Below are 103,090 nucleotides of genomic sequence, written 5' to 3' on the forward strand. Positions count from 1 at the left end.
GATGACAACTTTCTTTAATCATATTGTGTTTAGTAATGAGATGAGTTGAACATTTCATTTTAGTGGAAAAGTTAGCACACATAATGTCCATATCTGGGGGTCAGAAAATCCCTATAAACTCTTACAATGTGAAAGGGACTACAAAATAAATGTTATTTTGTGCTATATCCTGACTGCAAGTTCTTTTTCAACAGCAAGTATAACAAGAATTGCTTATTTGGATATGATATGTACATGGCTCTTTCCTAAACTGTCAGATGTACCAGAGGATTATAAGATGGTGTACCTCCTTACTGGCATAACTGTTTAGGTTAGGTTGAATGATGTCTTGCCTTGACTGCTGGATTAGTGCTTGGCCTCAACTGGTCTTGAACTCGATGACAGAGCTTGTTTGCTGTGGCCTCCAAGATCATCCAATCTGACTCAACGTGATATTTTCCTTTGAGGTTTTATAAAGAATCTTGTGTATGTGCCTCTGCTATCTACTGATCTACCTGATTTGAGACACAAGATCGAAGCAGCTGTTGCTTCCATTACTCCACATGTTTGGTTAAAGTATGGGATGAACTCTTATCAGTTGGATGTGTACCATGTGATGAAAGGTACTCATATTAAATAATTGTGGGGAAAAACTGTAAGTTACTTATTCATTTTATTTTTGATTCATTACTGTAAGTCAAAGTTAAGAAATATTAATTAGCTTTTACCCTAATATTCTTTTTGTACACCCTGTATTAAAATAAATGTTTATACATTTATAGTTTGGTACTTCAATTTTTTTCCTAAATCAGGACATAAACATATTTTTTTGAATGTCACAGATGTCAAAAATGTATATATACTTGTATTCTTTCTTTTCAAATATTATGAATCCTAATTTTATTTAAATATGAACTGAAAGGAGCAAGCAACAAGGGTCAGTATGTAAGCTATCAGGATATTATCATTGGAAAGTAAAAAAGATCATTATTGACAGGTATAACAAATTGGGCACAAAAGAGGAGAAAAACAAAAATATTCATATGCATGCATTATATTCTTATAATAAAATAATACACATTATATTGAAAGATTTGAATAAGAAGTGCACTGATAGTAGACAAAATTTTAAATTATTAGTACAAATATTAAAAAATCATACAAACAGCACTTATTACACAATTTGGTATAAATAATATTACACCACCATAATCACATAAATCAGAGCGACTCTTATAGATTATCCCTCCAATTCAAAGGTATTTTTATTACCTTTTTTTAATATTTATTTTCACACTTCAGACCCCAAAAGATAAAAAAAACCTTAGAATTTTGTTTTCAAAAAAAAAATCATAGGAAAAAATAGTTTATCTGTTATTAAAAAAAAAAAATACTCAATATCACAATGGTTGCATGCGAAAAAAGTTTCACATGTTTAATATACAACCCCCATCTTCTTACAATTCCAGCAATATTTTGGTCAACCCTTGCTGTAAGGGTTGGTCTTATCAAAAATTGTTTCAGACAAAAGTTTTAGGTAATGTTTAGAGAATTAACAGTTACCACTTTAAATCGATTCAATATTGTGCCTATTAAGGGAGGTATGATTTTTCAAAAGTATGATAGGTATGAAAGATTTGAAGGTATGATTTTTCAAAAAAGCCCCTCCATGGCCCAATTTTGCCCATTAATAAACTCTACTGAGATTTTGGGTCGTTATATTTTATGTATCAATTTGAAAGTGACTGATGAAAAACTATGGCAGTTATCATGTCAACAAGAAAGTGAAATATTATATATATAAACTTTTGAACTGACAATGGTTTTGGGGGTCTGGGAGATGTGAAATGTGAAGATATGTTGAAATTTTCCGAAAGTCGAATCATATCGTATCGTCATGTTGTCATCGATCTATCTCGACAAACTCTAAACACAAACACACAAATCACTGCACTGTCACTCCTCTCACTTCTAAATCGTGAGCTACACTGAATGGAAATGAGTGAGAGCACCAGTTTTGGCCAATTGCGCTATCCCCCTTCACCAATGACACAAACTCAAAGTCGTATTGGCGAATTGACCATGCAAGTTATAAAATGACACTGCACTTACGTCTCTGAGACTAATAGGAAATTATTAAGGCAGGACGATATAGATATTTTTGTTATGCTACAAATTACTGTTCTGGTACCTGTAAGTTTCGGTATGATTTTAAAGACGCTTCACATCAAAAAAACTTCAAATACTCAAAATTTATTTAATAAGTTTTCATACAAAATTGGATTATGAAAATAATTTTAAACATCTGATAAAATTTTATTACATATTTGAAATCTAAAACTGAATTTTTTATTAAAATACATTATTATTGTAAAGCACAATTAAATCTGCAGAAAATTATTATTAACAGCTACTATAATTATGTATACTTAAATAATAAAATAAAATTATGATTATGACATACTAAAAAAATGATCAAATGTACAGAACATATTCTGAATTAATAATGAGAGTGTAATGAAATGAAATACAATACTTTTAAATTACTGAAATAAAATTGAATACGTCAGATTAAGACAAATGGGGAAAGCTCATGACATTTTAAAATTACTAATAGGTGTTTTGAAAAAATAAAAAAAATAGTTACAGGTACTAGAAAAACTTCAACTTACATATTTTTTAATATTTCATAAATTTATTTTTTATGAACTCATGATTTTATGATAATCTTAAACCTATAATCAGATACCTAGGACTTCAAAATGTATTTTAAAATAAATTTTAATTGGTTAATGATAATATCAGTTGTCACAAAGAGGCAAAAAAAAAAATATATATATATATGTGTGTGTGTGTGTGTTAAACTACTGAAAAAATACATTACTGACAAATTCTATTCTACAATTTTTTTCTGAAGAGGAACCATGTCCCTGCACTCCTCCTCTATACCTCTATACCCATTACTGATGGCACTACTATTTAGTCTTAATGAATTTCAAATTAAAATAAAAATATAATAATAAACTCACTAGCTATGTTCATAATTTAAATATCTGTAACAAATTTTGTAAGAAATGTAACCCTCTTTGGACAAAGTGTATACTTTTTTGAAAAATAATGTACAACTTAAGCAAATATAATAGTGGAAATATATATATTATAGCAGCAAATGTGTATATTAAAGTGGAAGAACATCTAGTATAAATCTTGTTTTTTTTATGTAGCATAATTGTGAGCATATTAAATTTAAAAATACATGAACTTCTGCTATAAAAGATAAACTTAAATTTTATTTTTAAAGAAGTTATTTTATTAAAGGATATAAAAATTTCAATGTAACTACAGACATAATTTTATAATACTATTAAAGTTTTTTCTTCATAATTTTACCACTTTTATGTAAATGTATTTATTAAACAAACATAAACCAATCAATTGGTTACTTCAGTACAAAACAATAGTTGCCGAGAGTGTTTTACATAAATAAAATGTATAAATAACTTCATCAGTTCTTATATCACATAAAATTGCTAAAGTTACAACCACTGTGGAATATCAAAGGAGTCACCCATTAAACTTTTTGGTGGATGGCCATAATCTTGCATCTAAAAAAGGAAAGAATTATTTCAGTCAGTTTGATAAACATATAAAAAATACTGTTAAATATCAATTTACACATGCAATAAACTAATCAGTGATTGGTATCTATAGGACTGTCTCTTGAGTGGTGGTCGTTGAAGGTAGGCCAACTTACCTCTGGGCGCATAAAAGTAATAGAACACCAGGGTTTCCATTTACGGCAGGTCAAATGGACTGAACTGCCCGATGGCCGTTATATGCATTGAATTTTTCCTGATGTGACAGGTATGCAGGTAGTTAGGTGGATTTCCCCCAATCAGCATATTACACAGTTTTTTCTGGACATGGTGCTTTTTGAGATAGATTAATCAGATTTTGTTTGATTAATTTAGGCTTGTGTCTGGAGTGTAGGGCCACTGATGTTGTGCGGCATGTCTTATGTCTGCCCCAGATATGAAGCTGAACATACCAAAGTAGCCAGAGAGCTTGCGAGGATCAATTATAGTTTTTATGTGCAAGTTAATTAGAAAACCGAAAGGGAATGGAACATAGTTGCTGGCTTCCTTAGATTCTTAGCCCTGTGTAGAATAGCTGAGGGGAGTAATGCTGTTATAGATGTATAGGCCCGTCTGAGTGCTTACTTCACCAAGAGATGCATTTTGGCATCGAGCCCTGGTTAGCTTAGACATTCACTGTTAGGATGAGATGGATATGTGGAGAACTCTGAAATGGAGCTAGGGTGTAGGCACTGACCATGTTGCAGAAAGACAAAAGGTATGTTTTCATCAGAGGCTTATTAAATTTGTGGATCTGTTCCTTGATTTTAAGTAAATCAAGAGGACTGGGTAAATTGAATTATAGGACAAAATTGTTGTTGTGATCAACACTGATTTTGCTGGTATGAGGATAGTATTTCTGGCGATTAAAGATTCAGTCAAGTAATTATCTGAGTGCATAGTCTAAATGAAGTTAGATATATAGGAAGAGTTTTTGTATGAAACATTCGATGCTAGAAGAAGGTGCGGGGATTGCGCTTCCATGAATCGGTTAATCTGATAGTTGAGGGTTGTAAGTTATGGTAGGCTTTTGTGATTGGAAGAGGCCATATGAAGGCGACGGTATGTTGCGTAAATACACTGATGGAAATGTCTGCCAAGGCATTTGCATCAGTGGTATCCTGACAGAGGCCAAACTGATGACTGTGTTGTGTTAAAGTATAGAGGGTCTTAAAGATGATCTCTGGTAAAGCTGTTCAGGGCTAGGGACGGAGGAGGTGGTGTGGGGATGAGGATCATCACAAGCAGGTGTCTTCCCCTACAGGGGTCAGGATGGATGCAATAAACTAAATTAGAGAAGCAGTGAAGAGGACTGGCGACTTTCAATACTAAAAATGCATTTGTTTTACTATGACAAAAAAATATTCCTTTACATTCTCTTCATACGAGAAAGATTGCAGACAAGAAGCTGCATCTATTTTCACAGCATATAATGAGCCTACTGCTGTAAGTCGAGTGATTAATGATTACTTGACTAGTGAATAATTGAAGAAAAATTAAAATGAAAATTTAACACAAAAACAAAACCATAAACACTGCAATACTTAAAATGCATAAATTTGCCATTAATAAATGAACCACCAAATGCAGTAATAGAGCAGAACTTTATTTGTTATTAATGTAGTAATAACAATTTTGTAAAGGATCTGTGATATGAGTGGCACTAATAAAGATTGCTTTCTCTTAAAGTAAATGATATTGAGTATACCAGTATTCTTGTAAGGTCAAATATCAATTTAGTATCAGCAGGCTTTACTTAGTGATATGCAAAAGTGGATAATGTGTACAGTTATTTAGAAAATATATTACTTATCAAAGTTTAAAAAAATTAGTTGGTGCATAGATTAGTGATGGATTGCTGGACTACTGGCTGGCTTCTTCTTAATTATAACACCCTTAGTGGTACATAATCTATTTCATTTAACTATACTGATAAACATAATTTTTGTTTCCTAACATGCGATTCATGGCTTTGATCTGTTTTTTTGATGCTGAAAATGAATATGAACTCAGAATCTTTCTATCACCCACCGTTTTTGAAAAACTTTTAAATTTTAATTAAAGGATTTTTTTTCATTTTTCAACGTATAGTTAGCACTTTAAGCTCCTATATTATATTTTGTTAGCTCATTTTTTATTGTTTAACTTCGTTAACATAATTTGTAAGCTATAAATAAACAATACTAGACAAAAAATTAAATCATATCATAGTTACATATTATGACACCATATCTAATACTGAAGAGTGAGCCTTCATGGACAAGATTAATCATATCTGTTGAGGTCAAAACATGTAGCTGAAACACAGCTGTGTTGTTTGTATTGAGCTCTGGATTTAGGAATGAATTAATTTTGTTCAGTCTTATTACTGTTTTAAGTTTGTTAAAAGTGAAGTGTCATAATGCCTCAAAATAGTGTAAATGATGTGGATACCTTTTGTTATGCATGTGGTGAGTTTACCGTAAAATAAAATAGATAAAATATTACATCTTTAATTAAAAAAGCATATCGTTTGTACTTTCAGTGTAAAATTGGTGATCAGGATAAGACCTGGGCTCCTCGTATAGTATGCACTAATTGTTCTGTATATTTAAGAGGATAGCTGAAAGGTACACAGAAGGCTTTGCCGTTTGGTGTACCTACGGCTTGGCATGAAACACAGGATCATGTAACCGATTGTTACATTTGTTTAACAAGTGTGTCTGGAGTTTCTAAAAAATCTAAACATACTGTAAAATATCCTTCATTGCAATCTATAATCAGGCTGTACCTCACAGTGAAATTATTCCAGTTCCTCAGCCACTTGTGAATGTATGTTTCGAAAGCAGTAGATGAAGAAAACAATGATTTTGATTTTGAATTATCTTCCAATAAGCCATATCTTGCATCACAAGGTGAATTAAATGACTTGGTTAGGGATTTAAATTTATCAAAAAATCAAGTTGAACCATTAGGATCAAGACTGTAAGGTTGGAATGTACTTTAAAAAAATACAAAAATTTTGGGCTTTCGAAGCCAACAAAAAGAACTTTCTCAGTATTTTACTGATGAAAATAATTTGGTACAAGTATTTTCTTTGAGAATGGGACAGCCGAGCTAGGGATAAACACTATGTTATTAAAGAGTGGAAGAAATGAGACAACTTAACTTTAAATGGGAAAAATATTATTCATGAGCCTTAGTTGAATCCAAAAATATTTATACCCCATTTCCATATCAAGCTAGGACTAATAAAAAATTTTTTAAAAGCAATGAAGGATAGTCCTGGATTTTTGTACATCAGGCAGAAATTTCCGTGAAGGAAAAATTAAAGAAGGAATATTTGTTGGTCCTCAAATAAGAGAGTTGGTCAAAGATTATGTATTTAACTCTATGTTAAATAATGCAGAAGTGCAGCTTGGGCTTCATTTAAAGACGTTTGAAAAACTTTTCTTGACAAACAAAAATCCGACAATTACCATGATATTATTAATCAACTTCTTACTTCATACAGAGCTATGGGATGTAATATGTCTGAAAATACATTTCCTCCACTCACGTCTGGATTTTTTCCCAGACAACCTTGGAGACGTAAATGACAAACACGGTGAACGTTTCCACCAAGACATTATGGTAATGGAAAGCCACTATAAACAGAAATGGAATACTAACATGCTAGCCTATTACTGTTGGACATTAATTCAGGATGTGCCTGAGGCTATTTATAAAAGAAAAGCATCAGCGAAATCATTCTAACACAGGTATAGCCATGCAAAATTATAAGTTTTACAGATTTTAACTATATTTTCCCTTAATTGTTTTTGAAGCGTAATTTATTTAAAACTAAGGGTGATAGAAAAATTGTATTTACAGATCAGTAATGTAGACAAAAGATCAATTCAAGAAATGTTATCACACTTAGAGAAACATTAAAACATTTTTTTTTTTGTCTACCAGTGCTAACAGTCCGACACTACCTCAGTTATTCCAGGTACAATTTATTTCACATCTATGCATTTACATTTTCTTAACTTTGATGAGCAGTGCGTTTATATACAGAGGAAAATGCAAAACAAGATAAAACAGTCAGATCCTGACTGTCATTGGTATGTTGCACATGCAATTTTTATGAATAACACTTTTACTGAAAAATATAAGTTAACAAAAAATTTAAGTTAATAATAATTTTTTCATTGTTTTACATAATTGTGTAAATAAATATTCATGTGTATACGATCAAAAGCATTTTAAGATGCTTTCCTTCAGTATTTTTTCAAGAGTGAAAAAGAGTAATTTGATATGTTCTTTACGCTGTATCCTTAAAAAAAAAAAAAAAATTTTTTAATCAGATTTTTAAAATCTTCTGAAAAAAATTCACCACCTTTTATCCCTCTAGATTATTATAGACCGACCTGTTTGTTAAGGCTATCCAGAATCTTAATAAACAAAAATAAATATAAAAAAAGTCAAGGTAAAATCAATCACAATCGATTCTTATTATACCCTTTCTAATTTTACTTTATTAACTTACAAATTCTATTTTATTAAGTTAGCTGAAATATCAGATAAATAATTGTACATCCAAAATCAAAACTTAACATATTAAACAGTTGGAAATTTCCCTTAATCAAAACAGCCTGTTTCAAAAAATGCAGAATTAGAATCCCTGCTATTTTTATATCTACTGATAAAAACGCAGAGGAGTATAATGGGAACTAGAAAATATTATACCTACTACCACCAGATTAACACGGCAACTCCAATTGAAGTAAGAAAGAAACTACAGATCAATTGTTCAATAACTGATCAATACAATAATAATAGAAAATATAATAAATACCTGTTGCATTAATCCCAAAACAACTGAGAATCGTTTCGACTTAACTTCTTCATTATCATTATCAGTTGCGCATTCCATTTCTTCACACACTTTATTCATTATTTCCAACTGTTTGGTATACCTTGAATAATCATCTTTGGATAAACTTGATTTGTTTTCTTCCAACCACTCTGGATACTATAATCATTAGGTATAACTTAATAATTAAGTAATTAATCATTAGGTATAATTATTAATACATAGAGGATTAATGTATCTATATTTGATTTTGAATTGATGTCAAATCATTTTTTGGCAAATTTTGTTTCTCTGCACGTTGACTGCAGAGTTCACCATAGATATCTATGCCTAAATACAAAATGAATTTGATCGCATAAAAAAATGTGCTCTCTCTCTCTCTCTCTCTATATATATATATATATATGGTCTGTATTGGATGTTTTACACTGTTTCTCCACCAGCATGGTGAATATTTGAAGTCTAAATGGATTTCCACCAAAAAAGATAAGTTTTAAAATTTAAAACCTATTAGTAGATATAATTAACTATTACTTATCTAAATTCAGTAAAAAGTAAATAAATTCAAACACATATTCTATATTTTTTTCACAAAAAAAAAATAAACACTGACAATAAAATAATACGATTGAACACCAGTTAATTTTTTAAAATTTGCTGAACACCAAGACAATATGATAACACTAGAATTATTAAATATTAAGCAACTCATTAGAGAACAATCAGTACATCACCAGAAGATGGTACTAATTAGCTCTACAAGGTACTTTTGAAAAAAAAGTTTTGAAAGTAAGTAATTTAATATTTAATCATTTTGAAATATTAAAAATTTATCGATATAATTATGTAAGATTTGCCAAGTTTTCATTCAAAACTGCATAAAATAATAATGTATTTTCATAGTCAAATTATCTAAAAACATCAAACATCCTACATCTCCACTAGAGGTTTGGTATATCTTCCACTAAACTCTGAATTCATTATCGAGAAAATCTCCATAGAAAAAAAACACTGAACCAAGAACAACTACATGTGAAACAACACATACTCTACCTAAGTATCAAACTTTCTATTTCATCTGTATTCTAGACAGATATTAAAATATATCAACAGCAACTAATTTTCAGTTTGTGGCTCCTTTTAAACAAAAAAGTACATGAAACAATTTTTTCATTTAATATCTTTTTAAAACAAATACAATGCACTTTTATACATTCATGCTTCTACAATAAATTGTTCTAACAGTGCTATTCCATATTAAACCATTAACTTTTTATTGCAAAAATCCCAGGGATGCAAACATTAATTTTATTCATCCAAAATTGGTTGTTCTTACCACCTTCAGATAAGCAGGGTTATATGTATATGTACTCATGCATTATTCATAGAATATAAACAGGACTAATGAACTAATATAAATTTAAGAATTACCTCTTAAGACATAAATGTAAAGGAACAGGTCTTGAAATGACTTTATTGTGAGTAGTTCCACCACCTAAGTACCACTGTGCTATAAAAAAAAAACTGATTCTTGTCAGTTCTTCAAACAACTCTGTATCTTTATTTACTACTACTGGAATTGTATTCAAGAATCAATGCATAGGACTGATAGTAAATTTCCTAATCTCTTCCATAGTTTGAAACAACCTTTCTGGGTTTATTTTAATTCCTTAATTGAAAAAAAAAGTTTGCAGAAGCAAAGACAGGACAATAGGGGCACTATTGTCTGTTCAATCAAAAACTCATTGACTAGGTGCAAAATCTACAAATTACTAGCCACTTCTCCTCTGTCAAATGCTGCATTACCATTAAACAAAATTCTTTAACTGTCTAACCTAATGTGACTGACTCCAGTCAATGATCCTGTGTAACAAATGAAACCTCTGTTCAAGAATGACAATAAAACGACCAATAAATCATCAATCAATCCAAAGCTTTTGATAAATACAATGGATTTTTTCTTTCTTTGCCAGCAGCCATAATGCAAACTTTACTTTGATGCATGTTCCATTTTTTTTTAACAAAATAAATTAAATAAACTTTTGCAAATTTCTTCAAGTTCTAAAGATTCATGAGAAATCAACTGATGAGTTGCTTTGATATCAGCACACACTTTTTAATCTGAACTCCATCATTTGATGCGATTGGACCAAGGTTTCTCATTCTGGAATAGAAATAGAGTAACTTTCATCTTTTTCATCAAGAAAATTATCATATATACAGAATGTAATCATAAAAGAAAATTAAGAATGATAGTATCCCTCAAGCAGTGTGAAAGTCACTAAATATCCCTGGTATAAGATGGCAAAAAACAGATGGTATTGTGATATTCCATTTGTTTCTTTGTCAGCAGGCCATATATCTTATTTACAAATTTCTCTGCAAGACTAATATGCAGATAATGTATGCAGCATGATTTCTCAGAAAATTAACAAAAAAAAAATCAAACCTTTGTGCTTTCAATCTTGATCAGTTAGCCAGAGTACAAGAGTTTAATTCTAAATGAAACGTTATTCTTAATATATTAATGAGCTAGCATGGGTGATTAAAAAGAGCCAAGTTATAATTAATGCTGCCAATACAACACTGATGTGATCTGATGTTAACATAAATTTATTAAGGATAGATTCTTTTACAGAAACAGATTCAGCTATTTGACATCTTATTTGGTATACTTTAGTAAAAAATGAAAATAAATCCTACTTTTTAAGCTGTAAAAGTAAATATAAAAAAAGAAGAAAAATTATTAATATCGTGATCATTAACAGTACTATGAAACAATAATCACTAGTAAAGTTCTTAAACTAAAGTGGCTACCCTGACAGCCACTGAGATATCTTCTAGTAGAATGATGTCTAACTCAAAACCAACAACAAACACTCCAGTATCAGTTACATAAATGTTACTGTACTTTCAAACGGTAAATTAAAAGGGCTTTTTGTTAATCAGGATTGTACATCTCTTTATAATCCTGATTAACGTTGCAAAACATAAAATTAAGCAGCAATGAACAATTAATAAATGACCTTAGTAACAAGCTCCTTGAGTGATGGATATAAAATATCTTTAGATAGAAACGTCTGCATAATATTATTAAAGAGGGATGAGAAATCAGCTGGATTTGAATCAGATCCACCTCCTAAACCTAAAGCTCCAAGCATGCCCATGATGTCATCTCCATTTCCCTAAAAAAAAACATACAATTTTATTTAATACTGATGAAATGACACCTGAAACAATGATAAAGAAATAATCCTGAGGAGTGATATTGATTTAGATAAAAAACTTATTAAAAAATTAATTGATTCAAAATACATATTTTCAGCATTTTTCATTATTATTAATTCTTAAAGTTACTGCATATATAAAATAATCGATGGATGATCCCTTTTCTTGGTGAAAATCCATAATCAAAAATTGAAAAATGAAACTTAACATATCTTTTTCTTTTCTTTGAAAATCAAAAAAGGTATAATGTTTTCATTTTTCAATTTTTGCCTATATAAAATGCATAAAATGACAAAAACACAAAAAATGAGGCTAAGGTTATATAATATTTTGCCAAAAATCCTAGGTTTTTCAAGTGTAATGTACACATTTTACTAATCGAAATATACTGGTTTTTTATATTTTTTTATTTTTTTTTATTTATATTGTTAATGACCTAAAGTATTAAAGAAAATATGTATGTCAAAAGTTTCATTTTATAAAGATTCATATGTAACCCGGAAAGTTTTAATTAAAATTATATGCATATACGTAATCTATTATACAATCTAATTTTAATATGATTTAAATATTTTGCTAAATTATTAGATTTAAAAGATGTAAAATTTTCACTATTATAGACATTGACTATTTTTATTAATATTTATAATACTTATAAAGTTATATAAGAAATTTATTTCCTACATTTATGTTTCTTGTATTCTTTTAAATGTATAAAATGTTACATTTACAAATATAAACATAATCATACACTTATAAATAAACAGGTAACTTTAAAAATGATGAATTTAAACTGGCACATCTGTTTTGATAACTGGCTTAAATGTAACCAGTTTTTAGTTTATTTGACAATTATAACTTTCAGCAGTTGTAACATCATCACCTGAGATAGTATTTTAATAACTAATTATTATTCTATGAATTCAAAAACAACTTTTATGTATATTGATACCTTTACATTGAACTGCTAGCTATAATTTGGTGAGTTCACAAGTAGTTTTTGTTGGTAGACTTATAAATATGGTGTTTCTATTCTTTTGCTCATGTTGAACCTGTTGATTAACAGACACATTACGGTATATATTTCGCTTTAAACATCAGGTTGTAGCTGCTTAGAGCCTTTGTACAAGAGTTAATGGTAGCAATAAATAGGTACAGCCATTGGGCTGATGATCGTTAACCAATTACCAACCAGTTTACTAGCAACTGGTAGTTAGTTACTCAATAACAATTGTTGACATTTGTAATTAGAAGTTAAAACTTGTGCATGGAGTCAGGTAGAGATTAAGTAGTCACCTTTCAGACTGGAAAGTGTACACATTAAGACCTGCCTGATTGAACTATGAGAATATTTATTCACTATTGGTCACTCAATAATATTTTCTGGTCATCACTTGATATTGGCTCTAATTAACTAGATAACACAAGGATATAACTCAGCTAGATTTACAGTCACACCAAGAAGAAGCAATACAGCGGTCAACAGATCACAAATTGAATTATGTCACATCAAGTACAGTCATATCTTGAGGTTTATGCTACTGTTTCTGTAATGAAATAAAACCTATTTTGTTTTCTTTAATTTGAATGATTTTTTTTTGCAAGTGTTAATAACAAGAAAGAAAATTCACTGATGCTGTTTAATCCTATCCATACTTTTGGGGGTACTGATTTAATTTTTATATAATACTTATATTAATCAAATAAACAGTTTTTTATTACTGAATTTGTTCCTTCAATAATAATAATAATAATAATTAATAATCTTTATTTTATTTATTAGAAGTACATAAATTGCTCACCCTAGAATTTAGTACACAGATGTTCTAAATTCTCTTTTAATAATCTATGTCAATAAAATTTATACAAACTCCCACAGATAATCACAGTACACACTTTTAAAAATAATATTTTGAGGAACTTTGTGATTATCAGGATACTGATGGGAAATTTTTTCAACCTAAACATTCAGAAACTACAGCAAATATTTTTTTATAACTATCTTATAAGGGCTGGTAATTTAAGTCTCTATAGTGTATAAACCCATTTAGCGACAAGAAATTTTATTTAACACTTCTATCCAAACAATACTTAATATTTCATCCAAACAATAAGAAAGAACACAAGTTACTGTCGTTTACTGCCATTTTAACTAACTCCATCTGTTAGAATGTAAAGTATATGTATCAATATCCAAATAAACTGTCACCGAATGGCTTCGATGGCACGCAATTCATAACCTTGTGGTGGCCCTGAAAAGGGCTGTTTTTTGTATTAGCGCTGAGAAGAGCTGTTAGGACTGGAAGCTGGTCTCCGGCAAAGTCGGGGAGTTCCGGCTCATCCATTAAAGTCCAACCAGGCTTCCCTCAGCGGCAGTTGGGTCCCCACTACAGCGTGGCAGTGATGGCCCCCAGAGCTCTGCAGTGTCGGTCGTCCTTTGCCAGCGTGGCCAAGGTGGTTCTTCCCGAGCGATCCCATGCTGGGCCGGCTCCTGCTGGCGAGTCTGCCAGCCAGGGTGATTGAAGCCTGGCGAGCTGGAGCTGGAGCGGGAAGGTAGTGTCCGCGTCCAACGACTCCCTTGGGAGGCCAGCAAGACCTGCTGCTCCGGCGGAGATGTTGGCATCCACCGGGAGGTCCCACATTGAGCCAGCAGGGGAACTTCTTCCATCTTCTTCTTCTTGGTCTTCTCCAAGTGGTGGTCGACAATGAACTGAAAATTCACTCTTGTGCACACTCTTTTATTGGAGCCTAAGAGTGGTGGGGCCGCAGTGCCACTATGGTGGGAGAACTGTGCGGTCATCTGCGCGATGGTAATGATGCTTGTATCAGCGCATCCATATACTGTGTGCCAGCTCACATTGAGTTCCTACAGTGTTCTTCCACCGATATTAAATTAAGCACATATGTGGTAACAAAACGTTACATTACATAGTTAACCAAATTCATTAAAAAAAAAAAATTGTTTCCCATTTTTATTAAAAAAAAAAATCATTATGCAAATAGTTAGTTTAATACAGAGTGTTCCATACAAAATGCAACCCATCAATCACTCATCCATGAAATTTCAAAAGTCAAGCTTACTCCCCTACTCATTAATGAAATGGACTCGTCCAACATCTGAACATCGCAGCGACGCAGTAGAACACTACCGATAGTAATAACAATGCAATCATAACGTTCAGTGTATTGCTAGAGACAAGATGGTGTTTTCATTGTTGAGTCGTACTTCGGTACGAAATCAGTGGTTGCAGTGCAAGATTTGTTTCGCCATAAGTACCCAGATAAACCAGCTCCTAACAAAACATCAGTATTAAGGTTAGTTGCAAAATTTAGAGAGAGTGGTTCTGTTAATAACAAGGAACACAAAAGATTTGCATCAGTGTTGAACACAGATACAGTCACTGAAATCAAAAACTGATTACTTGCCTCGCCAAATAAATCGATCAGACGTTTGTCTGCTGAAATTAATTTGTCTAAATCAACTGTTCATCGAGCGACCAAACAATTACAATTACGACCTTATTGCATTCAAACAGTTCATCAACTTCTTGAGCCCGAAAAAGAAAAACAGCAACAATATTGTCAACGGTTCCGTCGATTTCTGCGTGAGGGAATTAATGTTATGGATTCGTTATTTTTCACAGATGAAGCATGGTTTCATTTGGATGGCTACGTAAACAGCCAAAACAGTAGAATTTGGAGTGCTGAAAATCCCCACGTTTATCACGAAAAACAATTACCCCCGCAGAAGTTGGGTGTGTGGTGCGCGATATCGCAGAAGAAAATAATCGGTCCTATTTTTTTCGAGTACACCATTAATGCAGAACAATATCAGGATATTTTATTTCAGTTCATTGCACTCTTGGAAGAGGAAGACAGACACTGCTGGCTACAACTGACGGTGCGACATCGCACTACGCAGGTTCAACTTCTGATTTCGTTGAGGAATTCTTTGGTTATCGTGTTATCGGTTGAGGCTTGTGGCCACCAAGATCTCCAGATTTGACTGCGGCGGATTTTTTTCTATGGGGGTTACCTCAAAGAAAAAGCCTACAGCAACAAACCACGAACACTTGAAAGTCAATATTGAATAAACTGTATTAAATATCCAGCCACAAACTTTGAAAAAAGTTGCAAGAAACGCTGTAAAAAGAATTGAAGCTTGTATTCAAGAAGATGGCGGCCACTTCCAACATTTACTCTAAATGTAAGGTAATGGATGGTAATAATAAAAATTACATTTACATTTACACATGCCTTTTTATTATTTCAATACCTACCAATATAAGGTTGGGTTGCGTTTTATATGTGACACCCTGTAGAATGTGTTCTGTAACTGACAAAGGTGTTACCAATTTAATTTATATATTTTTATCTGACCCATAAGAATTGAATACCTGATATTAATTTTAGGGATGAGGTATAAAACAATGTATAACAAAAAAATAATATTGTTTTTTGAAAACCTGCAGACAACTGCAGGTTTTCAACAAATTACTTATTATTACTTCTCTCACATATAGAAATGAATATACAAAATTATCATGTCAGAAGGGATTTAGTTAAATGTTTTCTTATTAACTGACATGTTGCCTTTATCTTATATATAAGTAAATTTATCTTTATACAGATAGGTTGCCGATCATTTACATAGAAAGAGATTTATAACTCGCATGAATACAATAAATATAAAATAATGACAACTATAATTATAATAATAATAATAATGAATGTTTTCTTGCCTGCAGAGAACCTGCATTTTCAGATAAGTTCTTAAGAGTTTCTGCAATAGTAGCAGTAAATTCATTGTCTGTTGAACCAGTTTCCTCTTTAATTTCTTTCATTGTATCTTCAGCTATTTTTTTGAAGTCTTTTGAGAACTGTTCTGATAATTCGGCCATATTTTCATCACCACCTTTAAAAAAAATTCAGATCACTTATTAACTTCTAATGAAGACATGCTTCTTTTGTTGCAGTGCTATATAGTATTCTGAAATGGACCAATCTATTGCTTTAAACAGTGTGATTTTGTCTGTCCAACTATTCTGATGTGTGACTAACAAAAATGCTGAAAGAGTAGAGCATTACATATTAAACTAAACTAATATTTTTATATATGAAAATGTCATATGTAGCTAAATAAAATTGGAGAAATTAAAATAAAATTTATGTTTTATAACAAAACGGCCAGCGCAAATTTAATATTTCTACAGTTCCCTTTATGATTTCTACAGGAATAACTTAAAACACAACAGTGTTCTAGGTATTGCCATTAAACAATTTTGTGATGTAATTTATTCTTATACTTAAAATTTTGTCCTTAAGAAAAAGTAAGCTCTAACAATCATTCAAAAATTCTATCACAGTTCTCCAATCACATATTGCAGAGCTGGGTATGAAAAATAAATTCACCAGAAAGAGAAAAATTTTGTTAACAACGAATCAACTGGTTATGTAAAATTTGTCATTGCAAAAATAAATTGGCAGTCAAGATTATAATAATTAAAAAAACATTTACAAAAATTATTTACTTAAAATCTAAACCAAGATGGCCATTTTGATTTTCCTAGTAGTAGATATAGTGAAAGAAGGATAAATAAAATAAAGATAATAATAAAGAAAATAAATAAATTAAAAAGAGAAAAATAATAAAAAAACTATTAACTGACAAAAATACAGTACTTATGAATCACTACAAAATAACTGCTTCAGGTGGTAATCACAAAAAAGTGTAAAATTTATCTTAAAAACTTTAAAACAATCTAAACCTTTAATTGCAGAATGATCATCACAACTTAATGCACACCTCTTATAAAGGTTGGTTATATAAAAATTATCCTATCTTAAAACAAAGATAAAGGCAGCAAAAACCTTAATCCAGATGAAGAGATGTTCCTGCCAATCAACTAAATTTAGGTAACTGTATAACCACTTAATGTTAAGATTGAAAACTTTTACACAAGGATATTTATTAAATTTAAAAATAAATAATTCTGTAAGATAATGATCTACAGTTATTATCAATGAAGTTTCTACATCACTACTGATAAAATAAGCTTTCCAATTATCAAAGTCCTATTTATTACACATAATTTTTAAACAATAATTTCTAATAAACTAATTTTGTAACCATTTTCCAGGTAATGCTGTTTGTTCTATGGTAGACTTCTCTGGTCATCTATAATTGTAATGAAACAAATGCTCTTTCATTTTAGTGTTAATATATATATTTTTTTTTGCTCTATACATCATATTCATTTCAATGACTGTTTAGCATAGCTCTTCATCTGTATATTCCCGCAGAAGTTTATATTTTTAAATTAATTTTCTAAATATTATGATGATAAATTTAGATTTCTGAGATTTAATAATGAAAGGTAATATAAAACAGTTTTGGTGTTATGTTAATTTTAAACGTTCTCAGAAATTTGTTGATGGAGGATAACATTAATGAATGATACTATTTACAGAGGAGAAAATGCCCCAAAGTGAGAAGATTTTCCTCCCTTTGTTTTTTAGATATGATTCTACAGGGGTTTTTATTAATTCTCTGTGACTTCTTCAGTTTTAATTATTTTCACCCAGGGCAATATCACCAGAAGAAGTTCATTCTAAATTTAAACATTTTAAATCTAGTTGTAGATGTAGAACCGGTGGTATCCCTTCTTGTCCAGTCAAGGGTTGCAATGGATTTAATTACTGGTGTGCCACATTTTATATTCAATTTGTCCATCACTACATCTTGTTTTCTGATTAATGGAAAGTTTCCAGTTATACTGATATCCAAATCTGATGATAGTGCTAGTTAAGTGGTTATTATTGTTTGATATCGATGTTAAATTCTTTTGTTGAAGTGTTTGAAAAAATCTTACAAGATCACATATTTTATCATGTTCATCCCAGATTGTCTGAAGCACAATATAAATTTTGCTCTTGATCGATCAGCTGTGACTATCCTACTGACTTTTTACAAAGTTTCTTGATAGTCGGATGATGTCGCGGTTAAATAGATGTTCTCTACACTGGTCTCTAAAGCTTTTGATAGGATTGATCATAACATGAAAAAGGAATAAGTAGATCAAGTTGGTCAAGTCTGTGAAAAAAAATAAGGTTTTTCATTAAAGTACAGGTTTTTTATATGTCGTTTCCAGTAATTTAAGATCAGACCGAATCAGTTTTTTAAAATTAAAAAAGGAAGCTTTGAATTACAGGTAACCAAAGAGTAATTTGAAAATTTTTATGTAACAGCAAAAATATGAAGCTCTGATCCATAAATAGCTTTTTTAACAAATAACTTTACATCTAGAACTTTAATATAAAAGCTCACCTTCAGTTAGTAATGAATGAAATGTTTGTTCAAACTGTGACATTAATTTCTTCATAGCGTCTTCATCCATCACATCTGAAAATGTTTCATTACCACTCACATCAGGAGGATCACTATTATTACCACTAGTTAAAGAATCAACTGTAGCTTCACTCTTGTCATTTGAAGATGCAGGTGGCTTATCAAAATCTTGTAAAGCACCTAAATACAATCATTAAGATTAGAAATATTCAAATATTTATACATACAGATCACAAATAATAAAAATACTACTCTTACAACAGATACCTAGTTTTATCTACCTGAAGCTTTTTTAACTTTCTGATAAAACTTGCACAGTTAACATTTTGGATTAAAAAATATATATATATATTTTTTTGTTGGAAGGATTGCTTCTCCCTTGCAGAAACTAAATGAAAATTACTTCTTTCAATGTTTTATAATGAAATGGTGTTTTGCAGGAATTTAACACCTTCTCAGTTTTCCTAATATGAAAGACACCTCTCTAACAAACTGGAAAAAATTTATTTTGGATCATATAATTCCTAATCTAGTCAATGCAAAATGGCAGGGCTAGAGAAATTTTTTCACTACCAATGAACACTATGCTCATGATATGCATATATCATCTCATGATATCAGATTATGCTCATCCTGTATCAGCAACCTTGCATCTTGAGTGCAGTGGTTTTACAAAAAAAATCAACAAAGTCTTTATGATGAAAAGAATGGCGGACAAGCATGTAGCATCTCTTTATATCTGTTATATTGGTAATTAAACTACTAATTCTTTCTTAAATGTTAATACATCTGACAAAAAATTCTGAAATCTGCATAAAGATTACCAAGCAACAACAGATATAATGTAATATTTTCATTTAGCCAATTTGAATTTTTCACATAATAATAAATAAAAAAGATGGGTAATGAAATAATATCTAAATAAGACATCTTGTACATCAAAATGAAATATAGTCCTGTAGAAGAAATAAGTGACATTACCATTTTGTTACATCTATTCAAACCACAGATGGTGATAAAATGCTACATTACTAACAATCTGTGAATAATTACATTATAATTTAATCAATTCAAGTAAGTGAATTCATAGAAGCAAGTTTGTTTCGGGTTAAAATTTTCAACTAATTATTTTTTATTCTGGAGCAACAGTGTACTATCCTGATCTCCTGAGCCAGTCCTTCTGTGAATTTATTGTCCTCTCCCTTCATCTTCCTGCTCCCATTATTCTTAATCTTCCATGGAAAACTACCTGCATCTTTGCATCTTTGGAAAACTACACTGAACTGCATCTTTGGAGTAAAGTAAACCACAGGACCATCTGGTAGATGATAGGGTAATTGCAATCACAGCTAAGTTGTAACTCAACCTGCAAGTTAAGCTGGGGAATGTGTTTCTAGTAAATATGTGAGGAACGAGTAGGTCCATTTGTGCAAGAGGATTTACACAAAAACCCAACTAATGTCTGGAATGTTTATTCAGCAAGATAAGACCACCTACTCCTCCTAAATCCAAATCCAAAAAATGTATGAATTACACTTATTATTGTTCATATGTTCTTTTCTTCTGATTAATTATCATAATGACAGTAAAAAACCTGAATCATATATAAAAAGAATTGTGTTAAGTAATGTTATTTAGATATACTGTTTACCACCAACGACTTACAGTTGTATATAAGCTTAAAAGACCGTTTCAAATGAAAAGATTTAATTTTAATTTATATCGATTAGTACATAACTGAATTAAAATGCACACGGCTAACAGTATACATACATATATATTGAAATACTTTGTATTAAAATGAAAATTCTCATAATCACTCCAAAAATCATGATTTATCAAATAAAATTAAATAAGGTTAATAAAATTAAAGGCATGGGATTTTTGTTATTAATAAATCCTGAATAAACTCACTATCTAATAATGCATCCAATTCTTCATCCTTTTCAGAGGGTGTTGTTATTAATGATTCTTCATAGACTTCTTTGATTTCCTCGGCCATTTTTTTAGCGACACTTTAATAATGTAACAAATCTGAAAATAATAACAGATATACTTATATTAACAGAAGACTGTTTTTTTTTAAGTACGTAAAGTGACAGTAGTGTAAGCACCTTCTGTTAAATAGATATACTACAATGAAAATTATAATGTAAAAGTTTTCATATCCTGACAAAATTATTCATGTCTAATTAGTTTATCCCTACTGAATACTGTAATCACTTCATAATGGGTGGAAATGTGCCAGAACAAATATAAAATTTTCCCAGCAGTAGGCAATTCTGTAAACTTTTAACTGATATAATAGAAATTACAACACGATTATCAGTCATTATGGTTGTGTAACCAGAATGGATTATTAAATTTACTCAGGTGCAACACACAATGATTATTACATGGCATAACTTAATTCTGTAAGTTTACGATTTTTTTAAAAGAAAACTTACCTTTCAACCTGATCTAAGTGTGAAAATGTTTCTTACCTACTTATTTTTTATTACTAAGAATTTCCAAATTATGCTATATCCTTTTATAATCTAGGAGCTTATGGGATAATGAAAAAAAAACTGGTATCTGGTATGTAATCATGATTTCAAACAAAATTTAGATTGTAATTTATAAGGCTTATCTTAATTTAAATTCAAGCTGATGAGAATATCAATTATGTAATCTTTGTGATATGCTGATAAGTACTGCACTTCTGTTTTTTCCATCAAACAGAATTAATTACTACTGGAATTACATACATCATTCTAGCATGACATCAACTGTCAGGAACTCCAATGAAAGAGAAATAATAGGTGCTTTCAGAATAAAAAAAAAGTTGATCCAAAAATCAAAATTGGAGAATCTCTTCAATTACTATGTTTGGTGGTCTGTTTATAATCACGAATACAATAAAATACATTAGATATTGTGTTAAAAATAAATAAATAATAAAAATAATATATATATATATATATATATATATATATATATATATATATATATATATATGGCAGAAATATAAGGTAAATGAATTTTTATTAATCTAAATTTATTATTTAACAAGATTTCCTGCTTGCTTATTTTTCAGTCATTAAATAAGAAATGAAGTTAATAAATTGATCCACAGCCAGTCCCTTCCCACCAGACCAAACCCAGGATGCACTGGCTCTTTCATTAAGGCCCAGGAAATTCTCAGCATAGATGATCTACAAGGGTCAGATCAACAATAAGAGACCTACTGCTGACAAAGGGATCAAGAATAAAGAAAAGCAGATGCAGGATAAAAGTGGTGAAAAGGGATGGTCTAACCATCAGGGTAGGTCAGGACAGTTTTAAAATTTTTAGTTACACAGGTCAGTTTTTTATAAAAATAATTTTCTGAAAAGAAATCTTATTGCGTTCAATGCTTATAAAAAAAAAAAAACATGTATGATTTAAAGCACATCAAATCTGTTGAATTTTAGTCTTTTGTAATACAATTATTTACACTCAGGAAGTTGTCTTAAAAAAAGTAAGACAGTAAAATTAATAGTCTTAAGATTTTGGAATTAGATGCCAAACAAACCCAACATTGAAGGTGGTTTTAAACACGATTAAAAATGACTTCACAATATATATCACATACAGTTCACTAATCACTAAATAAATTTACAATCTTGAGACTTAAAGTTTGGCTTAGGTATTTAATGCTAAGAAAAGACTTCAAAGAACTTTGGTAGATGTTGAAACCATTATTAAACATACTGATAAACAAAAAAAAATCTGTAATTAGATCATGTATCAAATCTGAAGTTGGCATTTTTTTTTTTTTTTTTTTAAGAGGTGGAAATGCCTAAGCAATGTCAGACTTGCTAACAGGTTTCACCAGTTATAGCCAAAGGCGTATGTGTACCTGCGCACTACCGACTAAACCTCCACCCCTGGCTTCCCCCCTACCTGGTACCGCTTATAAAAGCATTTCATCAGAAGGGGGAGTTGCCCGCACACACTGTCATGACAAACCAACAGGATGTCACACACCACATAAACAACACCTCTGGAAACAACACATACAGCACTTCAAATACAAACACCAACAATGGCATTGCATAAAACAGGACAATGCTTCTAACATCCACAACACCATGCGATACACACTCACACAGCAGTCAAGACGGAAATTTCAAACAGTCACACCACTTACCAGTGGCCACCATCAGATGAATGAGCAGAGTGTCCCAGGCCTCATCGCACCCAGGCGACCCCCTCTAGGCACTCAGCCAAGAACCTGTCCGCCCCCGTGTCCTCCTCCTCTGCAGGACTCCTCATATAAATGCAGCTTCCTTATGATCATTCTGATGAATCTCTCACAATCTTCCACTGTGCCTTACCTTGTAATACGATCCGTAGGGTATCTTCAGAACAAAACATGCTCACATCCCTGGTTGCCAAGCATCTCTTTAAGCTCTATGGCAAATCATGGGCACAGAAAGAATACATGTTGTGGAGGGGTTGTCTCTTCTACCTCGCACTCTGGGCAATTTTCAGACAGGTCAAGCCTGAATCTGTACAAATAAGACCTGAATCCCCCATGTCCTGCCAGAAATTGTGTTAACTTAAAACTCTGGTACCACTCCCTTGATGTTCCCAATAAGGCGATGGGTCCACCTCTTTGTGGCTTGGTCCCGCTGCTCCTGCCATGTTTGTGCAATCTTTTCTTCTAGTTCTTCAGCAGAGCACTTCCTTTCCTCTAATGGGAGTGTCCTAAGTTCCCTAGTTCTGCTACATTGCATTATCATTAAGTCTACAGGCGGGAGTCCAGCAATCACCTCAACCGCCTCCCTGGACATCATCCAATAGGCGGTCGTTATTCTGATGCAACATCTCCTGTGGATGGATTCCAATTTACCCCTGTACTTGGCAAATCTAACAATTCCTTCCCACAACTCAGCACCATATAGCAGGGGTGAATAGACCACACCAGTAAGCAGTTTCCTCCTTTGTTGGGTGGGCCCTCTTGTATTCAGGAATAGGCTAGCAATAAGCCTCCTCATTTTCTCTGCCTTCTCACAAGCCTGAAGTATGTGAGTACTAAAGCTTAGTCTGGAGTCAACCCAGATTCCCAAGTATTTTAAGGCCACCTGGGACACAGTTTCTCTACTATCAAGGATCAGACGTAAAGTTGGCCTCCTCCTGGCGATCACCAATATCTCTGTCTTTTCAGGAGCCAACTCCAGTCCTATCCTAGCCATCCACTCACTCATCCTTGTATACAACTCAGTTATCTTGCCATTTTTCAGTTTTCTGGACCCCTTAGGGGTCAATTCATCAAGATTTGGTGAAAATTGGATATGCCCAATTTTGACCGACCATACTTTCATTCTCCATACTTTTCCTTCTATATAGCTACAGCTGCTATCTAGACGGGAAAGTAAAAAAATTTTATAAAATACAATTACATGTTACAGTTAAGAAATTTTTAATAAGACACAATTAATAAGATTAACTGGTTTTAACTTTTTAATAATATTTATACTGTTATATTAACAAGGCATTTTAGTAATTTTGTATGCTTTGAATAATTTGGTATCAGTTGGTTGAATCGTCTAGTGCTACACTAAGCATTTGCACTTTGTTACTAAATGCCCTCATGCCTCTCCATAGCTGCAATCTTCAGTACATTTACATTCATTTAAATTCCATGTAATAAAAAAAACAGAAGGTAACGGATTACGGCATAAACACATTACTGCAATAGCATTCATTTGAATTCCTAGTCAGAAATAATAATACTATTTTTTAATATAGAAATGTTTATTTTAAATTTAAAAATTACTTCTTGATGATTTATTTATTTATTCTACATTTAGCAACACTGGTTTTTTATTATGCTGTACATTATTTACATTATAATACATAAACAAACCCATAAAGGTTATTCAGTGATCTGTAACTATACTCAAAGATGTTTGTAATGTTATTTATTCATGTTTATTGTAAAATTTCTAGTTTGTAAACAGTTTACAGTCAATAATATTTGGTAATACATTAACATATCTGAATATATTGCCATATATATTAGTAAATTAAAATATGTTAACATTTAAAGTTACATATTGATGAGTCGTTTGTATTCCTCACGCATGAAATTTAAAAATTTTCAGTAATGTACCTCTAAGAAACATATCCATTTCTATAAACAAAATTAAGGTAACTTTCTTATAGTAGAGATTAAATAAATGTGTTTGTATACAATCATGTTGATATAAAAATCGTATCAATTATCCTCTGATAAAATATAAAAAAGGAAAATTTAATTTCCATTTAATTAGTAACTTAGTGGTATTTTGTTTACATCACTGTAAGAGTTTATTTTTTCAGTTATAGTTTTTATAATATTATTTATTTAGAGCGGAGTGGAAATTGCACTTAAGTGAAATTCAAATAATAATAACCGAGTGAAAAGTAAAGTAAAATCTTATAATGCCTCATAAGTGGATAAATAAATATCTAAACCTAGAAGGCCAATTTGATAGTTAAACTATCATTATCAGTAGATACTGTAGAAAAATTCAATAGTAATAGATAAACAAAAAATGAGAAAGGAAGAAATAATAATTAAAACAGAAACATTAATTGCCAAATGAACAGTACTTATGAAACACTATAAAACAACCATGAAAATCAAAATAAAAAGTGTATATATTTTTATTAAAAATATTTAAACCATCTAAACCTCGAATTCAGACTGCCTATCACAATGTATTGCAGGTTGAATCGATAAAAATTATTCCAACAAAGAAAGACAGCATGAACCTTAAGCCGATCAGAAATACCCCTGTACATGAACTAAATGTGTGGGAGGAGGTAATCATTTACTGTTGTGACTGAAAACTTTCACAAAAATATATTAATAAATTAAAAATATAAGTACATTTAAAAATCAAAAGGCTGTCGGTCACTAATTTTATTCAACAATAAACTTTCTGATTCACTACTAATAAAGTAAGTTCCCCAACTATCTAACTCCTGTTTGTTATGTACATTTTTAAAAACTATTACTTCTAACAAACTAATTTTGTGATCAGTTTCCAGACCACAATACAGCCAATTTCTCTTATCTTCAACATTTAAAATGAGCCAAATACTTCTTTATTCTAGTTTCACTTTATTTTAGTTTGCCTTAGTTATCCTAAGTTGTATTTATTGTTTTACAAATCAATTTATATATTTCCACTCTTTCGATGAGTCTAGTTTTATCTTTATCGTTTCTGAGGATAGAGGAAAATTTCCTAGACATATCCATGGTAATGTTAAAGATGTTAAAGTGATTTTTAAAAATATTTACTTTGTCGCTACATAGAGGGCAACATGTAATTTTTATCCGTGCTTTAATTGATTCTTCTTCTCTATTGTACTGTGGTAAGGTAGTTTTGGCGCAATTATTAACTGTTTTATCGATTCTTTTATGTATGCTGTCAATGGTTTTTCTATAAAACCACTAGTCTTAGCTGTAACTAAATAATGCGAATTACTATCACTTACACAGTACGCACAAAAAATTGTTCACACATTAAAACAGGTAGCAAAATAGCACAAAGAACCATTAATACAACAAAATATATGTCAGACAACAGCTCATAATTAAATTTTATTCAACTGGGATCTATACAATGACTCCTCTAACTATACAAAGTTCTGCATGTAATGAAAACATTGTAGCTTTTAACAACGATAAAAAATATATAAAGTAGTACTTTGCTTCACCACTGAATATACTGTCACAAACCATCTCATTGAAACAAGTCAAACAGCCACCATCAACAACATAATCTTAAACATAACTGATAAAGGATAAAAACTAAACATACTTGAGCAACCCAAATTATACTCACACAAAAACAGCATTCAAAATGGACCAACAATTGAAATCACATATCCTCTTTGAACACATACCAAATATGCCTCGAAATCTAATCCAATACCAATACTGCATTCCAACACAAGTAGATCATTTACAATTTTAATTTTAAAATAAAATGAACTGCAGTCAGTTTAAAAACTGTTATATTTAATTTATTGCAGTGAATCTGATTTCATCTGGTTCAGAACTTGCAAGCCTCCTTATCATTATACGTATATAACATTAAAATTAAAAATAATAATTTTCCAAATCTGTTTGCATAGTATTAATTAAAAAATACTGCTACAAAATTTAAAAACTACCACTCAAACTGCAAAGCAAAAAACTCAGGACAATTTACAAAAAAAAAAAAGGTATTGCATTTTAAGATTTCCTACTGATTATTTACCATTCTGTTAAAAAATGAAACAAATTTACAACTTGAAATTTAAAATGCATAATGTTATAACCCAAAGTAATGGCACAAATGCAATACTATATCTGAAGGGCAGGGAAAAAAATTCCATTAGGTGTGGAAATGTAAACGTACATATTGAATTTCTATACCCACTCACTAAAGAACACAGTGAAACGTCAGTTGCATTATACTATTAGTTTTTCTAACCTCAAAGTGATGAATTTTATATTAAAAAAAATTATATTCCACCGTTTGTCTAAAAAGAGACAATTAACATTACAGTAGTTCAAGAAAGATTAAACTAAAATAATTCTTTTTTTTTAATTATTAATTTAGATAATATATCATAATATTAAATACATAACCCATTAATTTTTTTTTCAGTTTGTAATACCTAAAATTAATTCAGGAAACACTTCATTCGACAATTCTTTCAGTCAAAATCTGATTTCAAATAAAAAATTAGTAATTAAAAAATTAAAGTATTTTTAACTTTTACTTACAATTAAAATTTCACGGACATACCCACTTTACAAGTCACGTTCAAATTCTTCAAGGCTAGACGTAACTAATCAGCTGATATCATTGTTACCAAACTTAAGTCTGTGTAGTATCAGGAATTTAAGAGTAGATTGGCATAGTGGAAATTATTTAAGGGAGATACCAATAGTTCATATAATAAAAAAGTTATAATTCATGTTCATGAATTAAAATTGTAACATTCATACTTATTTAAGAAAACGGTTGAATTTCAATTCGATGAGTGATATTTAAGTTTACAGTCTGACCTTTCTTCATGTTTTAGCGGTAATAGTAAGAGCTGTCCAAAATATCATTGAATATTATACTGAAAGCTATTTGACCATCAAGAATCGAAAAATAAGGATACAACAAACTAATCTGTTTTGAAAATAACACGCGAAAATAATTTTCTACAAATGAGATACGATTATTACAATATAATAGTATTTTTATTCTGATCCACTCTCTACTTATAATAAAACAAAATAAATAACGTTTAATTGACTAAAACACAGTTTTAATCAAACACGCCTGAAAGGGCATGCATAACTATTTCTCTTGAATTAAGTCTGGTCATGTAAATGTTTTTGTTGTGTGTTGTTTGTATATTGCATAATTTTTAAGATGTAGACATAGACTATTTTTTGTTTACATGTAAAATACTAAGGTTATAGTTGGTGAATTTGTGATTTGTATGAATGAGATGTTTGGTACTGCCTATTAAAAACACCACCAACAATAACACCAGCTGATGCAACACCAGTCATTGAAGATGGCCATAAGAAAGATTATGAGGTGAGTTTTAAAAATGCTATATTTAATAAATTCGATTTGGTTAGTCGTTTATACAACTGATCCTATTAGATAATCTAAAAATTATCAAAATGTTTTTAATATGACAGTGGTTCAAATAAATAAGAATTTTTTTTCTTTCTAGCTTCAATATCTCTCAGATGATTGTTGTAATGTGTTTAATCTTACTATTCACCAGTCCTTCTTCTGGGAGTTCAACACACAGCGCGAGTGAGGGAGGTTGTGTCTATATAGGCTCTGTTAACTCATTCATAAATTGTATTATTTTTAGCTGTTTATAGTTTCATTTTGGTCAGTGATCATTACAGTCTGGATTTCTTTGTTCTTGTTGTGTTAATAAGGGCTTTTGTTTGAATATTATTAGTAATATTAATATATTTAGTTGTGTAGGTAGCCTAATTGGCTATCTAGGCTAGTGGTTTTATGTATTTATACTGCTTGAGGTAGAGGGTGGATGTTATATGCATGGTCTGTTTCCTGATGTTGTTAGTTTACAGGGCGTATCTTGGGTGCACCTGAATAAGTATGTGACACAATATCGTTCTGGGCATGATGCTTTCCGGGACAGGCTGCAGAGGTTCAGCCTGGTGGACTCAGGAATGTGTCTGTAATGCGGACAATTGGACGATGTACATCATGTTCTGTATGTTTGTTCAAAGTATAAGTTGATATGCATGGAGACTATCTGTCGGCTCGATATTATCGGGTTGGCACTGGATCTCCAAGTCAATTGGCAAAACCAGGTCAAATGGATAATAGTTGAGAATTTCATATACTATTTGGCAAAAAAAGGATTGCCAAAGGTATTTAGAGTACCTCCTGGACTTTCCTGTTCTTCTTTTGTTTGTTTTATAATTGGTAAGTTTTTGTTGTTGGTTTGTTTTATTATAATTGCGTGTTGAACTCAGTTCTTTTACCTTCAGGTAGATAGTGAATTTCAGTTGTTCCTTTCCGTATTTTGTTTACTCAATCTTGTTTGGGAATAACGTAATATGTTTTTTTTTTAGGTTTGTTGTTTTTAGGGATAGTAGTACACCGACGGGAATGTCATATGTGGCATTCGCATCGGTGGCATCCTGACTAAGGAAAGAACGAGGCTGAGAGATGCAGAGATGCCTATCACCGAGGTTTTGAAGATGACCTTTGGTAAAGCCCATAAGGGCTAGGTACGAAGGGGGTGGCATGACGCCTGCAACTGTCACATGGTGGGTATCTTTCCCTATGGGATCAGTCCTTCTTCTGCTTCAAATACTTTGTCACCGTTGTGATGTCTAAACAAAAAGTACCAATTAATTAGAGTTGTATTATTAATTATTATAAAAGTTTTCTTGAATGAAGGCCTTAAAATATTTTTAATAGACATCAAACACAATTTGAGAGTAAATGTTAATACCTGCATAATTGGGGAAAATTACGTTTTGAAGGAAGAGATCAAATGGAAAATTAACCTATTGTGTAGCAACTGGGATATAATGAGGCCATCGATGCTTTATAGAGCTGGCATGAGAAGCAAAAAAGAAGTTCTTTAAACCTCAATAATTTTCCTTGATGATGAACAAGTACATTGTGGGTAGAGGGTATGTCATGCAAAGTAATTACTGATATATTTACATAACTTCCTAAATAAAATTTAATAAATTAAGAGTGTATAGATATGAATAAAGAATGGATAAAAGCTTATTACTGTTTACCTTTTATTAAATTTGCCACCCGGCTATTACAATTTTCATTAAGGGTTTTAATTATAATTTATTGTGATGTAAGTATTTTTCTTACAAAAAGTTGTTTTGGGAAAATAGATTAAAAATTCAATTTAAAAAACTATTAAACTTTAAAATTGAAAAGGAAAACAGATTATTTAAAACAGATCACTGAAACATCATTTGATTTTCTATTGTAATCGTATGTTTCCTCTATGTATTTCTTCTCCTTTTAAGTATTTCTTCTCTTTGTATAACACTTACACAGAGAGGTAGAGATTGCCATCTCTAATATCTACTGGACATTCCTTTAGTGTCTGTAATCTTCTTTCTTTTAATTTGTCATTGATTTTATTTTTTGATACATTTACTTTTACTATCATTTTAAATCTATGTTGTCTATGACAACATTTGTCAACAAGCTATTTCTTCTTTGCTTTTGTGTTAATCTTCTAAATTTATTATTTAATTTCCATTAGTTTTTTAATTCTTACTGTATTTTCTTTTGTTTTCAGTTTCTTCAAACATCTCTCTGATAATGAATGGCTTCTTTCTCCTTCATTTTCCTCCCTTAATGAAACCAATCACTTGCTCTGCGATTGTTTAAATGACACCTTTCATATTCTACTAAAATTCATTTGCTCTGTTGTCTTCTGCATTTCTTCTGTTCAATATTTCTGTGACAAGAAATAAAAGATTACTGTTAATGTTGGCTCTTCGCAATCCATGAAATCATTTTAATTGTATTTCTGATTACTTTTTTCATAGCTATGTAGTCAATTTGATATCTGTTTTATTTTTATTTCCTGATGATTTCCATGTGTGCATTCTTCTTTTATGATTTTTAAAGCAATTATGAATAATTTTTCTTACAAAACTCAACAATTCTTTCTCTCTTTCATTCCCTGCACTCAGTCCATACTTTCTCTCTACTTGTTCATTCTGTCCTTCCCCTAGTGCAGCTTTTTCAATCCCCCATTATTAATTCACAACAATCTTTATCTTCCTCTCACATAATTTCTCTAACTGTTCATACATTACTTCAATTGCATCATCTATATATAGACTAGTTGGCACACATTCTTGCATTGAAATCAAATCCTTTGGATTAATTTCTATACAGACAGCAACCACTATCAATACCTATTCTCACAGTTATTATTAGTAAAAATTGTCCTTCGTGAACTTTTTGATATATCTTTATGTAGAATGAGTCATTTTTTCTGAATAGTATATTATAATATCATTTCTATTAATCACTCTTTTCTTCCTCTCACTTTACTTATTCCAATTACATCTGTTCTGTTTATTTTCAGCTCTCTTCTTAAATTTTCTAACTTACCAGTTTATAGAACCACATTCTATTTGTATATTCATATCTTCTTTACATAGACTACTTTCTAGCAGCTGATGGCCAGAATTTCTCATGTTGCTTACCTAAGAAATTCAGATGTGAAATGACTTCGCTTCGTTTTAACATTTAACAGAAGAAGAAGCCATGATGCTATAAGATAAAGAATCATAGGCGGTGATATTCCAAAGCCATGATGCTACAACATGAAGAATGATTAGGCAATGCTATTCAATTGCATTCTGACTATACATGAGCTTAATTTTTGACCTGTCTGAGTCGGAAATAAAACAATAAATATCAATGCAGAAATATTACTACTTCATTTTACTTTTTATGTTTTGGAGTTGATTTAAATTAAAACAAATATGTTAGCATGTAATACTGCGCTTATAAGAGACCATATTTGCATACATACACTGATGTCTTATTTAAGTTTAATTTTTATCTAAATTAAAAGTAAGAAAGAAAAATTAAAAACTTAACCTTTTTTGTAATTAAATCAACTTAACACTTAAGATGTTCTACTCCATACACACACATTTTTCATTCTCCCCACACACTAATGACTTTCAGCGCATACACTCTCAGTAGTCTTTTTTAAATGATTACGTAGTTTTTGTACATTATTTTACATGAATACAGAGATATCTGTGATCATCTCAACTTAGAACTATGCACCAGTATTTAACATTTATATTATTAAATTAAACAGTCTGCTTAATACCACTTAATTTTTTTTTAAGGAAACATTAGTTTATTATAATACTGTAAGAATAATATTTACTTTATTTATTTTCTACTTAAGTTTAAGAATGCTTTAGTATTTCTTTTTTGATTGCCTCAGTTAAATTCAAAGTATGCTTTAGCCAATACATTACTAACTACAGATCAAGGTTGTCTATAGATTTTAGTTTACGTTCTGCAAATAGCCTGAAATATGTATTTAAGCGGCCTACCTATCATCTGAACTTTAACAATCTAAAAGATTAATTTTTAATGACAAATTTCAGTTCACTGAAAACACCATGCAATGGTTGAAAGCATTTTGTCATAAGCAGAAGACAGATTAAATACGGTTAATTATTTTTCTCCATTAAAGTTCATGATATGGCTATAAATCATTTATTTTAACCATCATTTTTCCTTAGAAGTTCAAAATTGGGCAGAAATAAGGAATCTGATGAAAGTTAGAGTAAAGTATTCTGAATAATATTAATGTTCAATCTAGGTTATTGGTTAATGCTATTGAAAAGTAATCTATTCTATCTAGCTAGAAAGAGGTAATTTTCAACCTATTTATGTAAAAAAGTGGACAGTATATTACAGGCACATAGTTATAAAGATACATACTATATAGTGAAAAAATAGTTTTAAAAACTTTGATTGAATAGCCACACCTCCTCCTGATTTTAGAAAATATTTGAAATATAATAGATAAAAAAAATCCCCTTTTCAATTTTTTGCAATTTCAGTAAAGTAATAGATTTAGTTCCACATTTCTTATCGATGAAAAAACTTATTTACTATGGTATCAAAGGGGCTGCTTACAATTAGTTGAAGTCATATGTATCTTACTGACCATGAACAGGCAGTTAAAATGACATCTTTCGATTAGAATACATGGAAAACATAGGCCCCTAATTTCAAGAGGTAGAATCCAGTGCTACAGGAAAATATCCTTTCGCCCCAGCTCTTTTATTTATTAATGATCTGCCACACAATCTTAAATCATCATTCTTGAATTATTCATACCCTGTATACAGATGGCACAAGTGTACCTGTTATTAAAAAATAGAAAATTCTATAGTAGCAATTCAATTAATTTTTACTGGTTGGATTGCAACTGTCTGACTTTAAATATGCATAAAACCATTGTGCTTCTCAAGGTAGACCTAACATCACTAGTTGTATGGATAGAACTCCCACTAATGATAACGATAGTATCTCTCTATTGCCTAAGTTTCTGGGTATTTGCAAGAGGACAAATTCTATTGGGATGATCAAATTGATATCATTTACAACAAAGTCAAACAATACTGTGTTGCTTTGAAGTGTCTTAATAAAGCGCCAAGCTTGTGATTATTATTAAATATTTATTATGACTAAATATATTTCCATCAAAAATATATGAGTATTACCATTTCTATTGATTTGCTCAAAATGTCAAAAGGAAGACTCTTGTAGCCCAAGCTACAAGAATAGGTTGTCAGATTATTGTTTGGAATCCATAAGTAAATAATGACTTACATTAAACATTTTTAACCAATCCATATGTTTACAAGTGTACAACCTTCACTAAAAAAATGGTCAGGTATTCTTAAACAATGACAATATCTGTTTCTTAGAAAGCAAATGACAGAAGTGTTTTCATGTAACTTTTCGTAATACTTTGTTGTATAAAAAAAGGAACTTATTATGCTGCTATCAGCATTTTTAATAATCTACTCCCAATTAAATGATCTTCCTACTAATTTATTTAAATAAAATTAAAAGATTCTCTTTTACAAAAATAATAATTTGTGTTATGAAAATGTGCTTGTCTTCCCTGTTCCTATTGCATTTGATGTGTTTTAAATTAGCAGCAGCAATAGTCTTTATTTAAATAATATTACAAATGAAAGATATACTTGATCTTATGATATAAGAAACCAAAAGTTGCTAACCAAGATCAAGGGCTATCGGTAGGTCATGTTATTTAATTTAAATTGTTACAAAGTATTTAAATTTATTTATATAAATAAAAAACTAAAATAGTAACAAAAGAATAGGAAAAAATGTATAAAAATGTAAAATAAAATGATTAGGGAAAAATATAAAATCAGATAAGGTACAATTGTACAATGCTTAATAATCATTCAAACCTATAATAGTTTTTATCATTACTATTATTATTATAAATATCACTACCATAGTCACCACTGGCATCATTATTATATACTTACTTATGTGAACACAGTTCAATTATTATAAATTCGTATACAATCTTTGCAAAAGGATGTTAGAGAACGCCAATTACTTCCATTTAAGAAATCAAATGATTTAATCCCTGACAAAAGGGAGAAAGGAGAAAACATCTCATTTCATACAATCTGGGGTAGATGATTATAAAATGAAATATGCAATCTGACTGAATTACACAACTGAAAACACTCTACTGATTATTAGACTGACAAAAAGAACACAACCGCAGATCTAAGAACACAACCATATACCTTCATTATTCAAATCAACTGTTAGAATAAGAGTTATCTAACAGAATAACTGTTAGAATAATTAGAACTGCCTTTTCAAATATTTTGTCTTTCATCAAATAATTGCCAAGATGTAACTCTACCCCTCAAATAATGACAATCTCTTCAAGTCAAATACTAATTCCCTTTATAATGGGTAACTGAAATATTTACTAATTTTTTCATTTAAATTATGCCTAAATTCCTCTCAAACTTGTCTGTAGTTTCAGAAAAATGGCATGCCAGTCATGAATATTTAACAAACAAATCTTACAATCCATATTATATTTATGTTTAAAATTATTAGACATAGAGTGAAAATACAGTATCAAGCAAAAGAGATCTGGAGTGTTAGTGTCAGATCTGTTCGTATGAATAACTACTAAAATAACAATTTCTGTAAAAAAATATTTCCAAACTTTAAACTTTGTTTAGCAGAGAAGAATCAGTTTCCCAACCTGATCAACAGTGGTTGAATGCAGCTCATTGTTTCATTCTGATGCTATCTTGTAAAAAAATTCATATGATATGAATAATTAAATAATAATCACTCACTGAAAAAAAATCAATCTTTCCTAAAATACTTACTTGTGGAAAATGTTTATAACTAGAGGTTATTTCTCATATTCTGCTGTCTGAGCTTCTCTTTTAGACAAAATAAATTCTTGTAATCTTTCCCTCTTCACTGATACATCTTTTTTTCCTCTATTATAGGCTGATCCCTTTGGGCTTCATTCTTGGGGCTTACAATGAAAAACTTTCTCCGGCAAATAATCTTGTTTATTTTCATTCTTCTATTTTCCATGAAGAGTCAGCTGCTTCCATTTGGTGTTTTCTACAGTTGGATTTTACTCTTTTGTTCTTCTTCTTGGCTCACCATTTCTTATTTGGTCTGGTCATGTCACCTTTACATTCTGTATACATGTCCTCACACTCATATTCCATACTTCCACAATATATGTCGCACAACTTTCCAAGGAAGCTTCACAAATGCTTTGATCCATCCTACTCTTATTAGCTGAATTTCATAAAGTAGGATGTGACCTCCTTCTAATGCTTGACCCTGTTTAATTCTTTGCCCAATATTGTAATCATTGTAACCATCTGATAACAGTATTACTCTTTGTATAATTGTCTTCTCTTCTTTAACTGCTTTAATCATACCTGTATAAATTCTAAATCTTTTCTGCCAGCCCCCACTATCATATATTGTGATTTCTTCATACTTATGAGACCTCATTTCTAGTACAAAAAAATAATAAATTTCTCTTTTATTGATTCTTTTAATCAGTGACCATACCAATTAGGTCATTTTCATCCTCTATCACTAAGATCTGATGATCAAGCTAAAATAACTATATATATATATATATATATATACATATATATGTATATATGTCAATCTCATGCATAACCACTACATTAGCTATTCTTTCAATGCTTCACTTGAGGTATTACACAAAAGGGAGAGAAAATATTCTTATTCCAATCCTTATCCACAAATTATTCATTTGAGAGCTTCCTTCCAACTTTCATCTGACTAGTGGTATTTTATATAAATATTTAGTACTATTAAACAATATAAATTTATATTACTCCTATCCTTCATTTCCTTCTCAGCACCATCTACAGCTTATTAAATGGACATTATTGTAACCATCTACAGTATCAACAAACAAAATGTACATGTTCTGTCTTCTTTTCCATTAGTTGTTTAACAAAGAAAATACTATCTGTATATGACCTCTTATCACAGAAATCAATTTGCTCCTCTATCTGTTTAACTTTCCAGTCTTGCTTTTTATAACTCATTTGTATAGCTCGCTCATTGATGCTGTTGCATTACCATCTCTGCAGTTTACACATTCACTCTTGCTGCTCTTCTTGTGTATGAAATTTACCCAAACATCATATTACAGAAACCTTCTCAGTCAGTTCACATCTGAATAACTTCATTATATATTCTACACAGCTTTGAGCACATGACAAGAATTAATTTGGCATACCTCCTGGATCCAGGGCTTTATTCTTTTTCATCTTACTCACTGCTTTATTTCTACAGCAGTTTCCCTAAGTTGATAACTATCCTCTGATTCTCTCATAAAACTAAATTGCAAATAAAATAATGCATCACATAAGGAACTCATTTGAATTAAAAATGACTAACAACAATATCTCAGCAAGTTTTGCATTTTATATTGAAGCTATTTACTTAACAAACTTCAACAAAATCTTTGAATGTTTTTTGTTGTTTTATATTGAAGTTATTTGCTTTATTTTAATTAAACTCCCAATAATATGGAACCTATTTGGGAGCTGCAGTCCATCAGAATCCAAAGGGATCAGAGCACAGCAGCACAACTATTACTTGTCTTTGTATTTGTTTTAAGAGAAAACAGACAGTCTGAAACATAAAATATAGTGTGAATAACAAGCATTAATTTTTCAGTATGCTTGTGAGGAATATACAAATAAAGTGTACACCTTTACTCTATTTTGGAACAATTGCACAATCTTAATTGGGCGTTGTTTAACAGAGATCTCTCTTAACTGCATCACCGATTTTATGGTACATATTGATGATTGAGATCAGATGAAGTCAGAGCCCGGTATCATTATAGTTGACAGGTGTAACGTGCTGAATCTTAAATTTTAAGACTATGATTTTAAATTCAATTTTAAGATTTCTTTTCTACACACAATCTTTGTTTGTACTATTCTGCATTAAATATATTCCTTCCCTTGTAATTTTCCAACTTAAATAAAAACACACTTCTTTTTGAAATAGAAAATAAAATTCTTCATTCTTAAAACAAAACAGTAGGGTGACTGTAATTCGTCATTAAACTGTATTTAAATTAGTGAATAAATAAATAAAATATCTTTTGATATATCATGTTCTTCCTTCCCAGCAGTACAACATGGGTTTATTAACATGGGAGTTATTAATGATAAAATATAAAACTTAGCCTAATTATAAATACATTATTTGAGACAATAAAAGTGTAGATTACTTGTATTACAGATTAATTTGGTTATCCTCTGTAACTTTTCAGTTCAATAACTTTGCCCCCTCACCATCTTAAGATCAAAATTCACTGTTAGAGCAAGAGTTTCTGTTTAACAGCTAAAAAAACAGTCCCCGTTTCTTAACTCCACATGTTTTTCTTCTTTCATCCTTAGAAAAGTAACACAAAATCTCAGTAATGTTGCAACATTTATAAATAGTAAAAGCTATTTATTATAAATAGCCTTATTCAGCTCTATTAAAATAAAACTTTATTTATTGTAAATAATAAAGTTCTCTTTATTATTATAAACTTTATTTTCATTTTCTGTAGAAATATTGTCAGCAAAGTAGTTTCCTGGTAGTTAAACAGTAAACCGAATCAAATTTAATACACATTTTTTTACTTAGATGAAAACATTTTCAAAAAATTTCTAGTCATTGATGTTTTTCATTACAATTAATCGTTTTGTATAACTCATATTGCAGATTACTTATTCCATTTTTACCTCAAAAACATCACTTGTTGCAGCGGGCTCTGCACGGTCTACTGTTGAACCGTCATACCATTTAGTTTAAGAAAGTCTGAAATTACAATTGAGTGAAAGTTTTGTAGGCGACGCATGCTCCACCTCACGACACAGCTCTCATGAAGCAGCAAACTTTAAAAAGATTCTACATATGACACAAAATCATCGGGGTTGATCGAGATCTGTTCGTTTCAGGAAACTACAGCTTGAGTGTTAAGTCGCTGATGGTGAAAAGAAAGTCATTGCACAGCATGTTGCAGCTTCAGAACTGTCAAGATTATGTTTTTTGAAGAAGCATAAATTTATTTTACATTTGCTGAAAAATAGATATACTCTTATATAAATGACCGAACAGTGTAGGCCTACACCGATCCTGTTATATAAATCGCAAAATCATCCTGAAATGTAGGATGATTTGTAATTTTTTTGATGAAAAGATTTTCATCTCAACGGTACAGTTTATCGCAAATTACTGGCGTTGAAAATATCTTTTCGGGAATAAACTTATATGAGTGCAGTGCCTGTGAACGTGACCGGTGCTCGTAACTTATTTGGACACATCGTTTCTCGATTTGGAGATGAGAATCGACTCTACTGATCTCCTGACAGTTTACCTCCGCACTCTTTTGTTTAAAAGATTCTACATTCTTTGATTCATACAACTGAATGAATTCGGTTAATGGCTTACCATATTTTTTTGGGTCCAACCAGGATATAGTTTTGAAATTACTTAAAAGTCTTAACAGTTTACTGAAACATTAAACTTTATTTATTCAGTTGTATTTTTCACTAGACATGACTTTTTTCAGAAATGGTTTGTTTTAATTACATAAAATTCACAACAAGAAAGTTTTGAATTAATTTTAACAATTAGCAGATGTTTAACAGTAGATATTGAAAGTCTACCCCTTTCTGCAGACCAAATGTTCCTGGTAATTGAAAAAACTCTCTCAACTGGAGCAGATGTCCCAGGCAAAGATATCGCAAACTCACCCACTTTAGAAATATTGCAATACGAAATATCAGTCTTTTGGAACACCTTAAAAATTGCTTTTCAATTCTCTTCAATAGTATCTGGTACTTTTTTAGAACTTGAACCACAACCTACTCTTTGGTTTTGAATTACCTCGTTCAGCAATGTACGTTCATCAAATAGGTCATCAGTATTTATGGAATATTTTATAATTTCATTAACAACTTGTGCACTCTCTTCTAAATCAGACCAGGCAAATTCAGCTCATAAATTTATCCACTGAAATTTACTAACTTTATCAAAACTGGTTCTCCACAACTCTAAATATTGGATACTAGAATTATAAAAATTGTCTACGCTTGAGAAGAATTTTTGTTCCTGAACATCATTTTCTTTAAGAGTGCATAGCAATTGTTTGGCAGAGGATGGTATAAATTTGTGGGGTTTTCTTTCCTGAAGTTGACAAATTAATTCAGAATGTGTCTGAAATGCTTCTGTTGCTGTGATAGAATTAGCTTCCAATTTCAGAATTACATTGTCAAATAACTGTAGAGTACCATATAAAAATCACAAAAACAGTTCTAGTTTTCAAAGTTAGTTTCTAGATTTTCAAAAAGATCAAATAATTTTTAGCATTTGTCACAAGATAAGAAGTATGATTTTAGGCCATCAAAAATGGAAAGAATTCTTTTTATTGCAGGTAACAAACTAAGGAACCTTATGTTGCTATGAGATAATACTTTTTTGTAATCTGTTTCCACAAATTCACAGAAGTCTTTATGTTTCATTACTCTTACTGTGTATTGTGAAAATATTTATAAATTTTTATAACAATATTTTCTATGTCCAGGGTAGAAAGTCACATGCTGTTTGTACTGAATTGTGTACAATGTAGGCTGAACAACCAATTTCTAAAATAGGTCTATCTAAATCACTTTGAACTTTTCTGAACACATTTTCATTCCCGTTTCTTTTCACACCACCGAATTTACTGTTAGTGTTATCAGCAGTATAACAAACCAACTTTATTTCAAGTCTGTATTTTTTCACACACTGCAAAAGATATTGAGTCAAAATTTGAGCAGTTTCATCTGACACTTCATTGAAATTTAAAAGTTTAACTTGAATTCCCTCCTCCAGACTGCAATATATTACACAATCAGAACAGGTTTTACTTCACATCTGTTTGAGCTATCCATCGTTATTGTTACATAATTAATGTTTTCTAAAGAACGCAACACTAAAAATATAAATTTTGTCAAATATAAATGGCGAAATAATATTAACAATAATTGCATCGGTTTTAGTTCTAGCAGATGAAAATTTTGGGTCATATAACTTTTTAACCAGTTTAGATGTGCAGTCTGATGTTTTGAAACCGAGTTCGTTTCTAGCAGTGTGGTATGAGAATGTAGGTTCTTTAGCAGCACTCTCCAGATCACTGTTTTTGTTATTCCTATCTTTGACTTTAAAAAAATCTCTTATGTTTGCTGAAGACGTAGCATTAATAGCACTTCTATGTTTAGCTGTTTTCACGTGGTCTTCAATATCACCCTTTCCATTATGTGCGACAGAAAATTCTCCAGTACGTAGTGTGCAATAAACACGTTCATTATTGTCATTACACAATTTAAAAAATTTGTGTTTCTGTTGCAGGTTAACTTTAAACGCACATTTTATTTTGCCCGTTGCTAAACGATGAGACAAAAAAAGAATAGAGATAAAACGATCAAAAATGTGTAGACGATTTCTTCGCACACGAAAACAAAATATACACATTACCCCTGTTGTATTGCCAAATGACTAAGTAAAAAGTAGTGGCGAGACCGGTAGCCACGCCTCCGTCAAAATCGATGTCAGCGCTTGCTTCAAGGTCGGTTGAGAGATACACGGCTTAAGAGAATGTTTAAAACGCGATGTCAAACATATAAGTCTAAAATTAAAAAATTAAAAAAATCCTCGCCACTCGTAAAATTCTCAAACCCCGGACAGCACTAAAAACCCAGGACCGTCCGGGCTAATCCCGGACGTATGGTAAGCCTAGCTAAGCTACGCATACCATTTTAAGATTGAAAACATAACATAGTAATGTTAAGCTTTCAGAATCGGGCTCAGCAGTATCTGCACGGTAACGGATATCATTTTAATAAATAAATAAATACACTTCTTAATAAGATCTATCGATTTTCTGTTCCAGCAAATATAAATCTCATTCGTTTGTAGGTTATCAGTACTAATTTTTTTACAGTTTATTTTAAATTAGTTAAATCTTACTTGTAAAGAAACCTTATCGATATGTACCGTGAAACCGTGCAACTATGCGCTATTGATACCCGGTAACATCGGACCTCCGATTATTAGTACTCTTCAGCATCATGCGTTGTTCTCCTGGCGACAGGTCTCTTACGCCATCTCTGTCTCCATCCGTATCTGTCCCGAGCCTTCTACTTCGTCCCTTTGTAGTTTCCGATCTTTACCTCCTCTATTAACTTCGTCCTTTTTCTTCCTCGCTTCCTTTCTTCTACCGACCCTTCCGATGCGGTCGTCAAAGCTTAATACTCTTAATAAAGTATAATTTGTGAAAACCGATGCCTCCACTTCATTTTTTAAATCGTCAGATGTTGTTGTTGGACTCAGTATATTTAATTTGTTCCTAATTTGCAGACTTGTATTTATGAATTTTGTCAATAATTTATCGATCGATTTACGTAAGTGTCGCTTAGCTCGGACTCACCCGTTCAGTTTTTGTGTCGAGTCTTGGGTAACGGTTTTCTTTTCGTTCGTTCGTTTTTAATGATATCGATTCTTTGTCGAAGAGGTGTGGCGATAGAACTGTGTTAAGGTCTCTGTACCGTTGTAAATTAAAAGCGTTTGTGTCGGTTAGGATAGGATAAGTAGAGGTGCTGGAGTTTTCGTTTTGAACTTCTGTAACTTAGTTTAGTCGATGTCAGATAGAGGGGATTTAGTTTTTTACTATTGTTTTATTTAATATTCGAGTGACCGATGCGGTCTTTTTTACATAAAAGTGACACCAAGCCTTTCTGTTCTCTGATTCGCGAAGTTTTGATGTATTAATTTTGATTTATAATTTATCTTGCCGAGATTACCTCAGATGCCGATTACGGAGACTGAAATATAAAAAAATTAATTCAGAGGAACCGAATGCGGATAGGAAATAATTTATGGAATTCAGTGCTGTTTTCTCCAGCAAAAAGCTTAGGCCTTTTTCAGTTAAACGTACGATTCCGTAGGCACGTGTCGAAAACTACGTTAAAATATGTCGTATTATAAATACAGTATAAAATGAGCATTGTATTCCGATCGGCCACACGATTACGTATCCTATTAGCATGGGGTAAGGGTAAATGTTTTTCTATATAGAGAATCGCAACGCGATTTGTCTGTAAGGATAGAGCGAAACCGTGGGAAAACATTATTCAGAGCGGCATCACGAATTAAAAAATTAATTATAAAAAATTAGGGGTTAAATTTGATATAATAGATAAAAATTAAATAAACGTAAATTAAATATGGTAATAGATATTAGGAAGTCGTTAATTAAAATTATTCGATTAAAACTGACCGATAAGAATTTGCGACTAATTTAAAGCTTAAACTGAAATTAGATGTAACGGAACCTTAAGAAGCCGAATCGGAAGTTAAGCGCTTATCTTTCGGTTCGTAGATTCCCTTCTTTGCTCTGTTCACTGGCTTTAAAATCAAACGAAATCTACCCCTGTGCGATCGTTTTTTTTAACGGAAGAGAGTTCTGAAGTAGTATAAAGTCGTTTAAAATAAACCGACAATTTGGCAAAAATAAAAAACCGTCAGGAATCTAGAATCATAGTTTTGTCTGAAAAATCCTGCATAACTATTTTTTATCGATGCAAGTTGTTAATAAGCTTTTGGATTTTCAGAGAAACTTTTAAAAAATTGTAATGGAAGACCGTTGAGATTTCTATATTTTCGCAAACTTTGTGACCGTTGCGTATACTTAGAAAAATGATGTAATTATTTTTTCTGTAAGAATTAATTTCGATTATTATTATTTTTCATCACTAAGAGGGAGAGTGTCTACAAGTTTTGAAGACTTATACTTACTTTAATTTTAGTAAAAGATAAACCGTGGCATCGGCGACAGAATTACGGGGGTTACTTTTTACCGACGTTTTATCTGCGGCTATTTCTCACTTTCTTGATATTCTATTTATTGGTAAACCGTAATATTTATTAGTTGGATTAAACGATCGCTTAACGTCTAATCGCAGTAAAGTTCCAGAACTTCATTGATTCGGAATACGTCGGATACAGACTCGGCCCGAAGCAAAAGAAGCTTCTTTTGACGTCAACCTTTGAATATCCAAAACTTTTTAACGCGTCTTATTCGTTTATTAATACTGTTATGGGTATTAATAAAGGCAAATTATACCGTATAATACTCATGTCAAAAACGAATTCGAAGAGGCAGCGCTAATCTCGGTCGGATACGTAAATTAAGGTTTTAAAATTTAATGATAACAAAAAGAAGAGTTTTATTAAGATAGAAGATTTTTGGGATGTGCAATGAATTTATCGGTAACTAAAATTGAAGAACGTTTTTTAATAGCTTGCGATTTGGGAGATTCTTTCTCAGCTTTAGAAACAGATGCGTAGAGGCTTAAAATGTTTCGCCAAGTTTTTTATATCGTCTCTTAACCGCTTCCAAACGCATTCTAACTAGAGTTAAATAAATTTTTTAAAGGCTTGGCTCAAATTTATTAAAGAATTACGCGTGAATTCAGGTACAAAGACGCTTCACTATTTAATAATTAGTCACGGGAATTCAGGCGGGCGCTGCAAAGCCGCAACAGTACCTGGAATAGCTTTTATTTTTATTATTGTATTATCTGTTACAATATTTTTTTAAGCGATCTTTTAGTCGGCTTTCATGAATTCCGAAATAGCGATCTAAGAATCGCGAAAAATTCTGAATACAGATATTTTTTAGTAGCTTTTAAATAATTCTGAGGGAATTAACGCGCCAAATTACGAAAATTATTATCTTTATTACATTATTTTAATAATTTTCATTTCGTTAAATCTAACAAAAGAGGATAATACGTATTAGGCTTGTACATTTTATATAGGGATCCAACGTTGTTTATTTTCGTGCTTTCGTTGAAGAACATGTTTGCAAAAATGCTACCCTAGCGCTAGCAGAATCCAGAACGAGCAAAAGAAGAATGGATTCGATCGGGTATGCAAAAAGTGTTATGCAAATTACGTGTGGGGTTGTCGAAAGGAAAACCGGCTCTGCGAACACGGTTCCTGTTTTTCTGGGCTTATATTTATATCCTTATCGGACTTACATGCATTATTAATTCGGTACTCGTGGTTTTATTAATACGAGATTATAATATGTGCACTTGCAAATATTTAAAAATCTATCCGCTTAACTTTTTATGAATTTTTATCGATATCGGTTGTAATTCTGACCCGGAGAATACAAGTACGGTGACTTATATTCGAACGTGTAAATTACTATTACTATTACCTGTACTCCTTTTTGTAAATTAAGAATAAAATAATTGTCGTCGTTTCCTTTTCGTTAAAACACTGAAAATTTTAATCGGTCGCGAATAACGTTAATATATATACCCGAGAGGTTTTCGCCTTCAATCGGCTGTAGATATATTATCTATCGACCTATTCTAGATAAATTTCCCACGGACACCAAAACGAGAAACAAAAAATAAAACGTAAATATCGATCAAACAAAATAGCTTCCTTAAAAAACTGAAACTAGTTTTTGATAGTCGAGGACGCTTATTTAACAGCGAAAAGATTATCTATACCGGTGCGATAACTTTTAAAAAAAATAGTATTTATCGGCTAAAATTTTCCCACGATCGTAAAGTAGATAAAATAAAGTGAAGTCTAATAAAATCTAAAATCGAAGTTCAACATCTAAGCGTCGATTTCGACGCTTCATAAACTGAAATGAACATTTCATAACTGCGTTTATAAAAAATCGATCGTCGATTTTGAATCCTCGATAGTATTTTGATTACGGGCGTTCACGATTTCCTCTGAAGTAAAGATAAAGCCACGAACTGTTAAATCCGGCGATTTCGTTAAAAATTAAAATTTCGATCTATCGGTAACACGTTACCGATAGATCGGTAACTTGTGTTAAGATAGATGATTATCTTAACGTAAAAAAAATAGGTTACGGAACATTTTTACTTTTAATAATAAAATTTTGTATTTTTCAACAAATTTTAAAAATTTTCTTAATGTTAACTTTAAAAACCTGAAAAATTAATTTTATCTCATTAAAATCTGTAATCTTATTTATCGATAGATTTATGTTTAATTTGAGTCCGCATGTTTTTAGAATACGTATTCGATACGTCATCCGATAAGTATAGAGAGGATTTTACACTTTATCGGAAGTTCGGTAAAACAAGGTGACAATGTGATTCCGTTCGGCGCTACCGTTGTTTGAGCTTGTATTATTATCAGATAGTATGTCCGATTAATAAATCTATAACGAGCCGATGAACGGTAAAAATATATAGCAGGAAAACACTTTATTTTTCGAACGGTACATGCGGAGTAACGCGATGATATAACAGCAAAATATATGTTAGCCGACGTATTGTTATCGTTAAAGTAACAAGACTGTAATTAAAGTGTTTGTAAACAGAATTTTTATTCGGAAAGCTGCCGTTTTGTTTAAATACGGTAAAAATTTGAGCGAATTTTATAGTATATTTTTCGTGTTTCGACGTCTGTGAAATTTCAACCGAATCATACGGTAAGTAAAATATAAAAAGCCGATCTAAGACGTAAACCTATTCGTGGACACACTATAATGTGAATGTCCGTTTGTTTGTTTTTATCGATGTTCAGTTTAATCTCAGATTATCGCTTTGATCCGAACGGTTCTTTTTAGATATATTTATTTAAATCTAGGAATCCGGGCGAACAGTGGAATTAAACCGAGTTTTGTCGTATTTTACAGTATCTTTTTGCGTAATCATATATTGAGTCGCTCTTTAATCAGCGTTCTGTAAGAGAGAGTTGTAAATTATACAGTTACTAAAGTTAAATCTGGTATTTAGTCTTAAATTTTCTTTTGTGTTTTTTCACTTATTTAAACCGGGTTATTGGTTCTCGTGATGTTGGTGATTTAACGAGAAATTTTATTTTTTCACATATTTTGTAGTTAACTAATAATACAATTTTTCGTACGGAGTTCTATATAACATATTACAGTGTTTTAAATCTTCGTAGATGTACAAGATAGAGATGTTGTTCAAGTTTTGTGACGTTTAATTTTTTATTATCTTAAAATTAAGTAGTTTAAATTTAAAGAATTAAGTTATAAAATGTCTTTGTTATACGAAGAATTTTTTCCATAGTCATTATTTAATACGGGCTCGATGAATTTGGTGAACAGTGAAATAACAATTTATAAATACTGAATATTTATTTAGAAACACACACATAAATTTTCAAATCATAAATAATTAGTTTAAAAAAATAGTTATTCAGACTGATAGTATTACTGATCATCAGAACTATAGTGTAGCATGTGTATTGCATACTTTGTAAGTTAGTTACATATTAATTCTAACAAAAAAAAATAATAATAAGCGATACGGCAGATTTATAGCTCTCAATTGTTTTTAAAAAATCCGCGATAGCGCTTGGTTAATTTCAGTGGCTTACAAACATTTACCGTTTTTTTTCATTTTCTTTCAAGGGTTTTTGGTATTATACTTTATAGATAAATATTACACAAAAAGATTTTAAATAACTAATGATATCAGGTACCGAACTATAATTGACTATTCTAGGAAATTCCAAAAAGATATACGGAGAAAAATAGGAAAAACTTAGCTCGGACAATAAAGAACTTTGACTTTCGGTCACGAAAAGTTTTTGAACGAGCCAGCTTCTGTAACTTAACATTATCTATAATATCAGCGGGTAACCTCCGATATGGATAAAATAACTCGGAATGTGGTTTAAATTAATAGATCTAGCATTTCCCCAGAGCCACAAAAAATAGGTTTTAAGAGATCCCAAATGTTTAAAATCGATTTCATATTTTTATATTTAAATTTTCCAGATTTTGAAAAGGCATATGTTTTTACTTTTACAAAATTTAAGCCTACGGGCGTTAATATTTTTTTTATTTTTAAAGTCGTTCACCTTTTTTAGTAAAACAAAATATCGCCGAACGGTAAGCGGATCGTTTTGTTGTTGAAATTCTTGGACTACAAAGGAATTTTGAAAATTAAAGGAAAGTAAGTGCGACATTATTGAATATTTAAAGATTAAACTATTTTTTTGACGAATAATTAAAATTAATTTTCTAAATGATAAAGCTTGAACAAATAGTTTACAAATTGCAATTTAACCGTTTCCCCTGCCTAAACGCAGGCTGATGATAGACAGACGTTATACACACAAGTAGAAAATCTAAACCTCATTTGTTCCCCGCGGTCTATCTGCCGGAACGGAAAGATATATTTATCAGAAAAATGAACTCAAAACTTCTAAGGGTTGTTTATGCGGTATTTCTGATCGGAAATACCGCTATTCTGGAAAGAAATAGTTACAATAAAGAATCGCTGTACCTAATTTAGTTTCAAACATCTTTACTCATCATCGTACACAGCGATCTGTCTCGCTATGTTCGTGTTTACGACATAAGGTAAATAAATAATATACTTTTTATCTAGAGAACAGTCGAGCCTCAAACGTTTCTGAGAAATTCATTTTTATAATAGATTATTATAATTTGACATTATTTTGATACGTATGGAAATATTATCTACTGTTCAAGAGCCGTTTCTGTTTTTTGTTGATTTTACTTTTGAACGAGACCGAAAGATTTGGACAGAAACGCTAAATAAATTTGCAAAGAGATCTGTTATTTACAATATCTGAACGAAGTCTCGGTCTAGTAGCAGAGCTTCTCGGAGCTATAAATAACTCGCGTAAAGGTACATCTCAGGCAAAGGTAATATGGAAATCAAAATTACGCGCAATCAAAGTTTCGATCAAAGTACAAAGTATTTTAGAATATTTACTTCGAAGAACTGTACGTAATTTAAACAGGTAACGAAGCTAAAGCGATTAGAAGCAGAGAATTGTCTCATTCGGTTTTTACTTCGGGCTGCTAGAAGCTGTTTGTCGATAACTTCCGGACCGAACATCTTGTTTTGCCGAGCGTACGCCCAGGAGGTACCAAGAAGAACATTCGCCCTTCTTGAGAAAAATTGTCACATTTCAAGAAACTTTTCATAGATTTTACAGATTCCACGTTCGGAACTACGACCAACGCGGACGGAGCCGAATGAAAATTTGGAAGCTAATCGTTTGAAAAAAATCATGATCTTTTTATCGGAGTAAAATGTTTTCCGATCTGGATCAGTCCCGTATAGGAACCCAAGTTTTAAAGTCCCTACCTAAATTTCGTATAGTAACGTAAGAATATTTTTCCTACTCCTAAGATATTAAAAAGTCTTAAGAGCATAAAAGACGAACGATTTAGGAAACCGATTATCTCTACTGACAGTTTAAAGATCCTAATAGTCCGTATTTCTTCAAAATAGTCGTCGAATATTTAATTGGAGATATTTGCAATGTTTTTAATATCTGCATTATTTTTATTTGTAATTATTTCTGGTATTTGTTTATTTTAAACAAGTGTTTGCGCGCACATAATAGAACTAACTTCATCAATATTAATAATAAATTAACGAAGATATTAGATTATCTAAATTCTATTATTTTAAAAATAAAATTTAAATCATATTTTTATCAGTATGTGTATAAATTTTGTTTAGAATTTTACTTCCTCTTATTTATCTAATTAAAATTAATTCGTACATGTTAGATTATGTTCATAATTTTCTGTTTATTACTGGTTTTAAACGCGATTGTAAAACAAAACGATAAAATATTTTTTCCTGGAATCAGATAAAATGTTATTTTTAGTGTCTGAACTGTAGAAAAATGATTTTATCCGTGAAACCGGAAACAAGTCAAGTAGTATTCAAAATACTATTTAATTTAATTTAACGAAACGCAACGTTTTGTCGTTATATATTTCTGAAAATATATTCAACTAATTTTAAACATTTACGCGTTATTTAAATTTACTTAGTTCTAGCTTATTATACTAAATTATTTTTTTTTTACCGAAATTTCTAAATAAAAGTATTAGCTTTATTCCGTAAACTAGACCGCTAAAGGCGATCTAGTACACTATTTGTAAACTAGTGCGCTCCTAATTACTTTTCCCGCAAAATAGAATGGATTTCTCATCCGGTTTTATCAAAATAAAATTAAACAAAAAGTAAACGCTTATTTTCTGTTATTTTATACCGTAGGATAAAAAAAGTCTGTCGGTAAGTAAATCTCAAGAACTGCTAAAACGATATGAAAAACTCCTGCACCGTTTGAAAGCTTAATGCGTCCTAATGTCATAAACTATATATGTACGTCACATCGGCTCAGAGTAAATTCTTGTAATGTTGCTGTCTTCTCGATAACCCTCACGGTAAATAAATGAAAAATAAATACTGGTTATGAACAAACCGATCGTCACATATGCAACTCGTGTCGGCACACTTCTGCACGGGTTTTTTCCGAGGATGAAAAGATTTTGAATTTAAAATTGCCTCTCTACGACGTCTAGGACGTTTAGATCCCTGCGATCCCCGAAGATCTCTCGCTTTCTAACCTGTCTAATTACCAGGTATTTAAAACAGAGTAATCGAAACCTTTTTTATTTTCTATTTTTAGGTAAATTTTTAGATTTTTAAAAAGTATTAGGAAATGTAAAAAACTTCTAAAAAAATATTTCCAAAGAAGTTCAGGCGCTCTAGCTCCTTTAATTTAAAAACGATAAAAAAATATTGCGATACTGGTTTTTTTAGCTTTTTTCCAAAACATTTTCTAACACCAGAAAAAATTGAAAAGCAATGGTTTCCAAGAGATCCAGAATCCTCCTCCCCTGATCTGCTCCGGTTACCTACACCCTTCGATCGAACAAAAAATGTTAATATTCTGAAATTCGAACTCTTCTTTTTCTAAATAAACTATGCCCCTCAAAAAGCAATCGCATCTAAAGAATCCTTCGCGAACGCCTCTGAAGGGGTTTCGGTACCCTTTTAATAAAAATTTTTTTATCCGGAATCCGTTCTTTTCAAACCCCTATTTCAAAGGGCTATCGGTAAGAAAGTTTCAGCCCTGTCGCCGATTTAGTGACGCTTCATTAAAAGAGAATAGAAATTTTGCGATATATAATCTTTCTTTTCAAACTGTACAGTTTTTTAATGACACGTAAAAATCTCGTCCATCTCGACGAAGTTTGTCAAAAAAAGTAATCGAAATCGAATCGGTTATTTCCAGCCTTCAATTAACGAAAATAATTTAGTCGATCTTCTAACCGTTCGTTTTCGCGACTATTTTTTTTTAATGCGAATAAAAAAGCTGAGTGATATTCATAAGGTCTGGGTCCTCCTCGGCGCCCAAGACACCTTGATTACGAAAATCCGATGGGCCTGGTGATCAGCATGAAATAAACTTTTGAAAATTTTAATATCTAATCGTTTCTATCGTGTACCTATCCCTCTCGATACGGTTTTCACGGCCTAATTTTTGAAGAAAAAAATACTAATGTAAATAAGAGCGTTCGCTACAGTTTCTATCGGTTAATTCTTTGCTCGTTTCGTAACAACAGCGGTATCGGTTTTAATATAACTTTAACGGGAAGTCGATTGTACACCACGATCGAAACGTTAAAGACATTTTATCTTTTAGCATTAAATATTTACGGGAGAGTGGTCCCCCGATCTCACAGTTTTCAAGCGATCTCTCCTGCGCATAATAAAAGTGGTATTTTGTTATAGATTTCTTGCGGGATGATATTTATAGCTTTTGTTAGTAGGCGATGATAGTATACGACCGGTACCCGAGTGAAACAGAATTTCTGCTGATACTTTTGTGTTTAAAATTATATATTTTTATTTTTAATGAGAATATTTTCACACCGATTCAAAACACAGAGGGGAGCTGACTTTTACCTCATTTTTAGCGATTCGATTTTTCCAAATTTAAATTTGAAAATGCTTGTTTTCATGCAAATATGCGTCTATTTTTTCGCTTTGTGTGTATTGTTTGCTTTTAATAATGCAGTCAAATGATTAGTTACCGATTGAAATGATCAATCATCGATCGATTCTAACTTTAATTACAGATAAAAACCGTTGTATTTCTTACATAGAGAAGCAACTACGAATCGCATCGATAGTAATTTAACCAATGAAAATAGTATCATTTCTCCAGCCTAAAGTACGAAAATATATATATAACGTTCGAATCGCTTCATTTTCCGGTAAGATGAACCAGAATATTTTTAAAACTTGACCGAGTTAGACTTTGTTTTAAGGTGAAATAACATTCACTCGCGCCCGAACCGCCTTTCTTTCTACGTTAAACTTTTTCAGTGATGATCGAAAAACTTAGAGTTTCTGAAGAAGCTTAAGGTAGAAAGAAAGGCGGTTCGGGCGTGAGTGAATGTTATTTCACCTTAAAACAAAGTCTAACGCTGTCGATTTTAAAATATATTTTCTATTTTAAACACAGCCACGAACATGAAAATTTAAGACCAAAATATTGTTATTTATTTTGATGCGTCTTCTTAAAACTCTGATCCGTTCGTCGATATTAAACGTTTATTATAATACGTACACTTCTGTATGAAATATAATTATAGTCTCTCGGCGACCAGAACGAATTTTCAGAACTGAGATATCATCACAAGATGTCACCGGTAATACGTTGACAAATAGCAGCGTAAAACTTACTTTTCCACCCGTTTATCTCTACTGATCTGCTACTGTTAATAAAAAAGCGATTTATTTCAGAAAATAAGTACCTTCATTTATAAAACCGGAAGATGGAAGAATACCGTGTAAGAGAAAAGGCCTTATAGCGCTCTCCTTGACGATTTGTCAAATCGTCAAGGAGAGTGATTTTTTTTAATAATTTTAAAAAAATCTTCCGACCGATTTATTTAAAATTAAATTAAAATATTTCCTTTTAAAAAATCAACATTACGCTTTCGATACATTTTTAAACGATGTAGATAAAGTAAACGTAATATTTTTGAATCCTCGTTAACCAGTAGGAATACGCGGTCGAATAATTTTCAATTCTGAACGTATATAATAGTTATCACATTTATCGACCATTTAACGTATTTTCTGTACAGTTTCTTATAAAACACTTCTATTTGTTATTTACTAATTCTATATCGTTTAATTCTTTTTATTTACGACTCCGATCCGAGTCTTCTCACGGTTTTTTTTATCGAATGCACAATCTCGTATTTAAACTTTCCGACGCGATATATGTGATGCGCGACTAGACGTGAGATTGTTAATTTCTTCTTAATCGATCGAGACTTTTGGAGATATTTTACAAAATTATTATTCATAAAAGCAGGGTAGGGTGTTTTAGAATCTCTTTTTTGAGATTTTTGGGAAGTATAAACAGCGGGAAAATGTAATATGTCGAATGACCTGCTCGGTAGAGTTTTAATGATACCGTATTCACAAAGTTTCAGCTCGATCGAAACGAATATTCTCGAGATACCGCATTCGTACTCGTTTAATAAATATCGGACGAAGGCGCGAACGAAGCTGTAAACCGCGTTTTCTTTGGTGAAAGCAAACGAAGAAGCTCTTCGACCGAGGTGAGCGTATTAAGACGAGCTCAAACGACGATAAAGTTACGTTTTCAGAAGAAAACCGATTTTGTTTACCGAATCGGCAAGCTTACGATCTTATGAGAAGTTTAACTCGTCTGTTCACGTTATCCTTTTCTATTCTCGTTACCGACTCTGTAGGATAGAAATCCTACGTCTTTACAGAAAAGTTACGTTAATTTTCACGAAGGACGAAACGGTCATCACGATACCGGTACGGATAATCGTGTCGTACTGTAACGAAGAGGCGGAAGAAAAATCATCGTAATTACGGATAATCGAGTATATTATCCGTAAGAGAGTTTATACGCTGACGGCTTACGAAAGAAAATAACCCCCGTCTATTTCACTTTAAGCGCCTCGATAAACGACCGGATTTCGAAGGTGTTGATTACGACCGCTACAAGGTTTTAAAACATACCTTTATTAAGTAAATCTCGTAGAATTATACCTAAAAACTGAATACCCATTAAAAATAAATCGAACGATTTTTTTCCGAAACCTTTCGATGATTTTTGGCCGATTCGAAAAGATATCGCAGAAATCGTAGCCCGAACCGGTCGGTCGATATAAAACATTTTATGTTTAAATAGGATTCCGGTCGATCTAAATCCGAATAAGAAAGGTTCTTTTTCTTATACGATTTTTATAGCCCCGTTAAATCGGTGACAGTATTCGGTGCCTAGCGATGATTTTATATCTTGACAAACGGCCTGTTTACGATCCTGACGTCCGTCTATTGAATAATTCCCCTCCTTTCACCGACGATCACGAGAAAACCGACTTTTTTTTATCGAAAGAGAGTAATACTTGATGCTCCCGCTCGCAGAAGCGGGGAGGGAGTAATTTTTTATCGTATAAAAAACCAAACGGGTTGTCGGTAGGCGCGGTAGGGATGTACGCTACTACGGACGGCGGTATAGCCGAGTTGTAATTACTTAACGTAGTATCGGTGATGTTTTTGCGATGTGATTTTCACTTAATACTATTTAACTTCTAATACTGCTACCCGTACTTGTCTTCATGATTTTCAGAATCGTTACCTACCGTGAAAACGAATGTTATTATCTTCGACAAATACCTAAACACAACAAATACTATTAAAAGACGATTTACGATTTATTTACTAATCGACCTACTTCGAACGCGTAATATTTATTCTTATTTCTTACGATATATTACAAATTTTACCGTAAAATTTATTAATGTTAAACACTGTTTATGTTGTCTAAGATCGGTACAGAATTTTCCTTTACCGTTACTTTTATCGTTATAGGAAAACCCCCGCTTTTTCGGAGCCCGTTTAACCTGAATTTTTAATCAGAAAAACACTGCGCTTATGTTGGAAAGAAAAATTTTTTATTAAGAGAAGTATTTTATCGATGCAACATAACCCCGACTATCTCACGTTAGTACAGCGTTCTAATAAATCATTTTTATTATAAGAACAGGTTTCACCTACGGAAAATAAACAAATCCGATAATAAATTTTAAAAATAAAATTAACACGATTAAAGACTAAAGCTCATAACCTTAGTTATTGTCATTTGGGTGAAATAAGCTAGTCAAATTTAAAGAAAAATACATATATTTGTAAATTTAAAAAAAGAAGTTTAAAGGAAATTCGGTAACGATATTCACCATGCCGTCGGAACCTGACTTGTTACGATGTGTTATAATTACAGCTGTTTATTTGGTCTCTAAGCTACTCGATTACTTAATTTGGAAGATGAACTACGAGTTTAAGTCACACCGTTTTGAGGTCACTTAATTTTTATTATTGTGTGCAGTTTAATTTATGCTTTTGGTTTTTAAAAATAGCAAGAAAACTTTCAACAAGAAATGATATTAAATTTTAAGGTTTTGGAAAAATTCGAATTATTAGTATTTTTTTTTAAATCTCACTCGTCGTGATGCGGCTCTCCATCGCTTTACGTTAAACATACCTCTTACGTCCTGCATCCTACACATTCGGTTAATTATTTGTATCGTTTATTATAATCTTTGCCTTTCTTTACCGTTTTATTCTCCTTACATTCTTTTAGAACAGGATTCACTGACGCGGAGAAGTCAGTGAATCACGACAGTGGAGGAAACACACTGTTGGTGCGCTTTACTTAGTTAGAAGCCCACCGACAACGTCCTTTAATAAGATTTCATAACCGATCGACTACTTCGATTTTCGAATTCTATCCGATTCTGGGGCTACTCAAAATCGATTCCGATTCCCGGGTTACTGTTTATTTATTTCAATAAATATAGCGACGATCGTATTCGGGAGTATAACAGAACGATAGGAACGAAAAATCTAAAACGAAATATAAGAAACGAGCTTACTTCAGAAAACAGTAGGTACGTAAAAGCGCGGACTAAAAAGAACATCGCAGCCACACAATCAAAAATATATTTAAATATAATAACTTTAGCCTACTGTAATCGACTCTTGGAAGCCGACAGCTCTTTTCTGAAAGCTGGAGATAAGACTATCGTAAAAGCGGGAATCGCAATGATTTGTAGGGACGACTGCGGTTTAGAATACCCGGGGCGAAATAAAAAAAAAAAAACCCGAAACCGGAATAAAAGAGCATTCGGCTCTACAAGCTCAGAAGACCAGAGAAATCGGACGCGGTACGACACCGCTTGGAAACTAGCGTAAATTAAGTTTATTTGTCAACGAAATTTTAAGAAAAGTGTCCATAATAAACAGGTATTAGTTGGTCGCGAAACTATTTCTGTAGAAAAACGCTACTACAGTCGTAAAACTTTACCGAGTAACAATAAAGGATCTACATTTATCTGCCCTTTAACAGAGTGAAATCGACTGAAAAGCCTGTTAATAATTAACTGAATTTTTGCGTAATTAAAAATGCTTCTAGTGAAATTATTCTACCGTAAAAACATTAAGTATTTATCCTGTTTAAATTTTGTTTAATGGGAGATAAATTTACGGCGATTGAATGCTGTTGCTCTCTATCTTTTTTTTAAATAAACTATTACCCCATTTATTAGGGACGTGAAATGAGGCGCGGTGCCCACGGTCTCAGGTTGAATTTAACCGTTTAAGACTTTTCACTTTCGACTTGACTATCTGAATCGATATTAAAACATTAAGTATTAAGCATTTTTATTTATTAATTTAACTTTTTATAAACGTAGAAGGAAATATTTGTTTTTGTAATGCGTCGTAAATATTAGTTTTTTATCTTATTCAGAATTACTTTAAAAATTTTATCTGTTATTTATTTTTTTATTTATTAATTTTTTAAGCACGTTTATAATGTTTTTACGTTTATAATTTTTTCCCCGATTAATGTTATTCTCTTGCGTTTTACGATGATTATTTAACGATCGGAGTGCTCATTTATTTACAGATTTTTATTGTTTTTAACGGTTTTTTACGTATTTATTATTTTTTTTATACTAAATAAAATCGACCTCTTCTTCAGTAATTCAGTAACCGTTAAAATGCCCATAGCGAGCGGTAAAACTGCATCCGACGACGCGATCTAGTAAAGCTAAACTTCGCAATTTAAAGAAATTGTTAGACAAATAGTCGTTTCAAATTTTGTGGAAACCAAAGTGAATTACGGCTCAAACAAAAAACGAGCGAAAAAATTCACGCTAAGGGATTGGAGTTCAGGGAAAAGATATTAAAATAGGATTTGTACTAAATCTGAAATAAATCGGTTTCAGACCGTATTGTATTACGTTCAGACATACGATCGCTTCACATTACGGTATATCTTTCGCAAAGATACATCTTAAGTAAAACACATTACATTATTTTATAAAAAAGGATTGTACATATATTATATTAAAATCCGATACCTTTGGTATTTGTCCTATTTCATAAGAACTTGAATTATTCTGAGTAATTTAAGAAGTGTGTACCTAATGAGTGAAAATTCATAAAAATTTGATTACGTGACTAATTTTGAATACTCCGTAAAGATTATCTACATAATTAAATATCATGAAAGAATATTAGCGAATAATACATCCTTTTTTTTAATTGTAATGAGTCGCACCGATGAGTATGTAGTACTCAGTCTGCTTTACATATTTCTTGTTTAGCTCGTCTATCGTTTCTGATTTTACCACCTAAATAATAAAACACTGTGACTTGTGATATTTTCTGTCCGTCTTTTTTGATATTTGATCTCGTTATATTCCTTTCCCTCGCGTTTCATTTTCTTCGTTTTTATCTTGTTTACTTTCAAAGCTATTAGAATTTAAACATCGATTTAAATCGAATCGGACATCAAATCGTGATTTATCCTTTTAAATTTATTAAAATGAGAAAACGTTAACGTATTTTTTTTTTTTTTACTATGTGGTGATACAAGTGTCGAGCGAAAATTTCAAGCTAAATACTTAAGTGTATTCGTGATTACATCTCGTGGAAATCTCATAAAAATAAGTTCTAACATGTTTTCAATAGTCTAGAAACAATATTTAAAAAAATAGCAGAAATCAGCCGTTAACTCAGATCAGTATCGTAAGTATATCCTAAGAAAAAAAAGAAGGGTAACACTCCGCGTTACTTTGATCAGCGCATATTTAATAACGTGCGACTTCGCGGTCCATAAAAAAAATTCCCGTATATAAGTTTCATTTTTTGTCGAATCGTTCATAAAATAAAAATCTATCTTTTAATAAGAGTTACATCAAATGCGGTTGATGTTGTACAAAAATACAATTATTTATTTATTATAACGGTAGAGATAAATAAATGTGCGTTTTGTGCAACAAAAAGTTACGGGCAGCGGGGTATAACGGTTACACAGGAACGAATGCCCTATCGAGATCGCTGTCGAGACATATGCCGATATTTTTTTTTGCTGTAAATTTAAGGCTTTATAATCTTTTTTGTTAACTAAATATATTTTTTTAGTCGATGTATCGATTTTTAATGATTTTATTATATCGCTAAAAATCTACCTTTAATTATATATATATATATATATATATATATAAAAAAGTTAAACTAACCGAAAGTTATCGGTTAGCGGGCGGTCTATGTTTTAGTCAGGTTCGATTTACTCTAGCGACGAAGTCGCTTCAGTTTCTTGCGTGTGAGTAGAGCTAAAAATTTTAATTCGATTCCGACGATTAAGATGATAAAGTGAAAATCTTATTGTTAGAGTTTACATCCTTTATAATTTTTTTAAAGAAAATAGTAAAAAAAAAGGGTTCCATCTATATTTGTGAAACCGGTAAAAAATTAAAAATAATCGATTACACAAATTAAACCTTACGTTTCGTTAGTATGATGTAAGGTATCATCAAACGGATGTAAACACCGCTCGAATTGGAATATTTTTAACTATTAGAGCAAAAACTTTATTTCCAGATAATTAAAAACATTATTCCTACGATAACGGACGAAGGCTATTCACGTCCTATCGGTTATTTTACAAGTCGACGGTATGAAACGGTTAACAGATAAAATATAAATGTAAATAGTAAAGTCGAATCGGTAATCTGCATGAAAAATGAATAGAAGCTTTACTTTTTTGGGGTAGGTCCCTTGTTTTTCTTTTTGTTTTACGTCGGAGGAGGGAAATATCTGCAACCAGACGCCCAGCAGCACGTATTACTGGGTGTGTGGGGTTTCCTGCCGAAGCAGGGACCTGCTAAAAACTCCCCCTCTCACACAGTATGGAGCATGGGGATGGGATCGCCTAAGAAGGCACACATCATCCCCACGAGTGTCTCGGGTTCTATCTGTGACGTCCTCAAGCAGCGACATCAAGCAATCCTGTAGGACCCACACTACCCACCCCCGAGGGCTGGCCCTCCACCACTACTCTAGGACTAAACACCACCCAACATTGGATCCTCATCTTCCATTTTTTTGGACAGTACTTCTTGGAACCAGCGAGAACAACGACTCCAACAGTCATTGGAGCTAAGCATAATGATCATAATTTCCTACGGGGAGATTTCTCCTCCAAACGTAGGAAGGTATGCTCTGCAAGATCACAATACAGGTACCCTGTATTGTGGTCATTGAGATGTACTGTGATGTTAAATTGTACTGTAATGTTACAATACAGTCTTAATTGCTTTCTCTGATGTTCATTTTACAGCCGGTCTTTGTATCGATCGGCATTAAGATAACGCTTGCAGTATCACATACTGCCTGCATTTCAGAGGGCTTGGCTGCATTTCTACTTATGCTGTATTTTTGGCTCGGTGAAGAAAGGAACAAAAACCACTTTACGTTTTACTTTTTCTAGTAAGCCGGCGTGAAATACTGGTTTTTGAGAACGGACCTGCCATTTTCCGATGATTTATTTCAGTTGTCGGGTCACTTACAACGCACTGATTATGGCACTTATCATAAATATATTAACTTCCTGTACGTTCCGTAATCTATTCGTTTCTGTGTAGACCATCATTAATATTTCCTTAAGACTTTATAGGTGTTATCGTGAATAAAATAGATTTTCGACTTGTCTTACCGTTTTTTCATTTGATTTTAACAGAAATTTTTTTGAGTTTTTCTGTTTGTATTTATTTTATCTGTAAAACAATTAATTTGGTAATATTCCGTTCTGACACTGAAAATAAATAAATAAAAAAGTGGCTTTCATAATATTTCAATTCTGAAGCGATATTTTTACTGAAAAAAAAAAGTAATTGAATAATCTGCAAAACTGGTTTATGTAGCTTATAATACATATTGAATATTTATTAGGAGAAAAAATGAATAAAGAAACGCGACTAAAGGAAAAATGAGGAATTAAATGTTAAGGTAGAGGAACGTAATATACCAGAACTGGAAAAACTTTGTTATTTTGGTAGTAAAATTACGATGGGTGGATGAAGTAATGCGGACTAGCCCGGAAAAGAAACTCTTCTTGTAAAAAGAAGTCTGCTGATATAAAATGTAGATCTAGAGATTACAAAGATATTTTTGTAAATATCTGTATACTGTTCTACGGTGCGAAATATAGACGATAGGAAAAGTAGAAACGGAAAGAATAAAGGCTTCTGAAAAGGAATCTTCCAAGAGGAAATTAAAAATCAGACTGGTCAATAAAATACGAATATGAGAGGAGAAAATTTACGAAAAATAACGTAGGATGACGGTAGGTAACGGAGGATGATAGAGAATTTAGTAATTGCGGTGAGAGACGGAAAAAAATGTTTTAATTTAATTAAATTAAATAATTTATTTATAAATTATTTAATTTTTATAATCGTAAACCGTTTCGATCAAACCAAAATGCGTTTAGGTACTTTTAAAACAAATCATGTACTTCTCGCGATTGTACGTGACCTATTCTATTTGTAAAGATATATGAATACATTACTTGTATAAATTATTTTGTGTGTTGAAAACACTTATCAAAGGGCTAACGTTCGATAAGGAAAAAATGTTTGCTAGGAAAATAGTATAAGCTCAAAAAACTTTCAAAACTTAGTAGAGTAGTTTACTTAATTTTGACTAGACGTTGCCCTTATTTGTAAAAGAATTACAAAATATTTAATCATCGACTTGATAATTTTTGCCCGGTGTATTGATATCTTGGTGGTCTAGATTCACAAATTCACTGTTTACTATATATATAATATTGTAAAGGGTATATATATTTATAATTTCAATTAAACGATTCTTCATTATTGCTTTTTCTTTTTGTGATTTTTTTATATCCATCGAGCACTTTGCAGAGATCTTCGCTTCTTCAGACGGATTTAAAAAAAATTATTACTAATTATATAAGTACCTAGTTTTAAATTGTAAAGCTAGGTATTTGCTATTTCATTCATCGAGATAAAATAAATTTATATTGCAAATGCATATACACCGTAATTTATATTTAAGAAAAAAGAGTTATATTTAATTGTTTACGCACGAACGCGAAATTAAACAAAAATAAACGATGCATTTAATTTTTATTTTTTTTTGACAAATAAATACTCCGCATCAGATGTCTAGATCAATAGAAACGTCTTCGTTTATGTTCGTATAATTTCGACTGCATTCGTACGCGAATCACTACCCGTAATAAAAAAGATATTGAAGCCGATTGTGAACTAGAAAATAAAACTTTTTCACATTCAACTAGATAAATAAGCGATCGAATCTACAGTAAGCGAGTGTACTGCTTTAATCGATTAAACGATATACAAATTATTACCCGTAATTTTGAAAACTATTAAACTTGTAATAATGTATCAAGCTTCATAACGTATCAAGAACTTTTTCCGATTTCGTTACTTTGTACGGATTAAAACATCTAGTTTTAGTTCGAGATTGCCAAGAGTAATGTACAGTATATATAATTAATATCTGTAAAAATATATTTAATAAATTTTACTTTTTATAAGTGTTATATGAGATGTAAATGTATTTTCAACATGTTTTACGATTTTTTTGACTATTTGACCTTTGTTTGTGTGTCGAGCTTCTGTTTGTTTATAACCGCTCAGTTAAAGTGGACTGATTAATGTTAAATAATCTAGGATACTTTTTTATCTCGAATGGACTTGTACTGTAGCTATATATCCCGTCTTTTATAAAAATTCTCTCTCCTCTTTTTCTTCCCCCTCAATCTTCTCTTAATGAAAAGTAGCTTTATTTTCAATGGCTTCCCTATTGAGGTAAAAATAGTTTTTCAATTTTTTTTTCGATTACAACGCTTATATAAAAAAATATTTATAAAGATACAAATTAGGCCTGTACGGTTTGTAAACTTTTTCTTGTTCTTTGAAATTTTTACGCCACATTTTTCAAATCTAAAACTTTTAAACGTCGCATAAAATTTTATCAAAGATAAAATCTCTTTTAAGATGTTTAAGCGGCATTAACTTTCATTATTTTTTTTTTACGTCGGTCGCTTAGGATATATCCAAAAGGAAGATGTTACATCTTTTTAAGTTGTAGTTCTGAAGAAGTTTATAATTTTGACCTTAAATATATTAATAACGGTTGGAAAGTAATGATCGCGTAGTGGAGCAATTTTGGACGGTTTATATTACGAGTACAAACGTTTGGTGTAAGAGAAAACATTAAAAAGGAACATATATATTATGTACGATTTATAATATAAGATACTATGAACTATATATATATATATATATTGTTACCACATATATGCCTAATTTATTATCAGCGGCCGAACATGAGATGCAAACTGGCTCACAGTATACGGACGCGCTAATACAAGCATCAATACCGCCGCGCAGATGACCGCGCAGTTCTCCCATCATAGCGGCGCTGCGGCCACACCACCTCAAGCAATAAAAGAGCGTGCACGAGAGTGAATTATAAATTCATCGTCGACCACCACCTGGAGAAGACCAAGAAGAAGAAGTTGGAAGAATATCGAAGTTCCCCGGCCGGCTCAACGTAGGATCTCCCGGCGGATGCCAGCATCCTCGCCGGAGCAGCAAGCCTGGCCGGCTCGCCTAGGGAGTCGCTGGACGCGGACGCTACCTTCCTGCTCCAGCTCCAGCTCGTCGGGCCTCAATCGCCCTGGCCGCGGCGGACTCAGCAGCATGAGCTGGCCCAGCGTGGAATCGCTCGGGGAGAACCGCCTCGGCCGCGCCGGCGAAGGACGATTGACGCCGACCCGACACTGCGGGGCTCTGGAGCCATCACTGCTACGCTGTATTGGGGAACAAACTGCCGCTGAGGGGAAGCTCGGTCGGACTTAAATGGCCGAGCCGCAACTCCCGGAGACTTTGCCGGAGACCAGCTTCCGGACCCAACAGCTCTTCTCAGAGCTAATGCAAAAAACGGCCCTTTTCAGGGCCACCGCAAGGTTATGAATTACGTGCCGTCGAAGACTGTAAGGTACATAAAGTATATCGGTTAGTGAAGATTTTCTGTGAATTATGGTTTGAAAGTGATTTCTTTGCCGTTGAAGTAAAGCTGTACTTATTTCCAACACAGGAATACGCTGATACGGTTCATTATAAGTATATGTAATGGTAATGCTTCAGCTGCTGCAGTAGAATATGAAATAAGTTTTCCGAATCGCAGAATTCCAGATCCCAAAACAATCAGCTCGACTTTTCACAATCTTCGGGAAACAGGTTCACTACCTAATATTCCTACGAGCTACGAACGATCGATCTGTCTAAATCGACGCTGTTATTGATGAAATTATTATCGATGAAGTTCAGCGCAGTCCAGTCATCAGTGCACGACGTCTTTCTAAGCGGATCGGAGTTTCGCATTCTATGCTATGGAGGATACTTAAAATAAGTTTTATCCTTATCATAAATAGCCAGTTCAACATCTACATCCTCGAGTTCGCTTCGTCCGGTTCGTTTGGAGTTCTACAACTGGTGGAATAGAAATCGACAACTCTACAAGTATGTTTTGTTTACCGATGAGGCAAATTTCAAATCTCTCTTCTTCAAATCGGCTCTTTGGATTGTTCATATTACTGGTCTCTTAAATTGTAAGGTCTTCTTGCACTTTTTTCAAGTAGACTTGTCGCAGCCGCTTGAAGATGTTCCACTAGCGCTGAAACGCAACGTATACTTCCAGTACGATGGCGCGCCTTCCCACTTCTCTTTTACCGTTTCCACTCACAAAAATCATCATTTCCCTTAGAAATGTATCGGTCGTAGAGGTCCACATTCTTGGCCACCAAGATCGCCTGATCTAACACCTTCAATTTTTGCGTCTGGGGACAGATGAGAAATATTGTATACAAAATAAAAATACATTCTCGTGAGAAATTAAGTCCGCATTACGGATGAGGTTAAGCAAATTAAGCAAAGCCCTGAAAAAGTAAAAGAGGAGCAGAAGTAGTACAGTAGCGTACCAAGAATTGTGTTGAAAATGGCAGGCTCATTTTTAAACATTTATTGTAAAATGGTGCATACAATACACTTCGATCTAGCGTACTGTCTCTATATAAAATTCGAATTTTTCTAACTTTTCTTTGTTTTATTCGACTTCTCTTACACCATTTTATTCAGAATTAATTCCCTAAAAGTTTGATTAAAACGTTTACCGTGTTTATTACCCATTTAACAAAGATATTGTGCGTCAAACATAAAAAAACAGGGTTTTTTACCCCAATTTATTGGTTTTCACCCCAAATTTCTCAAAAACTACTATAGGTTCTGGAGCCTATTTTATTCGATCTTTCATGTCAATAAACCAGAAGTAATCGCTAATTCTGTTTCTTAATTAACGTCCTAAATTTTCAGTACCACCCTATTTCACCTGGGTAGCTGAAATCTGAGCGAAATCTTTAAATATCCGCGACTCGCAAACGAAGTATTTTAGGAAATGTGTTTATATGAACTTTTTCCATAATTTTCACGAGTAGAGTAGGTTATGAATGTTCCGGGAGATTCGTGATACACTCTGTATATATGTAAAATAATAAAAAAGGCATTTATTCGCAAAAAAAAAAATACAGTATCCATTTCTATCGAAGCAGACAACAGACTTATTTTTGTGTTACACATTATACGCTTTCTTACTAGGAGAAATGACCTTATGCTTACATTGTTTTTTGTTTTAATAAATCATTTAAGATATTCCCACAAATTTATTTATAAAAAATGAAAGAAATCGTTGTATTAACCGTAATTAAATAAACCAAAAGTTTTTACACCTTAAATACATGATAATACAACTACTCGAATTTTTTCTTTCGCGTTTAAAATATTTCTTTTTCTTTACAATCGATTTTATTTGCATACTAATTTCAAGCATTGGAATCGCTGTTATTTCCCGCGGTCATTACTTTTGACTATTAAAAGAATTATTGTAACTTTTAAATTTCATTATTAATTTTATAATTTATGATGTTGCTCCGATTAGGACTTATCACATTTTCCTTGTTCCATCTAGGAAATTGCTGGATCAGTTCCTTTATTTTATCCGCTAGGAACGAGATCTACCAGATCCCGTTGTGATCTGGTAGGTGTTATGTGTGGGTATGTGTGTGTGTATGTGTGTTTATATATATATATATATATATATATATATATATATATATATATATATATATATATATATATATAAGAAAAATATAAATTATAAAAAATATAAATAAAATATATTTCAAATCACGAGTCGATCCGATCGATCGACAAATATTTATTCAATTGCGCTTTATATTATACCGTTAACCGTTGGTATCTAAAGTAATAGTGCTTCTGGAAATAAAACAATTATTTTAGTTTTTCTGCTGTAATACCGAGCGAATAAATAAATAGAAAAATTTAGATAAAGTGACGATTAAACGACCCGTTTCGCACCTTTTTACAAATTTCACAAAGTTTGGCTGAATTCTTTGTTTTACACCTATGACTTCTTTTGTCTTAGAAATCCTTAAAAGAATGCGATAACCGAATTAATTTGTAAACGTAAATGCAAAGATGTAATGCTTCTGCGGCTATATATAAAAATAAACTATTTAAAAATTTTGTAGATACTCGATCGTCTCTCTCTCATATATAACCCTCGTATTCAATTTTATAAAACAAAAACCTTTTAGATTAATGCGTACTACTATATAAGTTAATTAGATTAATTAACTTCGTGCTATTATTAGGCTATTAGTCGTCAATTATTTTAATAAATTATGACTTCTTTTCGGACGTAATTTTAATAATGCTTTGTATTATATTTTTACATTAAATCTTTTTATTGCACTTTTTAATTATATATTTTTTTTTCTATCGTGTTGTTTTTTTTTTAATTTGTTATTTTTAACTGAATAATCGCTATTGTATTATGAGAATTTTTTGTTGCCTTTTTTACGTATTTAATATTTTCTCTTTTATAATTATTTTGTGCAAAATTTGTGTTGTATATGTGGGATATTTTTTTGTATTCTCTTTTTTAAAATAATGGATAATTATTATTAGATAGTCTATATTGTAACTAAAAAAAAAGCAAAAAAAAAGAACGGTCGATTTATTTTATCAGGAACAAGCCTAATTTGTTTCTTTTTATTTTTATAAATCATTACTATTTGAGGAATTTATTGTACTTTCATTTTCTTTTTTTTTATGACATTAATTTAATTTGTTATTCGACTGTATGTTACATCACGAGTAAGTTTTTCTTTTTTTATAAACATACATAGTGTTTAATAAGAGTGATATTTTTATACAGAAGTTTGCACTCCTTTTCCGTAATATTTGTCCATCGGAAAACTTTTTGTGTTTATTTTAATTTTTGTAGTAACGATATCAAATAATAATGCATCCTGCAAGGTAACAAAAATAGAATGAATAATGAGATAATATCTTGACTTAATAATTTCGATTTTGTTTTGAGTTCTGTGTTTTTGTTATCGACAAAATCAAATCGTTATGTTTCTTTTTTGTTATTTTACTGTAAAAAGAAAGTATAAAACGTTTGTCTTTATAAATACTTTGAAGACGTATGTTAATAATGTTTATTTAAAATTAATTCTTGCGATTTACTTACAATGTTTTTGTTTTGTTTTAAGAATATGTTAAAAGAAAAATTAAAATCAACTGACAGATCCTGTACGGTTATGGTTCTCGTACTTTGTTTCTCTTTATTAAAATTATTATTTTTATTATTTTTTTTCTTTACTAAATTTGAATAGAAATGTTAGTTCTAGTTCCTGTTTCTCTTTTTTAATTTTTTCCTCTCTATTTGATAATTTTTATTCTTTTATTTTTGTAGTTATTGTATTACGTAAGTTCCATAAAATATATATATATATATATATATATAAGTAAATTTAAGCTAGATGGAAAGATAAAATAACAAAAAATCCGCTGTTTTATGTAACAAATAATATTTTGTAATTAAAATATAGACAGATGCGTGAAATTTAATTATTATTATATATTAATTAAGTTTAATTAATAAACTAATTATATCGGGTAAATAGAAGAGACAAAAATAAGACTGCCTAAATAAAAGAAAATCTTAAGTTTAAGCTACAAACAGAACATTTCTTAAACTAGTGAGATTTTTAAAACTTCATCATGCGATCGTATTTAAATGATTCATTTCATAACGATTTACATCGTATTGGATAAGTACTTATATATATATATATACATTACATTCATGTGGTTACTTGCGTTTCCCTTCTCGGTCAGGAGATGTTTAGCTGGTCGTGGCTCGCTTCGCTTGTCCTTCCCGTCTACTACCCTCCTCTGTGTTTATTAAACTCGCGCTTGCGAGAAGAATAACGATAAAAAAAATTAAAGCTTATTCGGTTTATAAAAAATATCGGCGTATTACAATTTCTTCATAGCAACAGTTCTGTCAGTACAGGATCCAAAACTTCGAGCGATCTGAAAAATGTAGGTTTCCAAAATAGTCGGCCTCCATCTTAAAAACAATAGTTATAGCCGGTTATCCGTCTTTCGTACGGGTAAAAATGTATTTTACCCGGTTCTAAGCATTACCCGATAAACACCGCTGGGAGGCGACTGTACTTCGTTTCTCTTTTTTTAATTTATTTTTTCTTTTTATTTTATGATTTTTAGCCGAGTAACCAGAGGCAGGTGCAGCTGGTCGCGTCGGACATACAGTAACAATGGCGATGTCTGTGTCGGTTGAGCCTCCACTAGCGCATGTAAGAAGAACGCGTACACAAATTTTCATCGATTTATCTTCAGTAATTTTTGCCGGGCGTTATTTATGAATCACTCGCATGTTGTTTTATATATACAAAAATTTCTAGTTCGTCCCGGTGATGTGAATTTGTTATTTTCCTCAGATATCCCTTCTGTATACAAGCGATTTTTAAAGGCTTAGTTATATAAAAATAAAGAGGTTGAAAATATACGTCAGCCCTTAAAAACTATTCGTTCGGTTTACGCTTCTTCACATCCACAACATTTTCTTCAAAACTACCAAGGGTAAATTCTTCATAAAATGCATAAAATCATTCGTATAAGCTGTTACTCAAAGTCTTTCTGTTAATCAAAAACACTACACAGGACGGAAATTTAGCTTTCAGCAGTAATATAATAAATAAAATTCTGACTCTACCGCCAGTCGACTCTTGTAATAAACGACAAAATACCTCGTATGACCAACAATTCGGCACAATAAATTAAAAAATGCTACGGTACAATGACGTTGGCGGGAAAATTAGCACGCGTAAAACGGGTCTTAATAATCGAAGATTCCATCTAATGACATTTATAAACATACGGGCGTTCCGTATATACGAAAGCGAATAACTGTTGGTTTTTCAAAACCTAATAACGGATTTAGAGTTGCGTTATTTTATTATCAAAACCCGTCCGAAGTTTTCCATATTGTTGTTGTAAGAGCTCATCTACAAGCCGACTGAGCCGGGTTTCTGTAAATCACGGTTCAGAAAATCGTCACGTTATTATTGTTATTCGTGTTTTCTTCGAAACAATGCGGGGAGGAGTATTCCAGTAAATATAGTATTTTAAAGAAATATACCGGTATACCTGTAAAACAAATATTTCAAACGATTTTGGTTATCCTCTTCTTCGCCTGCCAAGGGGGCCGCCTGTACCTGGGTGAAAGGCAGTGATGCTGGACACCGGGTCGGGGGTAGGCAATGTAGGGAGTATGAGATTGCTCAGACGAGCGCTGTTAAGAATACAGCTTATGGCGATACCTGAATTGGGGGAAGCCTTTGAGGACGGACTCCACCATGTTGAACGCTTGAGCCTGGGGCACTTAAACCTGCATCATTCCCGGGCGGCCACCAGAGAAGCCATGAGGCTCCTTGAGGAGTTCAACCTCGAGGTCCTCTTCGTCCAGGAGCCGTACACGGTCGGGGATAGGGTGGTTCGTTTTCACGGGGTGAGTGTTATTCATTCTCGTGGACGGCCACTCTCCGCGGTCGTGGTTGGCTCGGATTCGTTGGGTATCTTCTGGATGCCCCATTGGTCTGATGAGCAATTCACCGTCGAGCGAATCACTAGGGGTACGCTCGATGTCGTAGCTGTGTCGGGATACTTCCAGCTTGGATGAAGTATCGATGACTTGCTGGGGAAGTTGGGCAGGATTCTGGATGGTCTCCCGGGCACCAGAGTGCTGGTTACTCTGGATGCTACGCCAAGTCTCCCGCCTGGGGTTCATCACTCACTGACCCCAAAGGCACAGGTCTTGATGAGTTCGTTTAAGCCAGGAACCTCTACTTGATTAACGACGCAGAACAACCGCCAACTTTCTCTTGCAAACTGGAGGAAAGTTACATCGACGTCACTTTGGTGACGGGCGACTTGCTACGAAGTACAAGTAGTTGGACTGTCTGGCCCGAGGCCAATGTGAGCGATCATAGGCTTATAACCTATGCGATCGTTTACGGAGGCGGTCTCGACCAATGGACGGACCCTTAGGTAGTGGCCAGTCCGCTCATCGGAGAGTGCCTGGAGCCGTCATGACCGCTGCTTCCGGGAGAGTCGTCTGTTAAACGTAGGCGGAAACACGGGAAAAAGTGGTGGTCCTCTGATCTTAGCGTGTTGCGCGCAAGAGTTAGGTCCGCTTGTTGGAAAGTAGCTTTGGTGAGGGTGCTCTTAAAACCAAGAAAGGATTCTAGTGAGGTCGGCAGTCATCCACACATCAGCCTTCAGCCGGTTATCGGAAGTTGCTGGAAGGGCTAGTCGTGGAATGGCTCTGCGAAAACATCGATATGAACTGTTCTCTTAATAGATGTCAATACGGCTTGTTGATAGGGGTTGTCACCGAGGATTGCATCTTAAATGCTCTTACTGAGGTGGAAAGCGCCGACTGTTAATGTGTTTTGGCAATTTTTATAGATATAGAGGCAGCCCTTCCTTGTGTTGGAGTTCTGTTCTCTATGAGTTGGAACACAGCAATGTTCCGGTAGCCCTGCAGGCCGTGTTACGTGACTATTTTTCTAACCGTACAGCTTTGTTTAAGAATGCGCACCTAGTTGTGGAAAAATCCGTTACCAGGGGAAGCCTGCAGGGTTCCGTTCTCGGTCTCCTGCTGTGGAACCTGGTATTCGACGGATTTCTGGGATTGACATTTCCAGAAGGAGTCACGGGCCAGGCTCTCGCCGATGACTATCTCCTATTAGTTCGTGGTAATTCACGACCACAGCTAGAAGAACGGGCGCAGGCGTCCTTGTCAACCGCAGAGGGCTGGATAGACATGCAAAATTTAAAGATCTCTGTGCCCAAGACGAAGTTTATTCTTCTCAAGGGTGCAGACAAATTATCGTACCGTCGTACCCCATAAGTACCTAGGTGTTTTGTTTGATGAGAAGTTGCTATTTAGCAACCACATTAGGCAAGTAGCGGCGGACGCCATCTCAGTGATGCACAAATTTAGGAGGATTGCTCGGAAAGACTACTGGTTGTCGGGCCGTTAATGTACATGATGTACCGAGGTGTCTTCGAAAACATGACCTCTTACGCGGCGCCCGTTTGGGTGCGTAGGTTGGATATGAATAGAGCACTTCTTCAAAATTTAAGGAGTGCCCAGCGCAGAGCCTTAATTATATGCACTGGTGTTTTTAAAACAACTTCCTACGAGACTACCACCGTATTGGGAAAGGCTCTCCCAATCGATTTAGTGGTGAAAGTCCGGGCAGCCATGTGGAGATTGCGAAGAGGCCGGGAGGCCGAGGTATTTGTGATGCGGTTTCGAACCGGGGCAGTCGGTACTGGCCCGGTGGATTGTGATCTCCGTCGCTCCGGTGATCGGAACGGTAATCACAACGCACCGGATCCAAATTTCGTTCAGTTGCCCATCTCTCGCCTGTGGAAGGGCTGCAGAGCCTCGCGATGGAAGCATGTCAGCTGGAATGGGACACCACGACTAAGGGTAGATCCTTGTATAAGTTTATACAGGATCTGGGGTGATGGTATGCCTCGAGCTCGTTTTTAAGGGCAACGGGGGCCCAGGTGCTCACCAACCACGCTAACTTGAGTCAATATCTGTTTCGGTTCCGCCTGGCAGCTGATGTGCTGTGCGGGGAGGTCCAGTCAAATGAACACCTGATGTTTGACTGCCTTACTCTTGGGGGAGGGGGGCAGAGACCGGGCCACCCCGGAGCTTAGAGGCCAAGGGGAAAATTGATCACTCACAAGTGGCGAGTCAATGTGGCGAGAGCCGCATTGTCGGACCGTGTGGGAGTTCGTAGATGTGGTTGCTTTTTTCAACCGGCATCTGTAGTTTACTTAAGGGAAAGACTCTTACAGCACTGCCGTGGGAAGCTAACCCTGAGTTTGGTTGACCACCAGCCAATTATTATGGCTTCAAGCGCTGTAAAATGGAGGACAGGTACTTGCTGGCATTCAGCGACCTAGGCGTGACAGCGAATTGCTGCCTAGACGAAATAAATTTTATTTATAGATTTCATATGTATTTTTAGTAGTTGACGGGGTGCGCCTACCCATTTTATCAAATATATGACAAGTGAACGGTTGAGACACGTAAGCCGGTGGTGTATGGCACCGCGCTTACTCCGCTCACGCTGTTAGGTAAGCTCTAGGAGCTATGTTAGGATACTGGTCGCTAAACGTTTCGAAGCTCAGTTGCCGTTTATTGCACAGACATTCGTCTTATGCTTTAGGGCGACCGAATGGGGTGGTGATGGGAGAAATGCCAAGCAAACCAAATCCTCTTCTTCAATCGGTATGCAGTAGTTTCAATTTGAATATGTTATAAACGAGCGATTATTAAAACCGTCGGTAAACGTAATTCTTGACACTTGATATATTATTAATTTTTAAGGTTCCTTAAAAATTAGGCAGGTTGCTTACATTGTAAGCAACTCAGAGAGTTGCTTAGTTAGGTTTTCGTAATTCAAAGACTGTCGAATTAAATAACATTACTTTGTTTAAGGTAAAATTATATGCCTTATTTCATATATAGAAAAGTTAGAGCGAAAGAGCGAGAGACTAAAAATTTATTAGTCGTGCTGACTTCTTAAATTAATAAAACGGTCAAAATCGTTACAAAAAAATGTTGTGTTAACACCAAAACTCGAATAACGATGCACTACACATAATTTAATATAGTAAGCTACAAATTAAAAAATAAATAATAATAATAATGCGAATAAATACTGTGAGGGTAGTATTAAAGTGATGCCACAGTATAAAAGGACGGAGAAAAATAGAAAGGGTGAGACGATACGAAGAGAAAATAAATATTTTACAAAGTAGAGGGAGAATTCAGGAGACACAGGATGTCTGATGCCTGAACTTCCGATATAGAAGTATGATTATTTTAAGCACGTTGCAAATCCATACGAATCGGATAGCAGGGCAGGTCGGGTCAAGTAATGTAAAGCTAACGGAAGCGTCAGAGGAAGGTGTGGTTATTCAAAGGAACATAAACCAGTCCAACAAGATTTGCGAATTGCGAAGCGGTCCGCTCGTCCCCATCTTGCAATTCTGGTCTAATAGTGCAGAATTCCTTGCGTTACCCCTTTCTTTCGCATGTATGTACGTTGTGCGAGTGTGTTGCGTGCGGGCTCGCGCCTGTGCGAGTGCTTGCATGAGTTCGTGCATGCTTGTAGTATATCGAATGTATGTGAACGCGTGCTGATCCGAAAACCCTAAGCGGCTATTTTTTGCTTTTTGAAACAAAAATTAATTCATCTTAACAATTTTTTGAAACCTTATCGGTCTCTCGTTAACGACTGGAATCGACCGATATTATTTAATTATAAATCTCATGCCAAAAAATAAATAGAACCTTAATCGCTGCGGTTAAGCCTAAAATATTATTTTTTAAAAATACATACGAGTGATCCATTTTAACCGAGCCTTCATCACGCGGAAAATGAATTAAGGGGAAATCTACTTTTTTGAGGATATTAAAATATGATGTAAACTGCCGAAATTCATTTCGGGGTTTTTAGTACATCGAATTACTTTATATATATATATATATAAATTTATATATAATATAAAAAAATGGTAAATATATATATATATATATATATATATAAATTTATATATAATATAAAAAAATGGTAAATACATATATATATATATATATATACTCTTCTTCTTTTTTTTTTAAATAAGTTTCCTATGTCTTAAGACGGCAAAACCCGTAATATAAAAGTATTTTTATCTCGGATATTTCATCCTAAATTCGATAGTTTAAGAAATGCAGTCGGTAAAGTACATTATTATTTAGTGGATAGAAGTTTTGCAGATTTTTTGTGCTGAGCCACGATGAAATTACAATCTACCGTAGATAATGTAGTGGAAAAAACAATCTAGCACAAAGTTTATATAACTTTAATTATTAAAAACGGTTTTAAATAACTTTACTATTATTTTTAATATGCCTATGCTTATTAAGCGAGAAGGATTTATTATAATCGGCTGTTATCAATAGGCTTTTATTTATTTATTTTATCGGCTATTATTTTATTTCATCTACTGCTTAATCGATTTCTAATATTATGCTATAACAACTATTATCATTTATAGTAAGATATCTTCTGATACGTTTGGAAAATACATTATTATACGTTTGTCGTTTCGAACGAGATGAAAGTACAATTTATCATCCTAAAATGCCGCAACGAATAATGAAGGTGCAAGCCTTTAATTGTCCGAATCTCCTAAACGACCGGGTTTAGCAAGAAATATCGGAAAGTAAACGATCTTATAACTACGTATTATACCAGAAAATTCGAAAAAAAAATTATCTACAATTGAAAAAAGTAGTCCGACATATCTAATAATTATAAAAAACTTCAGCGATATCTGTCGTACCTTTAATTTCTTTAAAAGAGAAGACAATGTTCCCGATTTAATGTAATATTTGTAAGTTCAAACGATTTCAGAAATAGCAATAGCGATCTGATTAAAATGAAAAATAAAGGCCGCTTATAGCTACGGTTGATGTGAATGATGCGGGCTAAACGCTTACGGAATAAACGGGTATTTCGAACGGGAAAGAATTCGGAAATAAATTACTAATTTTGATAATATAGAAATTACATGTTGAAACATGTAAATTTTTAATGTGTAGTGTTATATGCGAATAACGTTAAAAATAAATATTCAACGCGATTATAAAAAAAAAAAAAACAGCATAGGACCTGATTTCAACATATTTCAGTAATATATTTCAATATAAAGCTAAACTAAATACATGAGCGAGAACTACTTTAATTACTTGTACTTCGAATTAAATGCGATTTAATTTTCATTTTAATAACTATCATACAGATTATAAAACATTTTTCATAAAATCGATCATTTTTAACGGTGTTAAGAATTTTTTAATTCTAAAATTATTTCTCGCCTTTACCACTAGCCGTTAGTCTTTTTTTAAAAAAAATGTGTTTATTCCTTAAAAAAACTTCCTAATAATAATTCAAAACTCGAACGACGATAGGACCGAGCAGTACGGTCATATTTCACAGATTTTCGATAAAACATGAAAACCGTCTTTATTCACTGACGTCACTGAACAATTAAATACAAATCGATGAAAAATATGATTAAAATATATTTATGAAAAAGCGGGAATTTTTACTCGTTTTTCTCAAAGTAAACATTAACAAAATAAAAAACAAATCGTATAAAAAAAATTTTAATATTAAGAAATCATTACAAATTATTGCATCAAAATATTATATTAAAGAAAAAAGATTCCTTTGCGCTGATCTCGAGAGGCAGTTTATTGCGAACATATCGCTTCGGCTCTTAATTTTTATTTCAGTTTGAAAAAATTCAAAAGTGAATTTCTCTAAATTAATGTAAAATTTTTAATTTGTTATCATTATGTACAATACTATTCTTTTTCGTTCGGTTTAAGTAGATCCAAACGATTTTCGCAGAATTAACGAAAAAAATTCACTTATTTCCATTTAAAGATTCATATTATCTGTCTGTTTTACAAATATCGCCGAACAGATTTTATATCGATCGAACAAGTTCTTAATGCAAGGTTTTATTAAGAAGAAAACAAATGGAGTCGGTCTAAAAGAATTCTGACTAGGGTGGATATACATGCTTACACACACATATTCGCATACGATAGAGTTTCCGGATCACCGGAAAGTACTTTTTTAAATCTTTTTTCAAGAAAGTTCCATTTCTGGTTATCCGCCGACATAAAACCCTTGTACTCATACCGAAAAACCGGAATTTATTTTTTCCATCACTTGCGCTAAAGAAAACTTGTCTGAATTAAATTTCTCGGTATATAACAGTTTGTCGCTCGAATTTTTCACATTTTTATATAAAATACACGTGACATTCAAGAGACTTGGTAGTCGGTTATAGTTATCTCTGGCGGCCGGTAGTTTTATACAGTACGAAGGATAACCGTAAAAAGATTCTGATTCTCGTGCAGATTTCGCCACGCGAATTCGACGAGATACCTATCTAGATGTCGACTTGTTTTCTCTAGTCGCCTGAAAATTTATAATCGCGATAAAAATGAATTTACTTACTTATATCGATAATAAAACGGTTCTGATGGATAAAAAATGAATTATATTACTATCGTGTACAGTTTACCCAAATTTAGAGGGGGGAAGACGTTTTGTGTGTCGATCTCCAATTAAAATTAACGAATCGCTCGCACGGTTTCCGATTAGAAAGTACTTGAATATATGCTTAATCGATTAATCTATATACTCATAAAGATTCTGAAAAGTCATACGAACCTATGGCGGACTCGTCCGACAACGATTAATCTCGGACCCCCCGATTTGAAAGTATAACCGATATAATCGCACCTCTTTTTTTCGAGTTTGGTGTGGAGCCGGATATCGCGTGACAGATCCATTAGCTATAACGGTCGGAGAGAACAAAGCTAGAAGCTAGAAACGAAGCTTAATTTTATGAAGTCTACGTAAAATTGCAATCTGTGCGAAAACCTTAAAATAAATAACGGAATTCGTTCAGTTATCGTAAATAGGAAATCAAACAAAATGGAAAAAAGGAAAGAATGTGTGCGGCTGATCGTTAATCGATAAACACCGATATTTTTTTCGTCTAAAAGCAATCGTTGTACGGCACATTCAAAAAATTTCATTTTTTCATTACAGAGTACATCGGGCTTCGAGAAAGGACCTCCTTACATGCTTCCGCTGCCGGTTTTAGTACATTACTGAACCGTCTAAAACACCTTCGGACGTGTATATTCAAAGTTAAATTAAACGACTTTCTTTTTAAATTAAATAATATCAGATAAATATATGTTTTTAAGCAATCCTAAGCTGAAGTTTCTGCATACTAATAGTCTTAGATTATTTTAAATTTACGCCTCAAAATTTTTTTTTTTTTTTATTCGATAGTGATTTTATTTATTTACACGTTTTACTATTTTCACACGGTCGATCAGTATTATTTCCTACAATTATCGATTTTACGTATTAGCACGGACTACCGCTTCTCTTTCTTATTTATTTTTTATTTCTTGGTGCCTTTAGTGTATGATTTTCCCCGACTTTTTCTCGATTTTTCTGTGCGCGACAGGAGTTCCGTTTTATCCGTAACCATCATACCTGCCGTATATGATGCGATTTACTAATATAATTTAGTTTTGAGCCGAATGAATTATTTATTTATATTTTAAAGAACGGTCCAAATGTTTCAGCCTCTGTCCGCACGGATACGATGAAAAAGCTTATTCAAGAATGAATATATCGAGTAAAAACGATCGTAGTGTTGTCGGAATAGAAAAGCTTAAATATTCTGGTATAGAATCTGGCGGTCTTGTTTCATCATTCTAGAAATATAGTTTGTTTTTTTGTTACAAATTTTGTCATTTTTAATTCGATTTAACAAATTAACTGAAATACAACTAATACATGGAGGTGACCGATCAGTGCGGCATCGTCTGATCATCTGTATCAAATTATACTTTATTAAAAATGAAGTCGAAAAACGCGTTAAAAAATTATATTACGATAAAAAAATAATATAAATTGTTATTTTTTCCCATTAGTCTAGTTTTTTTAAGTTAATAATTATATAATTAAATTTTTATATCAATTTTTTCCAATAAGAGTAAAATGTAGATTCGACGAGATCATCTTTTGTCCTCGACCGGCGATCGGATACGATTTGTTATCTTCTATCTGATCATAAGATAGAAGATGTAACATCGTGAATTACGATCGATACAGATTTCTTTGCAGTTTTTATTTCGTATTTATTATATTTTAACGACTTTTGAGAGATATGAATAACGGTAGAAACGACCGGTATAATTCGACCTTCCGTTTCTCGCGTTAAAAATGCATTTTAAATGTTACTAGTGTGATAAAATATTAATGAAATCGGTAATTTTTACGCCTCTTGCAGTAAACTTTGGATATTAATAAGTGTCGTAATAAGCTATTCGACAGAAGTATCGCTTTTACAACCGTTTATGGAGTGCGTTCCAAGAAGTATATTAAACGATTTATCAGTTAATAAAATACTGTTATTTATCTTTCGTTATTATAAATATTATAAAAATGTTCGCTACAACACAATTTCAAGAATAATTTTTGAGGAAAAAGATGTATTCATTTAGGATAGTACAAGTTTATCGTTTATACCGTAAACATAACCACACTCTTGAATATGCAAGAGGTATCACGAACGGATCTTTACTACGGTTTTCACGGAAACCAGACATAGGTTATGATCGCCCATATTCCGCGGAATACTGGAACCGGCCCTTTTTTCTGAAATTATAGATTCAAATCTGTCTGCGCTTCGATTTAAGTGAGTTTGATAATAATTAAACAAAACAAAAAATCGGTTTATCAAATAAACGAATGTTACAATATATTATTATTAAATAATTATAATTATATGAGATTAGAATTATTGTTATCTAACGATTAAACAATTTGTTTTCTATACTAATTACTTTGTTTCAATAGGCTAATACAAAACAACGACCAAATCTCCTCAGGAAAACGTGAAAGGATAGAATAAGAAGAAAATTCAAAAATCTCTTGTGAATTAATTTCTACGCGTACCTTTTCTCTCCCTCCCTTTTGTGATGGAGGCTAAGTGAAAGAAGACCGGTTTAGTCCCATCTTCACCTTCTGAAAAAAACATGCATTTAATCGATCAGTCTATCTCGCCCTTCTTTATTTCTCTCCCTCTCGTTTTCACTCTTTCTCTTTTTCTGTCGTAGTATTGAAAAAAAAAGCCTTTTTAAAATAAGCAAGAATCGGCAAAAATAATTTTCATCGGAAAAATTCATCGATTCAGAATTCAAAACGATTCGGACTGTTCTTCGAGAAAGTACACGTTTATAAAATTACATTGTTAATAAATAAAAGTAGTCGAAGAAAAATTAATAAAATAAATTTAAAAAATACAAAAAAAATCTTATTTGATTCTTTAAATTTCGATGTTTAGAAGTCAGCTTAAAATTAAACACGATTAACAACTTTAAGTTGCCAGAGGGGAAAACTTTAAAATGTTTTTTTTTCCTGTTTAGCCTCCGGGAATCACCGTCAGGTATGACTTGAGAGGATGAATGGGGATGATATGTATGAGTATAAGTGAAGTGTAGTCTTGTACAGTCTCAGATCGACCACCCCCTGAGATGTGTGGTTAATTGAAACCCGACCGCAAAGAACACCGGTAACCACGATCTAGTATTCAAATCCGTATAAAAGTAACTGCCTTTAGTAGGATTTGAACGTTGGAACTCTCGATTTCGAAATCAGCTGATTTGCGAAGACGCATTCACCAATAGAGAAACCCGGTGGGTTGTAAATGCTTATAAGTGACTGTACTCTAAGTTCTATCGAGTATGGTCTCTTCCTTGTTATTAGTTATATATATATATGTTGTATATTATAAAACATTAGTAACGATGAGAGAATAAAATAAAAACGGAAAAAATAGTATTACGAGTTAGGAATTACGCTGATAATAGTACAATGATTCCCGTTATAATTTTTTTCTATAAAAAACATTAGTGGTAAACACTAATGGCAGATAATTTATAAATAGATAAATTAATATATAAAAATATTAATCGATTCAAAGGATACAAAGGATTACGTACATATACATATTCATGCATTTTAATTTTATTTATTTGTTATTTTACGTCTTACTATAATCGTGCCTTATTGACTTAAGGATCCTGTGTAAAAATTGAACATATTTCAGTCGGTTTGAAGGAATAGTAAAAACAATCGTGTATTTGTGTCTATATATATATATATATATATATATATTTATATAGGGAATTTAATTTTACAAAAAGTTTTATTTTTTACCCTTAGAATCGTTTTATTTTTTCAATTCACTGTGCCTTTTTTAAACTACGCGCATTACTTAACGAAGTATATTCCATAAAATAATGCAAACGACGTAAAAAAAATGTTGTTTATGAAATAATTTCAGTTAAACATTTTCAATTTAATTAAAATGCGATTGTATTTTTTCTTTTAGTTAAATAATAATAGGTTTGTCAATTTTTTCACACGATTATAAAATTTATTATTACGTTCTATGTATGGAAGGAGGGGGGTGGCTATGCAACTTTAAAAGTAATAACATATTTTCCAGTTTTGTGTCTTACGGTATATGTATTCGGAGTTGAATTATGATAATTTGTTTTCGGCCCTTTTTTCTAGTCCTTACGATTCTTTTCTTTTGAGAATAAATCCATTTTCCTCTTTATTATAGCGAGAAGTCTTAGTTAGATTAACCGTTTTTATCTGTCTTTTACGAAGCTGTGTGTTTCCTCTGTCGCTAAAGGATTGCTATAAGAATTTTGTGCGGTCGCCGGCTTAGACGCGGTGACGATCTCTGCAGAGCCCCTTAACTAACAATGGCGCGGTCGCGATTTGAAAAAGCGGCGGCGGATTTATCACAGAGTTTTTCGGCGATCCAGAAAACAACCCGATCAAAACACTCCTGAACAGTCTGCCGGCGGCTCCTAAATTTTCTTAATTTTAATATTAAATAAATACTTCACCGAACCTAACGAAAATGTAGAAGCTGTAAAATAAAATGCTGTACACTAATTATTATTATAGTAATTTGATAAATGTTTGTCGATTTCGTTGCGATTTTGAAGTAATCGTTACTAACCGATCAAAAATCGTTTGCGATAAGCGATCTTTCCTTTAGCATCCTCATTTTTTCATTGAAATGGAATAAGAATTCGACGTGAGTATTAGTGTTTGTAGAGATTAATCGAATGAGATAAAGGAATCGAAATTGTTGTTAATATGTAATGCTATTAATGTATAATTGAAATAAATTAACGGTCCGAGTAGATCATGGTAGACCGGTTTCTGATGTAGACTTGTTTAGATATGTCTTTTCTGATAAGTTAGAAGTTTAATAAATCGCTTTATTACAACGGTAAAAACCAAGGATAAATCTTATTTTATTCGCTTGTACTTTCTCAGTTAATAATTTCGATTTGATTTTACTATTGAAATTTTCTTCGAAATACTAAAAAAAAATTCTGAAGAAAATTACCCGTTTCGATTAGTTTCTAAATTAATACGAATTTATGTCAGTGTGACACTCACAAAAGAAGGAACTAAACTATACCGTATAATAAAAAGGCTTTCGTTATTGTCTTCTTCCGATTCGGTAATTTTACGACCGACTACCTTCCCGTTGTCGGCCGTTTCAAATAATTATTTCTGTTAGGAAAATCTATATATGAAAATTAAATAAAAAAAGATGATATATTTGTGTCGACAGGCATACGGATATAATAATAAAAGAAAACCGTTATTAAGATGAGGATGAAATGATATTTACGAATAAAAATGTAATTAAATTATTTCGAACCGACGCAAGCGATATACAGTAACTCTCGTAAGAAAACAATTAGGCGGTTCAGTGTCTTTTAGGTAACAGTCGGCGTAGCGACTTTGCACTTTGAAGTTGTAACAAAAAACCGTTTACCTTAGTTTTTCTTCGATTTTTGAAGACTGATTTTATTAATGAATTAAAATTGTGAAGGTTATTAAAAAAACGAGGAAGGGAACACTATTGTATCGACTTTTTACCGCTGTATGACGCCAGTTATTTAGCTAGAAACTCAACGGCAAAGCCGTAACGCGACAATTATAATTTCGGCTCTTAATCCTGTTTTAATTGTTTCTTTTTCTGCAGAAGAATAGACTTTTGTTTTATTCTCTAATAATTAACGAATTCGTGTATACCTTTTCGTTCAGATAAAATACTTCATTTGCGGCTAAGAATGAGAGTTAATACGAGAGATTTAGTTATCTACATTAATCGCCGGTATCCAGGTTTTCAGGGTAGTAATGCCCTGAAAATTACTACATTACTGTTGCCCTAATTGATTGTCCTATTGATTATGCGATCTACAGGTGTCATCGATAATTTTTATAGCTTACTTTACTTTACTTTACTTTTTTGTGTCCGAGTGATGAGACATTAAAACCTATGCGACCAGTATTGTGCCACCGATACACCAGAAGCATTTCCTTGCCACAGATCTTCTAGTGTGCATTTGGTCGGGCAGAGAGTGCACTTTAGGAGATGTTCAGAGTCCTGAATCTCAACGCACTCGCAGTTCAGGTCGTTAGGCTCTATTTGACGCCATCAAGCGCGGTTAACTCTGGTTGGTGCAACCCCAGTTGGAAGCCGGTTTAAAGTCACCCGCGTTTGCCAGTCCAGATCGTGTCCTGGAGGTGTTGAAGCCCTTTTTGGGAACCATGGAGGGGGCTCGATAGATGTAGAGTTCAAAAATCCCTTTCTCGATTTCAGTCTCGGAGGGGGTGGTCGCTCCATCTGGTACATTGTATGTCGTGTATCGAAAGATTGTCTGAACCGTTCAATGTACTCGGTTTCAGCTCGACGTATTCCAGGTTCCTCCATGCCCGCGGCTCGGTGCAACTTTTCAATAGGAGTGGGTTTCATACATCCCGTTATTAAACGACAGGTCTCGTTCAGCGCTACATCAACCATTTTGGTGTGTGTTGATCTGTTCCGCACAGGACATGCATATTCGCCTGTTGAATAGCACAAAGCTCTAGCTGTCGTCGACAGGACGGTTGGCTTAGCACCCCATTTACTGCTTAGGAGTTTCCTCAGAAGATTGTTCTTCGTATTTACTTTCAACATTGTGCTTTGACAGTGAGCCCTATACGTAAGTGATCTGTCTAATATAACTCCAAGGTACTTTGGCGCTTCTGAGTGTTCCATGTAACATTCAATCGTATTTTTGCTTCCCTGGTTTTCAGATGGTAGGCGCATACAATTGTTTTCGTTGGATTTAGTTTTAAGGAGTTTTATAATACTCAGTTAAACCATTTAGGGCTGCGGTAAGTCTCTTCTCAACTTCTGGAAAAGTTCGGTCTTGAACAGCCAAGACAAGGTCGTCCGCATACAGGAAATGCTGAGCCTCGGGGAGGATAGGATGATCGTTGGTATACAGGTTGAAAAGTAAGGGTGATAGCACACCGCCCTGGGGCAGTCCATTCCTCTGGTTTCTCCAGCGACTTTTCTTTCCTTCGAAGCTAATATAAAAACGCCTGTTCTGTAGTAATGATTCCACTATTTTAGCTAGTTGGTGATCCCCTGTTGATATAAGTATTTTTTGCAGAAGCAGTCGTGGTTTACTGTATCGTAAGCCGCCAATAAGTTGACTTATGCAATGCCTGTGATGAGTTTCTCCTGAAAGCCCGGTTCAATGTGCTCAGTCAGCTATAAAACTTGACCTGTACAGTTTTTGCCCGGTCTAAACCCAGCTTGTTGAGGAATAAGTATTTGTTCAATAACTGGTTGAATGCGTTCCAGAATCATTCTCTTGTAAAGTTTGTACATGTGACCGAGAAGTGATATAGGTCTGTAACAGCTGGGTTCTTCAGGAGCTTTGACCGGCTTGAGAAGTGCGACCACCTTGGATTTCCTCCATAGTTTCGGAATAGTGTATTTAATAACACAGTTGTTAAAGAGTTTGAGGACCCAGCTCAAACTGGGTTATGTCTCCGAAATGTTTTATTTGCTCTGTACAAATATCATCCTCTCCTGCGGCCTTCCCAATCCTCAATCCACTCACACATTTCTCCAGTTCTTGCATTCTGAAAGGAGTGTTGAACATGCTACTAGTTGCTGGTATTATGGTACTCTTTTGCCGCTTAAAATCTGCACGTTGGGTCTTCCCATTCAGAAGAAGTTGATGTGCTATTTGGTTGGAGGTTATCTGGCTAGATTGAGTTAAAACTTTCCTATCCCCATTGCGCTTCTTTATCAAGTCCCAAGCCACTTTACTACTATGTGTCATATCCATCCTTTCCAGGGTCTCTATCCACTTTCTTTGTCTCTCTTTACCCATCGACTGGATCAGGGTTTCTCCACACGCGATTGTTTCCTCGCTGAAAGGGCCCTGGTCAAAAATCTGCTTGTATCTGGTCAGTACATGCTGGCTGTCCTTTGATAAACCAGGTAAGTAGTTCTTTCTACATCCTCTTGGAATATGCTTACGGGAAATTTCCCTTAGGATGTTAACAAAGGTTTCATAATTTTGAGGTGTCGGCTCAAGATCAGTAACAGCTATATCCAATTCAGAGGAAAATTTCTCCCAGTCCTTTTGAATTTCAGTGGTTTTAATGGCTGAGTAGACGCTTTTTCCAACAGGTCTGTGCTGCGATCTCGGGATATGGTCATATATCTCCTTGGCAAAGCTCCCCCCAACACATACGCTAGCAAAACACAAATGAGGGTTATACCCTCTTCGCCATATTTTATTATCAAAAGAATTTGGGAGTTTCGGATCGTGGACCAGACCTAGCCGACTCTCCTCTGCCCACTCCTCAACTAATTGTTTGTTCAGGTCTGTTTCCGTATATCTCCATGATAAACTATGGTTGTTAAAATCCCCTAATATCAGCTGAATTCTCTGTGAAAAAAAATTCTTAGGTGGGAGGAAACTGGAAACTGAAAGGCTTTCCTGGTGGCTTGTAAACGGATATTACAGTGCAGTTTGTTAGTTCAATTGTGAGTATTTCAATATCGTTATCGTTGGTAAAAGAGGTTGACTCTAGAGTCAAGTCTTCTCTGGTAAAAATAGCACTGCCGTACTTTGAACTTGGCACTTCAACTGCCAGTGTCATTCCATGGATTTGTGGTCTATTTCTCGTCAGGTCCCTGTGCGTTTCTTGTACGCATATTATGTCACAATTAGTATTTTTACATAGAAGAGCAAGAAACTCGTTCTTGTATTTTGTAATTCCCTCAATATTAACTGAGATGGTCGTCAAAAATGGCACTGAAAAGTGCCTTTTTATTGGACTGGGTTGCATTGTGTCTATGCTCGGTGGTGAAAGGATCCGCCATCAAGAGTTAACGCTTGACGTTGCCCAGGGTACACCCGATTGCTATTTGTTTGCGGGTATAATTGCAATCTACGTGGAGGCTCCTTTCAGGTACTCCATTTTTATAGCTGCCCTTCCGAGAGGGGGATAGGTTTATGAAAATGAGGAAACTGGATGCCAAAATATCAAATCCGTTCTCCACTAACGCTACCTGTACCGAGCGTACAATTAAAACCTTATATCGAAAAATACTTTTATGTTATCGGTCGATAATTGTCGTGAGTACAGTTTTAAGTGAACGGTGTTGTTACTTACTAACGTTAACCCGGAAGAAGCGTTTCCACGATAGGGTGCGATCGATCGCTTCGAAAACTCCAGCGAAACGGACATGCAAGGTACTGAGCTACGAACAGATTCCGATCTTACCGGATATATATATATATATATATATATACTTGAATAATCCGTTATAATAAGACCGATTCAATGGGTAATTAATGATGACTGGATTCGAGGATGTGTTTCGTACACCGAGTGCTTAGAGTAGTATCGAAACTCCGTAATGAGGCTAACTATCTTCTGAAAATGTATCTGATGATGAATATTTTAGTTCACACTTAAGCCGGCTATCATTAGGTTTCATTAATAATGTCACACCATGTTTATCTCTTAATTCGTCGCGGAAGAATTTCGAAAAATCATTCGCTTCGTACGCATAGATGAACAGCAGATGCTTCATCTCTACCTCTTTCTTAAGGATTATCGCAAGTGCGATCCCATTAATTATGTTTTCAATCGTACGGATCTGAATATCCCTTTGCATAGAAAACGTGTAATTTACTTATTCTTCTGGTAACAAAGGATAGATTCTTCGTAGTAGGTGGTGGTGAGATTTTCGATGCCTATTCCTACTACCCTTGCTCAAGTTTGAAGGTGGGAATGGGTACCGTACAGTAACGAGCTGTTTCCCATGACGCAAAACATAATATTCACTGTACGCAGATGAATCGCTGCAGAATAGTCGAAAACATAAGGGTTTACGAATATCGGTCGAACGGTTTTTAGACTGGCGATTATAATCTTCAATCCAATTTGACAGAAGATATCCCATATACTCGACGAGCAGGAGCAAATTACCGAAGTTATCGAACAGTCGATATTTCTACGCCGTCTCCGATTATATACCCGATGTGTCCCGTGAGATGTGCTATGGTCTAGAAAGATTATTAACCGCTCGTTAATTTTCGCCGTAACAGCTTGTACGTCCGACATGAATACGCTATGAAAGTCACGTATATTTAATTTTTTCACATAAAGGGTCAATTTTATAACCAAAAGAGGCCTCATTGGAATTTTTTGACGAGTTTCGTGTTTTTACAGCGTCACGACTATCAAAGGAAAAAGAGCATTAAGGACGTCCTTATTGAAAATTTCCTGTCCATTTTGTACATTTTATATCAACGAAGACAGCGATGTGTATTTGCATGGACTCCAAGACATGCTGGAATTGCAAGGAATGAAAGTGCAGACGAAGTTGCCAGAAAGGCAACAGTCAGTGATAACCTGGATATAATTCCTGTACGAGTGGCAGATGTTAAAAATTGCCTAACTAATACAACAAGAAACCGGTTCAGTAATGATTGGAGAAGATTAAATACCAAACTATTGTCAGTTAAAACTTTCCGTATAAATGGAATTGTGACATAAATCTGACTCGCCGAAAACAAGTAGCGGTGACCAGACTTAGAATCGGTCACACGCGAATAACAAATTCATATTTGTTAACCGGTGCAGAAAGACCAATGTGCGGTGTTTGTAATAAAGCACTTATTGCTTGTAATCAAGCATCTAATGGAAGAGTGAGGTCCATTTTTATCTTTATCTTTTATCTTTCTGAGGTCTTCATAGTTCAATTCTATGTTAAAAAAATGGGGAGTCTTGAAGCGTGCCACGTATAGTGCCGGGAGGTAGCCTTCTTGCCAAGGGCACCCGGGCTCGCCTGCATGCAGGAGTGGGGGAGTCGGGGCGTAACCGATGATGACATGGGGACCGTCGAGGGTGGACAGAGGGCGCGTGGCAAAGGGTATGCCTGGAGCCAGGTAGGTCACGACCGGAAAGGTCCTGACCTTGGTTGTTTCTACACCCTCAACAAATAAGCTTACGTAGCTCTATAACAATTACATAAACCGAATTAAAAAAGCGGCTAATTATGCGGTAGTATTTGAATAAATATTCATCAACTTAACGCTTTGTTGTTAAATCCAATAAGTGTCCAATCTCGGCATTTATTAGTATATTCCCTTAACGTAAACCTTACCTTTCTCATTAAACAGAAAAATTACGCCTTAAATTAGTTTCACGTCTTATTTAATATTTTCACGTAGAACTAACTTTTTCATATTGAAATAATCTTTTCTAGCCTTTGAAGTTACTACTACTTTTTCTGTTTAGCCTCTCCAACCACCGTAAGTTATTACTTCAGAGAATGAAGGAGGATGATATGTACGAATGTAAATGAAGTGTAGTCTTGTACGCGTACAGTCTCAGATTAACCGTTCCTGACATATGTGGTTAATTGAAACCCGACCACCAAAGATCGGTATCCACGATCTAGTATTCAAATCTGTATAAAAGGAACTGCCTTTACTAGGAATTGAACCTTAGAAGCCTTTGAAGCTGAATCCAATTTTTTTGCGGTTCACTGGGTTGTTTCCCTAAGCATTCCTTCTGTCCTCATCGTTAAAAGATGTTATCATAAGCATCCTTACTTAACGGGATCACTATTAACAGCTGGAGCTCCAATATTAAAAAATAATTTATTAGATAACGACAAGTTCAACGACAAATGGATGGGTATCTCGATTTCAATTTGCTTTGTTTGTCTCGTTGAGTGTAATGAATAGTAGTTTTGGAGTGCTGGTAGTTTTCACATTACAAAAACATCGTTATAGATATTATTGTTTCAATTGGTAATGTTTTCAATTTTCACTGATCCTCGTTTTAATCGTGATTTTTACCCTTTGTAGAAGAAAAAGACTTATGATAGATGCGAGAAAACGATCCTGGCAGTAATACGTGTCATCCATTTATAAAAATTCGACTGCATCAGATGTTTGGAAAAAAGTGAGGGCAGATTTGTGGGCGTACAAACTTTATTCCCATAACTTGCCTTCAATGAGAAGATGAAGTTAAAGATACTCCAAACGAAATTGCAGTGTTACTAGCCAATCATTTTGAAGAGGCTAGCAAAACGCCTAACTACGATGAATATTTTAGAACGAAAGAACTACTATTAATATTTTAGAACTTGAAGGTCTACTAAATTTGAGAACTGAAATAAATGATTCATACAATGTAATTTTCAAAATAGAAGAACTTATGAAAGCGTTGGAGAAAGCCGGCAACACAGCTGCTGGTCCGGATGAAGTTCATTATGACACGATCAGGCAGCTGAATACCACTGCAAAACGTAGATTGTTAGAACTATATAATCAGATATGGCGGGATGGAATGTACCCGCAGCAGTGGAAAAAAGCACTTACTGTTCCACTTCCAAAGAAAGATAAAAATCTAACAGATTCAATAGTTACCATCCTATTTTTTTTTGACGTGCGCTGTGGGAAAATTTTTGAAAAAAATGATAAATAATCGACTCGTTTGGATTTTAGAAAAAGACGATCTCTTATCCTCATACCAAGTAGGTATCAGACAGTACCACTCAACACTGATCAAATAATTGACTTAGAGAACAAAATATATTATAGCTTCATCACAAGAAAACATTATGTCCGATTCTTTTTTGACCTGCAGAAGGCATTCGATATCACCTGGCGTCATAGAATAATGCTTCAATTACATGAATGGGAAATTCGCGGAAATCTGCGAGTATTACTCAGTAACTATATGTATGAACGTACTTTTCAAGTACGCGTCAACAACGAAAATTCAATTTAAAAAAATTGGAAAATAGCATACCACAAGTCTTGCCGTTGAGCGGTACCTTGTTTACGATCGCAATCAATAAACTAATATTAGCCATTCCAGTAGAAATCAACAAAAGTGTTTATGTCGATGATCTGGCAATTGTGTATGCAAGCAACACTATAGCTATGGTGAAGTACAAATTGCAATGTGCGATAAACGCTATCACCGAAGTTGCGAGGAATAATAGTTTCAAATTTTCACCAGAGAAAACGTGCTGTCTACACTTCTCTAGAAAGGGAATTCCTCACCGAAGTCCTGTTTTGACCATCGACGACCATACAGTAGAATACTAGGATAATGTGCGATTTTTAGGTCTATTACTAGATAAATTCCTTACATGGGGGTTACATATACAGGACTTGGGTGGTAAATGCAAAAAAGCTCTAAACATTATTAAATGTTTATCCAACATCAATTGGGGCTCAGATAAAGAAATACTACTGAGGTTGCATAAAGCATTGGTTCAATCAAAACTTGACTACGGATGTATTGTATATTCATCCGCTAGGAAGCCGCATTTAAGAAAGTTAGACGTAATACACAACAGCGGAATAAGATATGCCACAGGCGCTTTCCGTATAAGTCCAGCGACTAGTCTAATGTCAGAAGCCGAAATAATGCCACTGCACTGTAGAAGAGAGATCCTATTGCTAAGATATGCGGCAAATATATGGGCCTTTCCTAATAAATAAATAATAACACTTTTAACAGTTAACCTTTGGCTGCTTTATACGAACATCTTGCTACTTATTCCAGACCAGCCGGAATATGGTATTACTTTTTGATAAGAAAATATGAAATTGCTCTTTCGGTGATATTAGCAATTTCTATAAGAGAAATACCGCCACGGCTCTTACCAGCAGTAAATACAAGATGGGATCTCTCCCGTGGAAAAATAAAAGAGAAACCAGCAGTGATCATCTAAGAGGAATTTTTACCTACTGTCAGCAGTTACGAAGAATATATTAAAATTTATACTGACGGTCCTAAAACTGAACACTGTGTTGGGTGCTCCATATATGTAAGTGGAGAAGCCCATTTTTGGAAACTGCCAGATATGGCAAGTGTTTATACGTCAGAAGTTATTGCCGTACAGCAAGCTCTTCGGAACATTACTGCGAAGAGAGAGTGCTAATATGTTCCGACTCTCTTAGTGCACTTATTGCAATTCGGAACAAGAGCATTAAGAACGTTCTTATTGCAAATTTCCTGTCCATTTTGTACAATTTATATCAACGAGGACAGCGATGTGTATTTGTATGGACTCCAAGACATGCGGGAATTGCAGGGAATGAAAGTGCAGACGAAGTTGCCAGAAAGGCGACAGTCAGTGATAACCTGGATATAATTCCTGTACGAGTGGCAGATGTTAAAAATTGCCTAACTAATACAACAAGAAACCGGTTCAGTAATGATTGGAGAAGATTAAATACCAAACTATTGTCAGTTAAAACTTTTCCGTATAAATGGAATTGCGACATAAATCTGACTCGCCGAAAACAAGTAGCGGTGACCAGACTTAGAATCGGTCACACGCGAATAACAAATTCATATTTGTTAACCGGTGCAGAAAGACCAATGTGCGGTGTTTGTAATAAAGCACTTATTGCTTGTAATCAAGCATCTAATGGAAGAGTGAGGTCCATTTTTATCTTTATCTTTTATCTTTCTGAGGTCTTCATATATGAGGACCTCAGAAAGTGGCTCGGTCTAAGAAATAGTATTGCTGCTGATTTGGGAAATAAATGAAGAAAAAATAGTTGCGGATCTGCACGCCAGTGGACTATTAACAAGTCTATAAGGAAATTCAAGCTGTGTTAAGGAATTTCTAAGCGAAGTAGTTCAATTCTTTGTTAAACAAAAGGGAAGTCTTGAAGCGTGCCACGTATAGTGCCGGGAGGTAGCCTTCTTGCCTAGGGCGCCCGGGCTCGCCTGCATGCAGGAGTGGGGGAGTCGGGGCGTAACCGATGATGACATGGGGACCCTCGAGGGTGGACAGAGGGCGCATGGCAAAGGGTATGCACAAGGCATGCCTGGAGCCAGGTAGGTTAGGACCGGAAAGGGCAGCCTTTTCGCCGAGGGGTTCTTTGGCCATCCTGAACAGGTGGTCGAATTGCTCCTATGATGCGGCGGGGAACCCCGATGGGTTAAGTCCTACAGGACAATTTATAACGGGATAGTCAACTGCCACGGCATCCTGGGGCGACTGATGTAATGCTTAACGGCGGTTCCAGTTCCGCGGGGTGCTTAAAAAAATAATAAAAGGGAAAACGAGTGTTGGTATTACGAACACTCCTTTTTCATTTTTATTTTTGTTTTATTTTTAATATCAGAACCCTTTACACCTTGTAAGTGTTTTAATATATATGAGTGTTTAAATGTTTTGTGTTGTCAATTTTAGTGTTTTTAAATAAAATGTAAGGGCCTTTTACACTCTTACTTCTGACGAACCTGATGGTGATTTAAACCACTTTAAAAGAATGTGACGATGGCTAGTAACCTTAGAAGTTGATGCCCGTATAACAAAATAAAACAAAAAAAATGATGTCGATAATGTTAATAATAATACTGAAGGTACGGTACTCGCAGAATAATAGATCGGTCAATCATCCGAATTGAAAAATACAACTTTATATATCTTAACCAAGGTAAACCTTCCGAGAGGAATGCAGCGTGCTGGAAAACGAATTACAACGTTCATTTTCGAATATTCTCGTAAAAAAAATTTGTTAAAATTTTCATTCTTTGATAATAAAAGATATTGATGTTAAAATAAGTATTCATAATAAGTACATAATAAATAAGCATAATTTTTTAATTACATTAAGTAAAATTCAAATTCACATTTGTAGTTACAGTCGATTATACATAATAATAATAATAACAACGCTACTACCTTCAATTAAATATTTACTGCCGAGTACGATAGTATTTGAATCGGCACATATTTCCCCTTATAGCTCTAAAAAGTACTGAAAAAACTATCATGTACCTCACGCTACTCTTTGCACCTGAAAAAAAACATTCACAGGCTTTAAACATTCACTAGGTTTATTGGTCATAATCTAGAATACGTTTGCAAAGCTGTAGAGGAATAAAAACATTATTTTTCTCTTCGATAAAAATGTTTTATTAAAATAAAGTAAACATTTACAACAAATTTTTTATAAGTAATCGATTCACATATTTTACTATCAGTTTTTAAACTTTCAACTTCAAAGAAGGCACGGGAGTTGATAGGCTGTATCTTAAAGGAAATATTAAAAATAATAATTTACCGTGTTTTATTAATGAATTAAAAAAAAATGTATATATCATCAGCCCTTTTAATTCCTTTACAGCTGCATAAACTGTATTTTGGTTATTGCAGGAACCGGTTACAATAGCTGGTGAGAAGGATCCAAGGAAAGAAAAATGTCATATTCTGTTGAGAAAGAATACGAGTAAATCCGTACGACAAGAAATTCTATCGAAGAAGATTTTATTAGAAAGAGAGAAGCAGTAATGCATTTACCTTAAAGTTCCTGAGCGGTTCATAGTTCAGTCGGATGTTTCCACGTGCCTCACAACTACGGGGACGGGCAAGGATTTTTCTTTAGGAATCGCGGGCGTAGATCTGATTGCTAGGTTCGCGGGTACATATTTACACCGGTCCCAAGTATAGAAAAAAACGACGGATTAGAACGCAATAAATCCCTACCGATTTCGAGTCCTCGTTTTGTAACGACTGCGGTACCCGACGTTGCTAACCCTATCTCCTTGAGATGGTTTGATCTGTTGGAGCGGTTCGTTGTTATGCAATTTTGTGTCCCGCTGCCTGTGGAGCTATCCGGGAACTGTTACGCCGGTCCGTAGCTGGACATTAAACAACAAGTGGTGATTATATTTTAAAACGGGGATATAAATATAATTAGAGATTTATAAACGCACAAATAACCTTAAAATTAGATTAAAACTGTCAGTGTTTATGCTCCCGCTGAGTTTATAGAAAAGGAAAACTAACGTAACTTAGTGGAGAAACACCTTCCGATTCGGCTTCAGTAATTGTCATTCCCATTTACGGTCCAGGCAAATTATGAAATACAAGTACTGATGGGAAGTATAAAAACCTCGGTTCGATACGCATACTTCATGTAAAAATAGCGCAATTTTCCTCGCATAAAACAAATCTTTTATTTCTTAATAGAATGGTCATCGCTTGACCGACTTTCGTCTGAAAGGCTTTTACTTCAAGGTAATTCGTCTGCGATTCCTGATAATGTATTAAAATGCGTTCCGATACTCCTTTCGAGACGACCAATTTACCTATGTTATGACCGGTTTGTATCGTGTATTTTTTATCTGTAATATATTTCGGTTTGTGATAAACGCTATCTAGCGAATTTTAGTTCAGAATTAATTAGGTCAGCTAAAAAATTACAAATAAAATTTCTGTAATACTTAAGCGCAATATTTCAGGCTTCAGATAATTTTGGGATTAAATTTAGAAACGATACCTTCGAAACCCGGAAGGATACCGCCATATTTATATGACGGTAACAATTTACCAATAAGTTGTTGCTGAAGCAAGAAACTAATCTTATTTCCAGTTTTAACCATTCTTGTAAAATCTCAAATGTTGTGTCAGCGTGAAATGTTCGTAGATATTAAAGTTAGAAGTTCAGCAAACTGGTCCCGTACATATATCAAAACAGTCGCTTTTTTCAAACAGCCGAGCGAATGAATCTTCAGATATTTTGAAACGCAGGAAATACTAAATTGTGTGTATACCGAGCAAATTTCTTTTCTATTTTATCCGCAACTAAATTCGCGCAAAGACGGGTCAGTGCTGACGGTACCAAGCAGCTAGTCGTTCGATTTACCAAGACTCCGATCTTAAAGTCTGCAACCAGACGCCCAGCAGCCCTTTCTACTGGGTGTGTGGGGTTATCCGCCGAAACAGGGACCCATTAAAAACCCTCTCCCTCACACACAGTATGGAGCATGGGGATGGGATCGTCTAAGCAGGCACACGTCATCACCACGAGTGTCTCGGGTACTACCTGTGTCATCCTCAAGCATTGGCTTCAAGCGATCCTGTAGGATTCCGCTACCCACCCCCGAGGGCTAGCCCTCCACCACTACTCTCGGAATAAACACCACCCAACCTTGGATACTCTTCTTCCATTTTTTGGACAGTACTTCCTGGAACCAGCGAGAACAACGATTCCAACCGTCATTGGAGCTAATCATAATGATCATAATTTCCTCCGAGGAGATCTCTCCTCCAAACGTAGGAAGGTATGCTCTGCATCGTCTTCAAGACCACACTACAGGCATCCCGACGACGCCCGTCTCCCTCTTTTATATAAGTATGCGTTGAACGATCCTTGGCCAGACAGCCACTGGACCGTCCTGAAATCTATCTCGTCATACTTCCTAAATATCCATTTCTCAATACAGGGTATCAGCCTGAAAGTCCATCGGCCGGATAGGGCACTACACCATCTCTCCTGCCAACAGCCCATTAGGGACACCCTAGCCACAGACCTGTCCGGGCCCTGGTACTTTTCAAATCTCTCCTCTACCAGGAGATCCACCGGTGGCATCCCAGCAATAACCAGCACTGCTTCTAGCGAAACAGTGTGGTACGCCTGAGCCACCCTCAGTGTCAATCTCCGGTATATCCTCTTGGCCCTCATCTTATTCCTTAAGATGTCTAGAGACCGACCCCATATCGGTGCTGGATAGAAAATAATGAGGTGACCGTCGAAGCTATTACTCCCCTTTTTGAAGCTCTAGGTCCAGCGGCATTAACCATTAGTCTAGTGACCGCCGATGCTACCCTTTCTGCTTTCTTGAGTGTTTCTTCAATGTGAGCCGTAAACCCCCTCGTCCTGTATCCCCCCTCGACAAAAACATACCCAGGTATTTGGCTCTCCTAGAGGGGATCAAGTCGGCGCCATCCATTCTTATGGAGAACCTAGGGATTCGTCGCCTTCCAGTTATCAAAATCATGACAGTCGTTTGGGCAGAAACCGAGAGTCCTCTGTTCGCCAGTCATTTCACAATATGCTTTAATGTATTGTTAGCCAGTAGCGTCACCTCTTGAAGACACCTCGCCGTCACTACAACGGCGAGATCACCCGCGTAGGCTACTGTATCCACACGGGGTGGAAAATCTATTTTCAATAGGCCGTTCTAGCCACGTTCCAAAGTAGGGGGCCCAATATTGACCTCTGGCCCTCCCTTTCCACGGGCACGATGACCTCCTCACCCTCTTCTGACAGGATCTTCAGCTCCCAATCTAGAATTTATTCGGTCCACCGTAAAATTAACCTCTAATTTTGTAACTAGCCGGTCTGAAATTAAATGCCATATTTTCTTTTGTTTTATTTACCTGTATTAATGACATTCCGGGGATATTCGAAGTTTAAGAATAAGAGAGTATTATAGAATTTTAGAAAAAAGAAAAAAACGAAATTAGTATAATAAATATCGTGATTACAGTAATCTATTTTATTATTCTCTTTAAACTCATTATGTTATTCCTATCGTCATACTGAATTATTAAATATTATTTTTTTTATTCTTAAAAAAACGAAAATGATTGCTCGTGAAGCTGAAATATTATTGTTGTTTAAATGCTAAGTGCGCTCAACAGGGTCACGAGTACTATACTGTCAACAAAAAAATCAATATTTAACCTAAACGTCGTTCGAACGACCCTCTCGATTAACTCGGATTAGGCTATACACGGTTACACGTCTAGGATAACCTTTTCAGTACACGTGGATGGATTTAATTATATGTAACCTTTGTTTTTACCTCTTTCTTTGTTATTTTTAGAATACGTTTTAATCGGTATCAAACTGTCGTCCAAAATTATCAACAGCGAAAAATGAAACTGTACTGATGAAATAATTAAAACAGTTAAAAGAATAGAAACGGAATAAAAGGAATAAGGGTGGAATTCAGAGAGATATAGACTTTTATATTAAATATTTCAGGGAAAAGTAGTAGGGTTCAAGGAGCTGGAAGGTAGAAAATTTTTTAATTGAGGAATTGGAATTCGGTTCGGCAGTAGACTACGAACTATTAGAACAGACGCTAATGAAGTTAAAATAGCAGCATTGATTGTCAATATCGGATAACGGATTTTCTCTAGAAGAAGAAATTCGTGAATATGAATACTTTATGTACCGTTTAAGAGTATACTAACAATGCGGAACGAAACGGTAATTACATGAAAGTATATCACATGCGATGCGAATCAGGAAGAATGCTAGATGGGTTGTTATAACCGGATTAAATGTAAGAGCAAAGTACATAACAATTTTTTTTATTATTGTAGATGTATTAATAAAAAATTCACGTTATATATAATTTACGAGTACATAAGAATGTAAACAACGAAGTAAAAATTTTATTTTTTTATAAAACTTTATGCGAATATGATAGCAACTGTAAGTTGACAACAAACAACGCCATACTGTAATTATTATCGAATGGAATAAAACATTATGAATGTTTATAAAGCTAAACTAAAGATTAAATATTATAAATAGCTAGATTTAAGATTACTTATATAAAGAAACTGCGGTTTAATTAAGAAATCTATTTAGAAAATATCATTTACCAATATCCTTATCAATATTTACAGAGATATTTTGATATTTACCATTATCATTTAATAAATCAAGCAGTGCTTAGTAATAATTTACATTAAAATAAAGTAATATTTTTTATAATAAAGAGTGGTCCAAAAGTCACCACCCGTAGAATAAAAAAATGTTACTTTAGTCGGACTAACGTATTTTGTGCTCGGTCTCTTCTTTGCATTTTACAACTCCTCGGAACACCGAAGCTAAACGTTTCAACGCCTACCGTTTGATTTGAATGTATTTCTTCACAAGCCATTCGCTTGCTTTATTTCTTTCGATGTTATCAGTCTTATGACTTAACGCTTTATAATTCAACCCGAAGGAAATAACTTATAAGCGTGAGTTCTGGTGACCTAGGTTGCATTCTCGTGGAGCCTCATCATCACGTAATTTTACAGATAAGTTATCGATATAATCACTGCGGTCGCATAACATGATAACGAGCTACAGCGTCTGAATAAAATTTTAAGCAAATTTTAAAATTTATTGGGATTTATTAAATGCAGTCATTTTCAAGTAAATTGGCTTCACACTAAATTGTCAGAAAATCACGGTCCAGCTCTTCATCACAGGATGTTAAACCTTAAACTGTTACATCGGGTCGATTCAACTGATTTTCAAAAAAACCTTAAAAACTGAACCTATTAAACCTAGCCTTATTAATATAGGCTAGAATTTAACCGTTCTACTTGAAAAATAAAGCCTTATTGTTAAAAATAAAGGGTTATTTTTAAAAATAAAACCTTGCTCAGGATTATCTTTTACGAGGTCGTACACCGACTGCTTTATGTAACAGGTTCATAAATTACTCTCTGTGCAGAAGTCTTTGAGCTGTACTTCTTGAAGTCCTGGCACAACATCAAACCTTCTAAACGTTTTTATCGGACTGTGTACGACTGTTCGTAAAACATCATTCCTCTGTTCCAAACATCATCTATTCCTCTTTTTTGCAAGTTTAGGCCGAACTGATTTCGACAGTCCATAACAAAACCACACTCTGCAAAACGCTTCTTTAAATTTCAGACCGCCTAAGGATTCGGTGGAACTGATCTAAAATTATAATTTGAGCGGATGAAGAGGTTAAAGCGACTTTAAATCCGTTTGAGTACCACGTTTATACAAAAAATCTAAGGATTGATTCCGGCATTTATATCAGTGTACAACACAATCCGACGGTAAATTTAGAAAAAGCGGTGAAAGCAAAGAGTAGTAAAATTACAGGACTACGAACAAATAACAGCGTTAGGCGCTCTTTTAGGTTTTAAATTTGTATGTGTCATGCATTTTGAACCGATTTATATTAATAATGCATGTAAAAAAAATACTTAAAAAACAAAATTCAGTCGGAATCTTTAACCGTCATAACACTGTTTAGTACATTAACATCAGAGTTATATAATGTCAGGGACGATCACTAAACGGATACGCGACGGCTCATTTAAAATACGCGCTATGTTGGCTGCATTAAGGTCATCCGGCAGTAAAAATTCCTAACACATTAACTCAGAAAAATCTCGGGAAGTTCCTAGTAGAAATCCAACTGATGAAATAAAATTTCAGAAAGTCACATTTAAAGTTCTCTATTATTCAATCAAGATTCGAATTATCGAAACAGGTAGGAAAATTTTCCTCTTAAGTTACTAAATCATACATTCATAATGGTCCGAGATCATCTATAGTTAATTTAGTCTTTTTATACGAATTTTAAAGTATTCTTAAATTAGAAAAACGTTCAACTCAAAAAGGGAAAAGATATTTTATGATAAATTGGAGATTTTCTATCTTTTAACAAATAGGATAGTTGTTATTAATGAAACGCGAACTGAAATTTTACCGACATTTGAACGTTGTCAACGGTTATACTGAGGGAATTTGGAGCATCGGTCGAGTGAAGATGGAATGTAGTCTCTCATTGAGAAATGTTTTTAATTGTTCAGAACTATAAGATAGTGTCAATCTATTGGATTGTTACTTTAGACGCTACATGGCGTGCCATAAAAAAAAGAAAAGATAAAAAAGTTTTTGATACCGGGTGATATGTTTTAATGTTTGATCCTACGCTTACCACTGTTTTTTTTGCTATTAAAAACCCTTCATCCGACTGTAATTTGACATTTCCTAACTCGAGAATAATAAAATAAACAAATGGCTTGTGAAATATTTCGCTCGGATTTCAGTTAATCCCGTGAAACGAGGTCGTACTGAAATTTTTAGAACGTTATTAAAAAAAAACAGAATTAGTTACTTCTTATGGTAATTGACAAAAATTGGAAATAATGTCACAGAACCGTAGCAGCCATAGATTTTGAGAAATCTGGGATGAAACCAATAAATTGGCAAAAATCCTGCTTTTTATGTTTGACGAACAGTAACTTTGTTAAATGGATAATAAACACGTTAAACCTTTAAAGAAAAATTGCAGAAAATTTAATTTAAAACAAACAAAGTGAGAAAAATCCGAATTTTATTTAGAAAGAGTTCATACTAAATTTGTAATAAAAGTTCTTATTTAATGTATACAAAAACCATATTCATTAACCAATGCCTTTTTTGGTGATTTGAAAAATTTTGAAAAACAGAATTTACTGTTAAAAATTGCAGATAAAACATTAAAAAATCTGGAACTTACACAATTGTAAAATAAATTTAAATAAATAAGAATTACATAGATAATATTTTTTTTAATTAATGACAGAAGTAGAATAAATTATTAGAAAAATTGTTATTTCCAAGTCGGCAATAAAATAACAGCACTTGATCAACGAAATATTGTATTAGTGCTCAAATCATTCTGAAAGGTATATAAAGTATATCGGGTACTGTGAACTGTGCTGTCGTTAGCGAAGGTTTTCTGTGAATTTTCGTTCGAACGTGGTCAGTTTACCATTGAAGTAAAGCTGTACTTATTTACAACAGAAGAATACATTAATATGGTTCATTTTAGGTGCAATGCTACAGCTGCTGCAGTAGAATATAAAATAATTTTTCAGAATCGCAGGATTCCAGGTCCCAAAACAATCAGCCCGACTTTTCACAATCTTCGGGAAACAGGTTCACTACCTAATATTCCTACGAGCTACGAACGATCGATCTGTCTAAATCGACGCTGTTATTGATGAAATTATTATCGATGAAGTTCAGCGCAGTCCAGTCATCAGTGCACGACGTCTTTCTAAGCGGATCGGAGTTTCGCATTCTATGGTATGGAGGATACTTAAACAAAACAAATTTTATCCTTATCATAAATAGCCAGTTCAACATCTATATCCTCGATGCGGTCCGCTTCGCTTGGAGTTCTGCAATTGGTGGAATACAAATCGACTACAAGGATCTTTATTTACCGATGAGGCAAATTTCAGTCGAGATGGCGTCAACAACTTACGCAATGAACATACATGGATGGAGGTATACCCACATGAAACGGTGAAAGATAATTTTCAACATCGATTTAACATCAATGTAAGGGTGCCTTTTTCAAATCAACTCTTTGGATTGTTCATATTACTGGTCCCTTAAATTGTAAGGTCTTCTTGCACTTTTTTCAAGTAGACTTGTCGCAGCCGCTTGAAGATGTTCCACTAGCGCTGAAACGCAACGTATACTTCCAGTACGATGGCGCGCCTTCCCACTTCTCTTTTACCGTTTCCACTCACAAAAATCATCATTTCCCTTAGAAATGTATCGGTCGTAGAGGTCCACATTCTTGGCCACCAAGATCGCCTGATCTAACACCTTCAATTTTTGCATCTGGGGACAGATGAGAAATATTGTATACAAAATAAAAATACATTCTCGTGAGAAATTAAGTCCGCATTACGGATGAGGCTAAGCAAATTAAGCAAAGCCCTAAAAAAGTAAAAGAGGAGCATAAGTAGTACAGTAGCGTACCAAGAATTGTGTTGAAAATGGCAGGCTCATTTTTGAACATTTATTGTAAAATGGTGCATACAATACACTTCGATCTAGCGTACTGTCTCTATATAAAATTCGAATTTTTCTAACGTTTCTTTGTTTTATTCGATTTCTGTTACACCATTTTATTCAGAATTAAATTCTCTAAAAGTCTGATTAAAACGTTTTCCGTGTTTATTACCCATTTAACAAAGATATTGTGCGTCAAACATAAAAAACAGGGTTTTTTTTACCCCAATTTATTGGTTTTCACCCCAAATTTCTCAAAAACTACTGCAAAAACGGTTCTGGAGCCTATTTTATTCGATTTTTCAAGTCAATAAACCAGAAGTAATCGCTAATTCTGTTCCTTAATTAACGTCCTAAATTTTCAGTACGACCCTATTTTACCTGAGTACCTGAAATCTGAGCGAAATCTTTAAATATCCGCGACTCGCAAACGAAGTATTTTAGGAAATGTGTTTATATGAACTTTTTCCATAATTTTCACGAGTAGAATAGGTTATGAAAGTTTCCGGAGAACTTCGTGATACACCTGTATGAACTAAGAATAAGGTTACGTTTCCATACCACCCTTTGAGGTAGCAACATCGGCGGTGAGATCTTTTTATTAACGAGTGAAATCTCTCCCAAGAAAGCCTACCATAATACAGTCGAAAAAACATTTTTTTTTGTTTTGTTTTCTGCATTTTATCGTTATTAAAATATTTTTTTGCTTTTTTATTTATTTTCTTCGTTTTTTATTTTTTTGTCTGCTTTTTAATTTTTTTTTTAATTTTAAGATTTTTTACACATCTTTTTCTTATGAACGTTTCTAACAGATCCAATTTAATTATAAATAATATTCCTAGCATTTAGCCAACTTTGAAGGCCACAATTATCTTTGAGACCTCGGACCAATGATGCCTATCCTTTACCTTAAATTCACACATTAACCTTGAGTATCGTGCGACAGACTGTGCTCTTTTATACTTCACATCACCTTCATGTAATTAGTAATTATGCAGTATGCTGCAGTTTTATCGGGGATATTTGATGAAGACTCGAATTCGATCCGCACGTCTACCGTACCCGTCTTTAAGGAATCATTTTGCTTCCAGCAGTCGAATACAAATAAAGATGCGAATTTTATAAAGTTTCTTATGCTGAATAAACTTTCCCCCGTGTTTGTTATAATTAGGTTTATAAAATCGAAAAAACATATTGTACATTAAACTGTAGTCGCCTTGCATGTTCTCGTACGGATAGTAATTAAATACAACCTCATATTTATGATGTAATTGTCAAAATTCGTACTGCTCCTGTTCGCTTGGTTCTTTCTGTCGGTTTGGAATCCTACTATGACATAACGTGGCTGTTTCGCTTGAGAAGCAAATATTCCATGCTTCTACTTCTTTAGGTAGAGAACTTCTTTTACTGACTTAGGTAGAGACGTTGTGGCGGAGTTCCTGAACGACTGGGGCTTTTCCTTTCCTCTATAAAGAATATGGGTCGAGGGGATCACATTTCGGGCAGCTTCTGGTGTGTTGGGATGCACTAAAAAATATACTCAATAACTCATGGGGATGTGTTGCTTCATGGAAACGGTGTAGGAACTTTTAGGGTTGGAACAAGATGTCGAAATCGATTTTTAGATACACTCGAAGTCTGCGTAACAGACTAGGGTCTGGAAATAAACGATGATAATTTCTGTATTCCAATGTGTGTTGATAGCCGTCTTCCTGCAGTTGGGAGAACGACTTTAGTGGAAAGGTTAGCAGTAACCTTTCCATGTGTTCTGCCATCTTTCTCACACAGTCTTTGTCGTTTTTGTAATAGGTGAAATACCTTTTGCAGATCTTTAGCCTATGCTCATGCTTTGTAAGCTGGGAACTAATCAAGCTTTGGAAGTCGGAAATGAAACAGAAATGTTGATGATCGCCGTTAGACAGCAGCATGAGGTCAAAATGGTCGTCTTTTTCTGCAATACAGATCTTGATCGGAATGGTTTTTTCTTACTTATCTATCGAATATACGTGAACGGAAACTGTGCTGGTCTTTTAAACTTTGTAGAAATCGCTCAAAGACGTTGAAAAATTTAGGTTATCGAAACTGTATTTGCCTAGTAGGGCGTCACGTTTTATCATTCATCTAAACGTTCCCGATGAGGGCCTTGGACGTACTTGCCCAGAAACACCCGTTTGAAACAATAATTGTCATTGTTCTTCACGTTGATGATGGCGTGTTTTCATGGAACGGATTTAGGAAGGATAATGTAACGTGATGATCTAAGAGGTTGATAATGTACAAAAACGCCGTCAATTCTCAGAAGCGACCAGTCTTCAGCTTGCCTTCTAAGACTGCTTCCTCTTAAAGCAGTGATTCGAACGCGTCTTCTATCGTACGTCCGATGTAATTTACAACGATTATCTCGAAATTTCTAATTTTAAAACATATATTCCTGTACTAACCCGCCAGAGGATTTTCGTACGAAAGTTATATTAAAATATTAAACTTTATTGCACCTTAATGTACTATCAAATCGGACAGCAACGGACCGATTTTCCTCTTTATTGACTATAGATGCGACCAGATGTCCTTGTATGCTTCAATGTCATTCTTGTAGTAGTATATTACTAGGTTACAGTTGAACGCGTGTTCGATGCGGGTAAATCGGCCGACTTTATTAATGGCGTCGAGTCTCGCCCTCTCGTAGAGGTTTTTCCCAGACATTATCCTGCGAAAAAAATTGCGAATTAATAGGCGAACATTGTCAACTCTCACTTCACATGGCTCTTCCACTACTTCTTCATCCATCCCAATGTTATAATATCTCAATCACACCCAATTCTATTTCTTTCTGCAGACACATTCACTAAAAAGCGTATATACTTACTTGGATTTTAGCGAAGCCATTGTTGGATCGGTGCTTGTATTGGTTATGTCCGGGTCGGTGTTGCCAAACCGGCGAGGTTTCGTTCGTTGGAGAACTGAAACATAAAAAAAAAATCCTTGCTATATACTCATAACACGCCAATAAACGTCTATTGTAACAAATTATATTACTTAAGAGATAGGCCGGGGTTAAATTAAACGTTAGCTTTGTTAAAGAAATTAGTCCCATACTCAAACAGTTTTATTTTGAAAACAATTTGTTG

General features: G+C 33.5%; 1 protein-coding gene across 2 annotated transcripts; it reads right to left on the bottom strand.

Moving 5' to 3' along the window:
- Positions 1-2,222: 2,222 nt before the first annotated feature.
- Pex19 (peroxisomal biogenesis factor 19) lies at positions 2,223-102,847 on the bottom strand. Of its 2 annotated transcripts, none has more exons than XM_075362760.1 (7): positions 102,829-102,847; positions 20,942-21,061; positions 19,007-19,207; positions 16,422-16,594; positions 11,478-11,636; positions 8,434-8,610; positions 2,223-3,584 (listed from the first exon to the last, which is right to left on the bottom strand). In XM_075362760.1, exons 2-7 carry the CDS (start codon positions 21,027-21,029, stop codon positions 3,516-3,518), a joined length of 867 nt encoding a protein of 288 aa, XP_075218875.1. In that variant the 5' UTR covers positions 21,030-21,061; positions 102,829-102,847; the 3' UTR covers positions 2,223-3,515. The 2 variants fall into 2 exon arrangements, with proteins under 2 accessions (XP_075218875.1, XP_075218874.1); XM_075362759.1 differs by lacking the exon at positions 102,829-102,847 and adding an exon at positions 27,819-27,905.
- Between the last annotated feature and the right edge of the window lie 243 nt (positions 102,848-103,090).

The sequence above is a fragment of the Lycorma delicatula genome, chromosome 4 (genome assembly GCF_047948215.1).
Source record: "Lycorma delicatula isolate Av1 chromosome 4, ASM4794821v1, whole genome shotgun sequence".
NCBI classification, from domain to species: domain Eukaryota; kingdom Metazoa; phylum Arthropoda; class Insecta; order Hemiptera; family Fulgoridae; genus Lycorma; species Lycorma delicatula.

Excerpts from the sequence above, each read along its gene's own strand:
- Pex19 (XM_075362760.1), bottom strand. The coding sequence starts at position 21,029 with ATGGCCGAGGAAATCAAAGAAGTCTATGAAGAATCATTAATAACAACA. Across the intron at positions 19,208-20,941 it reads ATTGGATGCATTATTAGATA|GTGCTTTACAAGATTTTGAT; the intron begins GTGAGTTTATTC and ends GATTGTATTTAG. Across the intron at positions 11,637-16,421 it reads AAAATGCAGGTTCTCTGCAG|GGAAATGGAGATGACATCAT; the intron begins GCAAGAAAACAT and ends GTTTTTTTTTAG.